This window comes from Saccopteryx bilineata, chromosome 3 (genome assembly GCF_036850765.1).
Source record: "Saccopteryx bilineata isolate mSacBil1 chromosome 3, mSacBil1_pri_phased_curated, whole genome shotgun sequence".
In the NCBI taxonomy this organism is placed as follows: Eukaryota; Metazoa; Chordata; class Mammalia; order Chiroptera; family Emballonuridae; genus Saccopteryx; species Saccopteryx bilineata.
In genome coordinates this window covers 1,080,417-1,218,235 of record NC_089492.1, presented here as the reverse complement: position 1 = coordinate 1,218,235, position 137,819 = coordinate 1,080,417, and the positions used below count along the sequence as shown (strand labels likewise).

The 137,819-nt window shown below is 60.7% G+C and overlaps 4 protein-coding genes across 6 annotated transcripts; 1 reads left to right on the top strand and 3 right to left on the bottom strand.

Moving 5' to 3' along the window:
- Positions 1–28,873: 28,873 nt before the first annotated feature.
- MAFA (MAF bZIP transcription factor A) lies at positions 28,874–30,469 on the bottom strand. Its single transcript, XM_066265513.1, has one exon. The coding sequence runs from the start codon at positions 30,082–30,084 to the stop codon at positions 29,011–29,013; it is 1,074 nt and encodes a 357-aa protein (XP_066121610.1). The 5' UTR covers positions 30,085–30,469; the 3' UTR covers positions 28,874–29,010.
- Positions 30,470–37,315: 6,846 nt separating this feature from the next.
- Positions 37,316–114,379, bottom strand: ZC3H3 (zinc finger CCCH-type containing 3). The gene is made up of 12 exons (XM_066265470.1): positions 114,249–114,379; positions 111,368–112,679; positions 110,156–110,349; positions 81,577–81,730; positions 60,548–60,735; positions 55,073–55,115; positions 54,819–54,980; positions 54,667–54,736; positions 53,042–53,173; positions 40,713–40,897; positions 39,693–40,072; positions 37,316–37,797 (listed from the first exon to the last, which is right to left on the bottom strand). Exons 1-12 carry the CDS (start codon positions 114,334–114,336, stop codon positions 37,766–37,768), a joined length of 2,940 nt encoding a protein of 979 aa, XP_066121567.1. The 5' UTR covers positions 114,337–114,379; the 3' UTR covers positions 37,316–37,765.
- A 4,624-nt stretch (positions 114,380–119,003) lies between these two features.
- GSDMD (gasdermin D) lies at positions 119,004–126,938 on the top strand. Its single transcript, XM_066265501.1, has 11 exons — positions 119,004–119,161; positions 122,293–122,513; positions 122,690–122,882; positions 124,673–124,841; positions 124,950–125,055; positions 125,309–125,362; positions 125,610–125,711; positions 125,824–126,002; positions 126,088–126,229; positions 126,324–126,412; positions 126,546–126,938. Exons 2-11 carry the CDS (start codon positions 122,297–122,299, stop codon positions 126,783–126,785), a joined length of 1,491 nt encoding a protein of 496 aa, XP_066121598.1. The 5' UTR covers positions 119,004–119,161; positions 122,293–122,296; the 3' UTR covers positions 126,786–126,938.
- Positions 126,939–130,128: 3,190 nt separating this feature from the next.
- On the bottom strand, positions 130,129–136,848 carry MROH6 (maestro heat like repeat family member 6). 3 transcript variants are annotated; one of them, XM_066265474.1, is made up of 15 exons: positions 136,416–136,848; positions 136,037–136,189; positions 135,669–135,823; positions 134,911–135,028; positions 134,154–134,338; positions 133,929–134,066; positions 133,703–133,757; positions 133,444–133,587; positions 133,188–133,361; positions 132,794–132,961; positions 132,428–132,547; positions 131,849–131,951; positions 131,663–131,728; positions 131,441–131,508; positions 130,129–131,253 (listed from the first exon to the last, which is right to left on the bottom strand). In XM_066265474.1, the coding sequence occupies exons 1-15, from the start codon at positions 136,623–136,625 to the stop codon at positions 131,002–131,004; spliced, it is 2,109 nt and encodes a 702-aa protein (XP_066121571.1). In that variant the 5' UTR covers positions 136,626–136,848; the 3' UTR covers positions 130,129–131,001. The 3 variants fall into 3 exon arrangements, with proteins under 3 accessions (XP_066121571.1, XP_066121569.1, XP_066121572.1); XM_066265472.1 differs by having other exon boundaries at positions 133,703–133,817; positions 136,416–136,847; XM_066265475.1 differs by having other exon boundaries at positions 131,059–131,508; positions 133,703–133,817; positions 136,416–136,846.
- Between the last annotated feature and the right edge of the window lie 971 nt (positions 136,849–137,819).

Genomic DNA, 137,819 nt, shown 5'->3' with positions numbered 1-137,819 from the left:
GGGAGGCGAGACCAGTGTCCCTCCCGTCACCTTGACACCCAGCTCCGCAAGAGGTGTCCTCAGGCCGGGACTCTGGCAGGACAGCTGACTCTGGAAGCTGTCACCGGGGTCCACCCCTTCCCCTGCCTGTTCCCTGTCCCCTCTGTGTCCCTGTCCCGTGGCCCCACCCTACAGCCTTTTTTTTTTTTTTATAAGTGAGCTCTTTTCTGAAGGCATCACTCCCAAAGCTGCCGCCTTCCTGAGTTTTCCTGGGTGTCTTCTCACCTCATTTATTCAATCATTCATTCCTTCACTCATTTATTGTACATCTCCAGAGCCTCTCCTGCAGTCCTGCCCTGCTGGGTGCTGGCTGCCTAGACAGAGGAATCTCAGTCCCAGCCCCTGCCCCCAGGAGTAGGTGGGCTGCTGGGGGCTGGCAGGAAGGAGGCAGGGCCCACAGGAGTGGGGCCAACAGAACCCAGGGCTGAGGTGGGAGTCCTGGGTGGGGGGCGGGGGGACAGGGAGTGAAACTCACGAACGGGTTTAGGACAGGAGCTGTGGTGGTCTGGAGATGCCAGGATGTGGGTGGAGGATGTGGCTTAGGGCCCCAGGTCCTGGGGTCAGCGGGGGTTGGAGGAGGCAGGTTGGAGCCAGGGGCGGGGGGGGGGCGGAGCCCTGCACCCCCCCCCACTAACTTGCTGGGCTTGCTGTATGGGCAGCCCGAGGGGAGCCCTGGTACCAGGAAGGGGCATGCTTAGGGTCCCCCCACCTGTGCGGCAGTGGGAGCCACAGCCCAGAGGGGTGACTTTGTCCCAGGCCACGAGCACAGGGGAAACGGGCAGCTTTCGCTCCCCAGCGAGGCCGTCCCCTCAGGGGGCTCAGGGCACGGCTCCAGCGGCCCACGCCTCGCCCAGCCCTGCAGGAGCCAGGCAGTCGCAGCTGTGGTGGGCTGTGGTCTCGTGGATCAAATCCCAATTCATTAGCGGTGCAGGTGGGGGCAGGAGGGTGGGTGTGGGTGGGGGCCGAGGCGGTCTGCGGTTTTCCGGGTGGCCTGGCTGGCCGCCGGGCTCCAAAGCTTCCCAGACCCCACGAAGCCAACCGGCTTCCGATCATCAATCTGGTGGGCGACAGCTGCCAGCCGTCAATCACTCGGGCTGGTACAGCCAGGTGGGTGGCGAGGAGGCGGGGTGGGGCCCAGCACAAGGTGACCTGAATCTGGTCCTGCTTCTGAGGGGTGTCCAGGAGTGTTGGGGGGCCCAAGGCACAGCCCTGCTCTCTCTCTCTCCTGGGGCCACTGCCACTTCCCACGCTGTCTCTGGTGTGTCTCGGGGTCCCTGCTCCCCCCTCCTGGCTGTGTCTCACAAGCTCGTCTCTGTTCTCTCTCCTCTCTGCAGCCCTGCTCCATGGGGTAGGCATCCCCCTCCCTGTGTTATTGGGACCCCTATTGTCATGGTCTCCTTTGGGGTCACCCGTCTCTTCTTTGTGTCTGTAACTTCCCACACCCTCAGAATGGCTCAGCAGATTGCAGGGGTCACGACCCCGTCCCCACCTTGTCTGAGGTGAGAGGGTCCTTCTGCCTGGCAGGAACAGTGTGCCAGAGGCATCCTGAGACCCCTGCTGGGGCAGGGGGCTGGCCCGCTGCAGCCAGAGGAACCTGGGCTCCCCTGCGCGGGCCAGGCCTCAGCTCTGCCCACTGGGACCGTCCCAGGGCAGCATCAGGGACCCCATCCCTCAGCGTGGGCCGAGCAGAGCGTGCTGGGGGCAGGGAGGGTGTGCTTCTCCACATCTGAGCTCACTCACCCTGACCACGCTGGGCAGGCGGCCCCCCGCTCCCCCTGGGCCTGGCTAGTCCAGCGTCTGTCCGATCAATGCCAGGCACATCCTGAGCCCCGGGCGGATCTGCTGACCCAGGCCGCCTGCCCCATCTGTCCTTCCTCATCAATAGTGGATCGTCCGGCCCCGTGCTGTCCTCCGCTCCCCCCCCCCGGCCCCCAGGGAGCCTGGCAGGATTATGGCCAAGCCCTGAAGCCGTGCTGAGGTGCAGCTCTGAGGGTGAGGTGGGCGGTCAGCTGGAGGCTCTCCAGCCTCACCACCCCACCCGGCTCCCTAGTGGCCTTCAGGGCCCACCAGGGTGGGTCTCCCAAGGCTGCCCCAGGGGCCTCCAACACGGCTCACTCCCAGAACTCCTCCATGGCCTTTGGGACAGTGACCTCTGACCTCTAAGGCACCGCCTGTCAGTTGGAAAGGCCTCAGAATCAGGACGTGGCCCCGGGAGAAACTCCTGGACCAGAGAGAGGCCTCTGACCAGGGGCAGCGAGGAATGGGTTATGGCCAGGGCAGCGGAACAGTCGGACAGGGGCCGCCGGGGTGGGCAGCCTGAGTTAGCACCAGCCTCCGGAACCCTGCCGCCCTCCCCTCAGCCCTCAGCTCTCTCATTCCTCCCCGTGGCTTCTCACGTCCTGGTTCCCCTGTGCTGGGCTCTGGGGGGTGGGAGCAGGACCCAGGAGCCCCCGCCTGGCCCCCGGCCTTGCCCCTACTCCTGCCTGACCTGACTCCCCGGGAGCATCTCAGCACCCCTCCAGGAATGGGGGGCGGGGGGCGGGGTGGATCAAGTGGAAGAAGTCCCCCTCTCAGCCCCAAGGCTTGACCACGGCTGACGTTTAAGTTCTCTCCACTCCGGGACTTGAAGTCCCTCCCGGCCACTCCAAAGCAGAGGCGTGGGGAGATGTGAGAGCTGGGCCTCCCCGCTCTACTTCGTGGTTTCCAGGGGGGGGTGCTCCACAACCTACATGGTGTTTAGTTCAGCTGGCCAGGCACATACTTTATACATAAGAGGACAAGTCAACACTCTTGGGGCTGGTTTACCAACCCCTCTGGAGACACCTGGTCTGTCCTCAGGGAGGAGCCGGGCCACCCAGGTGTGTGTTCAGAAGATGCCCCACCCCCGTGGGCTGCGCTGGGGGACAGAGGGTGGCCGCGTAGTGACAAGTACGGCCTCCAGTGCTCCGTGCACAGGGACCAGACAGACTCACCCCAAGGAGAGGCACGGTTCTGCCTGGGAAGGGGCACACTTCAAAGGGTTTTGAAGAATGACTAGGAGTTTTCTAGGCTGACTGAAGAGGCTTGAAACAGCCCGGTGCAGGGAGAGGGGCGGGGAGAGAGGCAGAAAGGAGGGCCAGTTCCCGGGGGCCACAGAAGAGAGCTGGCAGGGCCAGCATAGCCGTCAGCAGGTTGCTTGGGCAGCTGGGAGGCGTCCTAGAACACTGACACAGCTTCTCAGGCCTGTGGGGCTGGGCTGAGCTTTTGTTTTAGTGCCCAGAGAGGTTTCAAGTCCTGTCCAGGGTCACACAGCATTTAGCTAGGGCTTGGTGGACAAGACACTCACCTCTGAGCCCCGTTCAGGGCACTTTATGGGGGTTTCAGTGGGAACCCCCCCACGGGCAGGCCCAGCCTCTACCCCCACATGCCTTGTGTGGGTGACCACCCCCATGAGGGCAGCACGGCCCCTGTACTCTGTGCCCTGGAGGGAGGCTGTGTAGGGGGTGCATCCAGCTGGCCCCTAACCCCAACCCAGGGCTGAGTTGGCTTGGAAACGAAGATTTACCTGTTCTTGGAATGGGGTGTTCATGAATATTCCTAAAGAGGAAAATCAATCAATTATCCCGGAACGCGGCCATTTTTCTAACTGGGAGAACAAGCAGTTTTATACACCTCGGAGGAGCCGCCGTGGATCGATGGCGCAGCAAGCTGCCCTCTAAATCCTCCGTGGCTGGCAGCCGCTGCCCGGCCTCCAAGGGCCACCCTCCACCTGCCTGTGGGCCCCGCCCGCACAGCAACTCAGCAGCCCCCTGCGCCTGCGCCCTGTCCTGCCGGGGCTGCAGCCGCCCAGGGTGGCCGGCGTGAGGCTGAATGGCCCTGAAGGTCCGTCTCAAATGCCTTGGCAGGGGCCAAGGTCCCAGCTTCAGCCCTGAGAACACCCTCCACCCACCCTGTAGCCACCAGCTTGCGGGTGACACCCTGGCGAAAGCAGAATGGGGGGTCTTACGGGCTGAGTCACATACTCCAGTAATCCAGCTAAAAGCCTGTCCAGTCTAAACTTCCAGCACTGGCTCCCCAAGTGTCCCCTGAGTCTGGGTCCAGGGAGAGCCTGCCCTTTAGGAGCCACAGTCCCAGACTGGCCTGGAGTCCCCACCCTCCTGCACAGCCAGGGCCCCTCTGTCCCGACCACCTCACCCATGACAGTCCTCCAAGAAGGACCTGGCAGGACAGGGGTAGAAGGAAGGTGTGAAGCACTTTCAGTCCGGTCTCCATGGACGGGGGTGAGCAGAGGGCCTGAGCGTGTGGACATGGGACAATTAGATTTTGAAATTTTTTTGCCTGACCTGTGGTGGTGCAGTGGGATAAAGCGTCGACCTGGAACACTGAGGTCGCCGGTTCGAAACCTTGGGCTTGCCTGGTCAAGGCACATATGGGAGTTGATGCTTCCTGCTTCTCCCCCTTCTCTCTCTCTCTCTCTCTCACTCCTCTCTCTCTAAAAAATCAATAAATAAAATATTAAATAAATAAATAAATAAAAAAGATTTTGAAATTTTTTATTGTGGTAAAATACACGTAACAGGAAATTCACCGTCTTAGCAGCCAAACACCGTCACATGGCTGTGCCATCACCACCTCTCAGCTCCGGGACCTTGTCACCATCCAAAGGGAAACTGCCCCCACAGAACACCTGCCCCGGCAGCCCTCACAGCCTGTCTCTGAGCTCGACTACTCAGGGTGTAGTACAGCGTGTGTCCTGCCGCGTGTGTCCTGCCGCGGCTGGCCTCCCCGGTCAGTGGCTTGGCTCATCCTCCAGGCTGGCCCACACGTGGTGCGTGTCTGTGCGGTTTGGAAGGAGGGCCAGGCAGGTCAGAGCTGCAGGCCTCCCCCCGGGAGGCTGGGAAGCCCCAGGAGACCCCACGAGGGGAGGGTAGATGAAGGAGGCGGGGGAGGAGGCGGCAGCGGTAACTACAGTCCAGCAGCAAATTGATGTCTCCAGGCGGCCAGCGGCCGAGAGGGTTTCTAATGGTCCCTAAAGCCCTTGGTCAGAGGCGCTGAGCTCAGCATCCCGGGGAGGCCCGGAGAGGCCCACCTCAACACTACACCACCGCCTCCAGGGCCACCGGAAGCACCACAGGAGCGGGGCTGGGGGCAGAGCTCTGTCCCCTGGGTCCCGAGAGCCCTGTACTGACCTCTCCCTGCCTCCGGTACTGCCCCACCCTCAGGGCCTGCTGGGGGGGGCAAGGATAGATCGGAAGCTCCCCCAACACCCCCATCCTATCTGTCATGGGGCCCATTAGGTGGTGACAGCTACTTTCCTGCCTGTCTGCCCAGCTTGGGGCGGGGCCGCACCCAAGGTCCCCATCAACCAGGCGGCCCTTTCCACCTCGGTCTGGGGTGGGGGCCTCTGAGGGCAGCCCCCACTGAGGAACCCCAGGAAGGACATCATGGAAGACTGAGGAGCATGTCAAAAAGAGATGGCTCCCGCCTGACCTGTGGTGGCGCAGTGGATAGAGCATCAACCTGGAACGCTGAGGTCTCTGGTTCGAGACCCTGAGCTTGCTCAGCCAAGGCACATAATGTCAAGCAAGCAATGAACAACTAAAGTGAAGCCACTATGAGCTGATACTTTTCTCTCCTCCCGCACTGTAACAGAATAAATAAATAAAATAGTAAAAAAGAAAAAAAAGGAGGCAGCTTCCCAAGCACAACACCTCACCCTGCACCGCAGCCCAGCCCTGGTGGCAGCCAGAGCGGGTGCCTGGGCCATGGGGAGCCAGCGTCCGCTGGTCAGCAGCACACCCCCCCACGGCCCACCCGCAGGGGGGCCCGGGGCTGACCCTGCTCTGGTTCTGGGCCTCAGTTCACTCATCACTTGGGCTGAAGGGTGCATGGGAGGCCGGTCAGACCCCAGGAGACTGGGGCAGGGTGCAGCCATGGGCCTTCTTGGCCTGAGCAGTGGGGAGGAGGGAGGAGGCCAGGGAGGAGGGGCTGGTCTTCCCGGAGGCTGTGGGCAGGCCCTGGGTGTAGGAGATGGCCTGGCAGGCGCAGCAGCTGCCCTGGTTAAGACTGCCCGGCAGGCTGTGATTTATTTATAGGGTTCTCCTTAGGCGGTGCCAGCCCTGGACTGGGAACTCCCAGCTGCTGGAGGGAGGTAACCAGGTCCCCACTATACAGGGTCCCCTTCACAAAAGTGGCCAATGTCCACCAGCCCCAGGAAGCAATTCCCGTGTGCAACCTCCCCTTCCCCAGTGGGGAAGCAGGGGCCACACAGGCGAGGGCCACCAAGTGATGACAACAATCACAGTTATGACAACAGCCTTCCAGGACCACGCCCACTGCGCGCCCATGCCTGGGCCTGCTGGTCCTCACTCGGGGAGGCTGGTGGGTGAGTGGTGGCTGAGGCGGCCGGGGCCTTGCCTGGCTGCTTGGTCTCAAGACTTCCCTTCCCACCAGAGTCTCCGTGTCTGAAACTGACACTAATGGGATAAGCAAGGCTCGGTTTTTTGTTTGTTTGTTTGTTTTTTGTGGCAGAGACAGAGTCAGAGAGAGGGACAGATAGGGACAGACAGACTGGAAGGGAGAGAAATGAGAAACATCAATTCTTCGTTGCGGCTCCTTAGTTGTTCATTCATCGATTTCTCATGTGTGCCTTGACCGGGGGGCTACAGCAGACCGAGTGACCCCTTGCTCAAGCCGGCGACCTTGGGCTCAAGCTGGTGAGCCTTGCTCAAACCAGATGAGCTGGTGCTCAAGCTGGCAACCTCGGGGTCTCGAACCTGGGTCCTCTATGTCCCAGTCTGATGCTCTATTCACTGCGCCACCACCTGGTCAGGGGCAAGGCTCGTTCTTAGCATAAGTGTTCCCCCAAGTGAGCATGGGACACCCTGAAATCATGCTGCCGTTGACCTGGGAAGTGAATGCCACTGGGCCTGGGGGTTTTCTCTGCTGAACCCAGCTGCCCTCTGAACACCTGCCAAGTGCCGGGGGACCCAGCACCCCCAGCCCACCCCACCTTGAGCGAAGCCCAGCACTGACCCTTGCCTGTCCCTGCACCCCCAGCCCACCCCACCTTCAGCAGAGCCCAGCACTGACCCTTGCCTGTCCCTGCACCCCCAGCCCGCCCCACCTTGAGCAGAGCCCAGCACTGACCCTTGCCTGTCCCTGCACCCCCAGCCCGCCCCACCTTGAGCAGAGCCCAGCACTGACCCTTGCCTGTCCCTGCACCCCCAGCCCGCCCCACCTTGAGCGAAGCCCAGCACTGACCCTTGCCAGCTTCCTCCCCATATTTCAACCTCCCACTTGCCCTGTTGCCCCACACTGCTGCCCGGATTCATTTGGGAAGGACAATGTTTATATTAACCATTCATTTATCGATGTCTGCTTGCTGGGTCAATGGCCAAATTTATTGTCTCACAAGATGGGCCTTATCGAGCCGAGGCTCCCCCTCCCTCTCCCGTCAGCCTGGGGGTGGACAGATGCTGTCAATATGCAGCCACTGACCTTGGGCCTGCCTATCTCTGCTGGGGGCGTGGGTCTCCCAGGGCAGGTTGTGGGACAGGGGAGGGGACCGGGCCGCTGGGCCTCACCCTGCACCCCACCATTACTGTGGCCCTCTGAGGGCTGCACCCTTCCTCACAGCTGGGGGGGGTGCCCACAGGCTAGGGGTCTGACTCAGGTACGGCCAGGTTAGAGGCTCAAAAATATGGGGTCCTGGGGGACATCAGAGCACAGGCTCCCTGGGCCCCTGCTCGGTGGTGCAGAGGCAGTAACAGGGGCCCAGGAATCAATGTGCAGTTACAAAGGTCGTCAGTGCACCAGGGGAAGGTGCTGTGGGGAGATGGGGCCTGCCACGGGGTGCAGCAGGCCTGAGAGCTGGCTTTCCACCTCTCACCTGGCCATGTGGGTGGCCAGTGCAGACACCTGTGTCAGCCTGAGCAGAGAGCAGCACTGAGGACCCGTGAAGACAGACTGGGAGGGTGCAGGCCTCGGGGACTCCTCTGCCTCCCGGCCGGCCTGCGGCAGGGTGAGCTTCCCCACAGCCCTGGGGGCAAAAGGGCTGTCTCCGCCCTCTGTCTGTGGAAATCCAGTGTGGAGAACAAACTGCACGGGACCTGCATGTGCAAATGTCCTGAGGCAAGAGCTTGTCTGCAGTGCAGGGGAGGCACCTGTGGGCTACATCTGACCTGTGGGCTGTGTCTGCGGGCAGACAGCAGGCTGGACAGCCAGGCGTCAGCAGGGTGATGGGTGCATTCTATCCTTTGTAGGGACATCACGTGGGTGTGAGGGAGGCAGAGCCCTGTGGCTGTTGGGGGTGGGGGGCTGACCTGAGATGGGACAGGGGTGTTGACAGGTGCTGCTTCTGCTGGATGGGTCCTCATGGGCTGCATTTCAAGCCCACTCCCTCACCAACCCCTGCCAGGTCTTCTCCTCTGCCACCAGATTTGGTCAGGAGCCCCACAGGCAGGCGGAGGCCAGGGGACCAGTCAATCTGTCCGCGGACAGGCAGCAGCAGGCTGGGCAGGCAGTCAATGCGCCCCGGAAAGCCGGGATGCTGATTAAGATGCCACACTTGACTTAGAACCTCCTGCGAGCCATGATGAGCAATTGATCAGCTTGTCACGGAGCCCGACCCGGGGGTGGGGAAAGGGAAGAGGGACCAGGGAAAGAGATAGGGAGACAGAGAAAGGGGGGATGGGGAGAGAGAAGAAAAGAGAGACAGAGACACACATAGAAATTCAGAGACGGGAGAGGGAGAGAGCAGAGGGGGACACATCTCCAGCCCCAGCCCCCCGGGAGGTCCTGCGTGCTGCCCGTGTCCCCACTTGTGACTTGGGGATTGGGAGAAGGGTTGAGTCCCCTTGGGGTCGGCGAGGTGAATCCCAGCTCCTCAGAGATCCCCCTTCTCTCCATCCCTTCTGGTGGGGGAAGAGCCATCATCTGTTCCCTTTGATAGCTACAGATAAATATATAAAATTAATAGGGTTTTTTTTTTCTTTTTCTTTTTTGTATTTTTCCGAAACCAGAAATGGGGAGGCAGTCAGACTCCCGCATGTGCCCGACCGGGCTCCACCCGGCATGCCCACCAGGGGGCGATGCTCTGCCCCTCTGGGGCGTCACTCTGTTGCGACCAGAGCCACTCCAGCGCCTGAGGCAGAGACCACAGAGCCATCCCCAGCACCCGGGCCATCCTCTCTCCAATGGAGCCCTGGCTGAGGGAGGGGAAGAGAGAGACAGAGAGGAAGGAGAGGGGGAGGGGTGGAGAAGCAGATGGGCGCTTCTCCTGTGTGCCCTGACCAGGAATCGAACCCAGGACTCCTGCACACCAGGCCGACGCTCCACCACTGAGCCAACTGGCCAGGGCCTAACAGGTTTTTTTAAAGCAGTTTATATTTACAGGAAAACGAACAGAAGGTTGTGTCCGTATACCATCTCAATCCCTCCCCAACACCTTGAGTGAATGTGATTGTTTTGTGACCACTGATGAGCCAATATTGATACATGAAATCCACAATTGTCATTTTTTTTATTTTTTTAAATTTTTTTATGATTATTTTAATTTATTCATTTTAGAGAAGAGAGACAGAGAGAGAGAGAGAGAGAGAGAGAGAGAAGGGGGGGGAGGAGCAGGAAGCATCAACTCCCATATGTGCCTTGACCAGGCAAGCCCAGGGTTTTGGTTTTTTTGTTGTTGGTTTTTTTTTTTTGTATTTTTCTGAAGCTGGAAACGGGGAGTGACAGTCAGACAGACTCCCGCATGCGCCCGACCGGGATCCACCCAGCACGCCCACCAGGGGCTACGCTCTGCCCACCAGGGGGCGATGCTCTGCCCCTCTGGGGCGTCTCTCTGTTGCGACCAGAGCCACTCTAGCGCCTGGGGCAGAGGTCAAGGAGCCATCCCCAGCGCCCGGGCCATCTTTGCTCCAATGGAACCTTGGCTGCGGGAGGGGAACAGAGAGACAGAGAAGAAGGAGAGGGGGAGGGGTGGAGAAGCAGATGGGCGCTTCTCCTGTGTGCCCTGGCCGGGAATCGAACCCGGGACTCCTGCACGCCAGGCCAACGCTCTACCACTGAGCCAACCGGCCAGGGCTTGTTGTTGGTTTTTTTGGTTCTTTTTTCAGGGACAGAGAGAGAGTCAGAGAGAGGGATAGACAGGGACAGACAGACAGGAACGGAGAGAGATGAGAAGCATCAATCATCAGTTTTTCTTTGCGAGACCTCAGTTGTTCATTGATTGCTTTCTCATATGTGCTTTGACCGCGGGCCTTCAGCAGACTTAGTAACCCCTTGCTCGAGCCAGCGACCTTGGTTCCAAGCTGGTGAGCTTTTTGCTCAAACCAGATGAGCCCACACTCAAGCTGGTGACCTCGGGGTCTCGAACCTGGGTCCTCTGCATCCCAGTCCGATGCTCTATCCACTGCACCACCGCCTGGTCAGGCCACAGTTGTCATTAGGGTCACTCTTGGTGTGGTACATTCCATGGGCTTTGACAAATGGATGATAACATGTATCCGCCGTGTTTCACTGCCCTAAAGTCCTCGGTGCCCTATCTATTCCTCCTCCCCGCCCCGAGCCCTGGGCACCACGGACCCTGTTTCTCTCTTCCTGGTTTTGCTTTTCCGGAACGTCATTTGATTGGACTCACACAGTAGGTAGCCTTTTGAGATTGGCTTCTTTTATGTACAATAGTTGTATGCATTTAGGTTTCCTCTGTGTCTTTTTTTGCTTTTCCATTCGGTTGTGCGTTCAATGGTCGCTTTCCGTATGTGCCCGGACTGCGGATCGAACCCACAACCTTGGCATCTCAGGATGATGCTCCAACCAACTGAGCCAACTGGCCAGGGCCAACTCTCTCTCTCTCTCTCTCTCTCTCTCTTTTTAATTTCTTTTTATTATTTACTCATTTTAGAAAGGAGAGAGAAAGAGAGAAGGGGGAGGAGCAGGAAACATCAACTCCCATTTGTGCCTTGACCAGGCAAGCCTGGGGTTTCGAACCAGCGACCTCAGAGTTCCAGGTCGACGCTTTATCCACTGCACCACCACAGGCCAGGTGCGCTTTCTTTTTACTGCTAACATTCCACCATCTGCATGGACTGGTTCGTTAATCCATCACCTATCGAAGGACATCTTGGTTGTTTCCTAGTTTGGGCGATTATGAATAAAGTTGCTATATACATCCGTGAGCACTGTGTGTGGACGTATGAGTCTCTGATTCCTTTGGGTAAATACTAAGGAGCACACTGCGGCGTTGTCTGGGGAGAACATGCAGGAAACAGCCAAACTGTCTCCCAAAGTGACTGCACCACTTTGCGTTCCTACCATCAGCGCGAGTCCTGTTGCCCCACGTCCTCGCCAGCACACGCTGTTGTCAGTGTTTCCGCCATATTTCTAAGTAACTTATACACGTGACTGTTGATTTCTTCAACGTGAGTGGGTCCCAGTCGCAGTCCTCCCACAAGCAGGAGTCTCTGCCCCTTACCCCTGGTTTGCTCACTTCCTCATCATCGCCAGCAATGGGCACGCCCCGTCGTGCTTGGTTGTTGCCGCGAGTGTGCGTTCCATCCACAGCCCAGCGCTGTGATGTCGACAGTGTGCAGAGTTCTATCCACAGCCGAGCGCCGTGATGTCGACCGTGTGCGTCCTATCCACAGCCGAGCGCTGTGATGTCGACAGTGTGCAGAGTTCTATCCACAGCCGAGCACTGTGATGTCGATAGTGTGCGTTCTATCCACAGCCGAGCACTGTGATGGCGACAGTGTGCGTTCCATCCACAGCCCAGCGCTGTGATGGCGACAGTGTGCAGAGTTCTATCCACAGCCGAGCACTGTGATGTCGACAGTGTGCGTTCTATCCACAGCCGAGCGCTGTGATGTCGACAGTGTGCGTCCTATCCACAGCCGAGCGCTGTGATGTCGACCGTGTGCGTCCTATCCACAGCCGAGCGCTGTGATGTCGACCGTGTGCGTCCTATCCACAGCCGAGCGCTGTGATGTCGACCGTGTGCGTTCTATCCACAGCCGAGCGCTGTGATGTCGACCGTGTGCGTTCTATCCACAGCCGAGCGCTGTGATGTCGACCGTGTGCGTTCTATCCACAGCCGAGCGCCGTGGTGTCGACAGTGTGCGTTCTATCCACAGCCGAGCGCCGTGGTGTCGACAGTGTGCGTTCTATCCACAGCCGAGCGCCGTGGTGTCGACCGTGTGCGTTCTATCCACAGCCGAGCGCCGTGATGTCGACCGTGTGCGTTCTATCCACAGCCCAGCGCCGTGGTGTCGACCGTGTGCGTTCTATCCACAGCCGAGCGCCGTGATGTCGACCGTGTGCGTTCCATCCACAGCCGAGCGCCGTGATGTCGACCGTGTGCGTTCTATCCACAGCCGAGCGCCGTGATGTCGACCGTGTGCGTTCCATCCACAGCCGAGCGCCGTGATGTCGACCGTGTGCGTCCTATCCACAGCCGAGCGCCGTGATGTCGACAGTGTGCGTTCTATCCACAGCCGAGCGCCGTGATGTCGACAGTGTGCGTCCTATCCACAGCCGAGCGCCGTGATGTCGACCGTGTGCGTTCCATCCACAGCCGAGCGCCGTGATGTCGACAGTGTGCGTCCTATCCACAGCCGAGCGCCGTGATGTCGACCGTGTGCGTTCCATCCACAGCCGAGCGCTGTGATGTCGACCGTGTGCGTCCTATCCACAGCCGAGCGCTGTGATGTCGACAGTGTGCGTTCTATCCACAGCCGAGCGCTGTGGTGTCGACCGTGTGCGTTCTATCCACAGCCGAGCGCTGTGGTGTCGACAGTGTGCGTTCTATCCACAGCCGAGCGCTGTGATGTCGACCGTGTGCGTCCTATCCACAGCCCAGCGCTGTGATGTCGACCGTGTGCGTCCTATCCACAGCCGAGCGCTGTGATGTCGACCGTGTGCGTCCTATCCACAGCCCAGCGCTGTGATGTCGACCGTGTGCGTTCTATCCACAGCCCAGCGCTGTGATGTCGACCGTGTGCGTTCTATCCACAGCCGAGCGCTGTGATGTCGACAGTGTGCGTCCTATCCACAGCCCAGCGCTGTGATGGCGACAGTGTGCGTTCTATCCACAGCCCAGCGCTGTGATGTCGACCGTGTGCGTTCTATCCACAGCCGAGCGCTGTGATGTCGACAGTGTGCGTCCTATCCACAGCCCAGCGCTGTGATGTCGACCGTGTGCGTTCTATCCACAGCCGAGCGCTGTGATGGCGACAATGTGCGTTCTATCCACAGCCGAGCGCTGTGATGGCGACAGTGTGCGTTCTATCCACAGCCGAGCACTGTGACGTCCAAGGGCTCACCGTTCCCAGAATCCATCCCTCTCCTCCCCCCAATCCCTCCCTCTGCTCCTGTCTCTCCTCCCTCCTTCTGTCTCTCTGTCTCTCTCTGTCTCTCCTCCCTCCTTCTGTCTCTCTGTCTCTCTCTCTCCTCCCTCCTTCTCTCCTCCCTCCTTCTGTCTCTCTGTCTCTCTCTGTCTCTCCTCCCTCCTTCTGTCTCTCTGTCTCTCTCCTCCCTCCTTCTGTCTCTCTGTCTCTCTCTCTCCTCCCTCCTTCTCTCCTCCCTCCTTCTGTCTCTCTCTCTCCTCCCTCCTTCTCTCCTCCCTCCTTCTGTCTATCTCTCTCTGTCTCTCCTCCCTCCTTCTGTCTCTCTGTCTCTCCTCCCTCCTTCTGTCTCTCTGTCTCTCTCTGTCTCTCCTCCCTCCTTCTGTCTCTCTGTCTCTCCCTCCCTCCTCTCCTGGAAGCTCACTGACTCTTCTGTCCCCGACTTCTGTGGCTGTCGTCCCACAGTCCATGTCCGCAGGGTGAAGCGGGCTTTCCCGGACCCCTGCTTCTGGACCTTCTATCTGCGGTCTGTCTGTCCCCTGTCCTAGGACTACCTGCCACGGTCCTGTGGCTGCTTCTGCCGGCCTCACCCGAGTCCCCGTTCCTGGAATCCATGTCTTCCCGCTTCCTGGCTGTCTCTCAGGTCGTCTGCTCACGTCCTCAGGGAGGACGCACGGAAGGCAGCCTTGGTGATTTTGTACACCTTGCAATGTCTCGATTCCACAGCCCTGGAGGGTTGGCTGAGTAATGTCTCTCTCCTTTCTAGTTTCTTCTTTATATGTGACCTACCTCTGTCCCCAAGCTTTTTTTTTTTTTTTTTTTTCTGAAGCTGGAAACGGGGAGAGACAGACAGACTCCCGCATGCGCCCAACCGGGATCCACCCGGCACGCCCACCAGGGGCGATGCTCTGCCCTTCCGGGGCGTCGCTCTGCCACAACCAGAGCCACTCTAGCGCCTGGGGCAGAGGCCAAGGAGCCATCCTCAGCGCCCGGGCCATCTTTGCTCCAATGGAGCCTTGGCTGTGGGAGGGGAAGAGAGAGACAGAGAGGAAAGGGGGGGAGTGGAGAAGCAAATGGGTGCTTCTCCTGTGTGCCCTGGCCGGGAATCGAACCCGGGTCCCCCGCACGCCAGGCCAACGCTCTACCGCTGAGCCAACCGGCCAGGGCCCCCAAGCTTTAAGGATCTTCTCAACTTTGGAAGTTTCATGCTGGTGTGTGTTTTAGGGGCGGGGTGGGGTTGGGTGGAGAGGAATGACACGTCTCAGGTGTCAGCAGGTCCTGATGGCCTGTCCACTCCTCAGTGCCCTGGAGGGACAGCCACAAGGACCTGGAGACCCACCAGGGAAGCTCCCACCTCTCCACGTAGAAGAAGGGTGTCCAGTCCCCAGCTGCCCCACCCTGGGCCTGCCCAGGCAGAGGCCAGAGTACAGGTGGGTAGCCAGCTGGAGGCTCAGGCAGGGCCAGAGCTGGGAACCCAGTGTCCTGGGGGGCAGGCAGGAGGCTCTGGGGATGCCCCCGCCCGTGGGCTGAGGTCACCTTCCAATCTCAGCCAGCTACATTATTCATGGCCAGCAGAGGGGCCTGAAACCTAACCCCACAGCTCCAGTTCCCGGTGCAGAGCCCGGGCCACCAGTTAGGAATGACTTCCTACCACGCCTGTGCAGGAAGGGAGTGAGGGAGCAGGTGGGTCATTTCGGGCCAGAGCAGGGGAGGAAGAAGAGAGGGAGGCCAGACCCCGGGGGGGGCACGGCCCACCATCACCTGGCCAGGGCCCCGCCATCTCCGTTCATGGGCTGGCCTCTGGCTCTTCTGCCCTGGCTGTAGGTCACCTGGGAGGTCATTACAGACATCTGGAAGCCTGCCCTCTTGGCCACTGTCCTTCCACCTCCTCAAGGCCCTGGCAACCCAGTCACATGATCAGCCTGGCCCCTGGACATCTCTCCCCAAACTCCTGAGTGGCCTATTCCGGGCAGGTTCTTGGCCTCTGGGCTGTTCTAGCATCTGCCTGGCCCGCTTGGTCCAGAATCCCCAGTCATCCGTCCGTCTGTCTGTGGATGCCTCCTCCAGCAAGACCAACACTGCTCCCCAACCCCACCCAAGGCCTGGCCTCCTGCGCGCCTGTCCTGGTGACAAGTGTCCCCCATCAGAGTCGCTGGGGGGGGTGTCTCTGGGTGTTTGTAAACATATGCACATTCCCAGGCCTGCCCCTGGGCCCTGGGGCGGAGCAGCGTGTGTCACCGGGGCCGGTGGCAGCAGGGCTGTACCCCCCCAACCCCTCCTGGTCCAAGGTGGGCACTGGGTGCAGACCTCCACGGAAAGGAAGCCTGTCCCAGGACCCCCCTCAGGAACCACACGGGGCTGGGACTCCGACAGAACCAGAGCCTCCGGGTGGGCAGGACCCGGCGAGAAGCCCAGGCTGCAGACTGGGGCCCCCTCCCTTCCTCCAGCCGCCCTTCTCAGCCCTTGAGCACCCCCCCCCCAGCCAGATGGGTGATCCGTGATAAATGTATTCCACTGGGTCAAACGGATTTGATTGGGGAAACATATTGAGCTGATTTCACTGCTTTGAGCAAACATGGAAATGCGGGCTGGAGCTGAATTAAGTTATGATAATAAAAGGGTGTTGGCCCAGACCCCAGACCCCTTTTCAGGTCCCCCACCCCTCCAGCCCCCTCAGCCTGCACACCAGCCACTTACCTCCAGGGCATTTAACAACTGCCCCCACTCAAATGATCAGATCATTCCTGGCTGGGCTGTCTTGCCAGGAGGCTTGTCCAGGGTGTCCCCATCACAGCCAAGGGCCACAGGTTACCCCACTCAGGAGCAGACTCAGGATGAGGCCCCATAGGCCCACAGCCCTCTAGAACCTTCTTACAGCCTGACTTGAATGACCTCACTCCGCCTGGCCACAGCACCCCTCAGCTCCTGCGCTGCCCAAGTGCTGTCCCTCAGTGACAGTGACACTGCCCCCTCCTCCCTCCAGGACCAGCTGGGACATCCGCATTCTGGGGATCCCCCACGTCCCTGCCCCCACCCCTTTACCTTGCCCAGGGTACTCAGCACAGGGCCCACTCACTGCAGCCAGGAGGACAGGGGGTCCTCTTCAGCCCAGGGACCCAGGAGGCTGACCTGGCCTTCAGTCTCTGGGGGAAGGACTGGTTCCTTCCACCTTCTACCTTCCACCTTCCCCTTCGCAGAAGCCTCTCAGCCCACCGCCCATGAGAGGAGGAGGCAGGAGGGAAGACTTACAGGAGGTGGACCCGGGGTTCCGGGAACCCCAGCCCAGGTTCTGCTCTGCCCGCTGTCCACCTGGCCCTGCACCTTTTTCTCGGTCTTCAGCTCGACCACCCAGATCGGAGCCTCACAGGTGCTTCCAGACAAGCGTTCAGCTGCCTCTGAGGGTTGGGGAGCTGCCGCCCCTGCGGCCCCAGAGCCCTCCCAGTGCCGGGACCTCTCTCCTGAGACGCCCGCCCCCTCCCTGTGGAGGCCCCTGCAGTCCTGCGAGGGCTGCCCCGTGCCGGCGTTGCCTCTCCGCTGCTGCACGCATCCCGTTAGCCCGCCCCTAACCCTCCATCCTGGCGCAGCCGGCCCGGAACACCGATGCACCGATGGACCGGAGGGCCCGGCGTCCGCGAGCGGGCGGAGGGGCAGGCAGTGCCAGCCCCGAACCCAGTGGCTGCGCACGGGCGGCCCCGACGCCCGGGAGACAGCTGTGCCCGCCCCCGCGGTTCCCACGTCCACGGCCCGCGCGTGTCGGGACAGCCTCCGCACCGGAAGCGGTGGCAGCTCGGCGTGTCACCTCCCCTGCCAGCCAGCGGCGCGGTGCAGCGGGCACGCGGCCCCTCCTGGCGCGCAGAGCCCAGGGCCTCAGCACACTTCCTCGGCGGCGGTCCGCCCGGTGATGCCCCCGGGGTGACGCTGTCTGACACCCCCTGGAACCTACCCCTGAAACACCGCTCCGCCATCTGTGGGCCGCGGAGCCGCGCCAAGCCAGGCCCAGCCTGTGTCCAAAACCCGCCCAGTCCCGCCGCCCCCACCCCGGGGCTGGATGCGGAGCCCCTGCTCCTCCCTGGAGACGCCCCCGGGCCGAAAGGGAGCGTGGCCAGGGGAGAAGCAGAAGGAGGGAAGGGAGGGCGCGCTGACCTCCTCGTGGAGCCCAAAGGAGAGCCACACTGTCGGGCCTTCTAGGTCAGGTTCAACCACCAGTCAGCCCTGGTCCCTTGCCGGTGCCCGTGGTGGGTCGGGCTGATCAGAACTATAGGAACCAGCGGCTATTCCCAGCCCTGGTGGAAGGCCTCTCATTGTGCACTTGACAGGTGAGGAAACTGAGGTTGAGAGGGGGCGTGGCTACCCCAAGCTGGAGGCCCCTCCTCCCCTGCCTGCCTGCTGGCTCCTTCAGGAAAAGGAGGGGTGTGGCCCTCAGCACCCTGGGGGTGGAGCGGGAGGAACCCCAGGCCTGGCTGGGATGAAACCCAGGGATTGTGGGCTGGATGAACATGGTTGCAGGTCTCAGGACAGACCCCAACCTCTCCCACCATACCTCCCCCCAGCTTTTCTTTTCTCCTGCCTACCTCTTCTACTCACCCGGTGGAGCAGGGGTCACTCAGAGGAGACAGACCCCAACAGAGTGGAGGTCTGGCCACAGTCACCAGCCTGTTAGGCTGCTGTGTCCAGTCCCCCATTGTTCTGTGGCTGCTTGGAGCCAGGGGGGGAGAGCCGAGGTCCAGAACCCCAGGGAGGGAGGGCCAGGGATCCTGCCAGGAGGGGTGAGCACACTGCCCTCCCAGCCAGGGCCAGTGTCTGGGGGCTCCAGGACACAGAGCTCCCAGGAAGGGAGTAGGCCATCCTTCGGGCAGGGGTGTGAAGGGGGAGTCAGAGAGGCCAGGGGCCCATCGCGTCTGAGGTGGTCAGAGATGGGCAAGTGAGGCCATGAGGCCAGGGCCAGGGGGTGCAAGCAGAGGAACCATAAAGCCAGAGAGGCCCGGGCCAGGCGGGGGCCAGGCCTGGAGATGCAGAGAAGGCCAGGAGGACCACAGGGTGAGCAGGGGAGCCCCAGAGAGCGAGCAGGACGGGGCTGAGGGCTGCAGAGAGCAGACCCAGGGGGGAAGGCGTGCTGGCTGCCAGGGTTGCCCTTCACCCTCCTCCAGTCTCAATCAAGCCGCTAATTAGCATCCTGACCACTCGGTTAATTAGGCTGCACGTGCCTAATTATGACAGAGTGTTTCTGTGGGGGTGGGGAAGGGCTATCAGCCCACACCCCCAGGCCCCCCCAAGACAAAGTTTATTGACCAGAAAAGACATATGAGGAGAATGTGGCCATGGCAGTGGGGTGGGGCACAGGATGAGTGGAGAGAGAGGGGAGGCAGGCAGGAGACCCTCTCCCCTGTGGGGGGCACTCCCTCATTCTCATCCAGTGCCCCCAGGCCCACTGAGGTGATTTCTCCTCAGTCCACCTCTGGCCACCAAGTTTTTATTTGTAGCCACCTTCCTGCAGACTGGAGTCATCTGAAGTGATCCCAGGCAGGGTGGGTGTGTGGCGTGGATACCCCCCTCCTCCAGACTGGAGGCCACACCCCTGCCTAGCCCTCTCCTCTCAGGGTCTCTGTAGGAGTAGGCTCCTCCCTGCAGCCTCTGGCTCTGGCCACCCCCCCCACCTCTCTGGTCATGCTGTTCAACTCATTAAACGTTCTTCCTGACCACTAACCACAGTGGCCAGGCAGGAGGCCCTCTCAGAAAACCCCAGAGACATCTCCCTGCTTCCTGTTTCCTGGGCAAAAATAGCCTATTTGGCACTTAGCGTTTCTTAAAAATTCAAGAAGTTGTGACTTATGATATCGGTGGTGATGATGGTGATGGTGATGGTGATGGTGATGATGGTGGTGGTGGTGATGGTGATGATGGTGATGGTGGTGATGATGGTGATGGTGATAGTGATGATGGTGATGGTGGTGATGGTGGTGATGGTGGTGGTGGTGGTGGTGATGATGATGGTGGTGATGGTGGTGGTGACGGTGATGGTGATGGTGGTGGTGGTGATGATGGTGATGGTGGTGATGGTGGTGGTGACGGTGATGGTGATGGTGGTGGTGGTGATGATGGTGATGGTGGTGGTGATTATGATGGTGGTGGTGTGGTGATGATGGTGATGGTGGTGGTAATGGTGATGATGGTGATGGTGGTGGTGATGGTGGTGGTGGTGATGGTGGTGATGGTGATGATGGTGATGGTGATGGTGATGGTGGTGGTGGTGGTGATGGTGATGGTGATGGTGATGATGGTGGTGGTGGTGGTGATGGTGATGATGGTGGTGGTGGTGATGGTGGTGGTGATGATGGTGGTGGTGATGGTGGTGATGATGATGGTGGTGGTGGTGATGGTGGTGGTGATGATGGTGGTGATGATGATGGTGGTGGTGGTGATGGTGATGGTGATGATAATGGTGGTGGTGGTGATGATGGTGATGATGATGGTGATGATGGTGGTGGTGGTGGTAATGGTGATGATAATGGTGGTGATGGTGATGATAATGGTGGTGATGGCGATGATGGTGATGGTGATGGTGATGGTGGTGGTGGTGGTGATGATGGTGATGGTGATGGTGGTGGTGCTGATGGTGATGGTGATGGTGATGGTGATGGTGATGATGGTGGTGGTGGTGGTAATGGTGATGATAATGGTGGTGATGGTGGTGATGATGGTGGTGGTGATGGTGGTGATGGTGATGGTGGTGATGGTGATGGTGATGATGATGATGGTGGTGGTGGTAATGGTGATGATAATGGTGGTGATGGTGATGATAATGGTGGTGGTGGTGATGGTGGTGGTGATGGTGGTGATGGTGATGGTGATGATGGTGGTGGTGGTAATGGTGATGATGGTGATGGTGGTGGTGACGGTGATGACGGTGATGATGGTGATGGTGGTGGTGATGGTGATGATGGTGATGGTGGTGATGGTGGTGGTGGTGATGGTGATGATGGTGATGGTGATGGTGGTGATGGTGATGGTGATGGTGATGATGATGATGGTGGTGGTGGTAGTGATAGACACAAGAGGTTATACCTGGGAATGCCCCTCACAGACCTGGGTAGCCTGTGTCCTAAACACAGGCTGGTGAGTCTGAAGGAAGCTCCCTTGTCTAGGGATGATAGGGCAGGGTGTGGGCTCCAGGGAACTAGGAGGATGTTTGTTGGGGCTGGGGGTTTTCAACAGAGTTTCAGTGGACTCAGGTCTTCTCCCCTGGCCTGACATCACTGTCTGCATGGAGAGCCTCAGGGCAGACCTCTGCCTGACCTCTGACCTCTGACATCCACTCAGGCAGACACATCCCAGGCTCACAGTTGGGCCCAACTATTGTAGTAGACCTCAGTGCCCTCTGCCCAGCTGAGTCTGGGCGTGGTGTGTTATACAGACCTGGAGAGACAAGCATGGGAGAGGGAAGGGTGGCAATACTGGATGGGGTGAAGGAGGAGGCAGGAGTCCCAGCAGGGGTCTCTGACAAGGGTCTGAGGGGCTGGCAGTGGCTCCCTAACAATTGAGGCCGGGGCAGCAGTCCCCAGGTGTCTGCCTTGCAAGACCCTGCAACAATGGAGGCTCCCCACCGTGTGCCTAGGCTGGAATATAGCAGAACGGGGCTTGGAAGCCCCTGCTGGTAGAGCTCATGTCCCAGGACAGATGGAGGCCCACCAGGGACAGCCTGTGAAGGGTGCCCCCATGACAAGATATAGGCCCTTTGGGGGATCATGGAGGCCAAGTCAGATTCAGATGGGAGCACCACCCCTGAAGGGAAGGGTAGGGTGCTCTGTCCTGGGTGTACAGCCCCACCCAGGCTCTGGTGGGGGTGCTATGGGGTCCTGCCCTGGAAGGACACCTTCTCTGCTCTGGGAAGCTGAGGAGAGCCCAGAGTCTTGGCTCCAGATGCCTGTGTTCCCCAGAGGGAAGCCGAGAAGGGCCCCTATACCAGGGTTCATGGGCTGGGGGTCAATCCCAGGCAGAGGGCAAAGCTACTGGGGCTGAGAGGGCGGCAGGCCCTGTGCCCCCCCACACCCCCCGTGGTGGGCACTGGAGTCAGATACAATTACTTACTCAGTGCATCATAATTACTGCAAATAGCCCATTAAAGAGAAATTATCATCAATATGATATTAGCAGACAGCGGGGAAATGAAGAAAGAAAAGTGCTTATTCGTCCATTGTCCCCATAATGGGGACAAGGAATGAGGAGACAGCGACACCCCCTGTTCACTGCTGTGGGTTGGGGGGTGACTGGGATGCAGGAGCCTGGGGAGCTGGGGAGGTGTCCCCCAACCCAACCTGGCCCCCGGGCCGGGCCTCTGCTCACTCTGCACTCAAAGCAGTGCCCTTCGGGAGTTCCCAGGTGAGCCTCCTGCCTCTCCTCTGCTCCAGTCTGGGGTGCTGGTGGGGTGAAGGAGGGGGTGCTGGTCACCAAGGGGTCAGAGGCTCTGGGGCCAAATTTAAGCTCATGGCACCCCAGGCCACCAATGAGGAGATTGAGGCTAGAGTGGGGGCCAGCCTTTAGCCCTGGTGTCTGCCCAGCAGCCTGGGCAGGGGGACATGAGGCTGACAGGATGGCCCAACTCCCCCACGGCACCCCCAGAACCCAGAGGGCTGAGATGATGGGTGGTCAGGGGATCCCGAGAGGGCCTGCCCTCCGTAGAAACAAGCAGGTGAGGGGCCAGGCCCTGGGGCATCCGAGTGCTCCCTGCTGGGTTGTCCTCCACCATTCCTGCCCAGCGAGCCCCAGCAGCAGGTCCTGCGACAGCTCCCTGCTCCAGCTGGGAAAGCTGCGGGCTGGACTGAGCTATAGGGCAGGGGACGGAGGAAGAAATCCAGACCCCGCCTGGCCAGCCCCTCCCTACACCAGGGCAGTGGGCTCCAGCTCCACCTCTGATCTTCTGCAGAGAGGCAGAGGCTCCTGACTGTCCCCACCCCCACTGGGCCCCGAGATCTGCCCCAGTGTCTACCTCCACCCCTACCACCATCGCCCCAACCCCTGCGACCACGTTCACCCAACCTCCCCCTGCACTCAACTCGGGCCGGGCTGTGCAAGCCTGCACCCGGGCACTTGCTGGAGGGGGCTCGCTCGCTCCGTCAGCCCTCTGTCTCCACCCTCCGCCCCTCCTCCCTGCCCTGCACCTCCCTGCCCCTGCTCCCTCCTTCTCCTCCTCCTTTCTCCAGTACCTGCGTTACTCTCTGACCCGCTCTATCATTTACTCATTTAACTTGCCGACCAGCCCTCTTCCCACACGCCGGTGCCCCAGCGCGTCCCTGCAGGGATGGCTCTCACTCCCTGGACGGAGTAAGCGTCCCCGCGCTGAGCCTCCTGCCGCAATCCAGCCGGAGCGTCTCACACACCCAGACACACATCTGGAAGTGCCACCTCTTGACACCCTCTGCCACGCGCAAAGCAGTCAGTCACGAGCCCGCACCCTTAACCACAGGGAAGGAGAAAACCCTCAGGCATGCACGTGCGCCTCGCGACTCCCCGACGCAGCCCCGCCCACGTTAGACACGGCCCTGCCGCCCTCCCCCACCCGCAGGACATCCCTGCTCCGTCGCCTCCCAAACTATGGGGTTCCCCTGAGGGTAGGGGGGTTTCAGCCGTTTTGGGGTCCCCAGGCAGTGAAGATAGAGTTAGGGTTGAACCAAGGCGGGGGTGAGATGAGGGGCTGGCTCCCTGGGATCCTCCCGAAAGGAAGCGGTCAGGTTGTAGCCCCTGCTCCCGGCTGTGGCTCCAGAGCAGAGCGCCTCGGGGAAGTGCGGGTTCTTGGCGAAGCTCAGGGAAGAAGCTTCGTTAGAGCAGGATTCCAGGGCTGTGCCCACTGCTCCTCCCGGGGTGGGGGTGCCGGGTCTGCCAGCCCAGAGGCTTCCTGGAGGAGGGGACGAAGGAGGGAGAAAAGGAGGAGAAGAGCAAGGAGATGAGGAGGGGATGGAAGAGGAGGAAAAGGATGAGGAGGATGAGCGCTCCCAGCGGAATGGCGACTGGCCAAGGTCTGGCCACCTCCCTGGCTAGCCCTTTCTTCCCCCTTCCCTCCCCCACGTCAGGGCCCGCTGGGTGCGATTCCGCTAGGCCTGGCATCCCGCCCCCCCCACACCATTGCCCTGCCTGCGCCCCCAGCCTCGTCCCCTCCTGGCCGCAGGCTAATCGGCTGTGACAACCGGAGCCCTCAGCAGCTGAGCGGTGTCACCGTGGATTAGGCAGGCGCTGAGCCCGCCAACGGCGAATGCTCGTTGCTGCTCCGCTGGTGCGCGCGCGCTCTGCGAAGGTGTGTGAACTGAACTGAACGGACGCGTGTGTGGTGGGAGTGTGAGCCTGAGGGAGTGGTCAGAGTGTGGGTGTGGGGCACGTGCCCCTCCCCGCCCCACTCTGTCCTGCAGTCCGGCCCTGGGTCCTCTCTCCTCACCCCTCTGTCACCTACCGCTGCCCTTACCCTCCCTGCCTCTGCCACCTTACTGCAGACCTCTGCTCCCCACCCTAGCTGAGGAGACCCCCTTCCCTTCCTGCCCCCCATGTCTGCTCCTACCAAACCCTCTAGCTGTACCCCTCCCCCATCAATCTGATCTCCTTTTGGCAAAACTTCTCTTAAAGTGACCTAAGTGGTCACCCACCCTGGTCCTGGGCCTGGGGCAGTGGAGTCTCTGGAGCCGAGTGCAGGACCTGCCTTTCACTTCCTTGCCTACACACTCACCTAAGTCAGCTAATCTAGGCCCTGCCCCCACACCCCCAGCCTCTGTGGGCAAAGCATCCCTGTGGTCCTGGGGTGCAGGCCTTCGCCCGCCCGTCCTGGGGGCGCTCTGGCTCTGCACCCCCTCGAGGTGGACCTAGGGGATGCTGCCGGCCCCTCCACCTGAAGGTACCACAGTGGGGGCTCAGCCCCGCCCCATGCAGCTCACCTAAACTGCTCCCACCCACAGCTGCACACCCTCCCCCCAGTTCCTTCCCCCTGGAGAGCTCTTCCCCAGGTCTCCCTTCTCCCAGGCACCAGCTGGCTCCTCCCTGTCCTCCGCTCCCACGCCACAGGCCTCCCCTGGGCTGGCCTGGTCTGCTCCCACCAGGATGGACCGCCAGGCAGGGAGGTCTGACCCCATATTTCCAGCTCTGTTCACACCTCCTAATAGCCCTTGGCACACAGTAGTGCTCCAGTGGATGGATGAGTCCCTTTGGATGTCAGGGCCATTAGGCTTTGCTCCGTTCCGGATCCCGGGGCAGGAGAGGGGGTATGAGGTGTCCCTTTGGGTGCTAGGCTGGGCTTGAATCAAGGAGGGCAGGGGCACCAGGCCCCCCCCTCCTTGCACTCCCTCAGGGCCTGCCTGGCCTGTGGCCTCAGGAACTGTTGACCACCCAGCTGGGCCCTGGGAGGTAATAGGGCTGGTCCTGCCTCAGAGCAGCAAGCAGGGCTGGGGGCCCTTTCTGTCCTCCAACTGCCTCCTCCAGTGCTGGAAGCTCCCACCTGTCGGCTTCCACTGGGGCCTGGGTGAAGGCCAGTCTCTTCCCTACCATGCCCACCCTGTTTCTGGTTCCCAGGCCTCAGGGCACAGAGTCCCATGGTCAAGGCTAGTGGGTGGCGTGGCCGTTCCTTGGAGCCCAGGTGAAGGTGTCAGCCCCAGGCACTGCTGCCCCTGTCTGGTGGGCAGGTCAGTCCATCTGTTCCGCGCAGGACCCAGGTTCGGAGTCTCCCCGGAGTCCTTGCCAGTCGGAGGACGAGGGGAGCAGCCCTCCTGTGTGTGCCTGTTTGGGGCAGAGTGCAAGGACCCTACAGACGTGGGAGATGAGGCCCAGTGGGTGCTCGGCATGGGGTGGAGGCCACTGGCCCTGGGTGCTGAGAGTGGCCTCGGCTCAGACAGCCTTCCTGGGCCAGGGCGCCTGGCAGCTGGGGCAGAGGCGGCCCTGGCCCCGATTCCGGGAATTCCAGGGACACAGCGCAGCTGCGGTGGGTAAGGGAGTGGGAGCGAGTGCCCTCCACCCTGGGCTAGTGGCTGTGGAGGCAGCAGTGCTTGGGAACCTCTGAAGTCCAAGCATGTCTAGTGTGTGTGCACTCCACTCTCCTCCCCTAGACCCCCCCCCCACACACACACAGGACCGCAGGTCCGCACAGCACGCTCTCTCCTACCAGTCAGGGAGAGACGGCTCGCTGCCACCCAGAGGGGTGACTCTGGGGGACTCCAGGTCCTCATGATGCCCCCCCCCGGCTAGCCCCAACCTGTTCTAAAGCCCCCCCCCCCACTCCCAGACCCTCAGCAGTCTGACCAACTCCGATCTGACACTCTGGCTCCTGGGGGGGGGGTTACTGTAGCTTCCCTCAGGAGCTCCTTTTGGTCCCTGCTGTGGCCCACCACTGGGCCTGGCAAAGAGAATGGACTCACACTGAATCAAGTGACAAAGGAATCAATGGGGTGAGAGTCAGGAGTGGGGGTGGGGCGGGGAAGGGCTGGGGTGGTGGGACCCCCACCCCAGGGCATGATGCAAGTTTTGTCAGCAAATTGGTTCCTGGAGCCTCCTCAGGGAGAGCACAGGCTGGACATGTGAACGGACAGGGTACAAGGTGCCAGGGGTTAGCCCCCACCAGGAGTGACCATGGCAGGGATGCCACCACAGCCCCCCTGAACATCTTGGCAGGGGCTCGGGGACCTCGGTGCTGAGTGGAGGCTCCTCCTGCAGTCTGGACACTGCAGTCACCCTGTCCCAGACGCTTGGCTGCTGTGCCAGCTCCCTCTCAAACCCATGGGTCCAGGTGGCTCCTGCACATCTCGGTGCTGCCTCTGCCCGCACACCCACACAGCGCACACAGGCAGATGCAGAGCAGACAGACTCACCTGCGCACTCATCTGTCCTCACTCCTGAGACCCCTGCTCTCCTGTCCCCTCCTCCCAGTGACCTCGAAGCCCCTCCCTCCCCTGTCTCCAGCCCCAACAGTCCCTTCCACAGTGGGAGGCCTGAAAGGCGAGTGGAGGCTGGCGGGCACCTGGCAGCGGTGGAGCGTGGTGGGCCTCTCTGCACACCTGGCCCAGCGGGTTTAGGAGGACCACTCGGGAGCCAGAAGAACCTTCCACAGTCGGAAGTTCTCTTACAAGTTCCTGGATTGCCCCAAAGGCTTTTGGAAAAGATGTGTCCCCAAAACACACAGAGAAAGTGCTCCTCCCGCCTCCTTCACCAAGTCGACATTCCGAGTGTCTCTGCCTTCTCCAAGTCACCTCACGGGGGAAACTTGGGGAAGGAGGGAGACGGGAGACGGAATGGGAGAGAGAAGAGAGGAAAGAGCAAGGGAGAGGGAGGCAGGAGGATAAGGAGTACCAGAAGAGGAGGAACGTGAAATCAAACTCAGCATGCACATGCCAGGGCTCAGGCTGGAACCGGGGAGAACTCGCAACTCCCTGCTGCCCCCCCCCACCCCCTTCAGTCCCACTTTCTCTGCCAGGAGGAAGGCTCTCAAAAAGCCCCTCAGGCGTCCACAGTGGAGACTAAACTAAAGTGTCTTCATCAAACGTGAACCTGTGGGTCCACTGTGTGAGGGCCTGGGCTCTGCCCTCTCCTTGCAGGAGACAGCCTCCATGCCTGGACGCCCAGGCCCTGGTCGGTGGCATCCTGGGGTCCAAGCTGGCCGGGCTGCCCTTGGGAGGTTGGCTGGCAGCTGCTGAGCCTGGCTCTGCCTCTCACCCTGCAGCCTCCCTTTTTACAATAGTTCCTTCAGCTCCCCCCCCCCCACACACACACACCAGCATGGCTCCACTCGCTCCCCGGGGGTGGGGGCTGGAGGTCTCAGCCCCTGGATTGGGGGATTTTGCTCAAACCTTCTCACTCTCAGTTTTATTCTCAAGCACAGGTGCAGGGGCAGCAGCAGCCCCCCCCCCCCCCCCCCCCCCGCCATCTCTCCAATTGAAGCAGTAACACAAACTCTGGTAACTGTGCTCACGGAGAACTGGGCAGGGAGAGAACGAGGCTGTCCCTGCGAGAGAAAACAGCACTCTCCACCTAGAAGAGCCCCGGGAGCTCTTCTCTCCAAAAGTGCCAACCACAGACCTTCACCAACTCCATCCTCTCCTGAAGGGTGGTGGCAGTCAACTAAGCCCTGCCACCACCCAGCCCTCCGCCCTCGCCCTCATAGGGCGCTCAGATTTCCAGAGACGAGGCCTGCTCTCCAGGGCACCAACGGGCCTTGTCCCTTCAGGGGATGGAGACCAGGCCACCTTTTTTGAGGAGGGCTCAGAAGAGCTGCGGACAAGGCTTGTCACCAGGACACCACAGTACAACGCGTGTGGTCACCACCAAGAACGGCCTCGTTTCACCTTAGTGGGAACCGAGGGCCACCCTCAGCGGCCCTCCTCTCCTCAACCGGGTCCTCGCTTGGCCCAGAGCTGAGGCAGGCAGGACCCAGGTCAGGGCACCCCTCTTTTCTTCTAATCAGGGAGAAATACAGCAAACACGAAGCCACAGAAAAACCAGCCAGGCTTCAGTGGCTTTTTTTTTTTTTTTGATCTAAACGGATTTATTGTTTGTATTTTTCCCTTTCCTCGGTTTCGGAGCAAATGAAAAAAGAACCCTACAACACAACAGAATTTGAACGAATTGCCTGCGTTCTGCTCCAATCTCTCAGCGGGAGCCAGGACCCCGGAGTCTCTGCACGGGGCCTGTAGGGGCCCGAGTACCGGTTTCCACCCTCTCCCGCACGTTCAGAAAGCAATCGGGCTTTTTAAAAAGATCCCACAAACAACGAAACACAATTTAAATGAAAATAAAAACACTTTCTTCTCCCACCCCCATGCCAGGAGGTTCAGGCTAAAACCTCCTCTTAAAAAAAATTCCTTTTTCTGCTAGAAATACTGTGCATATTTTTTTCTTTCACTTCTCTTGAAGGTTAAAATAAGATATATTTCCCCGGAATCATAAATACATCTGGTGCATAGAGTAACAGCAGCGCGGTCCGGACCCCCCCCTCCTCCCCCCAGTACAGTAGGGCAGCGGGACTGAGTGAATACAGCCAGTGCTCCTGGGCTTCGACCTCCAGGGGACGCGGGGGCGCTGGGGACAGGCGGACAGGGGCCAGGCCCCTCCGAGCGGGCGACACATGCTGGGACACGCGGACGTCCAAGGGTGACCCCGGCGGCGGGAAGGAGAGAGCTTTTTCCAGGGCCTTCTTTTCTAATCACCGAGCAAAATAAATATAAATACTTCGAAAATAAGACCGCTTCAAAAAGAAGGAGTAGAAAAGGTCAAGAATGGGAGGCGGAAAAAAAAAAAAAAAAAAAAAGACGACGACGGGGGGCGGGTCGCCCTGGACGTGGCCGCGACCCCTCCGCCGGCGGGGCGGGGTGGAGGCGGAGATCGCGCGCGACTTATGTACACGTGGACGTCTGGAAGGCAGTTCGATCCGGCGCGCCTTTCCTGGAAATCACTGCGGCCCGTGCGCCGAGGAGTCGCGGCCGGGCAGAGGCGCGGGCGTCGGTCTGCAAGCGAGGGGGCCGCGCCGCGGGAGGGCGCCCCCCGCCCGGCGCCCGCAGACGCAAAGCGGGGTGCTCGGGGCTGGCCCGGCCGGAGGCGACGGCGTTGGCTCCAGACGGCCTCGCGTCCTCGTCTCGGGCCCCGGAGCCCGAGCCTCGCCCCGGCGGCTGCGAGGGCGCCACGGGTCCGAGGCTCACAGGAAGAAGTCGGGCGCGCCCTTGGCCCCGCCGGGGCCGGCCTGCGGCGGCGAGGACTCCCGCGGGAAGCCAGCCCCGCCCGCGCCCCCGGGGCCGCCGCGGCCCGCCAGCTTCTCGTATTTCTCCTTGTACAGGTCCCGCTCCTTGGCCAGGCGCCCCACCTCCACCTTCAGCTGCTCCACCTGGCTCTGGAGCTGACACTTCTCGCTCTCCAGAATGTGCCGCTGCTGCACCCGCTTGAAGCGGCACGACTGCGCGTAGCCGCGGTTCTTGAGCGTGCGCCGCTTCTGCTTCAGCCGGATGACCTCTTCCTTACTGAAGCCGCGGAGCTGCCGGTTCAGCTCGCGCACGGACATGGACACCAGCTGGTCGTCAGAGAAGCGCTCCTCCAGGCGCACGTGGTGGCCCGCGCCGCCGCCGCCGTGGCCGGCGCCGCCGTGGTGGTGGTGGTGGTGGTGGTGATGGTGGTGGGCGGCGTGGTGGTGGTGGGCGGCGTGGTGCGCGCCTTGGTGGTGACCGGCGCCCACGTCGTCCGCGCCGCCGCCGCCGCCGCCCGCGAAGCCCTGGCCTCGGAAGGCCTCGTAGGCCGCGGCGGCCGCCGGGTGGTGCACACCGTGGTGCCCAGCGTGGTGCCCGCTCCCGATGAGCGCCTCCACCGCGTCCTCGGGTGTCAGGTTGAGCGCCTCGGGGTTCAGGTGGTGCTGGTATCCGCTCATCCAGTACAGATCCTCCAGCGCCGGCTTCCCCGAGACGCCTCCGACGGCGCCGGGGCCCCCGCTCGCTGGCCCCGGGGCGCCCCCGGTCTGTGCCGCGCCGCCGCCGCCCCCCGCGCCGCCGCCGCCACCAGTGCCCGGGCTGGGTGCGCAGAAGCTGGGCGAGGAGGGCACGGAGGAGCAGGGCGTGCTGAGAGGCGTCGAGGACAGCGAGCCAGGCGGCAGGCGATGGCAGAAACGCTCGGCCTCAGGTGGCTCCTTCTTCACCTCGAACTTCATCAGGTCGAAGTCGTTGACGTACTCGATGGCCAGCGGGCTACTGGGCAGCTCGGCGGCCATCGCCAGCTCCGTGGCCATCTCCCGGGGCCCCGGCCTCACCTCCGCGCCCGGTTGCGCCCCGAAGAAGGGCGTGGGGGGGGAGCCGCGGGCCTCTCCCCCCCCCTCTGATACCCACGGGCGTCGGGTCCGGGCGGGGCGGCCGCGGCAGGGGCGCTGGGGGCAGCTTCGGGACTCCGCGGCCAGGCGCGCTTGGAAAAGTTTCGCGCAGTCAAGTCAGGGGTTGTCGCTGGGGACGCCGCCGGCCGGCTCTCTCCGGCGGCCCCGGGCCGCTTCCCAGCGGGCGGAGGCCACCCGCGTTCCCCTGTCTCCGCGCCAGCGACGGGGCAGGTGGCCCAGCGGGTGGCGGCGCGGCCGCCTCCTGGGGCAGCTGGGACACCCCGCGTTCAGCCTGTGCTGGGCCTGCCCCGCCTCCACAACCTAGCGCCGCAACGCGCGCTCCCCTTTATAGAGCTAGATGCCCGGGCCCGCCTTTCAGGGAGGGACGCGCGCCCTCGGGCCAATCGGAGCCCCAGAACTGCCGCCCTCATTTGCCTATCCCCATGGCAACCCGGAGCCCAGCTGTCAATCTCCTGCGGGAAACAGCTGTGGGAAGGAGTGGTGACCGGCCTCGGGCTAGAGGAGGGGGCAGGGCCCTCTGGTGGCGGCCGCGGGAGAATGCAGCCGCGAAGGACGCGGGAGCCGCGGGGGCGCGAGTCAGAGGGGCGCCGGGCCTGGGGACCCGCAGTGACCTCTGGGGCCTCGCGTCCGCGACGGGGCGGCCGGAGAGTCTCGGGGAGCAGAGGGCGCCCCTCGGTGCCTCAGTACCCCCCGCCGTCCAGCTGGCTGTGACCCCGCAGCCCCTTCTCCGGCCCTTCCCGGTTGGCGGGGAGGCCGTGCCCAGCACGCAGGTGTGGCGACGCGGGGAGACCTTCTAGCCTCTCGACACCGTGACTGCGGCCGGCGGACGCTGCGGAGAGCGCACCGGTTATTTTTAGCGCGCGGTTCAGGCGGGTTCAGGAATTCAGTCAACAAAGTTGCTGGCGCCTAGGCTCGGCGGGATGCACGCGTGGCAGGGCGCAGGTGGGGAGGAGGAGGGCGACGCGCAGAGGGTCCCGCGGAGGCTGTGCTCCAGGGGCCCGGGAGGGGGCAGGGGGACGCGCGGCGCTGGGTTTGGCTCGGGAATTAGACATCTCCCACCCCAGCTGCCCACCAGCTCGGGTCTGGCGCGGGGTCCGGCGGGCTTAAGAGACCGAGGTAAGAAGGCTCCATCCTTCCGTCCCGGCGGCGGGCAGGCCCCACGGAGCAGAGGCGCCCAAGGCTTAGTGACAGCGAAAAGGGCGGCGGAGCTCTGGGCGCGCAGGAGCCGGGGAGAGGTCCCTGACACCGCCCCTCTGGGGGTCGATGGGGATGGGAGAGGCCTGACCCAGAGTGACATCCCCATTCTCTATCCTGCTTTTACAATGTAAAAGCTCAATGTTAAATGTAAGCATTTGGGCATAGAAAGAAAAGTCCAGGATGTGGGCAGGGAGTCACCAGGGAAAGCCTAGCCATATGCTGGGAGGCCACTTAGCTACCAGGACTTGTACCTTGTTCCTGGTTTGACTGTTTATAATTTATAATAGAAGATGTCATACAATTGGAAGTGAAACCCCACTTCCTGAGATGTCATGAGGGTGGTCCAGCCCCACTGTGCCAGGTGGGCACCTCTGTCTTTTCCCCCACATCCCCACGCCCTGCAGGGAGAGCAGGGACTCCTTTGTCAGACACGCCCAGACAGAGCATGGGGACCCAGCCCACAGGGATGGCCCAGCAAGTGGCAGAACCGAGGTCCTGTGCCAGGCAGGTGCTTGGACTCCAGGACACATAGGTTGCCAGAAGTGTTGCAGGGTTTGGGGCTCTTTTTAAAAGTCCCAGTGTCCAGAGGGAGGCCCCCACCTCAGAGGAGTGAACATGTTCCTGTCTGCTGGGGAGAGGACCTGCCTTGGGCCACCGTGCCCTCCTGGCCTCTGCTTCTTGCACTATGGCTCCAGCCAGGCCACTGGGCCAGGCGGGGGTTCAGTTCTAAGCCCAGGAGGATGCTGGAGTGGAAGAGCCCAACCCCAGGACCAATGCAGGCCTCCTCACAGATCCATAGCCACGGTGGCACCTCCAGTCCGCCCAAGCCCCTCCCCTTGTCCTGAGAGCTGCAAACAGGCAGCTGAGGCCAGGGCGGCCTTGCAGAGTAGTCTGTGGAGGGCCATGACGGGCTCTCCCAGCTGAGGGAAGGTGTGACTGACCTTGGTGGGAGAGATGGGACTACAAGGGGTGCTCAGCTGGGTCTGAGGAAGAGGCCAGCAGGACCCAGGTCCCCTTTCCTGTCTGTCTGCCAGGAGTGGCTGGGAGAAGCGCCACAGAAAAAGCAGACAGGTGGGCTGTGTGCATTGGGGCCACAGTGGCATGCCAAGGGAACACTGACCTGTCTGCTCCCTAAACAGTCTGTCCTGCCCCAGAGAAGGCTTCCTTTCCCCTGGCCTGCACCAGCACATCCTCCTAGGGCCTCTCACACCCATCAAACAACCAGCCTGGAACCCATGGGATTCCACAGGGATCACTTGTGTGACTCGTCGTGAAATGCACCCTGCAAATCTTTATTGAGCACCTACTATGTGCCAGTCAGACTGCCTGCCCCAGGGGCACCTTTTATCAGGGAGATGGCCCAGAGGTCTCTGGTTGAAAACAAGCCCTCAAAGCGTGATGGCGTAAGGCAGCATTTCAGGATGCTCCAGGTTCTGTGGCAGATGTTTTGTCCTGGGCACAGGGGATGGCTGGTCTCTGACGCCAACGGCTGGGAGGACTTGAAGGATAGCTGATGGCTGAAGCCATAGCACTGTCTTCAGGCCCATGTGTGGCAGATGACAGTGGCTGCTGGCTGGACCGGCTCTGTACAGCGTCGCCGTATGTGGCTCATGAGGGCTGGTTGGGCTTCCTCCCAGCATGGCCGCTGGTTCCCTGAGTGAGCAAGCATCGACAAGAGCCAGGTGGCATGCCTGGCACTTCTGTGAGTCCTGAGGGGTGCTGTTGGCTGAGGTGTGGTAGTGTAGTGGTCTGCCCACCTCTGAGGAGTGGGCAGAGGCCATCTCCTGCTGGAGCCTCTTTGGAAAACAGAGTCTGTGGAGTGGAGGTTGGAGGGCAGAAAGTAAACCATACATAATAAGTAAATTATACAGTGTATCAGTTTCCTGTTGCTATATAATGAACTACCACACCTCTGACCACTTAACACAGTTACTATCCCTCAGGTTTGATGGTCAGGAGACTCACAGGCCTGGTGTGGGCTCTGCTTAGGGTCTCAGGATGCTGGGGTCTCTCCTGGGGAAGGACCCTCCAGGCTTCCTCGGGTTGCTGGTAGGAATATTTCCTTGAGTCTGAGGTCCACAGGCCCCACTAGTTGCTGGCTGGAGGCAGGGGAGCCTCTGGTTACCTCTCCCCATGGCTGCCCCACCAAGGATTGGGATAGTTATAAAGTGATGTAATCATGCCAGGCTCTATGGTTGGGGGCAGGTCCCAGGTCCCACTGGCCCTCATGGGGAGGGCCCTACCAGGGCAGGAGCAGCAGCACTGGTGGGACACCATGGCCCTGCCCCCTCCTGCAGCATGTGAGGTGAAAAGTCAGCCGGCACCCTGGACAGCGACTCAGTGGACAGAGCGTCATCCTGGAGCACTGAGGTCACCGGTCTCTGACTTGATCTCAGGGTTGCTAGCTTGATCCTAAGGGTGCTGGCTCGACCCTGAAGTCACCAGTTCAAGCCCCAGTCAGGGCACATGTGATGAGAAGCAATCAGTGGGTGCACAACTAAGTGAAACAAGTTGATGCTTCTCTCTTTCTCCCCACCCCTTCTTCTCTCTTTTAAAATAATCAATGAAAACAAAATATATAAAGAGGTCAGCGGGAGCCAGAGGGGCCTGGACTGATGTGGGAAGAGATCAGGAGCTCCAGGTGGCCCCGCTGAAGTGGGGTGACCATTGTGCGGGCCCCTCCCCAAGCCGCTGCTGTGGGGCCAGGGACAGATCTGTGTGCACTTGGCTCACTGATTCCACATCTGTGCTGCGTGCAGGGCACGCGACTCTTCCGATGCTTGCTGTGTAATTCTCCGCCGGAGTTCTGTGCTGCCCAAGAACCAGTGCAGGGAGTCCAGAGGGGTCACTTTTGTCTCTGGGAGGCAGCTCCTGAGCTGGAGCAAGTGGTCATCCGGCTGGTCACCTGCGTGGAAGTTATGACGTGACCCTGCAAGTGTCCTTTGGCCAGCAGGGCCAGCTAGTCTCTTCCTGGCTGCATTTCCTCCCCCAGGCATTTTTCTCCCGGGCCGGGAGCTGCAGGGCTGGCGCCCTCCCCACGGGAAAGCCCGCTACATGCCAGCCACCATTCTGGGGTGCACATTCAGCAACCGTGGTGGGGGAGAAGGGGTGGGGGCCTCCTTGGAGAGGGGCTCCACGGGCAGTGGTACCCCGTCCCCAGCCCACATCTCCCCCAAACCACACCCAGAAGTCACCTCCGTGCCCCAGGCCCATTGGCCTCTACCCTGCCCACTGTCCCCACTCACGCACCTCGCCTCTCCCAGACCTGAGGCCCTAGGCAGGTGCCCAAAGGCCCGTCAGCTTGGACCTCAGATGTGAACCACGGCTCTAGGTCTGCCCTAAATGAATCCCTCACCTCCAACCTGGAGGGTCGGTGAGGGGCTCCTGCCCCGTGCAGGCTCTCAGCTCATGGGGTACACTCCACTGGGCACATGACTTCAGGTCTCACCCAGATGGCTTAACTTCTCTGCTCTGCAGGTGGCAGGAGAGCCAGAGTGAGGGGGCCTGGAGGGCACTCCCTGCTCCTGGGCACTGCCCTCACGCAAGGCTCCGCGTCCTCGAGCCAGAGCTGTCCTCAAGCCATCAGCCACCTGCCATCCAGGCAGTCTGCGGGAGAGCCCAGCCCAGTGAGGACGGTGGGCTCCAGGGGAGGGGTGGCCCTTCCTGGGCAGGGACCGTGCTCTTGGCAAAGCACCCCTTTTAGTCTGGGTGGGGGTGACCTTGCACCTTCATCCCTGAGGATCTTCACTGGCTTGCCTCTTAGCAAGAGGAGCCCAGAATGACCAATGGGCACTTTTAGCTCCTACCCGGGAGCGGGGATGTTGATCGGGCCAAGCCTGAAGCTGAAGGACCCGTCCCCAAGTGGGTCACCAGGAATAGGGAGGGGGAGCTGGGCCCAGGAACACTTCTGGAGTCTTCCATGCTGGCCACTGATTGTCCGACTGGCTGCTTCTGGGCCACAGGCTGCAGCATGGGCAGTGGGTCTTCCGTCCCAATCCCTTTGACCACGAGGCCTGGCCTTGCTGGGGGTGGTGGTGGTGGAGCAGCTCCCTAGTGAGTGTGGGGCTGGGAGGGCCGACCCTGGAGAGCAGCGACCAGCCCTGGGCGGGGGGGCAGGCGTCCAGGTGCCCACAGGGAACACACCTGCCCACCTGGTGTCCTGCTGGTGCCCACCTGGAAGCCTGGGGGCACGAGTGTGTACCCTCATTGACTGAGTGGGGAGTGAGGGTCTGTCGAAGCCTCCACAGCTCCCATCTGGCCAAACCAGTAACTGTGTGTCTGTCCACCCAGGCCAGAGGTGGCACTTGTCCCCAGCCCCTCCCACGGTCAAAGCTCTGCCCTTGTGGAGAGCTCAAGGAGGGCTGAGAGGGGCCCCTGGGACAGGATGCTGAGGTGCCCAGAAGGCTCGACAGGCCCCTTTCTTGGCACTCAGCCCAGGGTCCATGGCTTCCACTGGGCCAAGCCACCCTGGGGCAGGCTGGGTAAGTGAACTGCCCAGAGGGGCTCCAATCAGCTACCTGACGGGGCGGGGGCCCTTACTTCCCAGCCAGGTCTAACTGCAGAACCCACCCCCCTGCCAAATAGGCTGCAGCAGGGCCATGGTTGTTGGTCAGGCCCCAGGGACGTCGGCACAGGGTCCTGGGCAGTGTAGAGCGATCAACACCAAATGACCTAACTATTGTTCTGCTTGATTGAGCACCTGATGTCACTCGACCAACCTTGCTTCTCACCACCTTTGGGGCTGGTGCAGAGACGCCCCACCTCAGAGACAGGGGCTGGTGGAGGGCAGGGCTCCTGGACTCATGTGGCCTCATGGGGTGAAGTGTCCACCCACCTGAGCACTGACTGGGCCGATGGACGGACCTTCCTTTCCCTCCCTCCCTCCCTCCCTCTCCTTCCTCCCCTCCCTCTCCTTCCTCTCCTCCCTTTCCTTCTTTCCTTCCTTTTTTTAGCAGAGACAGGCAGGAACACTCAGCCATTCCTATATGTGCTTTGTCTGAGGATCAAACCAACTTCTGTGCTTTTGGATGATGCTCCTACCAACGGAAGTGTCCAGCCAAGGCTTTGTTGACGGATTGGTTTTTAGAGAGACAGAGAAAGGGAGGGAGAGAGGGAGGGGGGAGGGAAGTGTTCCTGGCCGGGGATTGAACCCGTGACCTGTTGCTTCGGGACAGCACTAACCAACTGAGCTACCCAGCCAGGGCCTGGCCCTGCTTTGTTGAACTCTGGGTAGTGCTGCCCCTTCAACTTGGCCCAGAAGGGTGCTCGGTTAGGCAGTATGTACGGGGGCACAGCTGACACAGGCAGGAAGGCTGCCGGCTCCTGATCAACAGGTGAAGCCACCCTCCTCTGGAGGGAATGAGGAAATACCCTGAAAGGCCCTGTGCCAACCCAGGCCTCAGCCTCCCAAACTGAGGCCACCACCTCAGCCAGGCCTTCCTGGGTCCCTCTGGAAGGGAGACGCCTCCAGCGTGGGAGGGGTGTGAGCCCAGACAAGTGCTTTCCCCCTCAGGCTGCCCTGACCTGCCCCACCCCCAACCTTGGCCCAGCCACTCTCTTGAGATGATGCCCAGGGGACTCCGGAGGGGACACCAGCTTTGAGGATCCTGGCCCCAGCCTGTTGCATCCATTTCCCAAGGGCTCCCTCTGGGCCTCTCCCCCAAAATCATGCTGGCTTGGCCATCTCAGGGAGGCAAGAATGAGCCAACATTCCTGCCCAGAGGCAGCTGGGGCTGTACCTCTGCCTTGCCTGGCCCCGTTCCAGGTGGGAGGGCAGAGTAAAGGCTACTGTGTGTGTGTGTGTGTGGGGGGCAGCTCTGCAGCTCCCAGGCCAGCCCCTCACCTTCTCCAGGGCCCCCCAGAGGACCTGTGGGCAGCCTGTGGGCAGCGTATGTCCATCTGAGCGGGGAGGATGGCGGTAATCAGGACAGCCAAGTAGACACAGGACAGAACCTTTATTGCTGAATATAAAGTGCCCGCCAGGGAGGCCTTGCAGTTGGCCATCGCGGGCTGGAGTCCTGGGGGGAGTGCACCGACCGTCCCTGCCCTACCCACAGTGAGGGCGGGCCTGGGGGTGAGCTCTGCCCGCACCCTACAGGCCGGACGCTGGGGGCATGTCCTGGGTAGGAGGCTGACGACCCCAGGGTGGGCAGTGAGTGGTACAGCGGGGCGGGCTGGGCAGGGGCCCAGCCCAAGGGACGGGGTAAGGCCCTGGGTTCGCACTGGTCAGGGCAGGCCGAGAGCCAGGTGGGTATAGTGATGGCTCTGTGGCCCTCAGGGCAGCTTGGTGGCAGGTAACCCCTCCTCTGGGGTGGTGGCAGACGTGGCCTCTTTCCTGTCCGGTGGTGGCAGGGGGTGAGGTAGGTGGGGCTGGCACCCTGGGCCCTCACAGACGGGGTTTGATGTGCAGTGGCTTCCCTGTTCCGAGAAGGGCAGGTATCAGGCACCAGGAGTCTCCGAGCAGGAGGAACGCCCCGACCCCACAGCTTCCCGAGGGAGAGTCTGTCGGCCCAGCCTGCACAGTGGGGGCACTAGAGGTGGGTCCAGCAGCTCTGGGGGCCTCTGGGCTGGGTAGCCCGGGCGGTGGGTGGGCCCCAGGGGGGATCCACAGCGTCTGCAGGCTGAGCCAGAACCCCGGCTGCACGCAGGCCCAGCACCTACTCCCGCCTGGGGCAAGGCTGCCAGATGCACATGGTGGGCCACACTGCCTTTGAGGGAAAGCCAGGGTGTGTGTGAGCAGTTGGTGGGTGGGGGCAGGAGACGGGGCTGCAGCCAGTGGTCAGGAGCAGGGGGCCAGGGGACGGAGAGTCCTGTCCAAGGGGGCTCCTGCCCTGTGCGCTCCACACTTACAGGGCACCAATGCCCCCCTTCCCAGGAAGCCATCGCACAGGCACGTTCCCGTGGACCACAGACGCCCCGTGCAGCGCCCAGAGGCAGAGCACTGTCCATGTGCCCCCAGGCAGGTCCAACTCTCCTCCTGGGTACCCCTTTCAAGGCTGAGGACCCCAGCCACCGGCTCAGCTGAGTTCAAGCCCAGAAGTCAGGCCCAGCCAGGTGGGGCCCCAGGCCAGTGGTCTGCACTGGCCTTGGCCGCTCCTGGGTGGCAGCTCAGGCAGGTGCAGCCTGGCCTCCTGCGCTGGGGCTCTCCAGCCCTGGCCAGGCAGTGCGAGGTCTGAGCAGGAAAGGAAGGCTAGTGGGGGCCCCAGGCCAGGGGAGGTGCCTGCAATCTCCCGGGGCCTCACTCACCCCACCCGCCGCCCCTGATTCTGGGGTTGGCTGCCAGGTTCCTGATCTTGCAAAAAAAAAGAGGTGGCTGCCTGACCAGGCAGTGGTGCAGTGGATAGAGAGTCAGACTGGGATGCAGAGGACCCAGGTTCGAGACCCCGAGGTCACCAGCTTGAGCACGGGGTCATCTGGTTTGAGCAAAGCTTAGACCCAAGGTTGCTGGCTCGAGCAAGGGGTTACTCGGTCTGCTGTGACCCGCGGTCAAGGCACATATGAGAAAGCAATCAATGAACTAAGGTGTCACAATGAAAAACTGATAATTGATGCTTCTCATCTCTCTCCATTCCTGTCTGTCCCTATTTATCCCTCTCTCTGACTCTCTGTCTCTGAAAAAAAAAAAAAAAAAGAGGTGGCTGCCTCAGGTGCCCCTTCTGCGTCTTCCCCACCCCAGCAAACCATGCCCAGAGGAGGAGCTGGTGCCCTGGTCCTGGGGGGCAGGTGGAGGCCCCTGAGTGGGGGCTGCGAGGAGGCAGTGTGGGCCGGGCCCCTCCGCGGCCAGCGCCCGAGCGTGCCCAGCGGAGCTGTTAGAGGAGGCTGTGGCAAGCATCTTCCATTAACGTTACGACCGTGAAATATGACAATAAAATGATAGCCGTATGGTCGCAAATTTGCAGCCCGCCGAGCTGCGTGGGGTTTATCGTCACTCAAACGCACGGAGAGCTGTAAAATGTTTACAGAAAGGGTCGTTTGCAGCCATAAAATCCTCTTTTCTCTCCTAAACAAGGCTGAGTGGAGCCATTTACCAAGCCCCAAATGCTCACCGGGGAGAGGGAGCATCTGTTCTCTCCAGGAGTGTGTGCCGATCTTCCAGAACAAATTAACAGAAATGGGTGCTTTCTAATTAAATCAGTCCTCGGCTGGGGCGGCCTGTGTGCACGGCTGCTGCACGTGCACTCCGCGCCCCACCCCACCCCGTGCCAGCTCTCAGAACCATCCAGCCCGCCTGGAGGGCCTGCCTGGGAGGGTCTGGGGTGGGCACCGGCGGGCCCTGGCGGGGCTGAGCTGGGCTCTGGGGGCCACCTGCCTACCTGACTCCTTGGTGGGGGTGTTCCTGGGGGTCTGGGTCCTGGGCGGGCCTCCTGGGCTCGGTGTGCACTGCAGGGAGATGAAGGCAGGCAGCTTGGAGAGGCTTCCGGAGCCCACCACCACCGAGGCTTCCTCCTGCGGAGAGAGCTCCTCCTGGCCTAAGGACGGAGGGCGGGGCGAGGGGGGGCAGGACGGGGAGGACCGGGAGGAGGGGGAGTGGGAGGAGGGAGAGGGGGCTTGCGATGACAAGGGACAGGCTGAAGCTGCGGCCAACACCCCTGGCGGGGAGAGAGGGGAGGAGGGAGGAGAGTCCAGGCCAGCAGCCACAGAGGTCGGCAAGCTGGGCGCCTGCCTGGTGGGGCGCTGGGCAGCCGAGGGTTTCCTGCGGGAAGGGAAGGGAGCACAGATGTGAGGTGGGCAGCTGCTGGGCAGGGCAGGGCAGGGGTCAGAGGCACTGGCCAACCCCCTGCCAGGTGCCTGCCCCAGCAGCGGGCTCTCGGCCCTCCTCGCCCACACCTGCGTGCCCCCGTGGCCACCACACATCACCATCCAGGTTCAAGGCCAGCCCCGGGCGCAAGAACAGGCTGGTGACATCATGAGGCTGCTGAGCCCTGGCACTGACCCTGTCCTGGCCTCCCAGAGCCCGCCCCCCTTGTCCACACGGGCTCCCACACTCACAGGGCACCTCTGTGTGGGCTCCCCCCAGGACAGGGCCCTGCCCTCCCCTGGAGTGGGAGCAGGAGGCTGAGAAGCCCCCACCTTCCTCCACAGGGCAGGGGCTGAGCAGCCCCACACAGGGCTGCCTGGGCCAGGGACGCCCTGGGCTCTGTCCAGCCTGGGCCTGGGGCCGGACACCTCTGGAGCCACTGGATTCTCAACTCAGGACCAAGGTTTCTTCTGGGGTCTGAAGCTAAAGAGCTGGGTGGGGTGTAGGGGCTCCCCGAGGACCCTCAATGGCCCTGGAGTGGGAGGGCTGCTCCCTGACCGCCCCGAGCTCCCACGCAGCACCCACGCCCCCTCACCTGGGCCCATGGCCGGTGGCGGCCCTGCTCCTGGGAGGCACGCTGCCGGGCTCCGGGGCTGGGGGCGCAGCTGCCCGGCGGCCAGGGCGCTTCTGGCTGCGGTGGAGCAGCTGGCACTGGGTGCCACGGGGGCAGGAGCCCCTGCGGGAGAAGTCCGGGCACAGCAGCGTGTGCTTCTTCTTGCACTGGGGGAAGACGGGCGCAGCTGGGCGAGGCTCTGCAGCTCAGGGCAGAGGTCTCCCGGGGGCTCCTGGGGGCTGGCTGGGGCCCCAGGCCAGGGCAGGCTCGCCATCTATAACATGTGCCCTGAGCCACCCGGGCAGTGAGGACACCAGCCAGCTGGGACTGAGGGCAGGGTGGGCCGGCCTGGGGGGTCGGCCAGGCTGGGTGGGGGTTCCCAGAGTGTTGCCCCCTTCTCCTGACACAGCTCACCCATCCTGAAGGAAAGCAGGGTGGGGGTGGGAGATGGGATGGGTGCATGTGGGGGGCTTGGTGCTGGGGGACCTCACTGGGGTGTGGCAGGTCGGCCCAGGCCACCACACACCCGATCCACCACACCTGTCACAGTGGCTAATTATACCCTTGGGGGCAGGTGCTGGGGACGTGCAGCACAGGGCCTGCCTCTCCTGGCCCGCCTGCCCTGGTGGGAGCTGCAGGTCCCGCCGTGTGCCCCGCCCAGCGCAGGGGTGTCCTGTTCTCCCCCACTCCCTGCAGCTAGCGTGGTGGGCAGGACCAGGAGGAGAGGGCCAAAGTGTTGCCAGCCTGGGCACCCTGACTGCCCCTCAGCTGGACCAGGCGACAGGCAGCCAAGGCCAAGCTGGAGAGATGGACCTGGGTGAGCACCACGGAGCCCCGCTGAGCCCAGCCGGCCGGTGCCAGAGCAGCTGCAGCGCTCAGAGGTGCCAGCCCAGCACCAGGCCTGTGCAGCTGCGGCTGGGACACCGGCCTCAGGCCAGAACCGCCCTCCTGGACGTGGTCCTCAGAGCACTGATGGCCAGGGCCTGGCGGAGGGCCTCAGGGAGCACGCGCCCATCCTCTGAGCAGGATCTGCGCACTGGCTCCGTTCTTGTCCCCACGCCTGGCCCCTGGCTGCAACCAACGGACTAGAGCCTGTCACGCTGGTGCCTGAAAGCAGGCTGGAGCTGGCAGGGCCCTGGAGTGCTGCAGCCCATGCCAGCTCATCCCTGCGGGAGCCCAACCCACCGCCGCCCAGCAGAAGGAAGGCTCAGGCTGAGGCTCCCTCGGCTCTGGGCCCGGCAGCCCCACGGTGGCACCAGGGCGAGGTGGCTGTGGTACCTGCAACAAGAGGTGCGGTACTCTGGGGAAGGAGGGCAGTTTGGGCAGGTGGAAGGGACAGGAAGGACCTACTGCTCGAACACCCTCCGGCAGCTGGCCCGACTGCCTTAAATAAAATTCATGTCATTGGGCTTTCCTTTTCCTGCATGGTTCCCATTTGGCTGACCTTCCTGCTAGACTGTGCCAGTCTGAAGTAACCCTCTGCCCGGGAGCAACAGAAAACACAGGCGCAAATGTGAAGAACTTTCTCACATCATCCCAGTGCTATTAGGAAAGCAAAGCAGGATGGTGGCGACATCCACTCAGGACACACAGACACAGAGTCCCAAAGGTCAAAGGCCTGAGACCAGGAGCGCGGATGAAAGGGCAAAGCCAAACAGAAACCCCACAGGTCTGGGGTCACGGTCAGTGGTCAGTAACTCATGAACATCTGGTAACACTGGAAGTGGCCGGGGACGGAACACGTCGGGACCTGTGAGATGGAGCTCCAGCAGTGCTCGTATCAGTGAAGGCCCCCCAGAGTCGGGGAGAGGCAGCACGCGGCCCAGAGGGTGCAGAGGAAGTCAGGACGGGAGCACATCAGACAGGACAGTCACAAAACCAGGAGAGCAAGGCGGGTTCCTCGGAGGCACCGAGGCTGAGAAGTCAGTGGGAAAGGAAGACGCAGTGGCGTGAGGCGTGGGGGGCGCGCAGAAAGACCCAGGGTGCTGAGAGCCGCTGCATGCAAACACAGGTGAAACAGCAAATTCCAGAAAAACATGAGAAGAAGCAAGCCTGAATGAGTGTTCCGAGGATCAGAAACAGACCTGATCAGTTAAAAATCAAGGCTGCTGCGGCCCAGGGTTCTTCTACCGATGGTCGGGCCAAGTACTTGAATCTCACCTGCCCAGCACCGCCCACAGGCCAGCAGAGCGAAACACACGGCCCAGCTCAGCGTGTGGGGCCAGAGGAATGGGGAAGCTGAAACCTGACCAGAACCAGGTGACAGCAGCGTGCTCCGGCCAACTGCACCGCTGCGCGGGACTCTAGTCCACAGGAGCCACACACAGGCCGCGCTCAGCGTGCGTGCAGCTGCGCGGGCCACGGCCTGCCTCACTCGTAACCACTCATTCCAAAACCGGTATCCAGATGCACTGTGATCTCCCAGAACATGAGATGCAGATTAGTGGGAAACCAGGTAAAACCCAAACAGAGCCGGACACGGGCCGGCAGAGACGGACCGCTGCTCATGCCTGGGCTATGGCAGACAGACGACGCCAGAGCAGCAGAGACTGGGTGAGGGTGCACCGGGCCTCTCCACCGTCTCTGCAGATGTTCTGCAGATCTACAATTATGACCAAACAAGAAGCTTACTGAGCACGAGAACGGACAAGCACTCCCTGTGCCAGCCCAGGAGAGGGCACGCCCACACAGGAGGCTGGGGCACTGGGGCCCGGGCCCGGGCGCTGGGCCGGTCAGGGCACCGGAGTGGCAGGAGCCAACCCCAGGGTGGGGTCCTGAGGGCCTGAAAAGGACAGTTCGAGGGCCAGATGCTGGCAAGACAGCCCAGAGAAACAGCGAGAAAATGCTAACTAAATGTTAGAAAAGGTTAACATGCAAAAGAGAACGTTATACACACAGCCATACACCAGGCACTGAAACCCAAACAGAAGAGGCCGAGTCCAGGAAACACAAGCTGACACCGACATAGTGAAGAAGAGGAGAGAGCCTGTGTCTCGGGGAAGACGGAGGAGACACACTCCTCCCTGTTCCTCCACTGAGCACTGCAGACGGGACACCTGGGAGGGGACTCTGAAAGGCGGAGAGAAGGCAGACGGCCGGGAACCTGGGGACCGAGGGGGGACGCAGCAGTGGGTCCTGGGACTTCCTTCTGCCTCATAACGACCAGAAACTGAAGAAGCTGCAACCTGGACTATCCACAGCTGCAGACAAAGGTCTGCCAAGACCAGACGTGGCCAGCCCCAGCCAGCCCCCTCAGACACTGGGGGCAAAGGTGAGAGGGAGCCTTGGCTTCTGGTGTCCCCTACCCCCACCACTTGGGGGCAGGGTGGCTTCAGGGCAGGCTCAGTGGGAAGTACTATTGTCCTACACAGGAGTGACGGGGACACCCTTCCTCCCGCGTCAGTGGAGGCCCAGTGGGGGCTCACTTGCCACCTCCACGCCCCTCACCTGCCTGCTGGAGTAGAGTCAGAGGAAACCGGCTGAAACAGAGTTTAAATGAGATCCAGAATCACATAACGTACAAGTCAAAAAAATGGCCAGGGGCCCTAGCCGGTTGGCTCAGTGGTAGAGCATTGGCCTGGCGTGCAGAAGTCTCGGGTTCGATTCCTGGCCAGGGCACACAGGAGAAGCGCCCATCTGCTTCTCCACCCCTCCCCCTCTCCTTCCTCTCTGTCTCTCTCTTCCCCTCCCGCAGCTGAGGCTCCATTGGAGCAAAAGATGGCCCAGGCGCTGGGGATGGCTCTGTGGCCTCTGCCTCAGGCGCTAGAGTGGCTCTGGTCACAACAGAGCGACCCCCCAAATAGGCAGAGTATCGCCCCCTGGTGGGCGTGCCAGGTGGATCCCAGTCGGGCGCATGCGGGAGTCTGTCTGACTGCCTCCACGTTTCCAGCTTCAGAAAAATACAAAAAAAAAAAAAAAAAAAAAAAAAGGCCAGGGTTCGATAGAAAATAACTCATCATAACAAGAACAAGGAAGACCTTACAATGGACAGTCAATGCCCATGTCAGACAGAGGTGTTGGAGTTATCTGATAAAGACGTTAAATTCTTTAAAAAGTTATTTGAGAGAGAGATTGCTGTTTTACTTATTCACGCCTGTTTATGCACTCACTGGTTGATTCTTATGTGACCTGACTGGGGATCAGTCCCACAACTCTGGCACATCAGGGCAACGCACTGACCAGCTGAGCTACCCAGCCAGTGCCCTGACAAACACTTCACAGCAGCATTATATATAGGTTTCAATGAGCCATTACAAGCAGCTTTGACACAATGAAAACACAGAAAGTCTCAACAAGAAAAAGAAGATCTAATGAAAATTTCAGAACTGAAAAATACAGTAACTGAAATAGAAAACTCACTGTATGGGCACAACAGCAGAATGGAGAGCACAGGAGAAAGAGCTGGTGAACTGGAAGACAGGATAACCAATCCGAGCAACAGAAAGAAAACAGACTTTAAAAAATAAATGGTGCCGGCCCTGGCTGGTTGGCTCAGCAGTAGATGTCGGCCTGGCGTGTGAAAGTCCCGGGTTCAATTCCCGGTCAGGGCACACAGGGGAAGCACATATCTGCTTCTCCACCCCTCCCCCTCTCCTTCCTCTCTGTCTCTCTCTTCCCCTCCTGCAGCAGAGGCTCCATTGGAGCAAAGTTGGCCCGGGCGCTGAGGATGGCTCCATGGTCTCTGCCTCAGGCACTAGAATGGCTCTGGTTGCAACAGAGCAGCACCCCAGATGGGCAGAGCATCGCCCCCTGGTGGGCATGCTGGGTGGATCCCGGTCGGGCACATGCGGGAGTCTGTCTCTCTGCCTCCCTGCTTCTCACTTCAGAAAAATAAAAAATAATTTTTTTTTTAAATGAATGGTGCCTCCAGAAACAATAAGAGCAGAAATCAATAAAATTGAAAAGAGAAAAACAATTAGAAAAATGTCAATGAAACAAAGAGCTGGCTCTTTGAAGTTTAATAATACAGATGGGGCAAAACTAGGTTTGCAGTTGCAAGTACACAAAACACAAGTTTATTCTTATTGTTATTTATTAATTATTGTATTATTTTCCATATGAACACTCTGTATTGACAAACCTCTAGCAAAGCAGACAAAGAAAAAAAAGAAAAGTCTTCAATTTCCAATACAAGCATGAAACAGGGGCCACTGCAGACATGCAGACATCAGATAATTAGGGAACACTTCAACAGTTCACACATATACATTTAACAACTCAGATGAAATGGGCCAATTCCTCAAATACACAATCTACAAAAGCTGACTCAAGAAGAAAGAGAAAATTTGATCAGACCTAGATATAATAAGGAGACTGAATCAATAATAAAAAATCTCTGAAAAAAGAAAGGACTGCCACCAGATGCTTTGCTGGTAAATTCCACTAAACATGTAAAGAATTAAACACCCATCTTCTCAAATTCCTCCAAAACCCTGAAGAGGAAGAGATACTTCCTAACTCAGAGTGACCAGAGCTGTCTGTGAAGCTGACTCACCGTGACACAAAGCCAGACAAAGACACTGCAAGAGCCTGACCTGTGGAGGCGCGGTGGATAGAGCGTTGACCTGGAACGCTGAGGTCTCCAGTTCAAAACCCGGGCTTGCCTGGTCAAGGCACCTACAACAAGCAATCAATGAACAACTAAAGTGAAGCAATCATGAGTTGATACTTCTTGCTCTGCCCCTCCCTGTGCAAAATCAATAATAAATAAAAAAAATTTTTTTTTGAGAGACAGACAAACAGGGACAGACAGGAAGGGAGAGAGATGAGAAGCATCAACTCATAGTTGTGGTGCCTTAATTGTTCATTGATTGCTTTCTCATATGCGCCCTGACCAGGGGGCTCCAGCTGAGCCAGTGAACCCTTGCTCAAGACAGAGACCTTGGGCTCAATCCTGCATCTCTGGGCTCAAGCTGGTGACCTTGGGGTTTCAAACCTGAGTCCTCAGTGTCCCAGGCTGATGCTCTATCCACTGTGCCACTGCCTGGTCAGGCAATAAATAAAATCTTTTAAAAAAAAAAGACACTATAAAAAGTATAGTTTGACATTCCTTGTGAATTTATTGATAGATATAAAAATCCTCAACAAAATACTAGAAAACTAAATTCAGCAGCATATTAAAAGAATCATGTATCATGATCAAGTCAGAATCAAAATGATCAGAATGCAAGGATGGTGCAACATCTGAAAATCAATGTGACTGTGAGTCAATGGGGTCAATGAAATTGATTGACCACCTTAATAAAGTGAAGGGGAACAAACCCCACATAATCATCTCAATTGAGGCAAAACAATTTGATGGGATTCAACACCTTTTTGTGATGAAAACACCAAACACCCTAGACAGCTGTGGAGGGAGAGCACCTCAGCGTGGCCGAGACCCTCCACAGCACGCTGCCTGCTCAGCGTGGCCGAGACCCTCCACAGCAAGCTGCCTGCTCAGCGTGGCCGAGACCCTCCACAGCACGCTGCCTGCTCAGCGTGGCCGAGACCCTCCACAGCACGCTGCCTGCTCAGCGTGGCCGAGACCCTCCACAGCACGCTGCCTGCTCAGCGGCGGAAGACCCTCCACAGCACGCTGCCTGCTCAGCGTGGCCGAGACCCTCCACAGCACGCTGCCTGCTCAGCGTGGCCGAGACCCTCCACAGCACGCTGCCTGCTCAGCGTGGCCGAGACCCTCCACAGCACGCTGCCTGCTCAGCGTGGCCGAGACCCTCCACAGCACGCTGCCTGCTCAGCGGCGGAAGACCCTCCACAGCACGCTGCCTGCTCAGCGTGGCCGAGACCCTCCACAGCACGCTGCCTGCTCAGCGTGGCCGAGACCCTCCACAGCACGCTGCCTGCTCAGCGGCGGAAGACCCTCCACAGCACGCTGCCTGCTCAGCGTGGCCGAGACCCTCCACAGCACGCTGCCTGCTCAGCGTGGCCGAGACCCTCCACAGCAAGCTGCCTGCTCAGCGTGGCCGAGACCCTCCACAGCACGCTGCCTGCTCAGCGTGGCCGAGACCCTCCACAGCACGCTGCCTGCTCAGCGGCGGAAGACCGGAGGCTGTTCCTCTGAGATCAAGGACCAGACAAGTGTGTCCCCTTCGCTCCTTTCATTCAACATAGTATTGCACGCTCTCGCAGAGTAACTAGACAAACGTAAATAAATAAAAAATCAGCCTGACCAGGCGGTGGCGCAGTGGATAGAGCGTCGGACTGGGATGCTGAGGACCCAGGTTCAAGACCCCGAGGTCGCCAGCTTGAACGCGGGCTCATCTGGTTTGAGCAAAAGCCCACCAGCTTAAACCCAAGGTCGCTGGCTCCAGCAAGGGGTTACTTGGTCTGCTGAAGGCCCGCGGTCAAGGCACATATGAGAAAGCAATCAATGAACAACTAAGGTGTTGCAACACGCAATGAAAAACTAATGATTGATGCTTCTCATCTCTCTCCATTCCTGTCTGTCCCTGTCTATCCCTCTCTCTGACTCATTCTCTGTCTCTGTAAAAAATAAAATCTAAAAAAAATAAAATAAATAAATAAAAATCAAATAACAGACATCCAGCCTGACCTGTGGTGGTGCAGTGGATAGAGCGTTGACCTGGAATGCTGAGGTCGCCAGTTCAAAACCCCAGGCTTGCCTGGTCAAGGCACCTACAAGAAGCGACTCTGAGTTGATGCTTCCTGCTCCCCACCCCATTCTCTCCCCTTGCTCTAAAATCAATAAATAAAATCTAGAAAAATAAAAATAACAGGCATCCAAATAAAAAGGGAAAAAAATTATGTCAGTAGATGAAGAATCCGCAAAAAAAAATTGTTAGAGTGAATAAATTCAGCAAAATTCCAGGATACAAAATCAACATACAACACAATTATATTCCATTATTATACGCTTGCAATGAATAACCTAAAAAGGAAATTTTAAAACTTTATAATATTTAGGAATAAATTTAAGCAAGGAAGGAGGCAAAAGACTTGTACACTGAAAACCACAAAAACATTGCTGAGAGAAGTTAGAGAAGACAGAAATAAATGGGAACATCTCGTGTTTGTGGATCGGAAGATTTAACACGACCAAGATGACAAGACCACCCAAAGTGTCTACAAACTCAGTGCGACCCCGATCAAACTCCCAAAGGCCCACCTTTTTTTTTTTTTTAACAGAACTAGAAAAACCTATACAAAAAAAAATTCATAGGGACTCCCAAGGATCCCTGAATAGCCAGAACCTTGGAGAAGAAAGCCTGAGGGCTGATGTTTCCTGCCCTCTGAACTTACCATAAAGCTGTGACAAGAGACGCTGGCACAGGATAGCCCTCCAGACCAACCGAACAGAACCAAGAGCCCAGAAATGAATCCGCACATAAATGGTCGGCAGGTTCTCAATGAGGGCGCTGTGACCAGTTAATGGGGAGAGAACAGTCTTTTCAGCAAACAGTGCTGGGAACACTGGACATCTCATCAAAAGCATGAGGCTGGGCCCATATCTACCACCACATACAAAAACTAACTCCAAATGGATCAAAGACCTAAACCATAGAGCTAAACCAGGGGTCAGGAACCTATGGCTTTGAGCCAGATGTGGCTCTTTGGATGGCTGCATCTGGCTCGCAGACAAACTTTAATAAAAAAACAATAACATTAAAAATAGAAAACATTCCCATGTATTACAATCCATTCATTTCCTACTGCTCATGTTCATGGTTGCGGGTGGATGGAGCCAATCACAGCTGTCCTCTGGGACAACACCACATTTTTATTGGATAATGCGTCATGTCCACGGGTCGTTGTAGGGCTCTCACGGAATGACATTTTAAAGTATGTGGCGAGCCTGACCTGTGGTGGCGCAGTGGATAAAGCGTCGACCTGGAAATGCTGAGGTCGCCGGTTCGAAACCCTGGGCTTGCCTGGTCAAGGCACATATGGGAGTTGATGCTTCCAGCTCCTCTTCCCTGTCTCTCTCTCCTCTCTCTGTCTCTCTCTTTCCTCTCTAAAATAAATAAATAAAATAAAATAAAAAATTAAAAGGAAAAAAAAAGAGCTAAAAATAAATAAATAAATAAATAATGTGGCGTTCACGGCTCTCTCAGCCAAAAAGGTTCCCGACCCCTGGGTTAAAACTACAAAACTTGACAAGGAAAGATGGGGGAAAGCTTCGTGATGTTGAATTTGACAGAAGTTTTTTGGGTATGACATCAAAGCACAGTGTTCAGTGAGGGACGCCGTCAGGACGGCGGCAGAGCCCTCAGAATGGGAGGAAACAGCCGCAGATCTGTCTCTGTTAATGAGTTAATGTCCAGAATATGCTGATTTACAACTGAAAAACGGGCAAAGGCCCTGGCCAGGGAGCTCCACTGTTTAGAGCATTGTCCCAATACGCAAAGGTCACCGGTTCGATCCTCGGTCAGGACACACACAGGAAGAGACCGATGTTCGTCTCTCTCCTCTCCCCTCTTGCTAAGGTCAGAGAGTAGAATAATTTTCTTACAAGGGAAAGCACTGCAGGGGTGCAGGTGTGGAGAGGCTGGCACACACCACGCTGGCAGGACTGGGACACAGCAGTCACTGTGGGAAGCAGCTGGCAGGTCCTTAAAGGGCTGAGTGCGGAATCCCCACACGACCCCGCAGTTCCACTCCAGGCTGTCTGCCCCAGAGAAAGAAAACCACATCTACAGAGACTTGTACGCAAACCTTCACAGCAGGACTATTCGAAATAGCTCCAAACTGAAAATGACCCAAATGTCTGTCCACTATCGAAAGGACAGAGGACTGTGGTCCGCTCACAACTGAGCACCGCTCAGCCATACAGAGGAACGCAGCCCTGAGACCCTAACACTAGGACCTTCAAAACCATGCTAAAGGCCCTGGCCAGTTGGCTCAGCGGTAGAGCGTTGGCCTGGCGTGCGGGGGACCCGGGTTCGATTCCCGGCCAGGGCACATAGGAGAAGCACCCATTTGCTTCTCCATCCCCCCCCTTCCTCTCTGTCTCTCTCTTCCCCTCCCGCAGCCAAGGCTCCATTGGAGCAAAGATGGCACGGGCGCGGGGGATGGCTCCTTGGCCTCTGCCCCAGGTGCCAGAGTGGCTCTGGTCGCGGCAGAGCGACGCCCCGGAAGGGCAGAGCATCGCCCCCTGGTGGGCAGAGCATCGCCCCTGGTGGGCATGCCGGGTGGATCCCGGTCGGGCGCATGCGGGAGTCTGTCTCTCCCCGTTTCCAGCTTCAGAAAAATGCAAAACAAACAAACAAACAAAAAACACCATGCTAAACCGTGCTAAATCACAGAAGCCAGACACAAAAGTCTGTGTGTGGTAGGAACCACCACATGAACTGTCCACTCAAGACCAATTCAGAGGCAGGAGGCAGACCCGTGCTGTGGGCCAGGGGTGGGGACAGAGACAGAGACAGAGTAGCTGGCAGCTCCTGGAACGAAGACCCACAGAGGTCAAAACAGAAGGACTTAGACCCCTAAAACTAGGAAAGATTTTGGCCCAAGGGCTAAATTAACAGGTGGTGACAAACACGGAAATGTTTCTGATTCTGAAAGCAGAGAATGACATCACACAAGAGCTTCTGCAAAGCAGGAGAGGCAGGGGACAGGCTGGTCATGGAGATGAGCAAGTCCCTACCGACTAAGCTCTTCGCTGGGAGCCCCACGGAGGCCCTGACACAAGGAGGTGGAGAAATAAGGAAGTCCAGGAGGACGAGGATAGGGCTGGGCTGCAGCCGCAGTGGGGATGCCGGTGTGACCTCCAGGTTTCTGTGCTGAGGTGGCCGTGGGACAAGTCACACGTGTGTACATGCTCATGCCCCAGCTCTGTGCACAGGGAGGAGGGTACAGGGCGAGCACTGTGCCCCACAGTGCCCCAACGCCAGGCGGGGCAACATGCATCTTAAGAATGAACAGAGACAATAATGGGTTGTAACCCACAGAGTTCACACCGATGCAGACCCACAAACAGGGAGGTGAGGAGACAGCTCTTCCTGAGAGAGAGCTACCAGGAAATGCAGAAGGGACGAGGCCATCGGCATGCACAGAGGACAAACAGCGGCTGCTGAACCAGTGAGTGAGAGTGGGCTTCCCAAGTCCCTCCTCAGACATGTGGATTACACAGAAAGGAGACACGGGAGGCAGCTGGACATCACATCAAGCGATGGCGGGAGCCCACGCATCTGCAGGGAGGAAAGCACCCTTGCTGCTCAAGGCCAGATACCAGACCACCTGAGGTGACAGGCAGCCCACACCAGGACACACCCTGGTGGCTGTTGTGTCCCCAGAGCCCAGAGAGACAAAGGGCTGGGGCAGGAGCAGAGATTTCCTCTCAGCCCAATTATTCACAAGAGAAGGGACGCGCCTCTTTAACAAGCCGCTGCTTCAGGAAGCAAGGTTAACAGCCCCACTTGATTCAGGGGATATTATAAACTCTCTGGGGCCCATTCGAGGGCTTGTACTCCAGGCGCGAGGCGCCCACTCAGCACTTTTTATATTATTTAGAGAATCAAGTTAACCCTTCCGGGCCCTGTCTGCCGCTGCTGCCTGCCGGCCCGGCCTGCTCAGCGCTTTCCCATATATAATTACGAGTTGCTATCCATCATGTGGCGGCCACGCAGCGCCCACACGCTGAAAGGGGCTCAGTAAGCACTTTCACTGATAGAAGCAGAACTTAAATATAGCTCTGATATTTCATTTAAGTTGGAATATTTTACAATAATCATCCACGTTCTTCGTGGGAGTCCTGGCCACCTCCCCGTCTCCTCCACGTACACACCTGGGCCGGGCCTGGGGACCCTTCCAAGTGACCTATCCACTCCGATCAGGTCCCCAGGCCTCAGCCTGGTGGCAGGAAGGGTCCAGCAACTGCAGAGGGCAGTGCACAGGACAGGAGGGCGCAGGGGCCAGAACTGCACTGACGCAGGCCCTTCGCCGATGCTCAAGCCTATGCCCGGGTGCCTGCAGGCGAGCACCCATGTCCCCCATTCCCTGGGGCCACCCAACCTAGACTGCAGGCCTGAGGCAGGGCGGTTGTTCACAAGTGTTGGGGACAGGGTGCCAACAGGCCCCTGTGCAGGTGAGTGGACTGCCTCTTGGGGTGCCAAGGACTGAAGAGACCCACCCAAAGGTCCCCAGGCCAGGGCCCCACCCACAGGCCCACGTGGGGACAGAAGGGGTGATGGGCACCGTCCTGAAGGAAGGAGCCAGGTGCACAGCTGTCGGCAGCCCTCATGCCGACAGGGGCCCCCACAGCGCCCGCCCCCTCGCGCCCGGAGCACAGGGTCCAGGAAGGGGCGAGGGGCTCCCGGGCCCTGCGGCTGCCGCCGGCCCACGCCTCTCACCTTCGCGCCCAGCGGGCAGTAGCCTTTGAGGAAGTCAGCGCAGACCTCTGCCTTCCGGGACACGTAGACATGGCTGTAGGGACAGTTGCTGTTGCTGCAGATCCCCTTCAGGAAGTAGGAGCACACAGGCATCTGCGGGCAGGCCGGGCAGTGAGGGCCAGCAGAGTCCTGCCACTCCCCACACCATCAAGATTCGCACCCCAATCCTCAGGTGAAACACCAGGACCCCGAGGGCCTGTGGAGCTCCACAGCGGGACAAGCCACACAGACTGTGGCTGGGGGCCTCACCGGGCCCTCGGGCCTCGGGCAGCTGGGTAGGGGGTGGTGACCGCCACAAGCACACACAGGGCAGTCCTGTGGGTCTACATCCCCTGGGGCCTCTGCTGGCTGGGGTGGGGGGAGCGTCCCTCCTTCTCCTCCTCTTCCTCCTCTTCCTCCTCCTCCACTGCTGGTCAGCACCCCCAGTCAGTCCCCACTAGCCTCCCCGGGGGTGGGGGGTGGGGGAGGGGAGACTGAGGGCGAGAGGAAGAGAGCAGAGAAACAAAGGGCGATTTACAAGCCTGCGAGTTTATTTTTAATTGTCTTTTAACTGCAGCACAGGGGGGAGAGGGGCCAGCACGTGAAGCTAGTGGAGCTGGGGCTGCAGACAATCCCCTTAATGTGGCTTTTGATCTAGAGCCCAAATTAGCTCTAATAAAAAGGATAATAAAGCCAACTCTACAGCAAACGGAACTCCTCCTCGCTGTCAGCACGGCCATTATCTGGAGGAAGCCGCATTCTCATTTCAATTAACCTTGTTTGCACCCACCACGCTCACGCAAATAACAATAACATTAATTCAGGGCGCTGGCGCGGAGTCCACATTAGGCAGCCCAGAATGCGCACCGGCTTTGGAGCTGGGAGCTAATGACCCCGAAACTCGACGTGAGTTTCTAAATTGCTCACAACAGAGTTTGGAGGCTCTATTAAGGAGAAAAATGCTGATTCTTTTCAAGCTCCTCAAGGGGAAAAGCTGTTGTAGCAGCATCGTCTCGGCCTGGTCCCACCTCCCGAGCCTCCACGGCTCCCACTCAGCCCGTGCAGGGGCTTCCCAGCCAGCCGGACCCCGCCTCAGAGTGCCCGCGGGTGCTGGGGCCATGGCCTGCCCCTGGCTCTGCGCCTGCCCCTGGCTCTGCTCCCACCGTGGGGTCAGGCGAAGGGGTCAGCTCACCTGGGCCCACGGGGCGCGGTCTGGACCAGAGAGCCTGGTGGTGTGCCTCCCTGTCCCCTGTGACTGGGGAGCCTCCGGCATCCAGAATACCCATGTCACATGTCACACAGCTGCCCCTTGCCAACCCCGGCCTGCACCCTGCACAGCGAAGGGCACCTGTGGGCCACTGGCCAGGCATGTGGTGGGGGCAGGGGTGGAGGCCTCCTGTGTGGCATGTGGACACCCGCCAGGTCTGCTGGGTAAGAGCCGGCCACACAGACCCGCACCCCCCCAGGGTTGAAGGAGCAGAGCTTGCAGGGTGCACCCTGCTCCTCACGGTTGCCAGGGGTCGGGGGCCTGGGTATCCCCAGCCAGGGAAAAGCTCAGGGCCACCAGCAGCTGGGAACACACCTGGGTGCCCAGAGTGGGCGCTCACCTTCTCCTTGGAGACCTGGTGGGAGAAGGGGCAGGTCCCGTCTGTCTTCTTGCACGTGCCCCGGACAAACCTGTGCAGATGCAGAGGAGGGTCTGAGAGGGCTGGTGAGGCCAGGGCAGAGCCGCACAGACCCCAAGCCCCCGGCAGGTCACCTGGTGCACACAGCCACCTTCTCGGGGTCATGGATGTAGGGGCAGTGCTCGCCACGGTTGCACCGGCCAAAGCGGTTGTAGTACATGCAGTACTCCTGCTCCGTCCTGCGCCGCCTCTGCCGGGCCTGCCGCACAATGGCCAGGCTGCGCTGGACGGCCCGGCTATGGACGGCAGGGGGAGGGGGGAGGCTGAGGATACACAGCCGCCCCCCCCATCCACAGTCCCCTCCCATCTGCACAACCCTGGGACGTACCTGGCCAGGGAGCGGCTGCAGCTGCTAGCAGGGTCCACTCGGCCTGTGAGAAGAGAAGCTGAGTCAGGCCAGGCCACCCCCTGGGCTCTGACCGCTCACCTGCTTGGTGCGGGCCCCTTGAGAGACACCACACTCAGCACTGCTGCCCCACCCTCCCCACGGGCTGGGTCCCTGCCAGCCCCTCCTTCCCCCCTGCACAGGGAGCTGCGAGGTGGCACAACAGGGACAAGGTTTCCACCAAGGCCACACTGGATGCTGGCCAGTGGGCTCACCTCAGAGCAGGTGATTCTAGGAACAGCAGGGTGGTGGGTGCCTCCCTGCGACACCCCTCTGCCTAGAGCAGAGCCCAAGGGATACATGACCTGAGTGGGTCCTGGAGATGTCATCTGCCTCTATAGTAGCCACGAATGGTTTTTATGTATTTAAAGGGTTGTAAAAACAAAGATGTGGCCACAAAGCCTGATATCCTCATGCCCAGGGTCTGTGGGGAGCTACACCCACTACTGTAAAGGCCAGCACCAGTGCCCGGATGCCCTGTGGGTGGCTGGCTTCTCATTGTAGAGAGTGGACTGCTGCAGAAAACCTAATAAGCATGTCTGGCTCCCAAGGCCTCGGTGGGTGGATGGGTGTCTGCTCCTCAAAATTGCAGGGGGGGCTTATGAGACACTCCTCAAACCCCCAAGTGCAGAGAAAAAGCAAGGCCCTCTGAAGTCACCAAGAGTGGCCCAAGGGGAAGGTGTTCACAGAGTGGAGAATGATGACAGAAGTGAGGTGGCAGGGGATGCTAACAGCCAGGGCAGCTGGGGTTCAAGCAGGGCCAGGGATGTGGGTGGTTCTGTCCTGTGAGGGTGTGAGCTCGCCCTGCAGGAAGAAAGCCTGAACTAATAAATAGTCCCTGCCTTTTAGACACAGGGTCACGCACCAGGACCAAGGACGGCAGGGCAGGTCAATAGCCTCCTCGGGATGACTACCAAGTCCCCAGTCACACACGCAGACACACAAAGTCACACGGCTCTTCCCAGACCAGATACAGTTTCCCACAGGCAACTGCTGAAATGGATCAGGCCTTAAGAGGCAGAAGTGACCTCACTCAGAAATTCTAGGGACCTGAGGCGATGACAAAGTAGCCAGCTTTAAAGGGCGTCCCCAAACGTCCTGGCCCTGAGCTGCCCACCAGAACCACACGGGAGACCTGGGCAGGCACCCTCCTGCCACCTGCAGGTCCCTTGCCTTGCTCTCCCCAGAGTGACCTTTCCCAGGGCCCAATGCCTCCGCCTCTGTCCAGGTCCTGAGCTCCAAACCCAGTCACATAAGCTCCGACATAACACATGGCCTGTCCAACCCAAAGTGCCCTGCTTCCCACAAGCTGGACCTCAGACACCCCTTCTCCATCTCCACACCACACCTGCAGCTGAGCCCTGACCTCTCCCCGGGCACTCTGTGTGCCCTCTCCGGGCCTGGCCCTCACTGCCCGCTACCCCCTTGCCAGCACCTGCCCCTTCGAGCCTCAGCCTCAAGTTTAAAAAGGGCATCTCCAAAGCTGGACAGCAGGCAGACAGGCTGGTGACGGTGCAGGAGGCTGAGAGGTGGACCCAGGGGCTCTGGGTGTGAGGAGCCAGCAGGGAGGGAGTCTCAGGGTGGCTCCAGGCCACAGTGGAGTCTTGGTTCCCAGGCTGGGGACACCAGTGCTGGGAGAACAGTGGGGCCGGTGCAGGTGGCACGTGGTAATGCACACCTGCCAGCCGGCGGGTGACAGAGTGCAATTTGATAGCTGTCAGTGATCGCGGTTCCCGGGCTGTCACCCAGGCTGCCGGTGACGCTGTGGCGCCATCTGCTCCTGCCAGGGACTACTGTCATCATGCCCGCTTGTCAGACCATGGCCCCCAGGCCTGGCCTCTGGGGGAGGGGCAGGCTTACTCCCCTTCTTGCTTTTGCCCTTACAAAGACGGCAGTGTGGGCTCACGTGGAGCTGTGCCAGGAACCGGAGACACCTTCTCCAGGGCTCGGCAGTGTTAAAACATGCACATAAAGTAGCTGATGGGAGGCCGCTGAGCAGGCGCTGAGAGGTGCTAAACAGTACAGCTGAAACCAGCAACCTGGGAGCAGGAGGCGCTGAGCCTTCGAGAGAACTCGCACTTCCCAGGGATCTTCCCGGAATAGACAGGCAGTCAGCCCCGCCCCGGCGAGCCCCGCCCCGGCGAGCCCCGCCCCGGCGAGCCCCGCCCCGGCGAGCCCCGCCCCGGCGAGCCCCGCCCCGGCGAGCCCCGCCCCGGCGAGCCCCGCCCCGGCGAGCCCCGCCCCGGCGAGCCCCGCCCCGGCGAGCCCCGCCCCGGCGAGCCCCGCCCCGGCGAGCCCCGCCCCCGGCGAGCCCCGCCCCCGGCGAGCCCCGCCCCCGGCGAGCCCCGCCCCGGCAAGCCCCGCCCCCGGCGAGCCCCGCCCCCGGCGAGCCCCAGCTCAGGCTGCACCTACTCCCTGGCGGGGCTCTGGGTCAGAGGGCCAACCGTGCAGTCATCCTTGGAGAGAGGACTGACACCCTGGGCTGGCTCCAGTGACACAGAGCCCCAGGAACAGGCGTCTTGGAGGGAAGGGAGAGGGGGTGGGGTCCAGGCCGCAGGCAGCTGAGGGCCCTCTGCGTGTGTGACTTCACAGCCACCACAGTGGGGTCAGCACGTCACTGGTCACAGATGAGGCGAAGAGGCGCACAGACCGACGACCTGTGGTGGCTGTGAAGAGCAGGGAGAGCCTGCCCATGTCTGCTTTCCTCTGGGGCCGGGCAGGCCAGCTCCGCAGCCCAGGATGAGGACGGTGGCTCTGGCAGGTGGACTGGGCTTTTTGCTCCACTGCAGGGACCAACAAGCTCTTGGGGCCACGACCTGCACAAGGCCCGCAGAGCACCACCAGAGCCCATCCCAATGCACCACGCCTCCAGCCAAAGCAGGTGGGGAGGGGTCTTGGGCTTGGTCCCAGGGCTCAGGAGGCTGAGAGAGGCCCCCAGGGAGGCACAGCCCTAGGGCTCTGCAAGTCTCTTCCCCCAAAACCGTGGGATGACTCTGGTGCCCCATCAGGGACTGATGAGCCCCAGAGAAGCCCTGGGGGCCAGGAGAGACCAGGAGGAAAGCAGAGGTCCAAGGAGAGCTGCACTTTCTTGCTGAAGTCCAAGTTCCTCTGACACTAGAGGAGAAAATTTATCTCTTTAATTACTGTTCATCTAAGTGGGCCGCTGGTCAGCTGGCACAGTGAGAGTGGGGAGCAATCCACCCTCCTCACAGTGAGAAATCAGCCACCACAGGGGTCCCGGCAGTGGTGCTAGCATGGTAGGTGGAGCCCTTGTGGGCTCTGTCCTGTCCTGTCCAGCTCCCCCACTCCGCCCCGGCCCTGAGGTTGGAGGGCAGAGCTCCAAGACAGCCCTGAGCTCAAGAGGCCAGGACCACTGATCAGGGGCAGCTGCAGCCTGCAGGGGCAGGTCTGCTGGGAGGAGGCCTCCTGGCACTGGTCTCTCCAGGCCCTCATCCCCTCATTTTACTGCCTGAAGGCTGGGGTGCAGGAGGAGGGGCAGGAAGGCAGACTCCAAGCTCAGTGAGACTCCAAGCACCCACGCCAGTGAGAGGAGGGGCCTGCACTGGGGAGGGAGGAAGCACCCCTGGGGTGGCCCTCCTGCCTGCTCTGACGGCCACTGCCCAGAGGGCAGGTCCAGTGTGACCCCACGCAGACATCTGTGAGGAGGTGTGAGAGCAAACGTGCCTCTTCCTCTCCTGCCTCCAGGCCCCTCGTCTGCCATGATGCCCGGGGTAAGGAAAGACAAGGGGGATCTGAGAAGCCCGGGGGCGGGTGAACCCTCACCCCATGGGCCCACCTGGGATCAGGGTCCACGTGGAGCTGGCCCTCATGCAGCCAGGGCCATGATGGCCCTAAGCCACAGCCCATACCTGGGTCGTGCACATGCAGTGTGAGTGTCTGGACAGCCAGTGTCACATCTGGCCAGGGAGGGAGCCCCTGAGGCCTGGTCTGCGTAAGGGGCACCCACATCACATGGGCGTGGTGACCCCACGATGTGCCCAGTGGAGGAAATGTCAACAGGGCATTCTGTCTGCTGGCAAGTGAGCTACATCCAGCCCCAGTGAGGACAGCAGGGTACAGAACTTGGGTCCTGCCAGCTAGCCAGGTCAGTGTAGAGGTTGGGGGAAGACAACAAACAGGAGGACAAGGCTGGTCAGGGCTGGTGTGCCCTTTGCCAAGGAGATCCCAGGGGAGACTGGGGCAAGCAGGCTCAACCCACGGAGGCCAGCACAGGGACCAACCAGGATGCCACTGCAGAGTGCCACGAGCCAGGCCTCCGGGGCTCTGCTCCATCCAGGGGGAGGAAGTGGACGGGGGTGGGTCTGAGACCCGTGCCCTGCGTGGTGCCAACAGCTGTGTGTGGGGCCCCAGGGACCAGAAACACCGATGCCAAGGGCCTCTGTGCTGTGAGAGTCGAGGCACCCAGAGTGGACCCCCGGGTGGTGGTGCAGAAGGCCACCCTGACCCGCATGGCATCCTTGCAGGGCTGAGCCTCAAGACGGCCCTGTGGGGAGGCCTGGCCAGTGTTCCGCACCTGCTCCTCTCCCAAGCGAAGGGGTGGGGAAACTGAGGCACATGAGCAGAGCCACAGCCTCCCGGGAGCTCCCTGCCTGGAAGAGGGCAGCCGGCCCGAGTCCCACACCCAGGCCCTGGGAGCCCCGTGGGTAGGTGTGGGCCTCTCCCTCCTGCTCCTTGTGGGCCGGAGGCTGCCAGGCTGCCGCACTCTCACACCGCCTGCAATCTGCCCCTTTTCTCCTGACAGAACAAGAAGGGGGTAAAACTGGACCAACACCAAAAGATTTTTCTGGTTAATTTGTACAGTAAGTGAGTGCCAAAGCATTTCCTCCCTCTCGGCCTGTCTCCCGGGCTGACACCTGACACAGCCGCAGGCGTGGCCGATGCGATTCCGGGTGCGGTGCGCAGCCCCGGTGCTCACTTCCTGTCTATCAGTGAGACCAGGTGCGGTGCGCAGCCCCGGTGCTCACTTCCTGTCTAGCAGTGAGACCGGGTGCGGTGCGCAGCCCCGGTGCTCACTTCCTGTCTAGCAGTGAGACCGGGTGCGGTGCGCAGCCCCGGTGCTCACTTCCTGTCTAGCAGTGAGACCAGGTGCGGTGCGCAGCCCCGGTGCTCACTTCCTGTCTAGCAGTGAGACCGGGAGAACCGGGCTGCTCAGCCAAGCGCGAGCTGTCACCTGTCCGAGGGGCCTTCCCTGGGGACACGGAGGCATGGGGCCTCTCCCCCCACTGGCCGAGCAGCAGGACAGGGCGGAGGTGCTGTGAGCACAGAGGGGTGAAGGCACGCTGGCTAGGAGGCACACCGTGTGGGGAGCACTCGCTCAGATGGGCTCCCAGAGCCACTCAGGAGTCAGGGCCAGGCCCTGGGGCTTGCCGAGAGCTTCCACCCACGAGGGAGCCTCACCTGTGCGCAGGAGGGTCCGGCTGCCCGCCTCTCCACTGGGCCGGCCGTAGGTCTTGGAGAGCTTGTTGGCAGAAACCTTGTAGAGCACCCCTCCAATGCAGCGGTAACCCCTGTCCCGCCACCGGAGGCAGCCAGGCTGGGCTTTCCCAGCCCCACGGGCAGGGCGGACGCGGTTCAGCACCAGGGACCTGCAGACACAGGAGACATCAGTCAGCCCGACCCAGCCCCACGGGCAGGAGACCTCTGCTCCCCTGCCCCCCACAGGCTCAGGAGGTGACGACCTCAACCCCACCAGCCAGGCAGGGACCACAGGAGCCCCTGAAGGGTCACGGGGAGAGGACAAGCTTCCCCTCCAATGTGTACACCTCTGGTTCATGATGGCCCGGGGTCCTGGAAGGGGGCCCCGATAAACCCACTAGAAATACCCCTGCAGGTGCCACGGCCCTCTGCTGAGATCAGTGATGGGCCCGAGGCTCAGGGCTTCCTGGGTAGCACTGATGGTGGCCCTGCAGCTGTCCTGGCTGAACTGTTCCCCACAACTGTCACAGGGCAGGCTGCCACCAAGATGAGGGGACGGGGGCGTCTGGTATGGAGACCAGCCAGCCTCACGACTCCAGAAAGACAGGGGGTTTGCTCCCCAGGACAAACTTAAGCAGTAACTTATTAATGCAAATTGAGCTTAACTCCATATTAACTGACACTCTGTTCATAACGCTATTACCACTGAACCCCCTGAGCCCCACTGACCAATCTGGGCAAAGGAGTACAGCTGTCCCACGCACACACGACTCTACCTGAAGATGACTCCCCGCAGGGTCCAGCAGAGGAGCTGACTGAGGTAGCAACATGAGAACGGGGAGCCAGGCCTTGCTGGGGCCTGCCTTGGGTGCTCACGCTAAGGCTCCCAGCTCTGCACAGGGACCCCAGCTCCACTTTAGGCGGAAGCAGGAGGCCCTTCCTTTCCTGGCCACCTGGAGGTTCTGAGTGTCAAGGGAACAGGCAGGCCTTGGGGCACCCTGGCACCCAGACACCCAGGTGGACCAGCTTAGCAAGAGCTCAGTCCAGCACTCTGCTCTCGGGCACAGCCACCGCCCCACCACGCAGCCCTGTGGACCAGCTTAGAAAGAACTCAGTCCAGCACTCTGTTCTCGGGCACGGCCACCGCCCCACCACGCAGCCCTGTGGACCAGCTTAGCAAGAGCTCAGTCCAGCACTCTGTTCTCGGGCATAGCCACCGCCCCACCACGCAGCCCTGTGGCCCCTCTGGGCTTCGGTCTCACCATCTGCAAGGGGTAATTCCCACCAGCCTGCAGCCTCCAAGGGCCCAGTGGAGAAGTAAGCGTGCGAGGGAGCTGGCACCAGGGACCCAGAGCTGCGGTGTAAGTACAAACACTAGGCGGGAAGCGTGAGGAGGCCACCCGCCCAAAAGCACTTAACCCAGTTTCCCTTAATTAAAATTCAAGTTCACATACGCCAATCTTGAAGGGAACAGGTCGCACCCAGGGGCCTGGCCACACGACCCAGGCTGTCCCTGCCGATGTGCTCCAGTTGTCAGCACACAGGGCACATCTGGGCAGGAGGAAGCGTGGGTGGGCATGCTCTGAGGGAGGCGGTCAGACCTACAGGCTCTCCTCAGACCTTGGGGCATCTGCGTGGCCTGGCCAAGGCGAGGAGGGAGGGTCGGGGGGCAAGGGTCTCCTGCACCAGCCCCTCACTGTGGAACTCCGCCTGCCCTGGGGGCTCAGAGGTGGCTCCAGGCCCTCTGCAGGAGCTGCGGCCACTGTCCTGGGGTGCAGTGCGTCCTGAGTCCTATCCCCACAATCCAGCGCTGAGCCTAGGCCAGCAGCCACCACCGCTAGTCCAGCTCAAGCCTGACAAGCTCTGATGGCCCCGTCCTCCAGATGCGAGGACCCTGGGCATCTGGCTGGGAGAAACTGCACTCCTGCACGCTGTCATGTGGCTGTCTGGAGGAGGTGGGTGCATCCACAGAACTTGGGGAGGGCTGGCCAGGGCTTCAGGGAAGAGCCCGCCTGCCCATGGAAAACAGGCCCAGCCTGCAGGTGCACAGAACCACCTTGTGTCCTGCCCTCATCCTGCTGGGTCCCCAACTTTGGGCCTGTGGCCCAGCGGGCACCGGGAAGGCAGGGGTTGGAATGGTAGGCTAGGGGGTACCTGCCCCCAAAGCCCTGTAGCTTCTCACTGCTGTGGGTGTCACAGCACTCCAGTAAATTGTTACCCTAATGGAGAGGACAGCCCTTGGAAACGAACTGTGCTGAGAAGAGGGAATAAAATTAATGAGATAATAGCAGGGCCAAGGACCTGCAGAATGCTCCTGCCCTCGCCCGAGGGCCCGGTAATTCCTTTTCTACAACAGGAGCCTCAGATCTAAAGGCTTCTCCCATCCGTCCGGCAGGCCCACGCCGCCAGGAAATTTCATTAACGCTGGAAAATAGGAAAGGTATTAAGCGTGGATAATGAAGGCCAGGGAGGGAGCCGTGCCTTAAGATGGTCCTCTTTCTCGCCTTTGTAATGGGAGGCATGAACTTTCCCTTCAAATCCATTTCTAATCCATTTGAAATACTACAGCAAATTATCTTTCCTTCAGCCCAAAAGCGGCCAGCCAATTTACTCCGAATAGAAGTGACAATGCCCCAGGATTTATCACCATAACCTTGACTACACCAGGGTGAGGGCTGGGCTCCCCTCCCCAGGCCCCTGGGGGGGGGGCGCAAAGGACGGGTGGGGGGAGATAACATTTTTTAAATGAAAAGCAGTGGTAATGGGGAGAAAGACACACACACCACAAAACTAGGTTTAAAAAGAAAAACTGCCACGTGTCTGCCGCAAAGAAGGGGAGCAGCTGGGAAGTCCCGCCCGAGGCCGTCCCACTGGCCAAGCGGCTCTGCCCGCTGCAGCCCCTGACCCGCTGCCCGAGTGTGAGGACCTAGGGCATGGGGCTGGGGTGGAGCCGGGGCAGGCCCGGCCAGGAGTGGAGTGGAAGCAACCAGGGAACAGACACCCAGAGGAAGGAGTCAGGGTCTGGGCAAGACAGAGGGAGGCTTCCAGAGGAGCCAGGGGCCATGCAGAGGGCCCACCCTGCCAGGCCTCCCACACACTCCCCGGGCTTTGCAGGCCCCCCTGGATGCCCAAGCTCTGCTTATTCAATCCAGAGGCTGCCAAGGCCTCTCCTGATGCCATGTGCCCAGTCCCAACAGCAGCCTGGCGCACGTCTGTGAGGCATGGACCCTTCTCCCAGAAACAGGGTCAGCCCAGGGGCTGCACAGAGGCTGCACAGAGGCAGGAGCCTGGGGCTGCACAGAGGTGAGACAGAAACCCTGCCCCGGACAGGAAGTGCTGCTTCCCTGCGGAGAAACCCTCGGCGGGAGCGAGGAGGTGCGTGGGCGGAAGCCTGGGCCGCACGTGGTGAGACCCAGGGCGCGGGTGCAGGTGCGGGCAGCGGGCTCCGCCAGGCTCCAGGGGGAACTCAACCTCCAAGCCCCACTGGCTGGGGCAGGGGCAGTGAGTGGCCAGGCTGCCCAGGCGGTGGTGACCAGGTAGGAGGCGGACAGGCTGGCTGGGGAGCAGAGAAAAGCACTGTGGAAGCACTTTTCAGGAAGTGGAGCACGGCTCTGCGAGGCTGCGCGGCGAGCAGGGAGTGCGCTGTCAGCAGAAGGGCCGCGAGCGGCTCTGCACAGCAAATTCCAAGTAGGTCAGGCTCGCCGCCACCGTGACAGGCTGCACACTGCTTAAGTGCGCTTTCCACGGCAACGCCGACGCCCCCGGGCCCCAGCCCAAGGCCAGCGCAGCCTGTCTGTGCCCACTCCGCTGGCAGGGCGGCGGCAGGAGCCCAGCGTGGGCCGGCACCCCTTGCGGACACTCCCAGCTCAAGGCCAGCGCAGCCCAGGCTCCTCAGCTCAGGAGGTCCCCAGGCATGCCGGGCGGTCCACAGGGCAGGTGCTGACAGAAGGTTCTGGAGGGAGACACGGCGTCCCTCAGGCACGCAGGGCCAGCAGCACCGGAGGCGACAGGGACCACCAGAGCCCTGAAGTGAGGTGGGGAGGACAAGAGCAGGCTCCTCAGGGGCCTGAGAAACGGGGCTCAGTGGCCACAGACCCAGCGGATGGTGCAGGCCTCACGGTAGTAGTGGCCACCTGGGCTCACCCCTCCTGCACGTGGCCCACAGCCAGCTCTGAACCCCAGGGCGCCATGCCAGGCTGGGGCTGCCCCCTGCAGTGGCCTGGCTCCCTGTGCCCGCCTCCCACCATTTCTGACCACCTTGGGACACAGGAAGGCTGATGCTGGGAGCTGAGGCCCGGGGGAACATAGGGTTGTGTGCCTCAGGGGGCTGAGAACCCAGAGTAGACAGGAGGGTGAGGGGGCGGGCCCCACAGGTCACCTGAAGGCTCCCTTGGAGCCACTCCTCCCTGAGGAAACCCCCCACCTCTCCCGGGAAATGAACAGAAATGACTCTGGGCGTCCTGGCCCACCACAAGCTGGGGGCGACGCTAACCGGGCTAACCGCACTGCGTCCATCACACACGCGGTGGCTCCATCGTGAGGGGCTGGGCTATTTTATGTGCTCACATCTATTCAATTGGTAGTTCGATCAATGGATGCATTACAAGCTTTCCCTTTAAGAGCCTAATAAACAACAAGATGGAAAGTAAAATTCTCCATAAAATGACACTTTTAAAAATCCATTTCAGCTGAAGCTATTGGTGTTTTGTATGTTAGTTGCAAAAAACAGGTATTATTGGGCCTTAATGGTCCTACTAGGGAGTGCACAGTTCAGCACAAGGGGTGGGGGGCGGGGTGGGGGCGGGGGTCCAGGGCTGGGACTGGGTCCTTTATCAGCTGTGTCCGGGTGTCACCCTCCAGGCTGGGCTGTCAGCTCAGGGGGCCCGCAGCCCTTAACAGCTGGTGAGGGACAGCGCTGGTCCTTTCCCTGCTCCCTCACCTCTGTCTATCACCCTCTCCACTCCCTCTCTACCTTCCTCTGTCTCTCTGTCCCCAACCCCAGCCAGATCGGTCACTGACCATCCTCCCAACCCTGAAATGTGAGCTCCTAAGTCAACTCACCCACCTGGGCTCTGGCCCCAGGACTGTCTGGCAGGGGCTCCGTGCTGTGGACAAGACCACGATGGACGACTCAGGCAGCAGACCGTCCACCACAGCTCCGGCAGAGTCCCCTGGGAAGACCTCAGGAGGTCCAGGCCCTACCTGGCTCACTAGGAAGGAGGTCGGTGCCAGAGGCCCGTCCTGTTCTGTGCCTGTCCTCCCAACAACAGCCCAGGCCTGAGGATGCCCACAAGGCATCATCCCCAGTACTGGCTTCAGCTTCAGGCTAGCCTCTACCCTCCCTCTACGTCTCGGCCCAAAACTTGGGGATACTTCCTCAGGCTGGCCCCTCAAACCTGGGGCTGTCTGCCACTCTTGTGGCCTGCGCACCTGTCTTCTGTGCCCTCCACCCAAAGAACTGTGTTGTGCTCTGACCCTGCTGAGCCCTGGTGGCAGAGAACCCCTGGAAAAGCCCAGTCACTGTGACCTCAGGCAGCAGGTGCCTCAAGATCCTTCAAGAGGTCTCCTTGCATCTGCATGGTGACCCGTCTCGGGGCCTGTGTCCTGCACTATGTGCTGTCAGCTGAGGTGCCCACCTGGACCGGCCCCTCCTTTGCTGGGCCCCAGCACCTGACCACTGCACCAGGCAGGGGGCCCTGGCCGCCTGACCCTCATCTCTCCAGCTGTCGGGGCCCTGCCCCTCACCCTCATCCACACGCCCAGGTGCCAGCACCATGGCCACGGCACCACCTGCTCTGCTCATGCCTCCCTCCGCCTGGGGCAGCGTGTCCTCTCCCACCTTCCTGGTGACCCCCTAGGACAGTCATGCCTGTGTGAATGTCCCTGGATGTGGCCCACCTGAGGGACACTGAGGGCAGTCCAAACCAAGGGTGCATGACAAAGTGGAAACATGACAAGGCCCAGAATGCCATAGTGCGAATCCTCGGGGACCCGGCATGTCACTGCTACTTAGAGTCTCACAAAATGAGGAGAGGGCAGCACCCACTCTCCCACACACCCCAGTGGGATGTCCCCTCCTGGGATCACAAAGCCTGGATCCCACCCAAACATTAGGGAAAGGCCCACAAGCTCAGTGGCAAAAGCCCCTGAGAGTCAGAGGGGCAGGCAGCTGACTGCCAAGTGAACACGCTCGTCAACAGCTGTCCAAGGCGCCAGCAGGCCCGGCTGCAACGTACAAGGAAGAGCGCTGCAGATGTGAACAGAGGGCAAGGCCACGGCAGGGGTGCCCGGGCCAGGCAGAAGCCACAGGACCTGTGCAGAACCGAGGACAGGAGGGACGAGCCGCGCCGCCTCTCCCAGTTCCCAGGAGGCGGGTGGGCCATGCGAAGAGTGAGATGCCATGTGGTTGGCACAGGCTGGCTGGCTGGGAGTGCCTGCGAAGCTGGACTGCTACTTCCGGAGTGCACTGGGAAGAACACACACCCGGAGTACCGAGGAAGACAGAAACATCAGGGGTGAGGGTGGGGACCAGAGCAGCCCGCTTCCGGCAAGGCGCCAAAGGCCTGTTCCAGGGAAACGTGCGTCTGTCTGGGAAGAGACAGAGGAGCCTGACGCCCGCCTCACACCCCGAGCAGAAGTTACCTCAGGAAGACTCACAGGCTCACGTGTAAATGCTAAAATACCGTAGTCAAGTTTCTAGAAGAAAACAGGACCTCGGGGTAGACAAGTGTTCCTTAAGCAGGACACAAAGAGCTTTACTCACAAAAGAAAACTGATAAATTAGATGTCATTAAAAAGCTAGCTCTTGACTGTGAGAAGATATCCAAGGGACGAATGTATCCATAATATATAAAGAGATCCAGGAATCAACAAAAAGACAAACTAACACAAAAGTGGGCAGAAGGCTCCAAGGGGCACATCACTGAAGACGGGACAGTGGCCTCAGGAAGCACTGACCTCAGACGCCACCACGCCCCACTGCCCGGCTGCAACCAGGAAACAGGGCCCGGGACTACACAGAGCAACACAGACGAGCCAAACACCACAGGCTTCTTCCACAACAGAGGTTGATTTCCTCACAGCTCTGGAGGCTGCAAGTCCAAGATCAAGGTGCCAGCAAGCAGGTTCCTGGTGGGGCCTGTCTACCTGGACTGCCATCAGATGGCGCCTCTCACTGTGCTCACACGGCCTTTTCTCTGGGCATTGGCAGAGTGAGGTCTGGTGTCTCCTCTTCTCAGAAGGACACCGATCCCACATGATTAGGGCCCAGCCCTGATGACCTCATTTGACCTTAATTACCTGTCAAGAACCTACCTCCAAATACAGGCACTCTGGGCACTGGGGCTTCGATCCATAACAAATGGTGAAGAAAAGAAGTTAGACACAAAACAGAACCTACTGTACAATTCCATTTCTATGAAGCTCAAGAACTTTGAGGCAGCCTGACCAGGCGGTGGGCGCAGTGGATAGAGCGTTGGACTGGGATGCAGAGGACCCAGGTTCGAGACCCCGAGGTCGCCAGCTTGAGCATGGGCTCATCTGGTTTGAGCAGAAGTTCACCAGCTTGGACCGAAGGTCGCTGGCTCGAGCAAGGGGTTACTCGGTCCGCTGTAGCCCCACGGTCAAGGCACATAAGAGAAAGCAATCAATGAACAACTAAAGCACCACAACAAGAAACTGATAATTGATGCTTCTCATCTCTCACCATTCCTGTCTGTCTGTCCCTCTCTCTGACTCTTTCTGACTCTCTCTGTCTCTGTAAATTAATTAATTAATTAAAAAAAAAAAACTTTGAGACAGCTAGTCTAGCCTGGACAGAAGCCAGAGGGGCCACCTGTGGGCTGGGGGCTCTACCCTGACCTGGGTGGTGTGTATACAAGATAAAAATTCACAGAACTGACCCCTAAAGATACGAACCACAAATGTTTGCAAAGGGAAATCAAAGAGCAAGCCAAGTTCAGGAACAAGCATTTGTACATAAAAAAGGCGACATTTTTAAACAACAGGAAAAAGCCTGAATATTTAATAAATGGTCCTGAGACAACCAGGTAGCCCTTATACAAAACTAAATTTGAACTTTAATCTTATACCATGTCTCCAAATAAATTACCAGTGAAGTTTCAAATGTAAAGCTTGAAGCCATAACACTAGAAGAAAACAACTGAAATAACATAATCTTGGTTGAGGTTCCAGGAAGGCTATTCTCAGGAATCAATACAACGTCTTAAAAGAATGACAGATTAAAGTACAAAGGAAGTTAAAAATTCTGTTAAAAATCCTCACAAACAAAACTGAAAGGCAAAACTAAAAATGGCCTGACCAGGTGGATAGAGCGTTGGACTGGGATGCGGAGGACCCAGGTTCGAGACCCTGAGGTCGCCAGCTTGAGCGCGGGCTCATCTGATTTGAGCAAAAGCCCACCAGCCTGGACCCAGGGTCGCTGGCTCAAGCAAGGAGTTACTCGGTCTGCTGAAGGCCCGCGGTCAAGGCACATATGAGAAAGCAGTCAATGAACAACTAAGGTGTCGCAACAAAAAACTGATGATTGATGTTTCTCATCTCTCTCCATTCCTGCCTGTCTGTCCCTATCTATCCCTCTCTCTGACTCTGTTTCTGTAAAAAACAAACAAACAAACAAAAAACTAAAAATGAATAAAGAGTAAGCTGCACAGTCTATGATAAAAGGGTGACACGTGGAATAGTTTGAGTCTTGCGAACATGCAGAAGCAGGCCAGAGGCAAGCGAACAGTAAGCATAAAAAATGTCGAACTTGACAGAGAATATGAAAAAAAGTTAAACTGGATAGCATTCTCCTCTGAGGTGTGGAGAAGTTCCCAGCAGCACCGCTAACGTGGAGAGGGGCAGAGGAGACGCAAGCCCAGCCCACAGTCCGGGCGCACCGGCTCCCTGGCTTCCGTGAAACCCTGCGACCTCCCTGACAGCCAGACCAGCACGCGCTTGTCCTGATAAACAGATATCACTGGCGCGGACAGGAAACAACAATAAAGAGGAGCGATTTCAACAGCTGGGCCAATGTGGGGCCCTAATGGTGATCAAATAATGTCTACCCAACCAACAAACCCAAGATCTCCTCCTCCAAGAAGTCTTCTAGGCTGCAGACAGCAGAGTGCAAAGGCCACCTGTGGGAGGGAGGAAGTGGGTGTTCAAACACAGCCATAGAGGACACGCAGCTGGTGCAGACTGGACAGAGGATGGTCCAGGTGGAAAGCACTCAGCCAGGGCCCGGCCCCAAGTAGGCGTTGAGGTAGGGGTGGGTGGGAGCTGGCCCTGCAAGGTGTTCAATTTTTCAGAAAGCCCAGCAGGCTGAGGGTGCAGGCAACCCTTCCAGAACCCGGTGCCTAAGTCTTGCTGGGCGGGCTGCGTGGGCAAGCCGCGGAGTAACCCACGTGCACACCTCACCCCACCCCACCCTCTCCCCCTCCGTGGGCGGGGCAAAGTAAGCGGTGTGGGCGGGGCCTCCTAGTGGGCGGGGCTGGGAGGAGCACCGCATCTTCACCCCGCCCCCAAAGTGCCTGAACCGAAGAAGGGACAGAGCCTGGGCCATAATTTATGCTCCCCCGCCCATGCTTTATGGCCTTCTTAATTCGGCTCCTGCTACTATTAATGTAGTTAATGCTGAGATTATATCTATTTTCTGGCGTCAGGCAGTGATTTATTCAAGCCATTTTTCCGGTGGAGGCTCCCACGCTGTTAAATCAAGCGCCTTGCCAATTAAGTGCTGACTTGGGAAGTGGACGCAATCTTAACAGACATCTAACCGCAAATTAAACCGGGCTCCTTACTCTGGGGAGTGGGCGGGGCAGCCACGGAAACCTTGCTGACTTCGAGGAAAGTCAGAGGGAAATAAACCGCTCAGCACCTGCCTGCTGGCTCCCCTCCGGTCCTGAGCCGGGCTCAGCAGAAGCCGGGGTCGGGGTCCCACCTGGCCAAGGTGACCGCCCTGCCAGCAGAGGGTGGCCGCAGAAAGGGCATTCAGGGGCCACTCGGTCTGTCCCCACAGAGGTATCTGAACTGCAGTTGCCACCCACCTGGGAACATTTAAACGACACACCTCTTCGACAGGCCTGTGACTCTTGAACCACCTTGCAGGCCTGCGCGTGAAGTGGCTGGAGAGACCCTCCGAGAGCCATCAGTACCCCTGGTCCTTAGTAGAGCTCAGAATGGTGCGGGAGACCCCGCCGAGAGAAAGGGGTGGGAGGAGGGGCTCCCCCAGAGTCCCGTCCCTGAGGATGAGGAGAGGCAAGAAGGAAGGCGGGGTGGGGGTGGGGGTGGGGGGATAAGAGTGAACACCACAGCCTTGCCAGGGATGGAGACGCCCCAGGGCCCAGCTCCCCTCCATGGGGTGTCCCCTCACCCCGTGGGAGCCTCTTTGGCAGAAAACCCACAAGTGGCACTGAAAAATGGGTCCCGGGATGAGGCCGTGGCCAGGCGCCTGGGAGAGTACTTGCTTGCAGGGCCCTTGGCAATGGTCCTCAGCGGCCGTGAATCCTCTCAGACCCTGCAGCCGACACAGGGGACCCATTTTCCTGTGCCCCCAGCCCCTGGGCAGCCCCTCCCTCACCTGCAGAGGCCCTGACCCAGCCCTGAGAGGGAATGAAGGTTTGGGGTAAGATCAGACTAGAAGGTTGATATATGCGAAGAGTTAAATATACTATTGATTATTTGAAGGCTGCTTTACTACCACTTCTAATACCAGGATAGAAGTGTATTTAAAATGATGTTTAACTGTGTAAGACACCCTCGTACCACTCGGTGACAAGGACATTTTATTTCTTCCTGTCAGGGGCAGTATTTTCAGCTTCCTCTGCTCATCAACTCAGGGCACCAACACAGTCACAGGAGGGCCCACAGTGCTGCATGGTGTGTCCAGGGACATGGGTTCAACCTGGGGGCAATCCTCCACATGTTCCACGGGGACAAACCTTAAAGGGACCTGAACAAAGCTCCCTTCTCAATAGTCTTCCTGTTTTCAGAACAAAACTTCTCCCGGGCAAACCAAAGGGATGACTGTCTAGTCTGCCAGCCCACAGGGAGGCCTCGCCATGCCCTGTGATTTTGTCATGGTGGTGGCCGTGTCTCACAGGCCCCTGCATGGTTTGTCCCCTCAGATTCTGCCCCAAAGCAGCCAGGTAAGGGTGAGGTGCACCCTGGCCCACCTCTCCCTCTGCTTTCCCCACAAGGGTCAGCCTGAAGGCTGCTGAGCACGCCTCGGCCACACAAGCCACTCACAGAGGGCGAAGGAGCCACCGCCTGTCAGGCGGTTAAAGACAGAGTGTGCTACGGCAGATGAGACGGGCCTGGCCCAGACTCGGGGCCATGCAGCAGGGGAAGCAGGAGGGCCACACCGCCGCAGGGAACGGTGGCAGGAGCTATGCGGAGCTGCGCAGGGACCCTCGCCGCCGGCCCTGCCCAGGGAGCAAGGAGAAAGACACGGGTACCTGGAGCAGGGACCGAAGGGCCAGACAAAGGCTCGAGAGCCCGAGAGACTCACAGACTCCAGAGACCAGCAGGGCTGGGGGCTGGCCAGAGAGGGGGGCCCACCCCAGCAGGGACTTATGACAGAATGCAGGCCAGGGAGGCAGAGCACGCTGTACCCCACCACCCCCAACCTTAGCCCTCCTACCTACCAGCACGGCCCTCAGGGACGTACACCAGGGCCACGCTGGAGCCAGCTCACCCCGGGCTCAGAGAGGCAGGTGACCAGCCCTAGTGATGGGCAGGTCCTGGCCTGAGATGAAATGGATAAGGGCTCCAGTGTCTGCTGCCACCACTCCCGTCCCATGCCACCTGCAGACCGCACCCAGACCGCACCTCACAACCTCACCACAAACTCCTGTGCCTCAATGCCTGCACCCCAGGCCCCACCAGGGTGGGAGCAACGGCACAACCCTGCATGGGCGGCAACTGTCACAGGGGCCAGAGGCTCCAACTGATGGGGCGGTGGGCGGTGGTGTGTCTGCCCCACACCACCACGCCCAGTGCCAGTGCCCAGAGCCTCAGCTCCCTCCCACCTAGGAGCACAGGGCAATGTGGCGCTGAGGTGGCCCAGCCAAGTGCTCAGCCTGACCCCCACAGTACTGAGGGCTGTCCTCCATCGTCACACAGGGCCATCCTGAAGCTGGGCACACAGGGACCAAGGGCAAACAGCTCCAGGTGCTCCGCTCCCGAGGGCTGGGTGCCAGAGCGGCTACAGTGGAGAGAGGGGGCTTCCACGTGCACCCTCAGAAACCAGAGAGAGCAAGGAGGCAGAGGCCCATCTGGGTCTGTGCACGGGTGGGCGGACTTAGGGGGCTCTCCACCAGGGGCTGCTGACAGCGGGAAGGGCTGCCTGCCTCAGACAGAGAAATAAATAACTGGTACGCTTTGAACTGACTTCCAAATTAAGAGCTGCCTCCCGGCTGTCAGGCCCCTGCGGGCAGACGCCCGGCCCCTCCCGCGCAGAAGGGGCCCCGCCGTCTATTAGAGTGATGGAGGCAGAGGGGCCGCTGCGCACTCCTCCTTAATGAGCAGCCAAAGGGATCGGTAAGCATAATCTCCCAGGCAGTAATATTTTATATAATCGCCGAGTAGTTTAAATTGAAAACCCCCAACTGAATCAATATTTACTGCATTGAAACGAAATGAATAGTAATAAGTCACTAAGCTCCTTGTCCTGTTTCATAAAGTAAAAAATTATAAAAATGAGCACGGCATACGAGGCCATCACATTAACTTTTAGAGCACTCGGGGAGCTGTAATCGCCAGTTCCCATAAAACAGGGTTCTCAAAAACCTGCCAGAGGAGCCCTGCCTCAGCACTCCTCAGGGGTCACCCCAGGGCCCTCCCACCGGCCCAGCGCCCACCCTGTCCTCCTCACCTCTGGCCAGAGCCTCGGAGCCAAGAGCCCTGTGCACACTCCCTTGTCACCCTCAGATCCAACTTCCACTACAAGTCCTTTTATTTTTCCTTAAGATTTTACTTATTGATTTTATAGGGGATGGGGTGGGGGAGGTGGAACAAGAAGTATCAACTCATAGTTGCTTTACTTTATTTAGTTGTTCATTGATTGCTTGTCCTATGTGCCTTGACCAGGCAAGCCCAGGGTCTCGAACCAGTGATCTCAGCATTCCAGGTCAACAACGGTCTATCCACTGCACCACCATAGGCCGGCTTTTTTTGTTTTAATTAATTTTAGAGAAGAAGGGGGGGGGGGAACAAAGAGATACAGACACAGGAACTTTTATCTGTTCCTGTATGTGCCCTGACCGGGGATTGAACCAGCAACCTCTGCGCTTCCAGACAACGCTCTAACCAATTGAGCCATCTGGCCTGGCCAGGGCGTTTCCACTGCAAGTTCTTTACCTGTTTTATCAAACTCCACCCTAGCGAGACGGTGACCCTGAAGAGATGCTCTTGGCCAGCTCTCTGTGAGCAGAGGAAAGGCTGTGCTCTGACCAGGCCGGGCCCTGGGCTGTTGAGGGACGAATATGAGTGAGGGCGGAGGACAGGGTCCAGCAAGGATGTCCTGGGCCAGAGCACAGAGCAGGAGCCTGCTCCCGTGCAGGCTCAGGGAGCCCGGAGAGGTCGGGCTTCCACTCTGGACTCAGGTCCCCCAGGGACACGGCCTGCAGGGCTCCGGGAGCACCGCCCAGAGAGAGCCCCAGGGAAGGTCCTTGCTCTCGAACTCTGAACCCCAGGCCCGGCTGGTGGCACAGCAGCCATGGGGCACAAGCCCCCAGAAGGCCGAGCCTCCTGAACCCACCAGCAGACTCCTGGGCAGGAGACAAGGCCCCATCCAAGCAGGTGAGGCCAACTGGGAGGTGGAGGGCACCACCCTCAACAGGTTGAATTCGCTCCTGCTAAAAACAGAAGACAAACTACCAATTTAAAAACAGTCAGAGGACCTGAGGGTCTTTCACAAAAGACAAGGACCGGCCTTAAATAAGCCACAACAAGCCTTCAGCATCTGTGGTCATCCGGGAGATACAAATTAAACCCCAACGAGCCGCCGTGCCGTGGGGAACATGAGAATGAAGAGCTGGTGATGCCGAATGCTGTGACGGGAACAGAAGGGCACCCCGGCAGCAGCTGTGGGGAAGCGGCCGCTCTACCTGAAGTCAGACTACGCCCCTCGTGTTCCCACACTCTGCGACCAGGCGTGACCGCAGAGGAAGGGAAGCGGGCGGGCTGCACGGCCGTGTGCATAACGGCAGAGTGGACCCAGCTCCAGCGTCTGTGGAGAGGCACTCTGCAGAGGTAGCTGGCTCTGGGGTGGGGAGTGCCGGGGGAGGCAGGCAGGCAGGCAGCCTGTTGTGCAGCTGGGGGCTCAGAGAATGACAGGATGACACTGCCATGTGGAAAAGACCCAGGACCAGAACAGGGACAAATAAAGGTTACAAAATGAATCACAATGATAACAGATTAAGCCTGCAAAAGAGGCAGAACCTGGACCCACATCACTACAAACAAACAATGAACACAGGCAGCGGGGGATAAAGGACCACAGGCCTCACAGGAGTGAGGCTGGAACTCATGCATGCTGGACACCCCTGCCCACACACCTCCCAGCAGAGACAACGGCCACGCAGCAGGGTGGTCAGGCTCACAGCACCAGGAGCACAGCAACATAGGGTCCCTCGGCCTGGACCGGGGGGCCGCCCAGCACTTCCACAGCTTCCTGCCCACAAATCTGAGTCTCGTCACGTACAGGCCCAAGACGCGGCACCACGCACCTGGCCTCTGTTCCCCGAAATGGCAGGTCACAAAGCACAGCACGACTGCGCTGGTTCCAGCTGCAACGAGGCTGCAGAGGCATGACCATGACCCGAGCCACACGGCAGCACTCTCGGATCGGGGACCTCACTCAGCGCCCGGTCAAGGGACACCGACTCCCCAGTCTGGGCTTGAGCAGAGAGGAGATGTGATGAGGCAGCAGGGACAGGTAAGCCCAGCCGGTGACCTAGGTGAGGACTACAGAGCAGCTATGTGCTGTTTTTGCAACTTTTCTGGAAGTGCAAATGTATATCAAACAAATTTACTCAAAAAAAGTTAAATGCAAGAAACTATCAAGAGAGGGGCTGGGACTGAGCCTGGGAGCCCCAGGGTGACTGTCCTCCATCTTCCCCCGTGCCCCCTGGCCCTGCCCTGACCCTCCACGCCCTCCCCTCAGCAGCCCCCGTGCCCCCTGGCCCTGCCCTGACCCTCCACGCCCTCCCCCTCAGCAGCCCCCGTGCCCCCTGGCCCTGCCCTGACCCTCCACGCCCTCCCCTCAGCAGTCCCTGCGTCCCCTGGCCCTGCCCTGACCCTCCACGCCCTCCCCTCAGCAGCCCCTGCGTCCCCTGGCCCTGCCCTGACTCTCCACGCCCTCCCCCTCAGCAGCCCCTGTGTCCCCTGGCCCTGCCCTGACTCTCCACGCCCTCCCCCTCAGCAGCCCCTGCGTCCCCTGGCCCTGCCCTGACCCTCCACGCCCTCCCCTCAGCAGCCCCCGTGCCCCCTGGCCCTGCCCTGACCCTCCACGCCCTCCCCTCAGCAGTCCCTGCGTCCCCTGGCCCTGCCCTGACCCTCCACGCCCTCCCCTCAGCAGCCCCTGCGTCCCCTGGCCCTGCCCTGACTCTCCACGCCCTCCCCCTCAGCAGCCCCTGTGTCCCCTGGCCCTGCCCTGACTCTCCACGCCCTCCCCCTCAGCAGCCCCTGCGTCCCCTGGCCCTGCCCTGACCCTCCACGCCCTCCCCTCAGCAGCCCCTGTGTCCCCTGGCCCTGCCCTGACCCTCCAAGCCCTCCCCTCAGCAGCCCCCGTGCCCCCTGGCCCTGCCCTGACCCTCCACGCCCTCCCCCTCAGCAGCCCCTGCGTCCCCTGGCCCTGCCCTGACTCTCCACGCCCTCCCCCTCAGCAGCCCCTGCGTCCCCTGGCCCTGCCCTGACCCTCCACGCCCTCCCCCTCAGCAGCCCCTGCGTCCCCTGGCCCTGCCCTGACCCTCCACGCCCTCCCCTCAGCAGCCCCTGCGTCCCCTGTCCCGGAAGCTCCTCCTGTGGTTTAGGGGTGACCAGCAGCAAGGGGACGTGCTGACCCAGAGCGGGGAGGGGCAACTGCGGTCCACCCAGGCCACAGCCACAGAGCAGGTCTGCCTCAGGCAGGCTGCTGCCCAGCCCTGACCACCTGCAGGGCCCAAAGCAGGGGCTAGGCCAGGGTCGCTCATTGACCAGCACTGCCAAGTGTGGGTTGCTCAGCGGGCTGCTGGGTCTTGGCCCTGGAAGCCTGAGGCCTGGGCAGCCTCTGCACATGACCCTGCGTGCCTCCTGCATGGGCTCCTTGTGCCCTCTGATCCCGCGTGCACGTCCTCTGCCAGGGGAGCCTCTGGGCCTGGCTGCCTTGCACAGACCGCAGGCGAGGCCACGTAAGGGCTCACCCCAAGTTTCTCTAACTGCCATGGTCTTCAGGGCCCCAGCTCCACTGGCCTAGTCAGGGCGGGTCTCGGGGAGAGCAGGACACTCGCTGGCAGGGACTGAATGGTGTGTCCCACACAGTCCTATGTTTGGATCAATGCTATCCAGAGGCGGGGCCTTGAGCTGATGACTGGGGTTGGAAGAGGCGGTGAGGATGGGTGAAGAATTAGGGTCCTCACAGGAAGGGACGTAGCAAGAAGGCCTCACTGCCTGACCAGGCGGTGGCACAGTGGATAGAATGTTGGACTGGGATGCGGAGGACCCAGGTTCAAAACCCTGAGGTCTCTAGCTTGAGCGCAGGCTCATCTGGTTTGAGCAAGGCTCATCAGCTTGGACCCAAGGTCGCTGGCTCGAGCAAGGGGTCACTCGGTCTGCTGCAGCCCCCGGTCAAGGCACATATGAGAAAGCAATTAATGAACTAAGGTGTCGCAACGAAAAATTGATGATTGATGCTTCTCATCTCTCTCTGTTCCTGTCTGTCCCTGTCTATCCCTCTCTCTGACTCTGTCATAAAAAAAGAAAAGAAAAGAAAAAGAAGGCCGGGTTCTGCAGCTGAAAGGGGAACCCACCAAGGCACCCTGACCCCAGGCCTCCAGCCTCCAGAACTGAGAAGGGAACACGCAGCGGAAGCCGCCCGGCCTGCGGTCGGTCAGGGTGCCCAGCGGCCCCCCACTCTTCAGACCGGGACAGGAGGCAGAGCAGGGCCCTGGCCAGCGGAGGCCATGCAGGCATGCCAGGGGCAGGGCGGGGTGGGGGGAGAGAGCACAGGGGAACAGGCCGCCCGCAGGACGCTGCCCACCTGGCTGAGCTCCTCTGAATAAGATGCCACTCTGGAGAAGCGTTTCAGGGCCCTCCAAACTGCAGCCCAAACCTTGTCAAACCGCCCGGAAGTTACCGAGATTTACCACACAGACACGAAAACACAGCAAGATAAAAGGAGCCCGCGAGCGCAGCCCCCCGACAGCGCCATGTGTGGCCCGAGGAGCAGCTGTGGAGGCAGCCGTGCAAGCACAGGCTTGTTTATTCCGCACTTTCCTGTCAAATGAATTCGGAGAGAGAAAAAAAGTGACAGGCAGTTTAGGGATATGTCACACTCCAGCTTCAGTGCAGATGAATGGACTTGTTGGAAGCAGCGAGGACACAGGCAAATCCACACATCTTACAACTAAAAATTAAACCCTCACTCATCCCACGCTTCAGCCCCAGGTGCCCTCTGCTGCCCCTGCCTGCCCCTGGGCCTGCCCGAGCCGAGTCCCGAGGCCAGCGGCCGGCAGTGGTCTGGAGTCTCTGGAGCCAGGCCAGGCCTCCTGTGGGCCCTGGGTCCACCACGTGGGCTGCACGGAGCTTCCACGCGTTGAGCCACAACTGACTTGGGCCGAGAGCAGGGCTCCGTCTCAGGAGAGGGAGAGCAAGGCCACCTCGCGAGGCAGAAATGCACCAGTGCCCCAGCCCCCGGTGGGGACCAGTAGGGCGAGGCTGAAGTGGCCGTTCAGAGTACTCGAGAGACAGGCCTTTCCTGAGAGGGAGGCCACCAGTTCCCCGGGGAAGGTGAGGGGCCCTGTCACGGGGTGGGGCCTCTGGGGCTGGGGTGGCAGTGGCTCTGTCACCTCCACAGTCTCTAGTGCCAGGCCCCTCGTGGTGCAGGATCAAGCATGGTGACCACACCACCCTCTGAGGGGCCGGTCGTCCCTCGGCAGGAGGAAAGGGGCTTGTCCAGGCCACCAGCTGTTGGGGGCTGGGGGCTGTGCTGAGCTCAGGCTCCAACCGGGCCCTGCTCCCAATGCCTGGTTGCTCCGGACTGCTCTCCAGGCAGAGGCCCAGGGACTCTGCGACCCCCACCCTGATCCCCATGGCTTCCCCCTCACCACGAGTCACAGCCTCCAGCACCCACCAGGGCTCCTGGGCTCCCCAAGGGCGACAGCTCCCACACACACACAGCATCCCCTCTGCAGTGACCACATTCACGGAGCATACCGGAGAAGGGGGTCCGGGGCCACCAATGCCAACAGTGGTGCTCTTGCCTACTGGGCTGCCTGCCCGCCCCTCCGAGGGGGTGTAGCTAGGACGCCTATGCAGAGCCCTCAGCCCCCGGCTCCGCCGGCTGCCTGGCGGGACACCCCTGCATTCTCCTCGTGGCAGCAGCCCTTGGCCCCCAAGTGCCCGAGCCCCACCAGCAGCCCAGCAGCTCCACCTGCCTGAGGAGAGCTGAGGGACCTGCCGCTGCACGGGGCAGAGGTCAAGGGCTCGGCCAAAGCCAGGCGGCCCCAGAGCCTCCCCCGGTGAAGCTGAAGGCAGTGGGTGGGCAGACACCAGACTGGCCATTGGCCCTGGAGACAGGCCTTTCTGCTGCCTCGACAAGCCCAGCCCAGGCGTGCACTCCTGACAGTGAGGCCGGGCAGCTGGCAGGCAGCCACTCTGCTGAGAAGGCAGCCCTGGCCAGGACACAGGTGACCTTGGGCAAAGGAAGCCCAGTCCACTGGCAGCCACATTTCCCGGGGCCTGCAGTGCCTCAGCCCTCAGCACCCCACACCCACCCCTCCCAACAGGCCCAAGCCCAGGAGCCAGGCCCTGTCGAAGGCCCAGAGCTCTGCGCTCAGCTTGTGTCCTGGGCACCTGGTGACATGGCAAACAGACTTGGAGTGAGACAGTCAGGGCAGACGGATGCCCCACTGAACATGGCCCCACACACGCCATTCTGGGGGGGGGGGCTGACACGCCTCCTCCAGCAAGGAAGGCGCTGAGGACCGAGTGCCCAGCCAGGCACCTGGAGAGCGAGGTGGCTGGGGCAGCTTGGGAGGAGCAGCAGCTACGTCTGGTGGCCGCTGGGTCTCCCCCAATGGCCCATGCCAGGCATCTGACCCGAGGGGCAACCCCACATACCTGCCCACACAGCACCCAGGCGCCCCCTCAGCCCCACCTCCTCAGGACGGGCTGTTTTCCGCCTAACAGGCCTGAGGCGAGGCGCCTGGCTGAATGCGCACAGCGTGCTGTCCTGGGGGTACGTGAGGCCATCACCCTCCACCAGGAACCCTCGCCCCACTGAACCTGGCACCTACTTCACTCAATGACCCTGGCAGGCCCCAGCTGGACCAAAACACTAACCCTGCCTGGTGCTCAGAAGCTGGGAGGAGATGCCCGCTGGTGCCACCCCAGCAAGTCGCCCCCAGCCCCAGCGCCCCCAGGAGAGGCGGGGTCTAGCCCGCAGGTGGGGCCCACATGCCCACGGCAACGGAGGCAGGAGCAAGAATCAATAAATCTGAACCTCATTCACGATGATCTGGGGCTCCTATTAAGTAAATTAATTTAAGTTAATTTAGCTCGATCTTGACTCCCGATCACAGTGATTTAGTGAGGGGGAAATTGCATTAGGAAAGGCCGCGCTCACCAGATAGAAAAACAGAAGAAAATTAGACCCACTTAGCACTGTGAATTAATATGGAAATAGCAGGTGTAAATTTAACCTTATCGAGAGAGTGAAAATTATCTTCATAAATTTGTAGAAATAGCCCCCAAGATGCTTATAAATCTATTTAAAACAAAAATATTACAAAAAGTGCAGTAAAATTAATTTAAAATATACTTCCAGCTATTGCCTCTAGAGGAGGCGGCGGGGCCAAGTTCACTGTGGCCTAGCGGAAAGGGAGAAGGGCAGTGGACCCCGTGGGCCCCAAGGGCAGGCTGACCACGCACACATCTGTGGAGGCCCCAGAGCCAGGCCGTCTCAGAGGGTGGCACCGACGACAGCTGCTCTGACCTGTGGTCCAGCCCCTCAGGGCACAAGAGCCCCGCCTCACAGCCTCTGGCCCAAAGCCACGTGCCCTGGAGTGCCCACTGTGCCCAGGGGAAGCTACACTCAACCAAGTGGCCCCAGGCTCCCGGAGGGTGGCGGGAAGACAGAGGGAGGGGGCCTGCCACTCGCTGCCAGGTTCTGAACCATCTGCCAAGGCTGTCGCCCCTTCCTGCCTCCGAGAAGGGGCCACAGCCCATACCAGGCCTCCTGAAGCCTGGAGTTTGCAGCCTCCCAAGAGGGGCTCCCAACATCCAACCCCTAATACTGCTTCCCCGACTTCCACAGCCTCCTGCTTCTGGGCCCAGAGCACCCAGGAAAGAAGGTGGAGCCACCCCACACTGCACACTATCAGCCAGAACAGCCTGGGGCAAGGCCACAGGATGCCTGGGGCGGGTGGGATGGGGAGGGCTGAGACCTCCCTCCTGCCCTGAGCAGTTAATAGACTGACGGCAAGATGGGCTCACAGGCTCCAAAGGGGCCGCTCAGGGCCCAGCCTCTCATCCAAGCCTCCCCTGAGGGACACCATGGCCACCCACATCAGCTGATGGCTTGTTAAAACGGGAGGGCATGTGTGTGTCTGCACATGCATGCGGCACGCAGGCTGCCATATATCTGGGGCACAAACTGCCGAACAGGAAGACTAGGCCATTTACAGCCAGCAAACGGGAGATCAAGCCCTTCTGAGTGGTGCAATCGGTCCCTGCAGCCTCAGGCCCCATCCTGCAGCCTGAGAGCCCCTCAGAGGCAGCCTGGCCCCAGGCCCATGGGGGCCTCTTACCTGGAGAGGGAGAGCCGTCGAGCCCGCCAGGAGGGCAGGGACAGGGGAAAGGGGGCCACGCTGAGAGATGACGCTGGGGTCCTCTTGACAATGCGGTACCGGGTCTTGATCACTCTGCCGGTGGGCGGTGCCCGCGGGGTGTTCAGGCAGGATGCTGCAGAGAAACCCAACACAGCAGTCAGCGAGGTCGGCAGGGACAGCCCCTCACTCTGCATCCCAGCCCCGCCCCATGTGCACATTCCTGTCCCAGGACTCCCAGCAGCCTGAGGCTCTGGGAGAGCTGGGCACAGGCCGGAGTCCCAAGGCACAGGCCGTCGGGATGCGGGTGACCTGGGTGGGGAAGCAGGCCAGTGCCCTCAGCAAGCAGCACTAACGTCCCCAAACCTGGGCCCGGCCTGACTCCCAGAGCTCCCGCGGGCTGCGGGGGGTCCTCGGTGGGCCCGGGAGGCTGGGGGTGCCCTCGCAGACTGATGTCCTCGGTCACTTCTGCTTCCGTGGTGTTCTGCAGGGTGATACACACCACGGCTTTTCCTCCTGCTGAGCGTGTCCTGCAGTTAGCAGGGATCTGTTCTGCCTGAGTCCCCTCCACTTGATAGTTGGCAGTTTCTCCACAGCTTCGAGGAACACGTCTAACTGCCTGACTTTCATAATATACAAACTCTTAACTGCCCAGATAATTAAAGCTAATGCAGTGAGAGGCACAGCTCCCCACACGGGCCAGGCTGCTGTGGGTGGGCTCTTCCTCGTGGCCCCACCGACCGGCTTGCATAACGCCTAGCGGTTTGCTCAGAAAGGGGCTACCAGCAGGACCCCAGCATCAGGGGCTTCTCAGGGTTTCCACCCAGAAAGGCACCACATTGGACAGCTCGGCCAGGCAGCCGGTTGGGGGCTGAGGATGGGCAGAGACCAGGGGGCGTGTGTGCCAGGCAAGGCCTCCAGGAATGCACACACATGGTCTCACTGCCAGCGCATCAGCACAGGGCAAGCTGGGGTCCTGGGCAGGCACTGGCCAGCCCTCAGCTGAAGACCGTGAGGGGTGTGGGATGGCCCAGGAGAGTAGGACAGGCGCACAGTGACACCAGACCCAGAGGTCCCCACATTCCCACTACCTGGTGCCAGCCCTGGTTGTGGGGGCTCTCCTGAGGCAAAGACCAATGATCCATAATCCATGTCATTTGTCTGCTCCCCTGGGCACCAAGGAGACATCCTCCCAGCACCGATGGACCTCTGACTGATACCCAGAGCCTCCCCACTACCAGTCTACAGGGGCTGCCACTGGCCCACAGACAGTAACAGTACCTGTTACTAAACATCACCCCACAGAGCCTGAAACCAAACCTCCTGAGTCAGTGCCTGGGCCCAGACAGGCCCCCCATGCCCCACTAGCCCAGGACCCCACGGTGCTCCAGCTGACGTCTGCCAGGAAGCAGGCAGGAAAAGTCCGCCCCGCAGGCCGAGGGCCCAGAAAGTACTGGAAACCAGGGCAATGACCCCCTCTCTCTCCCTCTCTCAACATCTCTCTCCTCCTCTCTGTGTGTCTGTCTCTCCCTCCCTCCACGGACAGCAGCCCAGAGGACCTGGGAGAAGAGGGAAGTCCAGCAAAACCAAAGGCACCATGGCATCACCTGGGGTGCCCGCTCTGGCTGAGTGACGGACGCACGTGAGTGAACCTTCAGCTCTGAGCACCTCGCACACCCCTGCGTGCAGGGGAGAGCCTAGCAGACAATGGGCGTCAACAAAACAGTGTTTGTTCAACTGAATCTTCAAGGTCTTACAAGAAAGAAAAAACAACATAAATCAATAATAGCTCGTTCCAACTACGACTCAAGTATTCGAGATTTCCTTCAAGCTACAGCCAGGCCCCAAGCTGACCTCATCTTAGGGCCCCTGTAACTGGACAGTCTAGATGCCTGCAGCCCCTCCTGGGGGCCTGCCCGCCCACAGGCCACCCCTTTCAACCCACCTGTGCCTGCCGCTCTGGGACGGAAAGCGCACCCAAGAGCCACAGGCCCTGGCTCTGCAGCCCGGGTCCCTGTAGTCACTTCTGCACAGGGTGGGGAGGAGGGCTGGTCCTTGCTCAGGCCGATCCCCTCCTCAACCTTGCTGCCTTCATCCCGAGCACTGAGAGCCCCTGCCCGGGCTCAGTCCCACTGCACAGCATTCTCTTTTCCTGCCCCCAGTGTGGTCAGGCAGACACCACCTCCTCCAGGAGGCCCCAGCCCTTAGTGCCCAGAGGACTGGACTTGGTTCTAGAGAGCTCCTCTGGGCCAGGCCCTCGTGAGGGCCTCAGTGTTAACAGCACGTTCCTGTGCGACGCAGGCCTACTGTGAGGTCCGTTCTTTTATTAACTTTCCGCATTTTACTTATTAATGCCCGACTCTCACTTCTAGAAGAACATAAACAGCCGGGCCATCAGCGGCGCAGTGGATAAAGCATCGACCTGGAATGCTGAGGTCAGCAGTTCAAACCCCAGGTTTTCCCGTCAAGCGCCTATAACAGACAACTACTACGGGCTGATGCTCCCAGCTCCCCTACCCTTTCTCTAAAACAAACAAACACTTTTTTTTAATTTGTGTTTTTTATTTTATTTTATTTATTCATTTTAGAGAGGAGAGAGAAAGGGAGAGAGACAGAGAGGGAGAGAGAGAGGAGAGAGAGAGAGAGAGAGAGAGAGAGAAGGTGGGAGGAGCTAGAAGCATCAACTCCCATATGTGCCTTGAACAAACAAACATTTTTAAATAAAAAATAAAAGGGACAGCCTGACCTGGGGTGGCGCACTGGATAAAGCATTGACCTGGAACACTGAGGTCGCCAGTTTGAAACCCTGTACTTGTCTGGTCAAAGCACATATGGGAGTTGATGCTTCCTGCCCCCCCCCCCCCCCCCCCCCCCCCGTCTCTCTCACTCTCCTAAAATGAATAAATTTAAAAAAGAAAAGAAAAGGACACAAATAAAGCACCCCCCCTTTTAAAGGGCCAGTCTCCTACCACTTCCCCACACAGTCCCCTATTACACCCTGCCCTCCGGTGTCCGGAGAGGCAGAGAGAAAGGTGCCCCTCCCAAGCCCTATCCCCCGAGGGAGGCCATGACCCTGCAGCCTGGCCCACAGACCACTCCGGTCCCTGGTGGTGGGCCGCTCGGCTGTGGGTGAGAGAAACACAGGGACAGTGACCCTGAGAGAACCGTCCGGAGCACCCACGCTGAGGGCACACAGCTCAGCAGCGTGAACAGATGGTGCTGTGGCCCCAAGGCCTGGCAGGAGTGAGGGCTGCAGGGACCACACAGGGACAGAGCTGGGTAGCCAGGGGAGGGCCCTGCCCTGGGTGGGGCAGCAGGTGAGGGCCCTGCCCTGGGTGGGGCAGCAGGTGAGGGCCCTGCCCTGGGTGGGGCAGCAGGTGAGGGCCCTGCCCTGGGTGGGGCAGCAGGTGAGGGCCCTGCCCTGGGTGGGGCAGCAGGTGAGGGCCCTGCCCTGGGTGGGGCAGCAGGTGAGGGCCCTGCCCTGGGTGGGGCAGCAGGTGAGGGCCCTGCCCTGGGTGGGGCAGCAGGTGAGGGCCCTGCCCTGGGTGGGGCAGCAGGGGAGGGCCCTGCCCTGGGGTGGGGCAGCAGGGGAGGGCCCTGCCCTGGGGTGGGGCAGCAGGTGAGGGCCCTGCCCTGGGGTGGGGCAGCAGGTGAGGGCCCTGCCCTGGGTGGGGCAGCAGGTGAGGGGCCCTGCCCTGGGGTGGGGCAGCAGGTGAGGGCCCTGCGCCCTCCTCCTGGAGGCCCGCCAGGCAGCACGCTCCCGCTCCTCCAGGCCGGCCGGCCGTGGGTTGTGTAGATAATCGTGTTATTTAGATAGGATGTTGGTTTAATTCCCTTCATTACAGACTCCCGGGTTGTAATTTTTTTCTCCACATGATGTATTCCCCGTGGCACATTTCACTCAAATCAAACCCTTGGCGCCTTTATTGCCAACGAGGCCCGGGCGCTGCGTTATCAGGCCCACACACACAGCCCTCTCCGACCCGCCATGCAGAGGTCACTTCTAATGACTAATCGATCTCATTAGCTTTCCTAATTAAAAACTTTACTACCGCAATGGAAGACAAACTACGGAAAACTGCTGGCATCACATCTGAATGGAATATGAGCCCATCCATCAGCAGGGCCCTCGCTCCTGCACAGAGCGCCCGCCAGCCTCCCCTGTTCCCACGCTCTGGGTCACGGAGCAGTGGGGAGCCTGCTGGGTGCTGGGGAGCAAGAGGGCACCGGGCGCCCCCCGCACACCGACACGGGTGCGTGGGGACCGGCAGTCAGGAGGCAGGGCCCCGGCGGTCTGGCTCGGCCCCAGTTCCTACTGCTCTCCACGCCCCAGTGACGGGGGCAAGGAGCTCGCCAGCTCTGGGGCCCGTGGAATGCTGGGTGGCCGGGTCCCGGCACACTGGGTGGGTAGCAGAGAGGCAGGGGCCGCATGCCCCCTCCCTGGCTGTCTGTACAGCCCACCCCGGGCCTGCACACTGGGTGGGTAGCAGAGAGGCAGGGGCCGCATGCCCCCTCCCTGGCTGTCTGTACAGCCCACCCCGGGCCTGCACACTGGGTGGGTAGCAGAGAGGCAGGGGCCGCATGCCCCTCCCTGGCTGTCTGTACAGCCCACCCCGGGCCTGCACACTGGGTGGGTAGCAGAGAGGCAGGGGCCGCATGCCCCTCCCTGGCTGTCTGTACAGCCCACCCCGGGCCTGCACACTGGGTGGGTAGCAGAGAGGCAGGGGCCGCATGCCCCCTCCCTGGCTGTCTGTACAGCCCACCCCGGGCCTGCACACTGGGTGGGTAGCAGAGAGGCAGGGGCCGCATGCCCCCTCCCTGGCTGTCTGTACAGCCCACCCCGGGCCTGCACACTGGGTGGGTAGCAGAGAGGCAGGGGCCGCATGCCCCCTCCCTGGCTGTCTGTACAGCCCACCCCGGGCCTGCACACTGGGTGGGTAGCAGAGAGGCAGGGGCCGCATGCCCCCTCCCTGGCTGTCTGTACAGCCCACCCCGGGCCTGCCGCCCCAGATGGCAGAGCCCAGCAGCCCGTCCCACGGATCACGGCTCTCACTCCACCTCAATGTGGGGTAGGAGGTGAAAGGGAGCTGAGATTTCTGTGGAACTGCAAAGAGAAACAACCAGGGGCCCTGGCCGGTTGACACAGCGGCAGAACGTCGGCCTGGCATGCAGAAGTCCAGGGTTCGATTCCTGGCCAGGGCACACAGGAGAGGCGCCCATTTGCTTCTCCACCCCTCCACCCCTCCACCTCTCCTTCCTCTCTGTCTCTCTCTTCCCCTCCCACAGCGAGGCTCCATTGGAGCAAAGATGGCCTGGGTGCTGGGGATGGCTCTGTGGCCTCTGCCTCAGGCGCTAGAGTGGCTCTGGACGCAACAGAGTGACGCCCCAGAGGGGCAAAGCATCGCCCCCTGGTGGACATGCTGGGTGGATCCCGGTTGGGCGCATGCGGGAGTCTGTCTGACTGCCTCCCCGTTTCCAGCTTCGGAAAAATGAAAAAAAAAAGAAAGAAAAACAACCAGGAAGAAAGTGAGTTAATAACCTCACAGCTGTCTAATGAGGAGAAGATGAGACCAGACTGCCCCTCTGTGCACAGTCGGCCGAGGCCACTGACCAGGGGAAAAGGCCTCTCCCAAAGGCAGCCCCCCCCCCGATCCCCTGGGGGGCAGGTGAGGGCCCCAGCAGCAGGCTGCTGAGCTCTTACTCCCCAAAGGCAGTGGAAGCAGGACCATGTACAGCCTGGGGACAGAGAATCCAGCCTGCCTGCCAGATACCCTGGAAAGCAGGCCACACTCCTGGAGGGGCACCTGGCCAGTCCCCGACGGCGAGGGGAGCGGCAGGGTCAGCACAGGCGCCTGACCGCTCAGGGACAATGCCCTGCAGCTGGGCTGAGGGTATGGAGAGAGGTGACAGCCTTGGGCTGAGGGCTGTCTGCAGTCCAGGGTCCTCACCCCCACCCGGTATGACGTGACTCTCTGATCACTGCCCAGTCTGCCCAGTATGACGCGACTCTCTCTGATCACTGCCCAATCTGCTCACTGGATCACTGCCCAGTCTGCCCAGTATGGTGCGACTCTCTGATCACTGCCCAGTCTGCCCAGTATGGTGCAACTCTCTCTGATCACTGCCCAGTCTGCCCAGTATGATGCGACTCTCTCTGATCACTGCCCAATCTGCTCACTGGATCACTGCCCAGTCTGCCCAGTATGGTGCGACTCTCTGATCACTGCCCAGTCTGCCCAGTATGGTGCAACTCTCTGATCACTGCCCAGTCTGCCCAGTATGGTGCGACTCTCTCTGATCACTGCCCAATCTGCTCACTGGATCACTGCCCAGTCTGCCCAGTATGGTGCGACTCTCTGATCACTGCCCAGTCTGCCCAGTATGATGCGACTCTCTCTGATCACTGCCCAGTCTGCCCAGTATGGTGCGACTCTCTGATCACTGCCCAGTCTGCCCAGTATGATGCGACTCTCTCTGATCACTGCCCAGTCTGCCCAGTATGATGCGACTCTCTGATCACTGCCCAGTCTGCCCAGTATGGTGCGACTCTCTCTGATCACTGCCCAGTCTGCCCAGTATGATGCGACTCTCTCTGATCACTGCCCAGTCTGATGCGACTCTCTGATCACTGCCCAGTCTGCCCAGTATGGTGCGACTCTCTGATCACTGCCCAGTCTGCCCAGTATGGTGCGACTCTCTGATCACTGCCCAGTCTGCCCAGTATGATGCGACTCTTTGATCACTGCCCAATCTGCTCACTGGATCACTGCCCAGTCTGCCCAGTATGGTGCGACTCTCTGATCACTGCCCAGTCTGCCCAGTATGATGCGACTCTCTCTGATCACTGCCCAGTCTGCCCAGTATGATGCGACTCTCTCTGATCACTGCCCAGTCTGCCCAGTATGATGAGACTCTCTCTGATCACTGCCCAGTCTGCCCAGTATGGTGCGACTCTCTCTGATCACTGCCCAGTCTGCCCAGTATGGTGCGACTCTCTGATCACTGCCCAGTCTGATGCGACTCTCTCTGATCACTGCCCAGTCTGCCCAGTATGGTGCGACTCTCTGATCACTGCCCAGTCTGATGCGACTCTCTCTGATTACTACCCAGTCTGCCCAGTATGATGCGACTCTCTCTGATCACTGCCCAGTCTGCCCAGTATGACGCGACTCTCTCTGATCACTGCCCAGTCTGCCCAGTATGATGCGACTCTCTCTGATCACTGCCCAGTCTGCCCAGTATGACACGACTCTCTGATCACTGCCCAGTCTGCCCACCGGCAGCGGCTACTCTGCCCCGCGCTCCGTGCCACCCCACTGCCCGCACCATCACCAGCTAGAGACGGCCCTGGCGGCTGCGTCACAGCCAGTCTTCCCAGAAGCTACGCTGACCTCTGCCTCATGAGCCACTGCAGCCCAGCTGCTCAGGTTCCGGCTGTCCTGGTGTCAACGGTCAGCGCCCTCGGGCACACAGGACGGCGGGCAGCAGGGGACCCACCCAGCCAGGACCCCTGGGTCAGGCAGCCTGTCCCCAAGGACAGCTGAGCTGCACTCATGTAAATATGGCCACAGAAACGAACACAGAACAGCAGGCACACACTGTGAGGCCTGCGGCAGCCAGTATGGCTCCTGCCCCTGAAACGTGGACATGCCTGTGTACACAGCCTGGGCCTGGCGGGACCTCAGTGCCCCCTGCCTCAGCTGGGCCCCAAGGAGGGCCATGCAGGTGGAGTGCTGCCCCTGGGGACCCGCCCGATGTGCTGCAGTGCGCCAGTGTCCGGGCCTGAGCACCTCCTGCAAGGCCAGCCCAGGGGAAGGGCTGAGGAGTAGCCCCAAAGCCTGCTTGGCTCCTGCCCGGCTTCTCTGGGCGCTACCTGTCCAGTTAGGGCATTTCTGAAAGCTGGCTCCATCTGAGCTGTCCTCTTGACCCACCATCCTGGAGACAGTGAAGCCAGGGCTGCATCTCAGGGTGCAAAGGACCCTGGGACTCTGAGCAAGGAAGGCAGACCTCGGTTGGGGCACCGGGACAAGCTGTGTGGATGCACGCCCCTTGCAGGAAGCAGCCAGGAGGAAGACCAAGTGGGGTGTGGGCTTGGTGCTGCAGAGGGGGCCTCAGGAGGACCCTCCCTGCGTCCCAGCCCCCGCCCTGTGTCCCGGCCATCCTCCCCATCCGGGGGGCTCAGGGTCTGCTCCTCCCCAGTCTCTGCAGCAGCCACCACCAGGGGAAGCTGGCCTAGAGTCCTGCCGCCCCGGGCGCCCTCACTACGGACCCCACACCACCTCAATAACTCTGCACCCCACAGCCTCTGCAGCTGCACCGCACCGTTCCTCCAGGACACACGTGCAGATACACACACGCATGCACACGCATCATGTGGGTGTTTCCTGTGCACACAGTCTGGCTGCCGGCCTCGGAGCCCACCAGACCCACGCCACACCTCACCGCCTCCACCCCCAGGTCCTACAGCTTTGTGCTGAGCCAGGCTGGACACGTCTAGATGCAAGGCTGAGGAACCCAGACACCAACATCCGTGCTCCTGGGAGTCAGCAGCTGGAATGGGACCCAGCCTGGGACCTGGGGGAGAACCCCAACGGCCCAGTATGTACAGATGCTAGTGAGCCGGGGCTTTGTGTCCACTACGCCTGCCCAGCTTGGCCTGCAGTGGGCAGCAGGGTCCTGCCAGGAGGCTGAGGGACACCTGGCTACCTCTCCCCATTGGGCTGGCCTGTCCCTCTCCTTCCCTGTCCCCAGCCCCACCATGTAGGAAAGCTTCAGCAAAGGGCCCAGGCAGGGGGGTGGGAGGTTGTGGGCGGGGGACTCCGAGGGCCAGCCATTTGAGCCTAGGAAGCTGTGAGCTGTCCTTGCAGCCCAGGGTAAGTGGTCTGCCCCCGTGCTGCCAGGGCCAGGGCAGAAAGCCACTGTTGTGGGAGCAGGGCTGGCGTGGATGCCCGTGGGGCAGGCTGGGCCCCGGGAAGGTGGGATGAGGGAGGCCGGGGGCGTCAGCCCCTCGGGATTCAGCCTCTTCAGCCTCGTGGGCAGCCAACCCTCCAGAAGGAACAGGCATCAGCCTACACCCGCCTCCAGGCTCTCTGCCCAACCTGCTCCCCTGCCCGGACCTATCTCCAATTCTTGAGCCAGCTGCTGAGGAAGCGGCGGTATGGAAGAGCCCCTCCCAAAGGAGTGCCCCCAGAAGAGCCGGCTGGCCGGGACTCAGAGGGGGTCCTAGTGCAGGGTCCCCCAGAGGTGGGTGGTGAACAGGTGGCTCCAGGAGACGCCTCTGTCCTCCCTCCACCCAGAGACGGGCTGCACGAGCACCCCCGTGCGTGGACACGGCCAGCCTCAGAGCCCAGCACTCCTGCCACATCGGCCTGGCAGCCTGACCTCTCCCAGCCCTGAGGGTTTCCTCTCCGCCCCTCGTGTGGCACTGCCCACTCCCCTGTGGACAGTGCGGGCAGGCAAGCTCTCCTAGCCTGTCACTCTCCACCTCTCCGAGTCCTGAGAGAGTGTAGTCGGGTTTGTTTCCTCCCCAGTCCCAAAGACTTCCCCTTTTAATTACAGTGTGCGGTTCACGGCGCACACACACGTAGGGCAGTAAGTGGGCCGTCTGGGTCCACACCTACATCTCACAGGTGTGAAGTGCTCTAAGTGCTGCCCAGGGCCTAACAGGCGGTGTCTCAGCCTCCCAACCAGAGACCCAGGGGCTCCCCAGCCTAGCCCTCGGGGCCCCGTGTGCAGACCAACCTCCAGTGAGGACGGGGCAGGAGGGCTCACCTCATCTGTCTGTCCTCTTGGCCAGCATCCCTGACCTCCACAACCCTGCGGCGCCCTGCAGACACAGCCCTCATCGTGACTCTGGGGTCCCCAGGGAACCGCCCGGCCCTACCTGCTACCCCTGACTGAGCAGCTCTCCTCTAGGAGGCCTGAGGGTCAAGCCTGGGCCTCCTGATGTGGCTCCCAGGGACCCACGCCAGCCTCACTCCCACCCTCACACGTGGCACTGCCAAGCACGCTGCCCTACCACTTAACATGCCGACTGCCTGCCCTGCGAGGTGGCCCCTGGGGACCCCGCCCACCACCGCCTGCCAGGAAGCGGTGGACGCAGAGGCCACAGGAGGCTAGGCTGTTTCCCCAGCCCTCCTGGGCTCTCCACTGTTTGGAGAGGAAGACCCAGGGAAGGTTGGCTCTGACCGGCTCTGGCAGAACATCCTTGTTAGGAGAAGTGGGGAGCCTCTGTTCCCTCACCCTCCATACAGAATCACAGTGCCCACTGCACAGCACAGCTGATAGGGCACAACAGCCCCTCAGTGCATGGACGGGAGACTGAGGCCCAGAGAAGGAAAGTGACTGCCCACCATGCCCAGCAGGATGAAGCCCAGGCGAGGCCAGGCAGGGGCTGCTCCAAGGGGCCTCTGCCTTGGGGTCTCCCAGGAAGGACGGAGAGGGGCTCCAGACCACTGACACCAGCCTAGAAAACACCAGAGGAGGCCGCTCCACCTGTAACAACTGTTAGACACCTGTAGACCTCTACCTGTCCCTGCAGTGAGGGATTCTGGCTGCATTCTACCTGTACTGTACTCACACAAGCGCCCTGCTGCCCGGGGCCAGCCCAGGCCGGCAGCTGGGTGGAGCCTGCAGGAGACAGGGCTTCCCCTCCTGCTCCCGCCTAGGAGGACACAGCCACAACAGTACAGCGGAGCCCGCCCCGGGAGCAGGTATTCATGTGCTGGCAGGGGCCCGTCCATTTCTCCAAACGGGCCTTGATGGCAGTCGAGGCAGGAGGCGGCCAGCGCCCCACCCCCGCGCTAACACGGCGGGAGCTGCCAGGGCGCACGTTCTAACAAGCTCCAGACGTGGGATGACTGGAATCACAAAGTATGAATTTTTATGAGCCTAATAAATCACTCCACTCTTCCTGTGCTCGCTTGATGGTTCCCAGCACTGCAGCCGGGGAAGAGCCCTGCTGCAATCAGACACCCGCCCAGGCCCCGCGACTGGGGGGAGGAGCGCAGTGAGGCGCGTGCCCACCCCTCAAACGAAGGCCCCGCCCAGCTTCGAGGCCCCGCCCAGCTCGGAGTCCCACAGTACTCCCACGCAGTACCTCCACGCAGTGCCCCCACGCAGTGCCCCGACACGGTGCCCTCACGCAGGTGGCCTTTGGGAGGGCGGTGGATACAAGCTCCTAGGCACACTCACGCAGGCACAGGGCTCTAGCAGGGGTGTGGGCGGACCCCGAGCCCTAGAGGAGGAGGGCTCTGCTCCAAGTCACTGACCAGGCCCATTCCGGGAGCCCAGCAGGGGGCCTTCAGCGCCTTCTGGAGAGGATAAGGGCAGTGGCCCGCCCAGGCCCTGGGCCTCACGCCTGCACATCAGGACAGGACAGGACAGTCTCCATGCGTCTCAGTCCTCTGCCCTCTCAGTCCTCTGCTCGCAGACCAGAAGCCCACGGAAAGCCACTCGGCACCAGCACCAGCACCAGCACCGGCCTTCCTGCAGCCAAGTCGCCCAACCCAGAGATCAGCCCCTGACAAACATTTACTGATGATCAAATCAGAGCAGCAGCCAGACAGGGCCACGCATCACCTGTGCAGCCGCCAGCACCGCGGGCCGAGGAGTGTGGGCAGCGTGTGATGACAAACAACGCTATCAGCCGCCCGTCCCGCGGCGGCCATGTTCTCTGCTGTCCCCTACTACCTGGTGTTTAATGACAACACTGTCAGCCCAAGACGGGGCGCCGCCGCCGCGGACTGTCAGGCCTATTAGAGGGAAGATTGAGACCCTGCTCTGCTCAGACTCACTCAGGCAACACGAGCCGCTGGTTCCTATAATTATTGTGTGCAAGCCATCGATCGCACACTGACACCTGACCCGTCTGTATGAAATGGGGGTAGTTTGCTCCCTGACAATCGCTATAGATTACGGGTGGTGCGTCTCCCGGACTCTTAACTGTCGCTCTACGGAACAGGAAAGGGGAGAGTGAACAACCCCCCCCCCCAGCCCTGGGCCCCACAGGCAGAAAGCCCAGCATGTCCCCAGCTCAGGAGGCAGACCCCAAAGGCAGTGGTGACAGCCTGGCAGGAAGCTGGGCGATCCAGGCAGAGCACGCAGAACAAGCGGCAGAGGACACTGGGTGAGCCCCACAGGGCAGGGGCTGGGTGCCGTGCAGACCACTCTCCTGGGCCTCCCCTTCACAGAGAAGGGACCAGGCCGGGAGCTGGCCTGTGTGCAGGTTTGTCGGGCTGTACAGTTGATGTTCACCATCCCCCAGCAGGTCTGGTGAGCTTCAGAACACACTCTGTTGACCCAGGACCCTGAAGTCAGCTCTCTCTACAGTACCCTGTCTGACCCCCAGAGCAGCTAAGACAAGCAGTGCTAGAGCCAAGTGTCCCTAATTTGTTCCACTCAGGCCCTAGTTACTTCCAATCTGCCTCCGCCAAAGCCTCTTGTGGCTCAGCAGCCCCAGTGGCCATGAGGAACCGTGTCCAGGACAGAACAGGGTGTGCAGGAACAGGTCACCACAAGCACCCAGGGCCATGAAGGTGAGGGCACACACCTGTGTGCGGCGTGTGGCCGGCACCCATCAGAGCACAGAATCAGCCCATGGCACATGGTGGGTCCCAAACTCAGCTCCAGTCTCAACTTCAGAAGACAGAGCTCATGGTGGGGGCCCTCGTCCCCTCCTCCTCCTCTCGGTCCTGGATCATAGGCTAGGCCTGCGCCCTCCTCTGCTCGGAAGCCAGCCCCTAACCTCAACGACCTTCAGGACCCCTCAGCCCTCCTGTGGCCAAGTGGATGTTGCTTCCCACCTGTGGCCCTCTGCACCCAGCGTCATGGGCATGCCGGGTGGATCCCAGCCAGGTGCATGCAGGAGTCTGACTGCTTCCCCACCAGAAGACAAGCGCCAGGCCCTGGGCCATCACTGGCTTCATGCCGACAGCTCAAGCGCTTGGCACTGCACCCCTAGGACGGAGCAATGAGGAGCAAACACTACTGCCAGGCCCCCGCCAGCTGAAGTGGGTGAATCTTCTGCCTGCTGAGATGGAGGCCCACAGAGGGGCAGCTCAGCCCTCAGCCCAGACTCAGGTGCTGGGTGGGGAGCTGCATCCCTCCCCGTCTCCTGCCCTGCAGCCCCCCTGCACCACGAGGCCCGGACTGCCCAGCCAAGCCCATCCACCAGATTCACCTCACACGGACCACACACGCGCACAAAGCCGCCTCCGCCCGGACGCAGGCTGAGGAGTGTGAGCGTGCTCTCAGCCACAGCGGCAAACAGCTGGCTGGAAGACAGGACGCAGCCCAGCTCTCAGGCGTCTGGAGGTGTCCACGAGCAGGCGGGAGCAGCACAGAGCACGGCCACAGAGCACTCACAAGCAGCACCGAGGGCACTGCAGTTCTGAGCTGTGGCCACGGATCACGGGAGGGAAGGGTCCCCTTTGGAAAAGGGGCGCGGGCTGGAGGGAACGTGCTACTCAGGTACATGCCCCTGAGGTCCCTCCAGTGCTGATCGTGTGGCCCATCCCCACCCCCACCTTCCCTCAGGGCACAGTTCACCCTGAAATGCACTTCATGACCCTTGGTATCAGCAGACCCCAAATCTCTGCAGGTGTCCCCAGTGCCTGGAACACGCATGTCCCCTTTAAACATGGTCACACCTCACACCGGGGGGACCCACAGATTCTGTCCACTGAAGTCCTGTTTCCTCAGGCTCATTGCAAACTAACTGCTTTTGACTTCCACAGGAGCTGTGCCCACAGCACTCAGCAGCCACCCAGGCAAGCCCTCAGCTCCTGCACATCTTCAGCTCTGAGGGTGTGCGCCTGGCAGTGACCCAGAGGCCACCCAGAACTGGGGACACCTTGTCCCAACGCAGTGTTGAGTACTGCAGGAGGCACTGGGGACTGTTGGCCAGGGGACCAGAAATCAGTTAACATGGTCACCTGGCCGCTCAGAACTGCCCACCTCCACGCGCCAGGCCCGACTCTGGCAGGCATCAGTGGTGCCCCCAGCCTGGGCCTGGCTCCAGCCCCACAGCCCACCAACACGCCTCCCCCTGCCCACAGCGGTTCGGGCCAGGCGGCACATGTGGGCAGCTTCCCCTCTGCGCTGATGTGTGGAGTGGGGCGTGTACTACTCCAAGGTACTCCCCAAAAGGAGGGCCATTCTTTACAAGACTTCTCGGGCCAACGGACTCCTGCCTCAGGCAGCGTCCTGTCCAGAGGTGGTGACGTCTGCTGCTCTCACAGGGCTGCAGGAGGGCACTGCACCCCCACAGCCCTGCCTCCTCAGGCCAGCTGGGGTCCCAGGAGCCCCAGTCACCGCTTCATCGCTCGGCTGCAGACGCGGAAAGTGCCGTCAGGAGAAGAACTGCGGGAGCCAGCACGGCCCTGCAGCCTGGGGCACACTGAGCAGATCGACAGCTCAGGAGCAAACCTGGAGAACCCAGAGCCTGCAGACCGACAACGGGGCGCGAGGGCCAGACAGCCCCGGAGGGTCTGCTCCAGGCCGACACACCAAGAGCGCTGGGCGGCCTGGGGTCTCCCTCTCCCCCGGGCAGGGCAGTTCCTAGGACCCTACTGCTCCCACAAACTCGAACCAGCAAGGAGGGCAGGTGTGCAAGAACCGGACCCCCGCCCAGGGCCACACTATTCATGTGCCTCCCAGCACCCTGGCTCCCACAGGGCAGCCCGACAGCATGGTGCCCACAGACAGCACGCACAGGGCTGCTCCCTCGGCCCCCTCCAGCATGGGGACAGACAAGGGACAGGACAGTCAGTGGTCTGGGCTCTGCACCCCACGGCCCCTCTCCCGCATGGCTCCAGCATGGGGACAGACAAGGGACAGGACAGACAGTGGTCTGGGCTCTGCACCCCACGGCCCCTCTCCCGCATGGCTCCAGCATGGGGACAGACAAGGGACAGGACAGACAGTGGCCTGGACTCTGCACCCCACGGGGCCTCTCTGAGCACAGCACCTTCAGATAAACTGTGGGTCTTTGCTCGGGGCTTTGTGACCCTGGGGTTCAGCCCCCGGGGGGCACAAGAGGAAGTGAGGAGCAACACCTCACTTCCAAACCCCACGGCAAGGGGACCTGCCAGCCTCCCCGAGCTGGACACCTTGTCCCAGTGCTGCGTGGATCAGGCAGTGGTACAAGTCAGGGTGCTGGTCCCAACAGGCCCTGGCCTCTGCAGACCCCTGTGCAACCCGGGCCAGAAACACTGTAAGTGCTCTGGGGCTTATCTCTAAGGCCAGTGCTCCTTCCTGCCAGGCCCAGGAGACTGACACTTAAGCAAACCAACACTAACTGGGCTCTGGCTCAGTGGTAGAGTGTCGACCCGGCGTGCAGGAGTCCCAGGTTCGATTCCCGGCCAGGGCACACAGGAGAAGCGCCCATCTGCTTCTCCACCCCTCCCCCTCTCCTTCCTCTCTGTCTCTCTCTTCCCCTCCCGCAGCCAAGGCTCCACTGGAGCAAAGTTGGCCCGGGTACTGAGGATGGCTCTGTGGCCTCTGCCTCGGGCCCTAGAATGGCTCTGGTTGCAACAGAGCGACGCCCCAGATGGGCAGAGCATCGCCCCCTGGTGGGCATGCCAGGTGGATCCCGGTCGGGCGCATGCAGGAGTCTGACTGCCTCGCAACAAAAAACTGATGATTGATGCTTCTCATCTCTCTCCGTTCCTGTCTGTCCCTATCTATCCCTCTCTCTGACTCTCTCTCTGTCCCTGAAAAAAAAATTTTTTTTTAAAACACAATAACTGGCCTGACCTGTGGTGGCGCAGTGGATAAAGCGTCGACCTGGAAATGCTGAGGTTGCCGGTTCGAAACCCTGGACTTACCTGGTCAAGGCACATATGGGAGTTGATGCTTCCAGCTCCTCCCCCCTGTCTCTCTCTCTCCTCTCTCTCTCTCTCCCTCTCTCTCCTCTCTAAAATGAATAAATAAAATAAAAATTTAAAAATTTAATTAAAAAAAAGACATTTAAAAAAATAAAAATAAAAAAACAAAAAAAAACACAGTAACTGGACACTCAGTGGTTAGAAGCTGCTGGACTTACGGTCGTTGTGTGCAACTATGGGTTTCCTCTGTAAATTCCACCAATGCCACGCATTTAGACCCAACCTTTGAACTGGAAGGCTGCCTGTGTGAGTGCTGGGCGCCCCAGGCCACACAGGGCACTCCTGCCGGCTCACGCAGGGTCCAGGGGGCTGTGGTGCTTCTCGGGCTCCTCTCGGTCCCACTCCCTCCAAGCCTGGGCTCCACCAGGAAGAGGTGCTGGCCTACTGCTGGAAGCAAGGACCCGGACAGTTATTGTCGGCTATCCTGAGGACGTCACCACCTCCTCCCATGGTCACAGAGAGAGGGGACAGGAAAGCAGGAGACCCATAAAGAGAGAGGCCCACAGAGGCGCTGTTTCCAGGTTCACACCATCTCTCCAGAGGCTCTGATAGCAAAAGGGGAGCAGTCCCCCGCAGTGTGACACATGGCCCTGCCCTCACAGGAGACCGGGCCCACAGCCCTCATGGGCCCCCTGGCAGAGCCACCACAGCACCCCAGCAGGAGCGAAGCAGTGCTCAGCTCAGACTGGGGGAAGGCCCTGCCTTGTTGCCCGTGCTGAGGGAGCTCCGTGCCCCGCCCAATTCTCACCCCTCCCCCCACACAGACTTGCTCTGTGGGACCAGCCTGCTGGCAGTGAGTGCCTGGCAGCGTAGGGAGGGAGAGTGGAGCCCGGCCCTCCCGGTGCCCACAGCCTGCCCGGCGCAAAGCCCCCACGGCCCACCTGCAGCAGCCTGCCGGGCGGTGCTCACTCCGGGGGCACATTCTCCATGCTGTCTCCCCAGCGGCTGCACATCCCATGGGGGGTGATGTCATACAGCCATGACCACCCACAATGATGACCACTCCACACAAAGTAACCAAACAGACCACCAAATCACAACCCAAAACTAAGGGGATCAGAAAACGGAGTGAGCACGGATAATGGTAACTGAGTGGTCAGACGGGGACTTTTAAAAGTGATTGATATATTCAGTGATTAGAGACAAGATTGAAAATTTTGGCAGAGACTTAAAAACTACCTTATTTTAAAAGACGATTGAAATTGCAGAATTAAAAAATAACAAACCAATAAAATCTTTTGGAAAATTTAAAAAATAAAAATAACTGAAACCAAGGCCTCACTGAATGGACTCAGCAGATTACAGGAACCTGAACAGACACTAAGTAGACTAGGAAACGGGTCGGAAGAAGCTGGCCGGTTGAAGCAGGGAGAAACAGCTATGGGAGACACAGAGGAGAGTGCAGAAAACACACAGGGTGTGGCAGGACCCCTCCCTGTGAGTGTGACTGAGCGTCCAGAGCCAGAGGCAGAGGCAGGAGGGGGACGGAGCAGTTCTGAGGACAGCCGAGCATTTTCCCAAAGTGGCAAAAACCCTCAAGCTACAGCTTCAAGAAATACCAGCAAGCTGGCAGGAGAAGTAGAGATCACACAGCTGCAGAAGGCCCAGCACAGAGAAGAGTGCCGGCCACAGCGGAGGGAGGCCGCAGGCCAGGCCCGCAGAGGGCCAGTGAGAGACCACCGGGCTGAGGGACCAGAGGCAGGGAGACGAGAGAAGGGAGGTGAGGGCGCGTCTGAGCCCACTGCAGAAAAGGCTCTGAACTCTCACAGGGACGGAGAGAAGGGAGGTGAGGGCGCGTCTGAGCCCACTGCAGAAAAGGCTCTGAACTCTCACAGGGACGGAGAGAAGGGAGGTGAGGGCGCGTCTGAGCCCACTGCAGAAAAGGCTCTGAACTCTCACAGGGACGCAGAGAAGGGAGGTGAGGGCGCGTCTGAGCCCACTGCAGAAAAGGCTCTGAACTCTCACAGGGATGGAGAGAAGGGAGGTGAGGGCGCGTCTGAGCCCACTGCAGAAAAGGCTCTGAACTCTCACAGGGATGGAGAGAAGGGAGGTGAGGGCGCGTCTGAGCCCACTGCAGAAAAGGCTCTGAACTCTCACAGGGAGACGAGAGAATGGAGGTGTGGGCATGTCTGAGCCCACTGCAGAAAAGGCTCTGAACTCTCACAGGGATGGAGAGAAGGGAGGTGAGGGCGTGTCTGAGCCCACTGCAGAAAAGGCTCTGAACTCTCACAGGGATGGAGAGAAGGGAGGTGTGAGCACGTCTGAGCCCACTGCAGAAAAGGCTCTGAACTCTCACAGGGACGGAGAGAAGGGAGGTGGGGGCGCGTCTGAGCCCACTGCAGAAAAGGCTCTGAACTCTCACAGGGATGGAGAGAAGGGAGGTGAGGGCGCGTCTGAGCCCACTGCAGAAAAGGCTCTGAACTCTCACAGGGACGGAGAGAAGGGAGGTGAGGGCGTGTCTGAGCCCACTGCAGAAAAGGCTCTGAACTCTCACAGGGACGGAGAGAAGGGAGGTGAGGGCGCGTCTGAGCCCACTGCAGAAAAGGCTCTGAACTCTCACAGGGATGGAGAGAAGGGAGGTGAGGGCGCGTCTGAGCCCACTGCAGAAAAGGCTCTGAACTCTCACAGGGATGGAGAGAAGGGAGGTGAGGGCGCGTCTGAGCCCACTGCAGAAAAGGCTCTGAACTCTCACAGGGATGGAGAGAAGGGAGGTGAGGGCGCGTCTGAGCCCACTGCAGAAAAGGCTCTGAACTCTCACAGGGATGGAGAGAAGGGAGGTGAGGGCGCGTCTGAGCCCACTGCAGAAAAGGCTCTGAACTCTCACAGGGATGGAGACTAGTCGCCATGGCTGCTGCCAGGCAGATGGAAGGGGAGCGGACCTGGGCTCCGAGCTCCTCATGCGGCCCAGGAAGCCCCAGAGGGCCATCTGCGTATTAGGAAGTCAGGAATGCGCACTCTGACCTCTGGGAGACACTACAACAGGAATGTACCTATTCAAAAGAAGGAAAGGGAAGAAACAAAGCAAGCAGAACAGCGCAGCCTCTCGTGACATGGGATTTTACACCCAAGCCCGGGGCGAGGACATGGTGTGAGCAGACCCTCGCTCTCACACAACTCCACACTGCACCTGGACTTAGAAGCCCACGATCTGCTGCACACAGAAAGGCTGGGCGTGGCCCGCGGCACCCGCACAAACACTGGGACCCTGACTGAGAGGAAACAGTGGCTACACTTGTCTCAGAGAAAGGCAACAGGGCTTTCCTGGAGATAAAAACAGACATTTTGTAACACTAAGAGACTCAATCCACCAGGGAGATACAATTCCACATTGTTTTGCATGTAGTAAAGTGACCTCAAAACAGTGAATGCAAAAATGACAAGAAATGAACCCATTCACAAGCACAGTGTAAGAGCTGAGCACATGTAGTAAAGTGACCTCAAAACAGTGAATGCAAAAATGACAAGAAATGACCCCATTCACAAGCACAGTGTAAGAGCTGAGCACATGTAGTAAAGTGACCTCAAAACAGTGCATGCAAAAATGACAAGAAATGACCCCATTCACGAGCACAGTGTAAGAGCTGAGCACATGCCTCTTCTCGGTGACTGGAAAGCAGAGTCCCTGTCCCCGATCAGTCAGCACAGGGCACATGTGAAGACCAGGACGGACACAGCTCCTGTCCAGAGCCCCACACCCGAGGGCTGGAATCCCACCCTCTCATACACAGGGCACGACACAGGCTCGGGGAACCTCACGGGACTGACCCACACCGCTGCGCACACGCTGGGCTAAGCTAGAAAGCAAAAAATGCAAATAACTTCAAAAACCACAGCTTTGAAAATGAGGCGATACCCTCCTAAATAACCCGTGGGTCAAAAAAAAATTGGGAAGAAAACAAAAATTAACTTGCAGAATACAGCTCTGATTGGGAGAAAATTTATAACCTTACAATTACATATTTTAGAAAAAATTAAGAATGAAGACCGATTGTCCCGTCACCTGGCCCTGGCACTCCGTCCAGGCTCAGGCCCACTGCCTGGTGTGGACAGCTCAGGCCCACCGCCTGGTGTGGACAGCTCAGGCCCACCGCCTGGTGTGGGCAGCTCAGGCCCCCCGCCTGGTGTGGGCAGCTCAGGCCCCCCGCCTGGTGTGGGCAGCTCAGGCCCCCCGCCTGGTGTGGGCAGCTCAGACCCACCGCCTGGTGTGGACAGCTCAGGCCCCCCGCCTGGTGTGGGCAGCTCAGGCCCCCCGCCTGGTGTGGGCAGCTCAGGCCCACTGCCTCGTGTGGACAGCTCAGGCCCCCTGCCTGGTGTGGACAGCTCAGGCCCCCCGCCTGGTGTGGACAGCTCAGACCCACTGCCTGGTGTGGGCAGTGCAGACCGGGCACAGCAGCCCCTTCCAACCTCTGCCCACTCGCTGCCGCCCAAGCACTCTCTTAGGGCCCAGGGCAGCAGAAGGGCAGTGCGGCTCTGCAGGCCTCTGACCATTCCCCTGTCTTTCACAGTCCCAGGGAACAGCACAGCGTGGGGCCAGCAGCCTGGTCCAGACCCAGACAGTAACCCTACCCAGCCCCTCCGCCTTTAAAGACAGGAAGTGAGGAGAGCCAGGCCAAAGGAAACTGAAGAGAACTGCTTCTGAAGTCCCTTTGCAAGCTGCCTGCCTCAGTTCCTCCAAGCCTCTCTCTGGGCAGAGGAGCAGGAAAGGGCAGCTCTGGCCCACCTCAGGGTCAAACTGCTGGTCTGAGTCTCAGGGCCTGGAATTCACAGCACCCCTGGCCATCCCACAGTCAAGTGTGGCCCCCAGTCCTCAAGACAGAGGCCTGTCGCCCTGGCCGGTTGGCTCAGCGGTAGAGCGTCAGCCTGGTGTGCAGGGGACCCGGGTTCGATTCCCGGCCAGGGCACATAGGAGAAGCACCCATTTGCTTCTCCACACCCCTTCCTCTCTGTCCCTCTCTTCCCCTCCCGCAGCCAAGGCTCCACTAGAGCAAAGATGGCCCGGGCGCTGGGGATGGCTCCTTGGCCTCTGCCCCAGGCACTAGAGTGGCAGCGTCGCCCCTGGTGAGCGTGCCGGGTGGATCCCGGTCGGGCGCATGCGGGAGTCTGACTGTCTCTCCCCGTTTCCAGCTTCAGAAAAATACAAAAAAAAAAAAAAAGACAGAGGCCTCTCATCAGCACCAACGTGCAGAGGAGGAAACAGGCTGAGGGGCTGATGACCTGCTAAGGTCACCAGCCACTAGCTGGATGGCCAGGCCCCTTGGCACAACTCGGGATGCCCACCGACTGAGCACCACCCAGCCTGAGGACACACATTCTGCATCTGAAACTTGGGCCTCCGTGCCCCGGCCCCATCTGCGTCCACAAAGAGCGTGCCCACTTAGCGCCTGGACGCCCTGCTGGGATTCTGTCACCCAGGACCCTCTAGAGCAGCGGTTCTCAACCTGTGGGTCGCGACCCCTACTCTAGAGAGGGCAGCCAGGCTGGCCATCAGCCCACATCAGATTCTTGCCGAGGGAGGGCCAGGGCTCACACCCCCTCCTGGGCCACCGCCTCACTGTCTGGGCTTTGCCCCTGCCCCTCCCACCTGTTCCGCTTCAGTGCCAATGCTGTGTGCACCCTGCAGCTGGTGCGAAGCCCTGGAGGAGTGGCTCAGCAGGCCACACGAGGGCACGCAGGCCCACACTCAGTGCCAACGCCCTGTGCACCCTGCAGCTGGTGCGAAGCCCTGGAGGAGTGGCTCAGCAGGCCACACGAGGGCACGCAGGCCCACCCTCAGTGCCAACGCCCTGTGCACCCTGCAGCTGGTGCGAAGCCCTGGAGGAGTGGCTCAGCAGGCCACACGAGGGCACGCAGGCCCACCCTCAGTGCCAACGCCGTGTTCAACCTGCAGCTGGTGCGAAGCCCTGGAGGAGTGGCTCAGCAGGCCACACGAGGGCACGCAGGCCCACCCTCAGTGCCAACGCCGTGTTCAACCTGCAGCTGGTGCGAAGCCCTGGAGGAGTGGCTCAGCAGGCCACACGAGGGCACGCAGGCCCACCCTCAGTGCCAACGCCCTGTGCACCCTGCAGCTGGTGCGAAGCCCTGGAGGAGTGGCTCAGCAGGCCACACGAGGGCACGCAGGCCCACCCTCAGTGCCAACGCCGTGTGCACCCTGCAGCTGGTGCGAAGCCCTGGAGGAGTGGCTCAGCAGGCCACACGAGGGCACGCAGGCCCACACTCAGTGCCAACGCCGTGTTCAACCTGCAGCTGGTGCGAAGCCCTGGAGGAGTGGCTCAGCAGGCCACACGAGGGCACGCAGGCCCACCCTCAGTGCCAACGCCCTGTGCACCCTGCAGCTGGTGCGAAGCCCTGGAGGAGTGGCTCAGCAGGCCACACGAGGGCACGCAGGCCCACCCTCAGTGCCAACGCCCTGTGCACCCTGCAGCTGGTGCGAAGCCCTGGAGGAGTGGCTCAGCAGGCCACACGAGGGCACGCAGGCCCACCCTCAGTGCCAACGCCGTGTTCAACCTGCAGCTGGTGCGAAGCCCTGGAGGAGTGGCTCAGCAGGCCACACGAGGGCACGCAGGCCCACACTCAGTGCCAACGCGTGTACACCCTGCAGCTGGTGCGAGGCCCTGGAGGAGTGGCTCAGCAGGCCACACGAGGGCACGCAGGCCCACCCTCAGGTGCACACTGCTGCCCACACCGGGAAGGCCAGGGCTGCCCAGCCTCACCCACCTCTGGGAAGAGGGTCGCCTGTACACAGTCTGGAATGGCAGTCGCTCAACGAACAGCGTGGCTCCTTGCCCTCCCTCGGCCGTCTCCTGATGGCGCTGACAGTGCTCTTGTCTGCACCGGGCAGCTCCCGGGCGGCAACACAGACACAGCCCCAGGCAGAAGGCGGGTAACCGGGAGGCCTGGCATGGAGGCAGAGCAGAAAGTCCTCCTCACACTCCAGGAGCTGATGAACCCGGGGCTGTGGCCTCCTAGAGGCCGGAGCAGAAGCAGCAGCAGCAGCAGCAGATGACCTGGGGGCCCCTGCCTGGTGCGGTCACTCTTAGCATCCGAGCAACTCCAGGTGCAGGAGAGCCAGGCCTGCCCCAGCACCAGCCCTGACCCCCGTGGTGCCCACTGAGCACTCTGCTCAGAAGTCCCCCACCTCTGGCCCTCAGGACGCCCTGCCCGCCTGGCACCTGGCCAATCTCTCTGACTGCACCCTGCCACCAAGAGTCGCATCTGTGCTGGCGGAATCCCTTTTTGTCCCCGGGTTCTCTGTGTGGGGGGCCTCAGCAGGCTGGTCCACAGGCCACAGGCCAGGACAGCACCTAGGGCATGGTGACATTCAGTGACCATCAGTTTACTAGGGGCAGAGATGGAGTAACTAAAAGCAGGACAGCATGTCCTGGGGGCCAGAGGCTCCAGTCGGGCTGCCTCCTTCCACAGCCCCTGCCTGCCAGCACTGCATTGAGCAGGAGACACTGGGGGAACCAGCACTTCTTGCTCACCAGGAACCTGCCCCAACCTCCAGTGGATCCAGACCCATGTTCTATTTTTTTTATTTTTCTGAATTGAGAAGCGGGGAGGCAGTCAGACAGACTCCCACTTGCACCAGACCAGAATCCACCCGGCATGCCCACCAAGGGGCGATGCTTTGCCTATCTGGGGCATTGATCTGTTATAACCAGGGCCATTCTAGCACCTGAGGCGGAGGCCATGGAGCCATCCTCAGCGCCTGGGCCAACTTTGCTCCAATGGAGCCTCGGCTGTGGGAAGGGAAGAGAGAGACAGAGAGGAAGGAGAGGGGGAGGGGTGGAGAAGCAGATGGGCGCTTCCCCTGTGTGCCCTGGCCGGGAATCGAATCTGGGACTTCCACACGTGGGGTAACCGCTCTACCACTGAACCAACCTGCCAGGGCCCAAGACCCACATTCTCGTGCAAGTCTGCCCTGGAGGGAGGGAGGGGCTAGGCCCAGGAGAGCTGGCGAGACGGACCCCCTGATGAGGCAACTGAAGGAAGAGCACTGGGCCAGGGCGTGGGCAGGGCTGGATGGGCAAGGAGGCCCACTTGACTCAGCAGACCAGGGCACAGTGTGACCCCTAGGCACACCACCTCCATCATCAGACACAAGGAACAGCCCAGGCTATCTCCAACCCGAGAGCCAGGCCCAGAGGAAGGGTGCTGCACAGACACCCTGGGGCCAGGCTCCAGCCATCCTGCGGACACCCCCCTCCAGGCCTCAGCTTCTCTGTATGACTCAGGTGCCCCCGCTCCGCAGATCATGGGTCCCCTAGAGACCGAGGCTGCCTGGGCATCACGCGAGCTGCGGGTGCACTCACGACTCCCACCAGCTCTTGTGGGGTAATTAATTACCACAGCCGTGACAAACGTAAAACTGGAGCCTCCAATGTGCCTGGTGATTTATGCAATACTCAAGATCGTGGTGCCTGCCTGGTGAGCCCCTAACTCAGCATTTTCTTTTTCCCTTATGAAAGCAGGACTCCAGATTTAACTACTCTCACGCCTTTTCCAGTGTCTGCCGTAGGAAAACTGAACAGCCCACCACACACGGAGAGCGTGAGGGATCACAGACCCTTCCGTGGTGGGAGGGCCAGCAGCCCCGCAAGCACCCAATGGCTCCTCCTGCGGTCTGCACAGCAGCCCAGGGAAATGATCTTGTTTGGGTCACAAATGTGCAAAGGGCAAGGCAATGCCAGCACCAGCCTAGAGGTTCCTGCCAGGCCATGCAGCCCCTCAGGAAAGCCCCAGGACAAGCACAGGATGCAGGCTGCTCCCAGGATCCTTGGAAGAAGACAGGAACACCACGAAAAAGTCTCCTGGCCTTGGCCTTGCACCCGCCCCTGCCAGGACCCAGCATGCCCTCCTGCCCTCCCACCTGCCTTCCTCATCCTCAGCTTCGGCTGGGAGCCAGGGCCCTTCCGGGGGGCTGTGGCAGAAGTGCTACTTGTCCCTGCCCACCACATTGGCCAGGAGAGAGGTCCCTGAGCTCACAACAGGCCTCCTGCTCCCCAGGAGGGCTGGGACTGGTGGCCTCGGGCTATCTCAGGAAAGGAGCACTGGCCAGTGCTGTGCGGTGCTCACGGCTGGCCAGTGCCGTGCGGTGCTCAAGGCTGGCCAGTGCCATGCGGTGCCCACGGCTGGCCAGTGCCCTGCGGTGCTCAAGGCTGGCCAGTGCCATGCGGTGCCCACGGCTGGCCAGTGCCCTGCGGTGCTCAAGGCTGGTCAGTGCCGTGCGGTGCTCACGGCTGGCCTAGGCAGGAGTGACGCCCCCACAACCAGGCTTCTCTGTTCTCACAGTACCACGTCCTGGCGTTTAGGCATGCACTCCATGACAATCGGCCTTCCAGCTCACAGTCCACTCAGCAACCTGGCCACTCTAAGGCCCCTCTGCTCCCAAGCACTCCAAAGCACCGTGGGAAAGTACCAGTGGTGAGAAAATCCCTACTTCCTGTGGGAACCCAGGACAAGGCTCCCTCCACCCACTGACCCTCCATTGCCCTGAGGCCAGTACAGGACACACGCAGGGAGGCCCAGCACCAAGCAGCAGGCTGTTGGGCTGCGTCCCCAAAGCAATGCAGCGGTGCTGCCTGGCCCACTGGACGCACCCGGTCAGAGAGATGGGGCCGGTCAGCGGCACGGAGCCTAGTCTGAGGAGGTGGGGGTTCGTGAAAGGGACAGCCCTAGTCAGTGGAATGAAAACTGCACCTTCCTATCAACACAGCCCTGCTCACACAAGCGTGAGCCCCTCACCAGGCCCGCACCCTCAGCCACCACACTGGCTCCTCTCTGTGCAGTCTGGGGCTTCCCAGAGAGGAGGGTAGACAATGGCAGCAGGACGCACCCACCCCGGTGACTTCTGGGAGCTGAGGACACCAACACTCACCAGGGCTTTTCCTTGGCAAATGATAGCAAGTGTTTCCCTCAGCTGCAGGGATCCCGTGAGCCTGGGGCCCAGGGAGTTGGGTGGGCCGCCAGCCCCATGCAGCAGACAGCAAGACTGGGTTTCCCTTCCGGCCTGGCCTGGGTGTGTGTGGGCTGGGCAGCACCCTCTCTGCATTTGGGAGCCAGGCTCAGTGGCACGCATCCGGTCTGTCACTTAGTGTGGCCCTGTGGCCCAAGGCTCGGTGTGCCACAGAGCTGGCCCTGAACCCCCGGGCCCTGCACAGAGGTGGAGCCTCCCTGGGCTGTGTGTGCTGTGAGCACCACTCACTGTATGACTAATTGCCACAATTAAATGGGTGGTAAATTGGAAACCACTTTTGAGGTCTATAAAAGGTTTTCTTCTCTCCTGCCTCCTCCAGCGTCTGTCCGCCCTCAGACCAGATCCTGCGGCCTCTCTGGGCAGCCGCAGTGTGGGAGCCCCGCCAGTCAGCAAATGTGCTCCCGGGGCCCTTTCTCAAGTGTCCTCTCTCGGTCCCCCAGCTGCCAACTGACCATCCCCAGGAAGAAAGGGAAGAGGGGAAGGCAGGAGGCATGCTGACTGCAGCAGTGGAGACCCCCACAGCCCTCTGCTCCCCCAGGAGCATAAGGTGACCCCCCGGCCTCCCCCCCAGCCAAAATCCGAGGAACCCAAAGAACCAGGCCCTTTGGAGGGCAGGGGAGCAGGGGAGCAGGGAGGGGAGCGAGGGGACAGACGGAGGAGGGAGCGCTGAGGAGGCAGCCTGGAATCTTCACAACTCAGTCCCCAGGGGGCCTGCGGCCCAGCCTGCTGAACAATGCAGTTTTGAATTCAATTAAAGCGATTATCTGTTGTGCCAAATAAATTGTGTACAGCATATATCCTGCAGCATGCTACACCTCCGGGCTCATTATTCCCTAACTGTTTCCTCCTGTTTATGCGCTCTCAAATTAAATTGCTGATAATATGCGCCAAAATAAAAAATGAGCACACCTTGTCCCAGGAAAATTGATTCTCCCTCTCCCTGAGCCGGCGATCGCCAGGTTTTATATACTCTGTTCCTGGTGATCATTAGTAATTCAATTTTCTTTTTATTAGCCCCTTATCTGCTGAGCAATATAGTGGCAGAGCTGACCTCTTTCACACGGGTAAATGTTTAAAATCTTTTCCCTGATTAATTTTGCCAGTTAAGAAAAAGAGGAGAAATGGTCCGGCTCTTAGCCATCACAATGAATAAAGCTTAATGTTGATTGTGATGAAATTTCTAATGCCAGGGAAATTGATTGAACGCGGCAATTACACTGCAACAGTAACTCAAGGGAGATGGGATCGCCTTCTCCTGGCCATAGCCTTTTGGTTATTTAAAACAATCCAATTTGCAAGGATAATTATGTATTAGTGTTTTATCTGCCACTTGAAATGAACAGGGGAGTTTCGATACCGGCCCAGCATTAGCAGGTTATTGCTGCAAATTACTTGATATCTGCTTTCTTTCACATAAAGAGGAAATTAGGCAATCAATTACTAGAAAAAGGTAAACTGAAGAATAAGAAGGGCAAGTGCGCCCTCTGCTGGCCACCAGGCACCACAGCAGGGCTGAGTGCGGAACTGGGGCTGGGCTTCTGCCACCAGCGACCACCACTGGGCTTGCTTTGCTCTGCCACCCTGGGATGGAGTCCACACTCGCCAGGGCACATAGGACGTGGCAGCCAAAGGGCAGGTGGGCAGCCAGTGCCCTGCGGCTTAACCTCATCACATTCCCCTCAGGGGGCCCCACACCCGCCCTCTTGTGGCCAGCCCGGACACAGGCCGGTGCTCAGCTCTGCCCGGCAGTCCTCGGGCAAGTGCTCAGGGGGGCAGGACAAGGAAAGGCCCTTAGCTGGGCCACCAGACAGCAGACATGGCACTGTCACGAGAGCATTAGTCCCAAGCCGAACTGCCTGGGGCCAAGCCTGCTCTGCCCAAACCCTGCTTCCTCCAGATTTCACGAGTGTCAGCCTGGGAAGCCACTGCCACCCACTCCCCAGCTGCTCAGGGCAGGAAGAGGCCACCACAGGACCAGGGGCCCTGCAGCACCACAGCGACCGCCTGCCTCCCCGGTGCCCACTCTGCACAACCCAGACCCCTACCACGGGTCCCCAGCCCACGCCAGACAGGTGCACCTCCCTCAATGTGCTGCTATCACCTCGCAGCGGGGCCACGCCCGGGACACTGCCCACACTGTTCACGAAGCAGTGACCCACGGGAGGGCGACGCCGACCCCCAGCTCAGCAGACGGTCGGCAGGAGCCCCGGAGCTCCTCCTCAAGGACTGCATGGCTGCAGGAGCCCCGGAGCTCCTCCTCAAGGACTGCATGGCTGCAGGAGCCCGGAGCTCCTCCTCAAGGACTGCATGGCTGCAGGAGCCCGGAGCTCCTCCTCAAGGACTGCATGGCTGCAGGAGCCCCGGAGCTCCTCCTCAAGGATGCATGGCTGCAGGAGCCCCGGAGCTCCTCCTCAAGGACTGCATGGCTGCAGGAGCCCGGAGCTCCTCCTCAAGGACTGCATGGCCGCAGGAGCCCGGAGCTCCTCCTCAAGGACTGCATGGCTGCAGGAGCCCGGAGCTCCTCCTCAAGGACTGCATGGCTGCAGGAGCCCCGGAGCTCCTCCTCAAGGATGCATGGCAGCCCCCTCTTATCCTCCTTCCATTCCTAACAAGAGGAAGGCAGCTGGGCCACCCGCGTGGGCCAGCTCAGGGTTTCCCAGAGCCCGCCCTCCCCAGCAGTTCCCTCCTGTCCTCATACCTTCCTTGGTGGGGAGGTGGGTCCGGCCGGGAGGCAGGCAGCACAGCCGGTGCCTGGTGACCTGCATCAGGCCCTTGGTAGGGGTCTTCTTCGGAAGGAGGCTGCTCTTCCCCCGGAGGGCCTGCCTCCGCCGTAAGCTGAACTGGCTCTTGGTGGCAGCAGGTGGAGGGCTGCTCTTCTTGTCCCCAGGAGAACTGCAGAGATAACGAGCAGGCAGCTCTCAACAGGCCCTGCCCGCGGCGGGCGACGCCCCCACCCACGCTGCCCACTCAGAGCCCAGCACCACGAAAGCACCATGGAATTGGCCCCAGGAGGCAGCCGACTGGGCCCCACAAGTGCCAGCCTTCCCTGCCCCGCCTTCTCCTCAGCAGCGGCAGCAGTGGGAGGGTCCCAGGACCCCTGCGCCAGGGAAGGTAGAGAGCTGAGGAGGGAGGCCCTGCCTTTGACCCCACCCTGCCTGCCTTTGACCCCACCCTGCCTGTCTCCTCCATCCCCCCAGGGCAAATGAGCCCCCAATGGAGCTGGGGGCGTCCGGAGGAGGAGGAGCTGCCACAGCACCCCAGCCCAGTGTGCAGGAGGCACTACTCAGAGCTCCCCTATCCACCCTCCCGAAATGGAGGAGGCTGCCATCCAGGAAAAGATGGGGTCACCAGACAGGGACAGCGGGGTCAAAGACCAAGGTCAGACAAGGACCTGTGGAGGGGCACGCTGCTGTGTCTGAGGGCAGAGGGAGGTCACCTCAAATAAGTCCCTGACCCGAGACCAAGTGCTGAGCCACGGCACCGTCTCTGAGCTTCTTCACTGTCCACAGGGTGGAAGCCAGGAGGGGGACATGGGGTCACCAGGCCACCACGGGGCAGCCTTACTCCCTGGGGGAGAGACAGGTCCTCCCGCAGGCACACTACATCCTGTTTGCTCTGCCAGTGCTGGGCCAGACACAAACCTCCTGTCCACAAACTGGGCCCAGAGGGAAGCTGCCCCAGCAGCCCTTCCCAACGGGAGAAAGGGTGGCATTGCTGCACTGGCACCTCCCTTAGGCCTGACCATGCGGTAACCAGGCAGTGACCAGGTGGCAGGTGATGCTTCCGTTCTTCCTCCCACCCCTGGCAGGCAGGCCCTCCCACGGGCTCTGCGTACCGAGGCGGGCACGTGCCAGCCCTGCCCTGCCCTGCCTGCCCACACAGGACCCCGGGGTGTGGCTGGGACACGTACTTAGCAGGCCCTCGCCTCTTGATGATCTTGGTGCGACTCTTCACTTTGTAGGCTGAGAGCCCTGGGATCTCGCTGAAGTTGGGCTTCCAGTCACTGGATCCCACTGCTGGTTTGTCCCCCGAGGGTGACCTAGATGGGACTGGAGAGAGCTGGGAGGCACGGTCCTTGCTGCCAGCCTCCGACTGCCAGCGGAAGGAGGACGATGAAGAGGCCGAGGGGCTGGAGGCCTTCCACTTGTACTTGCTGGGGTTGGTCCCAGGTGTGGAGGCCACGGCCAACTTCTTGGACTTGGCATCCACATCGGCTCTGGGCTGCAGCTTTTCCACTCGCTCTGCTGCGCCAGGGGAGGCTGCACACGCGTTCTCCGCAGCTGCTCTGGGACCGAGGGCCCTCCGAGGGGTTCGGGGGTTCTTCACCGAAGCAGCCACCCATTTGTAGTTGTTTTTCCGGAACTTGTTGGTTCGAAAGGACACAAGCAGTGAGGGCTCCCGGGCCTGCCTGGGCCCAGAAGCTGGTCTAGCTGCACCTGCCACCGAGCCAGAGGGAGCTGGCTGATTTGTGTGGCCAGCATCCACTCTCCTGTCCCTAAGGAGCTGTGTGGAACAGCTGGACACAGGGTGAGAGCCCACCTTCCCAGCTGGGGCTGTACCGCTGCGCTGGGGCAGGGTGGAAGGCAGGAAGCGTGCCTTCACAGATACTGTGCTCTCACTGAGTGTCCGCCGGGACTCTGAGGGGCTGTCACTCAAGCTGCTCATAGACTTCACCACCCGGGGCTTTCCAGCCTCCTTTCGGCAGACCAGAGGGCGGTCCTCTGCGTAGCAGGTCCCCTTGGCTCTTCCTGGCTTCAAGGGCTGCCCACCAGGGGGCTCGCCTTCACCGTCCTGAGGCCTGTGGTCACTCCAAGGTGGGTCCACGTTTTCTTCCAAAGAGCGAGAGACCCCTGCAGTGCTAGCCACGCCGGGCTTTGGTGGCGGTTTGATTTTGATGACCATGCTCTGATCTGAACTGAGCTGGACCTGCCTCTCCAGGACGTATGGCTGGGGGTCCGGACCCTGGCTGCCCCCAGCCTCAAGGGTCGGCTGCACAGCACAGTCGCCAGGCGGGTCCAAGGATGCCAGGGGCTGGTTCACAAGGGAGTACTTCTTGCGCCACGCCGGCCCCTGGCTCAGGGAGAAGCCCCTCCGGCTCGGACGAGGGTAACGAGCACTGAAGGCTCTGCTGCTATTGTAGGCTGGTGGCTGCCACCGGGAAGTGGCTGAGGGGCCCGGGCCAGGGGCATTGCCATGGAGGTTTTTGTAGTCATCAATCAAACCTACGAAGACAGAATCACAAGCTGAACCAGAGGATCAAAGTAAAATGAGCCTGACCTGTGACGGCGCAGTGGATAAAGCTGAGGTCGCCGGTTCGAAACCCTGGGCTTGCCTGGTCAAGGCACATATGGGAGTTGATGCTTCCAGCTCCTCCCCCCCTTCTCTCTCTCTGTCTCTCCCTCTCCTCTCTAAAATGAATAAATAAATTAAAAATAAATAAATAAATAAGAAAAAAAAGTAAACTGAGCAATCGTTCCCTGGAGTGGCATCAGCTGACAAGACACCCCACAGACTCCATCTCCCTCCTGATCCCTCTGAGTCTGAGAACCACTGACTGACAGTTCATCCTATATCTTAGGCCTGTCTTTTCCATGAGCCTTTTCCCATCGGTCCTACTTCAGTCCTATTTCTGGTTGCCTATCCAGAAAATGCACCCCTGTGGCATAATATTCCCTATTTGCTGGGAATATTATTCCAGGTCCAGAGTCCTTTAAGGAGCAGCATCACTGAATATGAAGAGACCAGCAAGGCCCCACACTGCAATGCCTCGACAAGAAGGGGGCCAGCGGTCACGGAAGCCCTCTAACTTGCTCACCCATGGAAAGTTAAGACTACACCTCAATGACCTCCCTGCCCGTTACACAGGACAATGAGTGGAAGACAATTGACAACCCTGGGCACTCAACACTTGACAAAAATGTCACAAGTCCTCCCCTCAGGAGATGGAGGGCTGATCATCAAACCGGACCCGCAGTGCAGTGAACTGACATGACCACGACAGGGCCTTTCCAAGGAGGCCCCCGAACAGGTGTCCTGCAAGGAGGGGCACAGGCCTCGGCTGGAACAACCCACACTAACAACTAGTAGACAGCCCCTACCCCCACCCCAGTTACAACACTCCTCCAACCAAGGTCCTGCTCCCAGACCCAAAAAGAACCATGTCCAGACCCGGGGACACCTCCGCCTGCTATGATGGAAGCCCAAGAAGTGGCTCCAAGGAGAGGTCAGCACACCTAGACTCACCCTATACGCACTTCCCAAGTCCTTAAGTTTTCTCTTTATGCGAATAACTTGGAAAGAGGAAATTTTTTTTAAAGTGCAGAGACTGCCCACCTTGGATCTAAAAATTGAGAATTTTTGAAACTGAAACGCCAGGGGAGTGCGACTGCACGGAGGGAAGGAGGATCAACATGGGGCGTCGGGAAAGAAACGCGCCCCCCTGCCCCCCGCCCCGTGCCTGGGAGAAGCTCGCCCCCCAGCCCGCACCAGAGCCCTGCCTCCCACTGTCGCCGAGGAGGTGCCCGCCCGCGGGGGTAGGGGGCCGCCTCCGGCCGGCGACTAAACAACAGTCCCGCCGCCCCCACCCGCCGCGCGGGAAGGACCCGCGGAACCCGTCCAACGAAGCCCGGGCAGGGGGCGACGCGGCCCGGCGGCCCGACAGCACCTCCCGGCCCCCACCCCCACCCGCCGCCCCCAGACCCAACCTGGCTGTAGAAACCGCGGGCGAAGAGCGACCCCCAAGAGCTGAGGGGAAAGAAAGGGACGCGCGACCCCAACCGGGCCCGACCCACCCTGCAGGAGGCGGATCTGCCGCCGTAACATCTCCTTTTCCTCCATCCCCGGAGTCCGCGACGCCCGGCCAGGCCCCCGCGACGTCATCGCCGCGCGACCGGTTCCCCGAGGGCGGGGCGGGGCACGGGAGGTTCCGAGTCTGCGCACTGAGGCTCGGCCGGGGCCTCCGCCAGGTCGCGAGGGACGTCCGGTCGCCCTGGCAACGCCTGCGGGGCCGCGCACGCGCAGAGCAGAAACCCGAGAAGTAGCTCCCGAGAGCCTACGCCCCCTGGGGGAACTCCTCCTCCCTCCAGGCTCTCGGGTGGGGGACAGGTGGTTGGCAGGCTGGGACCACTCCTCGTGGATGTCCCTCTTCGCGTTTATCCCAGAAGGAGGGGAGCAGGAAGTGACTGGGAGAGAACTGCTCTCGAGGCCCCCCCCCCCGAAGGTCCTTTCACCCCATCCTCACATCCCGCAAGGACCCTCACCGCCAAGCTTGACCCTCAGACCCTGAGACAGATCCTCCCGGAAGAAAAGGTTATTATTATGGGTCTGCTGTGCTCTCCATCACGGCTCTCAGGGACCACGAAGGATGAGGTGGTGTGAGTTTTCACCGTGACCGTCTTCCATGTGCCTGCCCACTGGGCAGATCTCGGCAGTGTGCCCGCCTACGTGGAAGAGACCCCACCCTGGGCCGCGATTCCCGTAGCAAGGCTTCTAGCTGGAGCGAAGCAGGGAGGCTCACGACACCCGAAGCAGGACCAAGGAGCTGCTTCCCCCACACACACAGGCCTGGTGGGGTGGGCTGGGTTCCGTGCCTCCCACACCCCAGCCGGCTGAAAGCCCCTGGACGCAGCAGGCCTCAGGCCTGGGGCCCCAAAAGGAAGCTGGACGATAGGGGTGTGCCAGGGAAGGGAAGCTAGAGGTGGGGCCTGGGCGCTGGGAATTTCCAACCGCCTGCGCACTCTCCTCCTGAGTCCCGAGGCGCCTCTGAACCTGAGATTCCCGGCCTCCCCTCCAGAGCCGACGGGGCGGGGCGCTTGTCTGGCTGCCCCTATCCCCAGCGATCCCAGAACCTTGGTTGAGTGCCCCATGGGCGGGGCCTGCGGACCACCTGTCAGGAGCTCCGGGGCACTCTGTGGAACTGTTTACTAGGCTCACTCCTGGGGACTTGGTGTCCTCCCCAGCTCTGAACCCCCAGGGCCTGCTCACACCTTGCCCCTTCCCGGAGCTGGATGAGTGCCCACCTCCCCACAGGCCCCCAGACAATGGAGCTCCCAGGCCCGCACCCTAGACCCCTAGCATGAGGAGAAACCACAGCCAGGCACCAGAGGAGGCCAACCCCCGACCACCCACCCCACCCCCCTACCCCTCAGAGGGCTTGCACCTGCCAGTGTCCAGACCAGGGTACCCAGCAGTTGGGGACTTCTGCTTGCACAAGACAAATGTTTCTTTTCGGTTTGAATAGGCCTTTCCAGTTACTGCAGCTGCAACATGCCCGCAGGGGAAGTCACCTTCTGGTTCATTGTGACAGCCCTCATGGGAAGAGCACCTGACACAGGTGCTGGTATATACCTGTTGATCAAGTGAATGAATGTTCAGAGCTCTCAGGGTGAGTGTCAGGCCAGCAGCCCGAGTGCAGGCTCCAGAGTGTCCTGGGTTAAGGGCTGAGAGGCTACATGTGGAGCAGAAGAAGGGGTGTGGGGCCCCGCGGCCTTGCATGATTTGCACATGACCCAGGAAGGATAAGTAAGAGTGCTGAGGAGCCTGTGATGGGCATGGATATTGTCACTTGGCTGCAAATGGTCTAAATAACAGCCTTATTAAGACCCCTGAGCCTGACCAAGCAGTGGCACAGTGGATAGAGCATTGGACTGGGATGCGGAGGACCCAGGTTCGAGACCCCAAGGTCACCAGCTTGAGCGCAGGCTCATCTGGCTTGAGCAAAAAAAGAAAAAAGCTCACCAGCTTAGACTCAAGGTCGCTGGCTCGAGCAAGGGGTTACTCGGTCTGCTGAAGGCCCGTGGTCAAGGCACATATGAGAAAGCAGTCAATGAACAACTAAGGTGTCGCAACGAAAAACTGATGATTGATGCTTCTCATCTCTCTCCATTCCTGTCTGTCTGTCCCTATCTATCCCTCTCTCTGACTCTATCTCTGTAAAAAAAAAAAAAAAAAAAGGCCTGACTTGTGGTGGCAAAGTGGAAAAAGCGTCAACCTGGAAACGCTGAGGTTGCCAGTTCAAAACCCTGGGCTTGCCTGGTCAAGGCACGTATGGGAGTTGATGCTTCTTGCTCCTCCCCCTTCTCTCTCTCTCTCTCCCCTCTCTATAATGAATAAATAAAATCTTGAAAAAAAAAATTTTTTTTCATTAAAAAAAAAAGACCCCTGACTGGGTAGCTCAGTTGGTTAGAGCATTGTCCCGAGAATCAACCAATGAATGCATAAATAAGTGGAATAACAAATGATGTTTCTCTCCCTCCCTCTCACTCTCTCTCTCCCTCCCCTTCCTTTCTTTAAAGACAATAAATATTTTTTTTAATTTTATTTATTTATTTATTTATTTATTTATTTTTTTCATTTTTCTGAAGCTGGAAACAGGGAGAGACAGTCAGACAGACTCCCGCATGCGCCCGACCGGGATCCACCCGGCACGCCCACCAGGGGCGGTGCTCTGCCCCCCAGGGGGCGATGCTCTGCCCATCCTGGGCGTCGCCATGTTGCGACCAGAGCCACTCTAGCGCCTGAGGCAGAGGCCACAGAGCCATGCCCAGCGCCCGGGCCATCTCTGCTCCAATGGAGCCTTGGCTGCGGGAGGGGAAGAGAGAGACAGAGAGGAAAGCGCGGCGGAGGGGTGGAGAAGCAAATGGGCGCTTCTCCTGTGTGCCCTGGCCGGGAATCGAACCCGGGTCCTCCGCACGCTAGGCCGACGCTCTACCGCTGAGCCAACCGGCCAGGGCTATTTTTATTTTTTACAGAGACAGAGAGTGAGTCAGAGAGAGGGATAGACAGGGACAGACAGACAGGAACGCAGAGAGATGAGAAGCATCAATCTTTAGTTTTTCATTGCGCATTGCAACACCTTAGTTGCTCATTGATTGCCTTCTTATATGTGCCTTGACCGTGGGCCGTCAGCAGACTGAGTGACTCCTTGCTCGAGCCTGCAACCTTGGGTTCAAGCTGGTGAGCCTCGCTCAAACCAGATGAGCCCGCGCTCAAGCTGGCGACCTCAGGGTCTCAAACCTGGGTCTTCCGCATTCCAGTCCAATGCTCTATCCACTGTGCCAACTAAGGTGTTGCAATGCGCAAGGAAAAACTAATGATTGATGCTTCTCATCTCTCTCCGTTCCTGTCTGTCTGTCCCTGTCTATCCCTCTCTCTGACTCTGTCTCTGTAAAAATAAATAAATAAATAAATAAATAAATAAATAAATAAATAAATAAAATAAAGAAAGAAGATATAACACACATGCCTGGCTAGTGGTGACACTGAAGTGCCAGATTTGAAACCTTGAGGTTGCCTGCTTGAGTGCGGGCCCATCTGACGAGTGTGCAGGCTCGTCAGCCTGAGCACAGGATTGCTGGCTGGAGCCTGGGATCGTTGACATGACCCCATGGTCTCTGGCTTGAGCCCAAGGTTGCTGGCTTGCCTGGAGCCCCGCAGTCAAGGCCCATATGAAAAGCAATCAATGAAAAGTGATGCAACTATGAATTGATGCTTCTTATCTTTCTCCCTTTCTTCCTCTCTCTCTCTGTCTCTCACTCTCTCTTACTCACTTAAAAAAAAAAAAAAAAAAAAAGCTATAACTCATGTGCCATATAGTTCATGCATTTAAAGTGAAAAACTCCATGTATTTCAACATATCAGGCTTGGGTAACCCTCACCACAGGCAGTTAGAACATTTTCACCCCAACAGAAACTGCCTCTGTTTAACTCTCACACCCCCTGGCAAACAACCACTTTCTATCCCATGGGTTCTCCTGCTGGGAACATCCCAGGACGCATATGTCAGGTGGTGTCCTGTCTTCTGCGTTGGCCGCTGTCACTCGGGATGATGTTTTGAGGTTCATCAGTGTTGTCCCGGTATCAGGGTATCAGAACTTCACTTCTTTTTCTGGCTGATTACCATTTCACCTTGTACAGGTTTACCCTAGCTTCTTTGTTTTGTTTTGTTTTTTTAAGATTTTATTTATTTTAGAGAGGAGAGAGAGAGAGGGAGAGAGAGAGACAGAAAGGGGGGGAGGAGCAGGAAGCATCAACTCCCATATGTGCCTTGACCAGGCGAGCCCAGGGCTTTGAACCAGCAACCTCAGCGTTCCAGGTCGACGCTTGGCCCACTGCACCACCACAGGCCAGGCCTGCCCCATTTTCTTTGTCAGTGACTCAGCCGATGGACACGGCTGTGTTTCCACACCGTGACTGTTATGAACAGTGCTACAAACGGGACGCAGGCTTTGGCGTGAATGAGTCTTCTGCTCTCTGAGTCCGCACCCAGTCCACCCTGGGCGAGGCGAGCAGGGTTTTCCAGGCCGCGGAGCCCCAGGCTGGTGCCTCCCCCTCCCCACTCCCCAGCACTCATCCCGTCCCGAGCCGGTGTGACGCGGCATCTCACTGTGGCTGGATTCAAATTTTAATATGGGCTTGTTGGCCATATGTGCGTTTTCTTTGGAGAAACGCCTGCTGGTCCCTCGGCCTGCCCCAGAGTTTCGAAAAGAAAGCGCAGAGAAGGCGCAGGGCGGGGTGGAGGCCGGCGCTCCAGGCATTTCCGGGAACACCGGGAGGTCCCTTGCAGCTTCAGCTGGTTTCACTTTTGGGTCCAGGAGCCCAGTGGCCGAACGCTGGTCTGGCGGCTCCGGAGCACAGCTGGCGCGACCCCACGCCAGAGCAGCCTTGCCTTGCATCACGGCCCTGGAGCCTGGGTGCCAGGGTCACGGTGAGCCAAGCCACGCGACCCCCCAGTGCCTTGTGGCCCTGCTTGCTTGCACTGGGTGGGGAGCAGCTACCTAGTCCCAGCTCCCAGGACTCCCCACAATCCCAGACCCTCTTGTGGAAGCCCAGGGCCGCTGGGAAGGTGGCCCCCCATCACCAGCCAGACTGGATTTGGACTTGACTGCCAAGTGGGCTAGCTGCCCCTTGGCCCACTCTCTTTTCAGACCAGCCCTGAGGCTCAGAGACCTCTTACTGGAGGGGAACTGGCTGGTGGCTTGTCTTCCTGGGGCGGCCCAGGTCTCCGGCATCCTGTGTCGGGTCAGCTTTGGTCTCCAACCTCGGAAGCCTCGCCTTGGAAAAGTGGCTCTGGAAGCCCCAGGCACAGGGAAGCCATAGAGGGAGTGACTGGGAGCTGGGACGCTCTGGCTGGGTCTTGCTGCGGGCCCCCGGGGTGGTGGCTTCTGTCTCTTCCCCAACCCTCTGACTACCTTAGCAAGGGAGGCAGCTGCCACAGCAGACAGAACATCGGCTGGGGGTCACTCCAAGGCCCCTGCTTTGCCCTGCCCTCCCTTGCTGGTGGCCCTAGGCCATATCTGACTGACAACGTGATGGAGACCTTGATGGTTGGCCCCAAACTGCCCTGCCCTCCATCAGTGAGGGGGCAGGGTGCTCCCGGGCTCGGTCTCCATCAGCGAGGGGGCAGGGTGCTCCCCGGCTCGGTCTCTGTCAGCGACGGGGCAGGGTGCTCCCGGGCTCGGTCTCCGTCAGCGACGGGGCAGGGTGCTCCCCGGCTCGGTCTCCGTCAGCGACGGGGCAGGGTGCTCCCCGGCTCGGTCTCCATCGGCGACTTGGCAGGATGCTCCCGGGCTCGGTCTCCATCGGCGACGGGGCAGGGTGCTCCCCGGCTCGGTCTCCGTCGGCGAGGGGGCAGGGTGCTCCCGGGCTCGGTCTCCGTCGGCGACTTGGCAGGGTGCTCCCGGGCTCGGTCTCCGTCGGCGACGGGGCAGGGTGCTCCCGGCTCGGTCTCCGTCGGCGAGGGGGCAGGGTGCTCCCGGGCTCGGTCTCCGTCGGCGACTTGGCAGGGTGCTCCCGGGCTCGGTCTCCGTCGGCGACGGGGCAGGGTGCTCCCGGGCTCGGTCTCCGTCGGCGACGGGGCAGGGTGCTCCCGGGCTCGGTCTCCGTCGGCGACTTGGCAGGGTGCTCCCGGGCTCGGTCTCCGTCGGCGACGGGGCAGGGTGCTCCCGGGCTCGGTCTCCTCCGGCGACGGGGCAGGGTGCTCCCGGGCTCGGTCTCCGTCGGCGACTTGGCAGGGTGCTCCCGGGCTCGGTCTCCGTCGGCGACGGGGCAGGGTGCTCCCGGGCTCGGTCTCCGTCGGCGACGGGGCAGGGTGCTCCCGGGCTCGGTCTCCGTCGGCGACTTGGCAGGGTGCTCCCGGGCTCGGTCTCCGTCGGCGACGGGGCAGGGTGCTCCCGGGCTCGGTCTCCACCGGCGACGGGGCAGGGTGCTCCCGGGCTCGGTCTCCGTCGGCGACGGGGCAGGGTGCTCCCGGGCTCGGTCTCCGTCGGCGACGGGGCAGGGTGCTCCTGGGCTCGGTCTGGGCACTCTGGTCCCAGAGCAGCAAACAGTGTGAATGACCTGAGTCCTACTGAGGGCCGTGAATGACCTTCCAGCCTGGGGGTGCTCGTACCCCTGGAGAGATGGCCCTAGTGGATGACAGGGAGGACACTCTGTTTCCCCTCTGTGTTCGATACTCGTCTGCCAGGGTCCAGCCCGGGGGGAGTCCAGGGGTCCCACAGGAAGAGACGGCGTCGGCGCATCGAGTGAGAGAGCCGAATTCTTTATTTTCTCTTTATTCTCTCGTTAGCATTTACTGCCAGGCATCTCTGCCAATGGCTGGTCTAACTTTACTTTTATACACACACACTAAGTTACAATCACATGGTACTCAGAATACATTGATTAATCATTGTTCTTGTTTCACTATGGTTACATTTTCTAGGTATCAGTTAATTCATTTCTATAAACTATAAATCAGGTGGTAAGTCATTCAAAGTACAATTATACAATAACTTGAACAGCAATAACAATATTGGTACAAACTTCCAAAAGGTCAGTACTGATTAATAACTCTACCTTGTCTAGGATTCTATTGTCTAGTCAAATTTTATTTATTTACTATATTCATACACTAGTTAAGTTCTAACTTTATTCTTCTCAGAGTGTTCCACCACCTGCAGGTCAGGTATGCAAGAAGAAAGGAAAGTTTCTCTACTCTACCACATGAAAAGTCTAGGGAGGAAAAGTGATGGATTAAGTGAAGGCTGAAAGGTGCTCTGTGTATAGTTACTGTTTCCTACCTATTCATAAGTCACAATCTATTCTTTCTAACATGATTAATGAGAAGAAATTCTCCTACAAACTTAACCCTTTACGAAGGATATCATAGCCAGCCTCTTGTGTTTATGAGCCCAGTTCAAGGGGCTTATAGGCTTTTCTGTGGAACTCACACCCTCTGTCTCATTTCCAAAGAAATTACTACGAATCTACAGGGAAAGCACGGTACTATTATCCCTGTGCCATAAATGATAGCACACACCCAGAAAAAGGGAGGATATAAGGCCAGATTAATTCAAAAAGGTCAAAGGGGGAAGTATCATTGTGCCTTTCCTTTGCAGTGACTTTGTCAACCCGCAGCCACTGGCAGCCATTGGTCTTCACTGCGGTGACTTTGTCAACCAGCAGCCGTTGGTCTTCTCTGCTGTGACTTTGTCAATCAGCAGTTTTTGATCTTCTTCTGCTGTGACCTTGTCAGCCAGCAGTTGTGGGTCTTCCCCTGCTGTGACCTTGTCAGCCAGCAGTTGTGGGTCTTCCCCTGCTGTGACCTTGTCAGCCAGCAGTTGTGGGTCTTCCCCTGCTGTGACCTTGTCAGCCAGCAGTCGTTGATCAGCTCTCGACACTGATCAGGGGCAGAAGCTTTGTGCTGGTCAGAGCACCCCAGGATGGGCCATGTCAAGTTACTTGGGAAGGAACAAGCTCCCCGTTGTTGGAGGCATCCAAACGTCAACCGTTCCCTCACCCCTGCTCTTCCAGTCCAGAGGGCTCAATGCCTGACCCATCGCCCTCTTCACTCTTCAGGAGCATGGCATCAGCCTTTGAGAAGGTGGTCAAAAGCGTGGTCCGGGAACTGGACCACAGCAGAGAGCTTGTCCCCGTGAACAGTCTGCAGAGATCCACCAGCTTCCAGCCCTACTGCCTTCTGAGCAGGAAGTCGGCGGTCTCGCGCTTCTGGACACCCCGCTACACGTCTCTCAACGTGTCCATCACAGACATCTTGGAGCCCAACACCCCAGCACCAGGTACCCCAGCTGGCAGTGAGTCCGAGCCCGGCTGGTTAAAGAACGGGAGGGCCAGCCTGCCCCTGCTCTGGGCCTCTGGCTCTCCGTTCCCAGAGGGCAAAGCCCTCTTACAGGTCCCTGTGCCTGGGGGGTGCGGGCACCGCGGCAGGGAGGTCTCAGCGTGGCTCTCATTCCAGATGTCGAGCTTGTTGGTCCCTTCCACTTCCAAGACACCGTGGATGGGCATTTGGAGGGCAAGCTGGAGCTGGCAGCCCCAGGCCAGGGGAAGCTCACCGGCGGCGCTGCGGTCTCTGGCAGCTCCAGTGCTTCCATGACCGTGTGCACGCTGCGCGTGCCCTCCAACGCCTGGGTGGCCATGGTCAAAGAGAGGTGAGCTCAAGGGGAAGGCCCTGCTGACCCCGAGTAACTTCTGGGTCACAGGATGTCATATGCCAGGTGAAGGGTCAGCACAGGGGGAGGGAAATCCAGTGCAGGGGCCTGCTGGGACCGGCAACGGGGAGGGAGGCTGCAGAGGTCGTGAGCACCTGCACCCGAGGCCAGCGGGGAGGGAGGCTGCAGAGGTCGTGAGCACCTGCACCCGAGGCCAGCGGGGAGGGAGGCTGCAGAGGTCGTGAGCACCTGCACCCGAGGCCAGCGGGGAGGGAGGCTGCAGAGGTCGTGAGCACCTGCACCCGAGGCCAGCGGGGCGGAGGCTGCAGAGGTCGTGAGCACCTGCACCCGAGGCCAGCGGGGAGGGAGGCTGCAGAGGTCGTGAGCACCTGCACCCGAGGCCAGCGGGGAGGGAGGCTGCAGAGGTCGTGAGCACCTGCACCCGAGGCCAGCGGGGAGGGAGGCTGCAGAGGTCGTGAGCACCTGCACCCGCGGCCAGCGGGGAGGGAGGCTGCAGAGGTCGTGAGCACCTGCACCCGAGGCCAGCGGGGCGGAGGCTGCAGAGGTCGTGAGCACCTGCACCCGAGGCCAGCGGGGAGGGAGGCTGCAGAGGTCGTGAGCACCTGCACCCGAGGCCAGCGGGGCGGAGGCTGTAGAGGTCGTGAGCACCTGCACCCGAGGCCAGCGGGGAGGGAGGCTGCAGAGGTCGTGAGCACCTGCACCCGAGGCCAGCGGGGAGGGAGGCTGCAGAGGTCGTGAGCACCTGCACCCGAGGCCAGCGGGGCGGAGGCTGCAGAGGTCGTGAGCACCTGCACCCGAGGCCAGCGGGGCGGAGGCTGCAGAGGTCGTGAGCACCTGCACCCGAGGCCAGCGGGGCGGAGGCTGCAGAGGTCGTGAGCACCTGCACCTGAGGCCAGCGGGGAGGGAGGCTGCAGAGGTCGTGAGCACCTGCACCCGAGGCCAGCGGGGCGGAGGCTGCAGAGGTCGTGAGCACCTGCACCCGAGGCCAGCGGGGCGGAGGCTGCAGAGGTCGTGAGCACCTGCACCCGAGGCCAGCGGGGCGGAGGCTGCAGAGGTCGTGAGCACCTGCACCCGAGGCCAGCGGGGAGGGAGGCTGCAGAGGTCGTGAGCACCTGCATCCGAGGCCAGCGTGGCCAGGCAGGGCCCAGGGAGTCTGGGGCAGGCTGAGTCCCAGGCCAGCGTGGCCAGGCAGGGCCCAGGGAGTCTGGGGCAGGCTGAGTCCCAGGCCAGCGTGGCCAGGCAGGGCCCAGGGAGTCTGGGGCAGGCTGAGTCCCAGGCCAGCGTGGCCAGGTAGGGCCCAGGGAGTCCGGGGCAGGCTGAGTCCCAGGCCCCCGAGAGGAGGCTGCGCTGCTGGGGTGGAGCAGACACAACACGGACACGGAGACAGGGGCGAGGAGGACTGTTACCACCAAGTGGAAACTGACGCTCGAACCCAGGGAGTAGAGGGGAGAGAGCAGCCCAGTGAACGGCCAGCGGAATGGGTGGGCCCCCGCCAGGGCCAGCAGGTGTCCCTGCTAGATCTTGTCCCTCCTCCCTGCACCCCTACCTAACCACACACACCGTCAGGAGCACGTAGGGAAGGCATAACAGCTGCCCGGACGTAGGCGTCCACGGAGCTCCTGGCCTGCTCCTCCGCAACACCCCCCTTGTCCTCCCTGCTGATGGGCACAGTGACTGAGGTTCTGGGGGAGAAAAGCCAGTCCCTGGGTGGAGGCAGGGAAGGGCAGGGCACACCCTGAGCCTCAAGGCCTCCTTGCCCTCTGCTCCAGGAGCCTGCAACAGCCTGAGCACAAAATCCTGCAGGAGCTGAGGGATTGTGGGGATGACGTCTTCGTGGTGACTGAGGTGCTACAGACGCAGAAGGAGGTGGAAGTCACCCGAACCCACAAGCAGCAGGGCTCTGGCCAGTTTGCGCTGCCCGGGGCTATGTGCTTTCAGGTGTGGGGTGTGGGCCATGCCAAGGGCGAGTGGGAGGGTGTCAACAGGCAGTTCCCCGCACACGCCTGCCCCACAGCCTAGGACTCAGAGCCCAGGTCTCCTCCTCAGGGCCAGGGCGAGGGCCATCTGAGCCAGAAGAAGACGATCACTATCCCCTCGGGCAGCGTCCTCGCATTCCGGGCGAACCAGCTTGTTATTTGCTCATCTGGCTGGGGTGAGCGGGGATTGGGGTGGCATCCGGGGCCCAGACTCCATGGTGAAGATGCAGGAGGCCTGGGAAGAGCCACCCTTAGCCGGCTGGGGGGCCCCCAGCATCAGGCTGCATGGCTCCCTGGGTCGGGGTAGCCACGGAGTGCGGGAGGTTGGGCTGCGCTGGGGTCATTTGCAGGGGAGCCCCCGTGAATGAGGGGAAGGCCGGGAGCTTTGGCCAACCTGCCTTCCCCTCTCTGCTTCCGCCTGGCCGCCAGACATTCTCCTTGTCTCAAACAAGAAAAAAAGGACCTTTGAGCCACCCCAGAAAGGTGAGGCCCGGGAACGCCCCCGCCCCCCGAGTCCGGCCTGTGCAATGGGACGAGCTCCGGCGGCTAAGGCTGCCCCTGTACAGCGCAGTCCAGCCGAGAGACTCGCGAGGGCTGGCAGGGCCTCAGCCCCCCGCCCTGGGCCACCGATGTGGGGGTGGTGGTGAGGGACTGTGAGGGCCCAGGGCAGGCCTCAGCCCTCCCTGGCGCAGGGACCACGCCCTGTGCTGACCAGCCCCGTCCCGGCCAGGCAATGAGGACAATAAGGATGACGCAGGCCGCCAGCCACGGAGGCCTCTCGCCGACTTATTGAGGATATGGAACTTGGCTGAACGCCTTAAGTTCCTGTCAGGTCAGTACCTTCTTGACCACCCCTGGGTCCCCCCCCCGATGGACTCCCCTTCCTGACCAGAGCTCGCCAGTGCCCTGTGGACACCTGGGCAATGCCAGCCCTGTCCCCACAGATGGGATCGGTGAGGATGAGCCGTCAGTGCCCAGTAAGGAGTTCCAGGAACTGCAGGAAGAGGTGAAGGTCTACACCAGGGCCCTGGAGGACTTTTCCAAGACGCTGTGTCAACAGCTGCGGAGCAGCCTGGGGCAGGTGCTGGGAGACCAGTCGGCCCTGCAAGCCCTGGAGGAGTCGGTGAGCCAGCTCAGGGCTGGTGGGCAGTGGATATGGGTGGAGCTGCACTGACCAGCCAGGCTCACGTGCCCCCCTGTGCCCCCAGCTGGAGCAGGCCCTGTGCTACGGGCAGGCAGAGCCTCTGCCTGGTCCAGCCGGTGATGTCCTGGAGTGCCTCGTGCTCCCCAGCAGGACAGTAGTGAAGGATCTCGCCTGCCCCATCCTCTACCTGCTGCAAGCACTGGCTGGTGAGGGGCCCCTGGGGATGGGGCAGGCGGGTGGAGGGACGTGGGCTTCTTGCTGGGCCTTCCGGAGTCCCTCTCATCCCTGCTCCCTCCCCAGCACTGAGTGAGACCCAGCACGTGCTACTGGCCGAGGGGCTGCTGGCCGAGGGGCTGGAGGCCTCGGCCTTCTTGGAGCCCTTCAAGCTGGTGAGAGGGCCCGGATGGTGAGGGAAGGGGCTGGAGCTGTGCGGTGGGGCCCAGGCACATCAGGGAGTGATGTGGGCAGGTGCTGGGTGCCCGGTGGGCCCCCCAATGACAGCCTCCCAACCTGTCTGGGCAGGTGGAGAGCGTTTTGGAGAAGTGCACCTCATGGCAGGAGCGCAGGGCCCTATCCCTGCCACCTGGGCTCCTGGGGAGCAGCTGGGGCTCAGAGGTGCCCGCCTGGATCCTGCTAGAAGCATGCGGCCTAGAGCTGCAGGTGCACGCCCCCCAGGTGTGCTGGACTCCGGAGGCCCAGGGCTCCACATGTGCACTCTACGCCAGCCTGGCCCTGTTGTTAAAGCTGAGCCAACACTGCTAGCTGGCCGGCTGGCGCACCTGGGCAGCTCCACAGACAAAGGGAGCTCATGTCCGCTTAGCTGCCCGCCTGGGGGGGCGAGAGCCCACACAACCCAGTGGCCAGTTCACCACAGGGGCTCGGGAGTTGGGGAAAGTCAATAAAAGTGATGCACAAAGGGAAGGCGGGTCATTGAGTTTTTGAGGGTCCTAGAACGGGGATAGGGGCGGGTGGGAACTAGTCCGCACGGGATAGGGAGGGATATAGGGACCAAGAGCAGGTGTCCCCCCCAGGGTCTCGCTCCCGCCACACTGTGGGGCTAAGGAGAGCCTGCCCCGTCCTTGGTTGGACCTGGTTCATCTGGAGTGACCAGCCTCCTGGCCGGACCCCCTGGTGCCCGTCCCGTGTGTTGGCCTCTCAAGGCCTAGGAGTTGCAGAGGGGCCATTCCACTAGGACGGGTCTCCATCTGCCTCAGGGACCTTGAGGACACACCAGGGAGGGGGCCCACTCTTGGCCTGAAGAGGCTGCAGAGGGGGCTAGAGCATGTATGACTGTCTAGCACACAGACCCTGTACTCCGGGACCGCCTGGAGGCTCCGAGAGAAGGAGTGACCCAAACCAGAACAGCTGGCCTTTGGTACATCTGCTCAGCGGCTGGGTGCGGGGCTCAGAGCAGCCCGGGGGCCCTGGGGGGTGAGGGAGCGTGGGGACAGAGAGTAATGGGTCAGCAGAGAGTATTCCCACCTCCAGGAGCTTGAACGGCCGGGAGGAGCTTGTCCTTCCGTGAGGGTAGGTCCAGCCTGCTTTTTTCCCCTTGGTGGGAGGAGGGGCCACACCCCCATCATGGCGCCCCACAGACACACAGTTGTAGGACTTGCTAAAGAGGAGGAGCAGCAGGTTCAGCTATGACGTTAACCCCCGTGCAAACCCAGGATCCAGGCCCAACAGGGACATTGACATGAGAACAGGAGACAGCGCTCCCCAAACACGGCAGACCCAGTGAGAGAACCCCTAGAAATCAACCCCCCACACTGAGGAAGCCAAGGCCCTACAGTCCTCCCCTGGGAACCCTTGGTAGGGTGACTTGAAAGGCAAAAGCCAGGTGAGTGTGACAGGAACATCCGAGGTCTCAGGAAGCATTAGATAAGCAGGTACTGCTACCTTGCAGGCCGGAAAGAAAACAGGTCCAGGTCGGTCCCACCCAAGCCCCGTTGGGAGGGTCCAAGCGTTGGCCCTTGGGCTCTAAGCCCACCAGTGGCCTAACGTCCCCAGTGGCTTAGCCCACTTGAGATGTTTTCAGCGTCGAGATCGAGGCAGGAAGGCCATCCACCAGAGAAAGTATGCTCAGATCCTTGTCCTGCCAGAGGTTGGGCTGTGGGCAGGGAACCTGATGGACCTGGTTGGCCCGGACACTCAGACAGAAAACACTCACCTGGGGCATAGCTATGGCATTGTCATAGGTGTAGGGGCAGCGTCTGGGGAAATAGACCATTGCCCTGCCTGGGGCCTGCTGGGGACCCTAGCAGAGAAGTCCTCAAAAGGGGTCACACTCCCAGAGCCGAGCAACAGTCCGGCCTTCATGAACCTCAACCTGGCAGACAGGGCGTCCAGCCAGCTGCCAGGTACTGGGTGGGGGCCAGAGCAGGGGAGGGGCAGACGGATGACCACAAGCAGGCAGCTTTACTGTGCAAGAGTCGTCCTGCTACGCCTGACCAGGTGGTGGCACAGTGGCTGGAGTGTCAGCCTGGGACGCTGAGAACCTAAGCCCAAAGGTCCCTGGCTTGAGCCCAAAGGTCCCTGGCTTGAGCTCAAGGTTGCTGGCTTAAGCCCAAAGGTCCCTGGCTTGAGCCCAAGGTTGCTGGCTTAAGCCCAAAGGTCACTGGCTTGAGCCCAAGGTCACTGGCTTGAGCTTAATGAGGTCACTGGCTTGAGCAAAAGGTGACTAGCTTGGCTGGAGCCCCCCCAGTCAAGGCACATATGAGAAAGCAGTTAATGAACAACTAAGGTGCCACAAGGAAGAATTGATGCTTCTCATCTCTCTCCCTTCCTGTCTGTCTGTCTGTCCCTGTCTGCCCACCCCTAAAAAACAAAGAGAGACAGCCTGCTACAGAGTGGGTGGGGTGTGGGCGTAAGAAGTCTAAGCCTCCCGAAAGTGGGGTGAGAAGAGGCAAGGTGCTGCCTGCCTGAGCCCCCATCCGAGCTGGGCTCTCCTTTGTCACAGGCATCACTGTGGGGTTTGCAGCTGCCTGTCCAGCCGTGAGGACGAGCAGGTGCTGGGTAGAAGCAAGCTCGAACACTCTCCCAGTGACCTTGGGCTTCAAGCCAGTGACCTTTGGGCTCAAGCCAGCGACCTTGGGCTCAAGCCAGCTCCGGTTCCTGGGCTACAGGAGGGGGGCTTCCACTGAGGAGACCCACGAGGCCCCTGCTGAGCCCAGCCCCAGGCCCAGCCTGAGTCGGCGGTCTCCTCACAGCCCCCACCTGCAGGATGGAAACCTAGCCCTGTGTGGGCTGGGAATCTCGGGGGCTGTGGCTCTCTGACAGGTGACTGGCTTGAGAACCCCCGAGGCCAGGACAGATGTCCAGGATGTACCCACCACCTTTTTTCCTCCTCGCCCCCTTTCTTCATGGGGGTCTGAGGGCTTCCTGGACTGTGGCATGCCCCCAATACACTTCATGCAGTTGAATCTCATCTGGCATCTGTTCTGCGGGATCTGAACGAATACACCCAACCATGATCCTGGCACCACCCAGACAATGCCCTGAGACGACCTACAAGACAGCCGACCCCGGCCCTGGCTGGTTGGCTCAGTGGTAGAGCATCGGCCTGGCATGCAGAAGTCCCGGGTTCGATTCCCGGCCAGGGCACACAGGAGAGGCACCCATCTGCTTCTCCACCCCTCCCCCTCTCCTTCCTCTCTGTCTCTCTCTTCCCCTCTCGCAGCCAAGGCTCCATTGGAGCAAAGTTGGCCCAGGCGCTGGGGATGGCTCCATGGCCTCCACCTCAGCGCTAGAATGGTCACAACAGAGCGACGCCCCGGACGGGCAGAGCATCGCCCCCTGGTGGGCGTGCCGGTGGATCCTGGTCGGGCGCATGCGGGAGTCTGTCTGACTGCCTCCCCGTTTCCTGCTTCAGAAAAAAAAAAAAAAAAAGACTGCCAACCCCTTCCTCACCGAGCTCCCGGCCTGGCGATTTGGGGTGTGCTGGACCAAGGCACACCTTCTCCCCTGTCTCAGTATAAACTCTAACCTCACCCTGGCAACCCTTACCCTGTCCATGTGCTGCCTTCTCTATGACCCCAGCCGGAGCCCTTGGACCAGGCCCAGAGCCATCAGCACCCACCCCCTCAGCCCAGACCCAGGCCCCACACAGACGCGGGGGACCCCTTTGATCCCTGTGTGTTTACTTCAGATGCTTTCCTTTGGGTGCAGGCAGGACCCAAGCCTTCTCCTGAGAGGCCCCCAGCTTAGAGAAACTGACCCCAACCCTCCAGAAAGGCTGCGAGTCAGGGCCTCTCCGAGGCAGCAGCCTGTGGGGTGAGGGGGGCTTGAAAAGCAGCAGGACATTTCCAGGGAGGCATTCCGGATGGAGATGGAGGAGCCCGCACAGGCCAGGGCCCAGAGGGGCTTGGCTACGGCCTGGGAGGCCTCCAAGGGGGCTTCCCCCCGGGCATGCAGTCACGCCGTCTTCTTCGTTCAATCCCGTGCAGGGCTCTGGGGTGCCAGCGCACGGGCTCAGTCTGGTGGGGTGCAGACGCTGGCGGCCCACACCTGAACCCGCAGGTACAACCTCAGGCCTGCCGTGTCCAGCGGAGATATTGGCAGCGCCTTCTGGAGAAGGCTCAGGCGAGGTCTGACACGATTACCAGAAGGGAGAAAGTGTGTGGGAACGTTGCCAGGCTGAGGGGCAGTGGTGGACAGGCCAGGACATGGGCTGGCCAGGAGTAGGACACATGAGGGGAGGGGGTGCAGAGCTGCTGGGTGGCCAGGAGGGCCGGACAGGTAGGGAGCGGAGGCCAGATGGGGTGGGGGGGGCAGGAAGTTGGCAGCCCAACATGACAGCAGCTCATGGAGCTGTGCCAGCTTCAGTGTCTCCCGTTAGAACTCAGCTTGGGAGTCCAGGCGTCCTCCAGGACAGGGGCTGGGTACACTCCAGGGTTCTGGGAGGGACAGGGGGGCCTGCAGATGCAAGAGGCAAGGGGCTGGGGGTGAAATCGTGCTCGGACAGCACGCTGATGTCCCTCTAGGGAACTTGGCCATCATGGTGGTGGTGACTTCCTGCAGAGAGAGGAGTCTGTGGGCAGTGGGCCTTGCAGGGGCTGTAGGCGTGGCCTGTGTGTGTATGTGGGGGTTGGTGGGAGGGCGTAGACTGTAGACCGGTGTCCAGCACCAGGCCCAGGGTGCATCTCAACTGGAGTGTGCCAGAGCTGACAACAGTGCAGTGGGGTGCGAGACTCAGACCCCCGGCCTTCACAGGGCTGAGCCCAGCCCCCACCTAGAGGAGGGGCAGGGAGTCAGGCTCAGCCGGGTCAGGAACAGCCCCACCGGCCTGCAATGCTCCGGCGCTGGAAGGTGCTGTCCGGGTAGACGGGCGGGGGCCGGACTGGGCGGGGCCGCCGCAGGAGGAGGCGGGGAAAGCGCAGGCCCCACCGACTGCCTTGCGCTTGGGCCAGCAGCGTCACCTGCTGGGAGGATACTTGTGCAGCGGCGACCACAGCCGGCTCCGGGTCGCTCTGCAGCTGCCCCAGGTCTGCAGGGGGACAAGGTGTCTCAGGCAGAGCAGGAGAGGGTTCTCAGAACCACTGAGCACCCCCAGACTCCTGGCTCATGCATTCCCACCCCACTCTGCCCAAGCCGCCCACCACCTCTCCAGGACTGCACACCGGGGTGAGTTGGGCCCTCACCCTGGAACAGGGAGTCCAGTAGGTCCTGGTTGATGCGGCTGGGGCTGGTGTGATGGACAAGGAAGCCTGGACCAAGGCAAACCCATGAGTGCTGGCCCCACATCCCCAGAAGGATCCCCAGAAGGCAGGGGCTAACTCACGGAACTGGGGGGTACAAGGGACAGCTTGACACCCAGACTGCCTCACCTATGAGCACGGCAGCTGCCCGGCGGAGGGGGTCCTGTGGACTCCTCAGGTAGCCCTGGGTCTGGCTCAGGAAGCTGGGCACATGGTTTGGGTACCACTGAACCTGGGGACATAAGGACTCAAGGCAGGACAGGAGAGCAAACTCTCGTGGAGAGAGGTGGCAGAAGTGAACCCAGGGGTCCCGGAGTGAAATTTTTCTTTTTCCTTTTTTTTATTATTCATTTTAGAGAGGAGGGGGAGAGACAGAGAGAGAGAGGTAGAGAGAGAGACAGAGAGAGAGAAGGGGGGAGGAGCTGGAAGCATCAACTCCCATATGTGCCTTGACCAGGCAAGCCCAGGGTTTCGAACCGGCGACCTCAGCATTTCCAGGTCGACGCTTTATCCACTGCGCCACCACAGGTCAGGCCCTGGCCTGAGATCTTAGACCTGCCTCCACCTTGGCTGGGAGGGTGGGGAGACTCAGTTTTGGGTGGAGTGGCCCTGGAATATACCAGTCCAAGTAGGCCGCTGGCCATACCCCCTCACTGTCACTGTCCCGCTGGCCGTACCCCCTCGCTGTCACTGTCCGCCCCTACTGACCAGGCGGCGGCAGATGCAGCTGAGGGCCTCGGGGCTGTCGTAGTGGGCCACAGTGACCACCTCCTCCAGCAGGCCCCAGCGCAGGGCTCCGTCACAGCGGGCGAGGGTCCACTCGGAACTCTGGTGCAAGGGAAGGGAGGTGGGTCAGGAGTCCAGAGAGTGGCAGAAGTGACGTGGGTACGGCCAGCACGAGGGTTGAAGTCAGTCGAGGGCAGGAGGCCTGGGAACCTGGGCGCCCACGAGGCCTGCACCTGAGGTCCGTGGGGAAGTCCCTGACTGGCCATCTTCGGAGAGGTAGTAGGGCAGATGGGGGGGACGGGGTTGGGTAGGGACAGCAGCGCAGGACAGTCTTGGGCGGTGGCTGACCTCTGCAGCATCCAAGCTGGGATCATGCAGGCGCAGAAGCAGCGGCACCAAACTCTTCAGCACGAGCTTCCTCAGGGGGCCTCGGAGTCCCAGCCGAAGCCCGCCCCGGCCCCGCCGCACCAGCGTCCCAAGAAGGCCGACCGCCGAGGCGCGGATGGAGTCCCGGGCCTGCGCGGGTGAGCGTGGTCAGGACGGGGCCCGGAGGGAGAGAGAGGGTCTAAGAGGAGCGCCGAACGTCCCGGGGAGTGGTCTGGCGGGGAGTGGTCTGGGTGGGGGCCTGCAGCGGAAGGGGCTGGACCTTGTTGCGGCGGGGGTGCGTGCGGGGCCTGGAGAGAGGGGCGGGGCCCAGAGCGCAGGGCTGGGGAAGGAAGCCTGGGAACCCGGTGGTGCTCACGTCGTCCAGCAGGGGCGGAAGGTACGGCCCCAGCTCAGTGCTCAGGCGCCGGACGGGAGCCTGAGGCTGCAGCAGGACCCTCCGTAGCGCGCCCAGCGCAGCGCCCACAAGTCGGACATCGCCCTCACCGAGCGCGCCCAGAAGCACGGGCAGCAGCACCTTCACGTGCCTCACCTGCGGAGTCAGGGGTCGTGGGCAGCCGCTCGCAGAACCCAACCCGGCCTCCCCACCCCCCACCCCCAGTCCTGCTCCTCACCTTCCCGCGGTTCAGGGCCAGATGGCCGAGGCCAAGCAGGCCCAGCCAGCGCACGGTGGGGTCGGGGTCGCCCTGCCAGGCGCGGAGCCGCTCCAAGATGACCTCCTCCTGCAGGAGACGCGCAGTGGGCCCGCTCTGCAACAGCTGGGCGGGAAGGACGACAAGGAGTCAGCACCCTCGCGGCCCCAGGTCAGGTGGCGAGGCTTAGGGGCCAGGTCCACGGTCACCCCTCATCACCCATCCCTGGAAATGGGCTCACCCCGGTGAAGAAAGCCATAGCCGTAAGACGCTGAGTGTTGTTGGTGCTGCACAGCCTGGGCAGCAAGTCAGCAAACAGGCCCCGCAGGTGGTGGTCCGCATGGGCCACCATGGCGCTGGGACGGGATGAAATGGGAGCTCTCCCTCTGCTTACAGCCTCACCCCTGGAGAAGCCCCCAAGCGACCAGCCTCATGCCCCTGCCTCTTCCCCACCCCTTGCCCCATACCTGGCCAGCAGCAAGACCCCCTCCAGGTGGGTGTGGTGTCCCGCCAGCCTCCTCCAGCCTCCAGCCTGCTCCATGCACGTGACCACCATGCGGCCACCGTCCCCGGTGAGCAGAGCCTTCAAGGCCTCCACTGCACAGCTGGAGGTGGGAGCGGCAGGGGAGAGGGCAGTGAGGGCTGGGAGGGCACTGGGCCAACCCTCATCTCCCCTAGTGTGCACCCCTCACCTGGCGTGGCTGTGCGGTGGCCCATGGTCAGATGGGGCCCAAACTCTGGGGGAGTCAAGGGAGTGTGGGCCCTGGGCCAGCTCATGCAGCTGTGTGACCAGCGCCAGGAGGAGGTGTGGGTAGAAGCCCCGTGTGGCACCCACACAGCCGGACACAGACAACATCTCCCCAAGGGCACGAATGGCCTGTGGAACAAGCAGTCCACTCAGGCTGGGGCATGCAGCAGACAGGAGGAGCACAAAGCCTCAGACACCCGAGGGACATGACTGATGCAGGGGAGTCAGACGAGACCCTCCTGCCTCTGTCCTCCCGGGGCTGGACCTGCCCACCCCCTCGAGCTGGGGGGAGTCCCCTGGCAGTGCCGGCCGGAGTCACCTACTAGACCTGCCCACCCCCTCGAGCTGGGGGGAGTCCCCTCGCAGTGCCGGTGGGAGTCACCTACTGGACCTGCCCACCCCCTCGAGCTGGGGGGAGTCCCCTGGCAGTGCTGGCCGGAGTCACCTACTGGACCTGCCCACCCCCTCGAGCTGGGGGGAGTCCCCTGGCAGTGCCGGCCGGAGTCACCTACTGGACCTGCCCACCCCCTCGAGCTGGGGGGAGTCCCCTCGCAGTGCCGGCCGGAGTCACCTACTGGACCTGCCCACCCCCTCGAGCTGGGGGGAGTCCCCTGGCAGTGCCGGCCGGAGTCACCTACTGGACCTGCCCACCCCCTCGAGCTGGGGGGAGTCCCCTGGCAGTGCCGGCCGGAGTCACCTACTGCCAGTGCCTTCTGCTCGGGTCCAGCTGTGCCCTTGAGCGCCCACAGCAACTGCACCAGCACCTGCCTGTTCACGCGCTGGTTCCGGCTCAGACTGCGCCACAGTTCAGCCACCGCCCTGGGGACAGGGACTGTGTGAAACTGGGTCCCTGCTGGCATGTCAGGAGACACCAGGTCAGGGTGGAGGTGGCCACTAGGGCTCCAGCATGGGGAAGGGACGGTAAGCCATGCCTCTCTCCTGCCTGTCCCCCCATCCCAGAGAAACAAAACAAGTGGAGACTTTGCAGACCACGCAGAGCAAAGTCTGCAGGAGCAGCTAGCTGCCTGGCACGGGCTGCTCAGAGCCCTGTCAGGCCAGCAACGGTGACATACACCAGGCGTTATAAACGATCACGTAGAGAGCATAACCAGGTGACTTCTTCTGAGGTGGGTTAAAGCAAAGAGCCAGAGGTAGTGAGTGGGGCACAGAAGACACCTGGCTCACTGACCCCACCTTGCGGCACACCCTCAGGCTGGGCTCCAGGGGCTACCAGGAGAGAGAATTCAGGGACCAAACTAGGAACCCAGTACCAAGGACTCCAAGGTGGAAGGGGTAGGGGAACGGAGGGAGGAAGGGATGAGGGGTGGTTAGGAGGTCCTGCCCCCTCCACAACCTGCCCCACGGGGTGGGCAGTCTCCACCACCAAGCAGGAAGGGGGAAGGAAGCCGCGTGGGCATGGGGGGGGGTTGTCCTGGCCGGGTGGGGCGGGGCAGGTTACCGGTCAGGGGGCAGTGAGCAGGGCAGCAATGCACACACCACGTCCTGTGAGTGCTCCAGGGCCAACGAGCTCAGCACCCGCAGGGCCGCCTGCCGGGGCCTCCCCTCTGCCAGGCTGGGCACCTGTGCCAGCAGCCCGAGCACCAGGGCGTGCACCTGGTGTGGAGGGGCAGAGGTCCGTGGTCAGGCCTTGGACATCTAATGTCCGTGTCCTGACCCCCAGACATTACTCTCTGCGCCCCTTCTGGTTGGGTGCGGCCTGAAAGGGGCGTGTGAATCAAGCTGCTCTCTCCCAACTCCCAAACTTAGAGGGGACCAGGGGGCAGGAGTCTTTGGGGGCAGAACGAGCGGGGGGGGGTGCTTACTGACCTGGTCCTCCAGCCGCTCGCCCCTGGCTTCCAGTGCTGAAGACAGGGTGAACGCGGTTGCCTGAGTCCCCGTGAGGCCAGCCTCTTCCAGGCAGGCAGCTGTGTACAGTGCCAGGTCAGAGAGGGTGCCCTTCTCCCAGGAACTCTGGAGGGTCTAAGGTGGGTGGGACGGTGGGGAGTCTGAAGTCCCCCTGCCTCTCCCAGCTCTCCTCCCCTGGCCCACCCCCCCTCCCCTGGCCCACCCCCCTCATCCGATGAAGTCCTGTGTCCCCTTACTGTTTCCCAGACAGGGCAGCCCCGATGTCTGCCCCCAGCTTCTCCCCTTTTTGGCTCCCTTGTCCCCCAGGCCATGCCCTCAGCCTGCCTTTCCTCCCACTCACCTGATTGGGTCCCTTGGGGTCTGACTCCTGGGCGGGGGATGGGGCAGCTGCCGGCTCTGCCTCGGGTTTGAGCTCAGGTTCAGGCTGAGGGCCCTGGGAAGGAGGTCTCACGGGCTGTCCCTGGTTGGTCCGGATCCCTTCAGCCAGGGCCGTCAGAGTCAGGGCCCCCACAGGACCACCCCGGGCCCGGCCCCACACGCCCCCAGCCATGGCCGCCGCACACAGCCCTCAGCAGGGCCCCAGCCTCTGGCACCTTCCGAAGTGTCCTCCCAGGAAGTCATGCCCAGGCCTGACCTAGAAGCAGGCTCTGCGTGGCGGGCAGGCGGGGCCGGGGCCGGGTGTGGTGGTGTGTGAGCATTTGCTTTATGTATGTGGGGGGTTGGGGAGCTACACAGAGGTGTCCCTGGGCATGGTGCCCACTGGAGGCTTGTGAAAGACCCTGACTGCCCGGGCTGCTGGTGCTGAGTGTCCAACCTGAACACAGTGAGTCTAGGGTCTGGCTTTGCGCGGGGTGAGATTTCCAGAAGACGGCCCATCTGCAAGTGGGTTGGGGCGGGGGGGGGGGGGGAGAAGGCCCCTTGAACCTGACATCAAACCCACTGGGCAGGGGGACCCAGGATGGATGTGGACAGCTCTGAGGAGGCCCCAGCAGAGTCCAGAAGTCTAGACCCAGCCCTGAGCTGGACCCTTGCTTGATTCACCCCTAAAGCAGTCAGGTCCAGGCCGAGCCACGGCATTCTGACCCAGCTGGACATCGTAGGGACAAGGATGACCGGGAGAGCTGTCCCCACCTCTGAGCTGGGGGCAGAGCCGCTGTACCTGCTGCCCCTAGACACGCTTGCAGGCGATCACCACCTTCAGGGTGGGCCCGGGGTCTTGGACAGTTTGAGGGGGCCCCCGCCCCTCCACAGGGTTCCTAGTTAGGTCCTGGGACCCAGGAAAGTGGGCGTTATCACTGAGGAGTGTGACCTGTGGGTACCTGGGAGCCCGGTCTGGCTGTTTGTGTGTGTCTCCAAGCCTCGTGTTCCCCAGGACTGGCCTGACCAGGTCTCTGTCCTCAATCCCCAAGGTAACCCTGACGCAGTGACGTAACAGGCATTGTCCAGACTGACCCCAGGGAGCCGGAAGAGCTGGTTGGGCCAAATACCTGGGCAGCAGGCGGAAGCGCTCGGGGAAGCGCCCAGACAGCCGGGGTTTGCTCCCACCCTCGCTTGCCCCTGCCACCTCCTGCTGCCGCCTACACAGGAGAGGCACAGCCCCCGCCCGGTGTGTCCTGCAGAGCCGAGAACCTCTCTCCCGAGCAGTTCGTCTGGAGCCCTGTTGGCCCAAGCTGGCGGAGACCTGACCAGCTGGCTGCAGAGGCAGGGCCAGCCCAGGATCACAGTAGCCAGGTGCCCGGAGCTG

Coding starts and splice junctions, on each gene's coding strand:
- MROH6 (XM_066265472.1), bottom strand. CDS start 136,625: ATGGCTGGGGGCGTGTGGGGCCGGGCCCGGGGTGGTCCTGTGGGGGCC. Junction 134,339..134,910: donor CCGAGCAGAAGGCACTGGCA/GTAGGTGACTCC, acceptor CTTGTTCCACAG/GCCATTCGTGCCCTTGGGGA. Junction 132,962..133,187: donor TTCCGCCCCTGCTGGACGAC/GTGAGCACCACC, acceptor TCACCCGCGCAG/GCCCGGGACTCCATCCGCGC.
- ZC3H3 (XM_066265470.1), bottom strand. CDS start 114,336: ATGACGTCGCGGGGGCCTGGCCGGGCGTCGCGGACTCCGGGGATGGAG. Junction 54,981..55,072: donor TGCAGCCGCTCCCTGGCCAG/GTACGTCCCAGG, acceptor TGCCGTCCATAG/CCGGGCCGTCCAGCGCAGCC. Junction 40,898..53,041: donor ACTGCCCGCTGGGCGCGAAG/GTGAGAGGCGTG, acceptor GTCTTCCCCCAG/TGCAAGAAGAAGCACACGCT.
- MAFA (XM_066265513.1), bottom strand. CDS start 30,084: ATGGCCACGGAGCTGGCGATGGCCGCCGAGCTGCCCAGTAGCCCGCTG.
- GSDMD (XM_066265501.1), top strand. CDS start 122,297: ATGGCATCAGCCTTTGAGAAGGTGGTCAAAAGCGTGGTCCGGGAACTG. Junction 126,230..126,323: donor CCTGCTGCAAGCACTGGCTG/GTGAGGGGCCCC, acceptor CTCCCTCCCCAG/CACTGAGTGAGACCCAGCAC. Junction 126,413..126,545: donor TCTTGGAGCCCTTCAAGCTG/GTGAGAGGGCCC, acceptor CTGTCTGGGCAG/GTGGAGAGCGTTTTGGAGAA.